Consider the following 137,689-nt stretch of genomic DNA (forward strand, 5'->3'; position numbering starts at 1 on the left):
CGTCTATACAGTGGGATTAATGGCACCTAGGCTGGATAAGGTGAGGCACACCTGCAATCCCACTGTTTTGAAAGGCTGAGGTGGAAGGATCACTTGAGGTCAGGAGTTTGAGGCTGCGGTGAGCTATGATCGTGCCACTGCACTCGAAAAAGAAAAAGAAAAGAAGGTTGGGGCCGGGCACGGTAGCTCACACCTGTAATCCCAGCACTTTGGGAGGCCGAGGTGGGTGGATCACGAGATCAGGAGTTCGAGACCAGCCTAGCTAAAATGGTGAAACCCCGTCTCTACTAAAAATACAAAAATTACCTAGGCGTGGTGGTGTGTGCCTGTAATCCCAGCTACTCAGCAGGCTGAGGCAGTAGAATCGCTTGAACCCAGGAGGCAGAGGTTGCGGTGAGCTAAGATCGCGCCACTGCACTCCAGCCTGGACGACAGAGTGAGACCCGGTCTCAAAAAAAAAAAAAAATGCTTAGCGCAGTGCCTAGAAGATAATCAGTGTGCAATAAATGCTTGCTATTTTAATTATCATTATTCTCGGGGCAGGAATCTTGCCTGCCATATTGTATCCTCAATGCCTGGCACTCAGTCTGAGCTCAGTAAATGTCTAGTTGAATACATGAGGCTCTGCTAAGATCAGTGTTGCTTGCTCAGCTTCCACCTGCTCTGCAATGCAGGAACTGAGAGGCGAATTGTAGCCTCACAGGGGACCACAGAAACACTGTGATTGTCCCAGATGGAGCCAGGGAAGGAGGTCTCCCTGGCCTTGATCTTACAGGTGCTGGAAGAAAGAAGCCTATGAGAGAAGGAGGAAGGGCATGGTGGCTCACGCCTGTAATCCCAGCACTTTGGGAGGCCGACGAGGTTGGGTGGGTCACCTGAGGTCAGGAGTTGGAGACCAGCCTGGCCAACATGGTGAAACCCCGTCTCTACTAAAAATACAAAAATTAGCCGGGTGTGGTGGCGGGCACCTGTAGTCCCAGCTGCTGGGGAGGCTGAGGCTGGAGAATGGCATGAACCCGGAAGGCGGAGCTTGCAGTGAGCCCAGATCGCGCCACTGCACTCCAGCCTGGGCGACAGAGCGAGACTCCATCTCAAAAAACAAAACAAAACAAAAAAAAGGGCCAGGCGCGGTAGTTCACGCCTGTAATCCCAGCACTTTGGGAGGCCGAGGCGGGTGGATCACCAGGTCAGGAGTTCAAGACCAGCTTGGCCAACATGGTGAAACTCCGTCTTTACTAAAAATACAAAAATTAGCTGGGCGTGGAGGCATGCACCTGTAATTCAAGATACTCGGGAGGCTGAGGCGGAAGAATCTCTTGAACCCAGGAGGCAGAGGTTGCAGTGAGCCGAGATCACGCCATTGTACTCCAGCCTGCTGGAACCCCTCTAGCATGGATCTGCAGGGCTCTAGACGTGGCTCCATCTAGACGTAGAGGTGTGCTTTTTGTTACAGGAACAGCAGATTTGTATGCCTGCTGCCCTGTCACAGCCCTATTACACTGGACAGCAGGGATGCAGTAGAGAGAGTTTCATGATCACAGGGCACTGTGCAAGGGGATAGGAGGAGACCTGCGAATGCATCTCCCCAGGGAATTCTGGGATGGGGCTTTTAAGGGGATTATGGAGGGTGAGAGGCTAGAAAATTGGGGTCATTGGTCAGAGCAAGGGAAATGAAATCATCATGATGTGAAAAAGACATTTTTGGGGAGTTAGCTCCTGGTGGGGTCCTTCAGGCTGGCGGAGTCAGTCGCTTCACCGGCACGCAGGACCTGAAGGAATTTCTCAAAAGTAACATTTAATGTTTCATAACGTTCAAGTTGCTATCTCTAGTGCAGTTAAGGGGAACTATGATCTTGTAACCAGGTCTACGTGATTCTAGAACAGCAGGCACCAGACAACTAAGAGGAAGCAGATCAGGGGGCAGCTGACCTCATGATCAGCGCTGGGTGTGCTGCAAGCCTGGCTTGTTTCCATTTCTCCTCTCTGTTCTCTGATTAATTGCATGAGGTTTACAGGGATGGTTTCATTTTCCCATCCTCAAGCCTCCAGGTGCATGTAAAATCTGCCACGAGGAAGTTTATTTTCTTCCTGCTTAGAGTTACACCTTCGTGACGTTGCTAGGCACACCTATGACAACCCAGCGCCATCAGCTTGGAGTAAACGCAGAGGGCTGGGAGCTCCCAGGAGGGCACCTAACCTCTCTGGAGATAGGGAGATGAAGGCACACTTCCTGGAGGAGGTGAAGCTTGTTTTCTAATTCTTTTATTTTTAATTAATTAATTAATTTAATTTTAATTTTCTTTTCTTTTTTCTTTTTTTCTCTTTTTTTTGAGACAGAGTCTTGCTCTGTCACCCAGGCTGGAGTGCAGTGGCACGATCTCGGCTCACTGCAACCTCCGTGTCCCGGGTTCAAGCGATTCTCCTGTCTCAGTCTCCTGAGTAGCTGGAATCACAGGCATGCACCACTACACCCAGCTAATTTTTGTATTTTTAGTAGAGACAGGGTTTCATCATGTTGGCCAGACTGATTTCAAACTCCTGACCTCAAGTCATCCACCCGCCTCGGCTTCCAAAGTGCTAGGATTACAGGCATGAGCCATCGCACCCGGCCTATTTATTTATTTTTGAGACAGGTTCTCACTCTGTCGTCCAGGCTGAATACAGTGGAGCAACCTTGCTCACTGTAGCCTCGACCTCTAGGGCTCAGGGGATCCTCCCACCTCAGCCTCCCAAGTAGTTGGGACTTTAGGCACGCACCATCATGCCCAGCTAATTTTATTTTTTGTAGAGATGAGGTCTCCCTATGTTGCCGAGACTGGTCTTGAACTCCTTGGCTAAAGTGGTCCTCTTACCTCGGCCTCCCAAATAGCTGGAATTACAGGCGTGAGTCACCACGCCAGGCCTGGAGGCAAAGTTTGAACAAGAATGGCTGTTTGTGGGCCAGATGCAAAGGCTGACACCTGTAATCCCAGCACTTTGGGAGGCCGAGGCAGGAGGACTGCTTGAGCCCAGGAACTCAAGACCAGCCTGGGCAACATAGCGAGATCTCATCTTTACAAAAAAAATCCAAAAGTTAGCCAGGCGTGGTGGTGCATGCCTGTAGCTCCAAGTACTCAGGAGGCTGAGGCAGGTGGATGACTTGAGCCCAGGAGGTTGAGGCTACAGTGAGCCATGATCGCACCACTGCACTCCAGCCTAGGCAACACAGCAAGACTTCCTCTCTGTTGGATAGCCTGAGGGATGTACGAAGTCACTAGCTCAAAGGAACAGAAGCTTCCCAGGCTGAAGGCAGAATACGTAATTAAGGTGGATTGGACATCGCTGTGTTCCAAGAGGACACAAGAAATCTAAATGAGGTTAAACAAAATATATCCATATGATCTCACAACCCCATCCCAGATAAAAATGTCAAATCTGGCAGCTGCATTTGCAAGTTTTCTTGGCTGTGTGATATCATCGTTTTAAATATCAGTGGATGCTGTCTTTTTTTTTTTTTCTTTGAGATGGAGTTTTGCTCTTGTTGCCCAGGCTGGAGTGCAGTGGCGCAATCTCGGCTAGCTGCAACCTCCGCTTCCCGGGTTCAAGCGATTCTCCTGCCTCAGTCTCCCTAGTAGCTGGGATTACAGGCAGATGCCATGATGCCCAGCTAATTTTTGTATTTTTAGTAGAGACGGGGTTTCACCATGTTGGTCAGGCTGGTTTCGAACTCCTAACCTCAGGTGATCCGCCTGCCTCAGCCTTCCAAAGTGTTGGGATTACAGGCATGAGCCACTGCGCCCAGCCAGATGCTGTCTTTAATGGGTGGTTTGGCAACATTGATAAGATTTTGAAATGCTTATATCCCCCTGATATTGCAGTCCCACTTTCAGGAGTCTCTCCTACAGAAATCTTCCCAGAGGTGAGTAAAGAGGCAGGTACAAGGAAGTTCATTTGTTTGTAGTAGTGAAAAACAGGAAACCCAGCCTGGGCAACATAGCGAGACCCCATATCTTAAAAAAAAAAAAAAAAAAAGACTGGCATGGTGGTGTGTACTTGTAGTCCCAGCTACTCAGGAGGATGAGGCAGGAGGATGGCTTGAGCCATGATGGTGCCTCTGCACTCCAGCCTGGGCGACAGAGCAACACCCTGTCTCTAAAAAAAGCAAAAACCAAAAATCGGAAACAACCTAAATGTCCATCAGTAGGTGACTGATCAGTTTCCTTCTGTGAAACACTGTAGCCATTCAATACTCTTTAGAGAGAGAATGTATCTCTATCTCTGATGAGAAAGATGTCCATAATACATTCCTAATGAAAAACACAGGTTGCAGAACATCATGTACACTACAAATTATATTTTTGCATTAAATGTATAGATAACTATGAGTAATACACAGTTTTCACCATAATAGAGGTGTGACATTTTCTCCTGACAACTAAAATAGACAGCCACATAAAACACAGTAGTAGAAAAACCTAGAATAAGGCTGGACGCGGTGGCTTATGCCTGTAATGCCAGCACTTTGGGAGGCCAAGGCATGTGGATCACCTGAGGTCAGGGGTTTGAGATCAGCTTGACCAACATGGTGAAACCCCGTCTCTACTAAAAATACAAAATTAGCCGGGCTTGGTGGCACATGGCTGTAATCCCAGCTACTTGGGAGGCTGAGGCAGGAAAATTGCTTGAGCCCAGGAGGTGGAGGTTGCAGTGAGCTGAAATTGCGCCATTGCACTCCAGCCTGGGCAACAAGAGCGAAACTCTGTGTCACACACACACACACACAAAAAAAAAAAAAAAAAAAAAAAAAAAAGGAAGGAAAGAAAGAAAGAAGAAAAGAAAGAAGCAAAAAATCTAAAATAATAAATTTTATTACTGATGTCTTCTGGGAGATCAGCAAACCCGACCCCATTTAACAGAAGAGGAAAGTAAAGACCAGAGAGGCATGCATTCTCCAGTCTGCAAATGTTTAGGGTACTAACCATGTGCCAGGCACTTGCTTGGTGCTGGGACTATAAAAGTAAACATGGGGCCGGGCGTGGTGGCTCATGCCTGTAATCCCAGCACTTTGAGAGGCCGAGGCGGGTGGATCACCTGAAGTCAGGAGTTCGAGACCAGTCTGGCCAACATGGTGAAACCCAGTCTCTACTAAAAATACAAAAAATTAGCCAGCGTGGTAGTGGGCACCTGTAGTCCCAGTTACTCTGGAGGCTGAGGCAGAAGAATCGCTTGAACCCGGGAGGCGGAGGTTGCGGTGAGCCGAGATGGCGCCATCACACTCCAGCCTGGGCAACAAAAGCAAAACTCCATTTCCAAAAAAAAAAAGTAAACTTGGGCCAGGCGCAGTGGCTCTTGCCTGTGATCCCAGCAAGATAAGTATGTGATCACATACATTGGCAAGTATGGGATGATTCAGTACATATATCAATACTCTTGCATAGAAAAAAAGGAAATGGCTGGACCTGGTGCTGTAATCCCAGCACTTTGGGAGGCCAAGGCAGGCGGATGGCTTGACCCCAGGAGTTTGAGACCAGCCTGAGCAACATGGCGAAATTCCCATCTCTACAGAAAATACAAAAGTTAGCCAGGTGTGGTGGCTCGTGCCTGTGGTCCCAGCTACTCAGGTGGCTGACGCCAGAGGATCACCTGAGCCTGGGGAGGTCATGGCTGCAGTGAGCGGTGATTGCGCCCCTGCACTCCAGCCTGAGCAACAGAGTGAGACCCTGGCTCAAAACAAATTTTTTTTACAAAAACAAAGAAAGAAAGAAAGAAAGAAAAACGGAATATACATGGCTTGTGCTTACCAGGTGTAGACATAAAGATTTTTCCAAACCCTCTTGCTTAAAATGTATCTTTAAAGAAACGATTACTTTATAGTATAGATTTTCCTTCAAGTTAAAATTTTTATAGCAATTGGGTCATGCCATAAAGCTCTTAAATATCTGGAAATAATTTTAAGGGAGCATTTTGGGACAGGGCAGTGGGAGCAGTCCCCTACCCTGATCCAGGCTGTCTATAAAGAACTTAATAATTAAACTGATCCAAATCATTCTGCCTTTTATTATCACTATCAATTCTCAACAATGTCAGTAATAAAATATGCCTCCCTGCCACTGCGAACTGCTCCTAGGGAGTCCTCCTTACCTCTTAGCACTGTTAAAAAAAAACGAGGCCAGGCGTGGTGGCTCACGCTGTAATCCCAGCAATTTGGGAGGCTGAGGAGGGCACATTGGTTGAGCCCAGGAGTTTGAGACCAGCCTGGGCCACATGGCGAGACCTCGTCTATACAAAAAAATACAAAAATTAAGACCGGGAGCGGTGGCTCATGCCTGTAATCCCCACACTTTGGGAGGCTTAGGCAGGCAGATCACTTGAGGTCAGGAGTTCCAGACCAGCCTGGGCAACATGGTGAAACCCCTGTCTCTACTAAAAATACAAAAACTAGCCCAGCATGGTGGCACCTGTAATCCCAGCTACTCAAGAGGCTGAGGAAGGAGAATCACTTGAACCCCAGGAGGTGGAGGTTGCAGTGAGCCGAGATCGTGCCATTGCACTGCAGCCTGGGCGACAGAGCAAGGAGCTGTCTGAAAAAAAAAAAAAGAAGAAAAAAAAAACCCACCACACACAAAAAGCAAAAATTAGCTGTGTGTGGTGGTGTGTACCCATAGTCCCAGTTACTTGGGAGGCTGAGGAGGGAGGATCGCTTGAGCCGGGGAGGCAGAGGTTGCAGCGAGCCAAGATTGTGCTACTGCACTCCAGCCTGGGTGACAAAGCAAGACCCTGTCAAAACAAAACAAAACAAAACAAAAAAACCACACAAAAACCCCTGAGGTATCCATATTAGCCATTGATTCAGCCCATTCAATTTCTTTTATAGACAGTTTGATTAGTCAAGATCATACTTACAAAAAAACCCATAAAAATGTCTACCGTCCTAAACTTATCATATTTAAGCTCCAGTGAAAATTCTCAAATATCAAATCTGTTTCCAGCTGGGGTCACTGATATCTGATGTCCAATGCCGTCACTTCTGGGTTTTCACGTTCACCAGGGCTGGTCCTGGTCGTCTCCTCCACTGGGCTGTCTGGCCCATGCCCCACGGGGTCAACATGGAGGGGTCTTTAACACCCAGGTGTATGTCAAAAAAACAAGGGAGGGCAACATCGTGCTGTAATTTTTGGTTGGGATAACAATTCAGGTTTCATCTGCTCTGGCTGACTTTCTGCCTGAGCGCCCCTGCATGGAGGCACGCTCATCCAGCCGCCTGGTGGGTACCGGACTTCAAAGGTGGAGTTCTGCTGAAGGTCAAGAGGATCCCAGGGCTCAGTCAGGGGGACCTTGGAGCTCAGCTTGGCGGTTTGTCCAGCCTGCAGCATCAGTCCATCCTCTTAGGGAAGATGTATTCAAACAGTCTCTTGCAGGTCAAGTGCGTCTTCCTGGTGTCCTGATGGGTGGGGTGGTGGGTGGAGACCTGGGACGGCTTTGCTGCGGAGTGTAACGGGTGTAGACGGAGTGCCCTGAAAACAATGCGTTGTCCCACCCCACCCACCCCTGGGCCACAGACACCGTCCCCTACCCTCCCACCTCGGGCCAAGGGGCCGTGCCCCCCTACCCCATGCCCCAACCCATGTAGAATGAAGCGAGCCCAGACATCATTGTCGCCCTCCGCAACGGTGCATCTGTGCTCCCATTTTTGCAAGAAAAATTATTTTCTTTTTCTTTTTCTTTTTTTTTTGAGACGGAGTCTCACTCTGTCCCCCAGGCTGGAGTGCAGCGGCATGATCTTGGCTCACCGCCTCCACCTCCTGGGTTCAAGCGATTCTCCTGCCTCAGCCTCCCAAGTACTGAGCAGCTGAGATTACAGGTGCGGGCCACCACGCCTGGCTATTTTTTTTTGTATTTTTAGTAGAGACGAGTTTCACTATGTTGGCCAGGCTGGTCTCAAACTCCCGACCTCAGGTGATCCCCCCACCTCGGCCTCCCAAAGTGCTGGGATTACAGGCGTGAGCCACCGCACCTGGCCAGAAAAATTATTTTCATTATTGAAAATAAAAGTAGGGGGGGCAATGAGATGTAAACCAAACTCTCCAAAGTGGTTATATCCTAGACTGGGGTTCTGGATAATTTTTACTTTCTCCTTTATGGACTCCAGATCTCTGTAGTGTTGGACTTTTGCACAATGTATATCAGAAAAAAAGGCAACATTTAAGAGTTAATGTATTTCATCTTTTTCCTTTTGGATTGCAGGCACACTATGCCACCTTCTGGTCATGATATGGCTACGTGTGCCTGCAGCGGGGACAAAAACCATTAAATTGTGAATAGTTACAATTTCCTCTTTGCCATGGGAGGTCAGATCCTGAGAGAGCTGTGTGTGTGCGCGCGTGTGTGTGTGTGTTCTGAGAAATGGTCTCACTCTGTTGTCCAGGTTGGAGCGCAGTGCAGCGGCGTATTCACAGCTCACTGCAGCCTCAACCTCCTGGGCTCAAGTGATCCTCATGCCCCACCTCCCTGTCCCCCACCATACCCGGCTGATTTTTTTTTTCTTTGAGACAGAGTCTTGCTCTGTCACCCAGGCTGGAGTGCAGTGGCACAATCTCAGCTCACTGCAACCTCTGCCTCTCGGGTTCAAGCGATGCTCCTGCCTCAGCCTCCCTAGTAGCTGGGACTACTCGGCTAATTTTTTTTATTTTTATTTTTTATGAGGCTGGAGTGCAGTGGCACCATCTCAGCTCACTGCAACCTCCGCCTCTTGGATTCAAGCGATTCTCCTGCCTCAGCCTCACCAAGTAGCTGGGATTACAGGCATGCGCCACCACGCCCAGCTAATTTTTGTATTTTTAGTAGAGACAGGGTTTCACCATGTTGGCCAGGCTGATCTCAAACTCCTGACCTCAGGGGATCCACCCGCCTTGGCCTCCCGAAGTGTTGGGATTACAGGTGTGAGCCACTCCGCCTGGCCTGATTTTTACTTTTTTTTGAGACAGAGTCTCACTCTGTCACCCAGGCTGGAGTGCAGTGGCACGATCTCGGCTCACTGCAAGCTCCACCTCCCGGGTTCATGCCATTCTCCTGTCTCAGCCTCCCGAGTAGCTGGGACTACAGGCACCTGCCACCACGCCTAGCTAATTTTTTGTATTTTTAGTAGAGACGGGGTTTCACCGTGTTAGCCAGGATGGTCTCGATCTCCTGACCTCGTGATCCGCCCGCCTTGGCCTCCCAAAGTGCTGGGATTACAGGTGTGAGCCACCCCGCCTGGACTGATTTTTAAATTTTTTTTTTTTTTTTTGAGACAGAGTCTCGCTCTGTCACCCAGGCTGGAGTGCAGTGGCACGATCTCGGCTCACTGCAAGCTCCACCTCCTGGGTTCATGCCATTCTCCTGTCTCAGCCTCCCAAGTAGCTGGGACTACAGGCGCCCGCCACCACGCCTGGCTAACTTTTTGTATTTTTAGTACAGACAGGGTTTCACCGTGTTAGCCAGGATGGTCTTGATCTCCTGACCTTGTGATCCACCCACCTCGGCCTCCCAAAGTGCTGGGATTACAGGTGTGAGCCACCGCGCCCGGCTAATTTTTAAATTTTTTGTAGAGATGAGATCTCACTCTGTTACCCAGGCTGGTCTTGAATTCCTGGGCTCAAGCGGTCCTCCTGCCTCAATTTCAGTAGTAGCTGGGACTACAGGTGCATGCCACCACGCCTGGCTAATTAAAAAGATTTTTTTTGTAGAGACAGGATCTTGCTATGTTTTCCAGGCTAGAGTGCAGTGGCACAATCATAGCTCACTGTTGCCTTGAACTCTTGGCCTCAAGTGATCCTCTAGCCTCAGCCTCCCAAAGCAGTGGGATTGTAGGCATGTGCCACTCTGGCCCGAATAGATGAGGGGAGATCATTTAAGATGGCATTGCTCAGTCTCACTAGTGGGCATACATCTCAGAGAAATCTTCATATAGACCGCAGGGGAATAAGCATGAGGTTGTTCACTGTGGCATTGTTTGTGGTAGCCAGTAGTAGTTGGAGGCAACTTACAGGTCCATCATAACTGAAATGTTGCTGCCCACTTCGAAATATTGCATGGTTGCTGTAAGTCATAGGTAAAGTGTGCCCACAATGACAGGTGTTGAAAGCAGAGGGCTGAGGCCTGGCGCGCTGGCTCACGCCTGTAATCCCAGGAAATTTGGGAGGCTGAGGTTAGTGGATCACCTGAGGTCAGGAGTTTGAGACCAGCCTGGCCAACATGGTGAAACCCCATCTCTACTAAAAATATAAAAAATTAGCTGGGCGTCGTGGCGCGCGTCTGCACTCCAGCCTGAGTGACAGAGTGAGACTCTGTCTCAAAAAAATTTTTAAAATAACAAATAAATAGAGAGGCCGTGCAGAGCCCAATGACGAAGTGTGTCATTAAGTAGAAATAAGTAACTCAACCTTAGCACCAGCGATTAAAAAACAGAGAACCTTTGCAGTTGTTTAGGGAAGATGTCCCTACTTTGGCCTAGGGTGGATGTGGTGGAGGTGAAAAGTAGGTGGATTGTGTTATATGAATGAATATGTGTAAAGGATTTTGAACAGTGCCCGGTGCATAGCAAGTGCCTAACAAATGTGTTTTTATATTGCAGACACGTGGTGGATTGAATGAGGGAGGGGAGGGAAAGGGTGATGTCAGGGATAACCCCCAGGTGCTGGCTCAGGACATTGTACTAAGTAGGAGGTGGGACATGAAAACTGAGTATAGATGATTCTTTTGAGAAATGTGGATGTGGAGAAGACAGAGCAATTCCTTACATGTGGACAACACTCTAAAACACTTTTTAAAAAGTTAATAAATACATGTTTATTGTAGAAAAATCAGAAATTAACGATAAAATTTTAAAACAGGGCAGAGACCAAAATAATTTAAAAAACAACTGTAAGCTCTACATCTCTCCTGATCAGTGACTAGGGTTGATTTTTTAAATTTATTTTATTTATTTATTTTTTGAGACAGAGTCTTGCTCTGTTGCCCAGACTGGAGTGCAGTGGCGCAATCTTGGCTCACTGCAACCTCCGCCTCCTGGGTTCAAGTGGTTCTTTCCTGCTTCAGCCTCCAGAGTAGCTGGGACTACAGGTGCGTGCCACCATGCCCAGCTAATTTTTGTATTTTTAGTAGAGACATGGTTTCATCATATTGGCTAGGCTGGTCTCAAACTCCTGACCTCGTGATCTGCCCACCTCGGCCTCCCAAAGTGCTGGGATTACAGGCGTGAGTCACCACGCCTGGCCTAGCTAGGGCTGATATTTAACAATCAGGAAAAAGAGCCCCTGAGACCTTTACAAATGCAAAATTTGCAAAATCCCTCAAAGCATAACCTTCATAAAAGGCAGTAAGTAGAACTGCAGCTGGGTGGATGGGCATGTCATTCACTGACCTGACGCCCACAGAAAGAACTGCAAGTGTGATGGAAGAAAATGATGCATTAATTTTGGGGTTAACATAGTTTCAGTGCTAACGCCTGAGATTCTCTAATAAACAGAAAAATACTGACGGGGCTGAGGTTGGTGGCTCATGCCTGTAATCCCAGCACTTTGGGAGGCTGAGGCAGGAGGATCGCTTGAGCCCAGGAACTCAAGACCAGCCTATGCAACATAGCAAGACCCCCATCTCTACCAAAAAAAATTTAAAAATCAGCAGAATGTGCTGGTGTGTGCTTGTAGTCCTAGCTACTCAGGAGCCCTGATGGCACCACTGCACTCCAACCTGGACAACAGAGCGAGACCCTGTCTCAAAGAGAAAAAAAAAGAAACATGTGATGGCCAGGCACTGTGCTAGGTACTAGGAATACACAGGTGAACACAAGATGATCCCAATCTCATAGGACTTGCAAGTTTATCAAATAATCAACAAATAATTACAGACATTTGTAGGTTATGTAAGAAACTTTAAGATACCAGGATGGCTTTCGATAAAATACCATTGAGGCTACATGTCCATTGCACGTCCATATCCTTAGTACTTTCCTGAGAAGATTCCCTAGAAGTGCGATTTCTGGGTCTAAAGATCTGCTTGTTTTTTGTTTGTTTGTTTTTTTGAGATGGAGTTTCCCTCTTGTCACCCAGGCTGGAGTGCAATGGTACAATCTCCAGTCACTACAACCTCCGCCTCCTGAATTCAAGCGATTCTCCAGCCTCAGCCTCCCCAGTACCTGGGATTACAGGCACCCGCCACCACGCCCGGCTGATTTTTGTATTTTTTAGTAGAGACGGGGTTTCACCATGTTGGCCGGGTTGGTTTCAAACTCCTGAACTCAGGTGATCCGCCCGCCTTAGCGTCCCAGTGTTGGGATTACAGGCGTGAGCCACCGCGCCCGGCCTGTTTTTAATTAATTTTTTAACAACAGACTTTTATTTTTTAGGGCATTTTTAGGTTCACAACAAAATTGAGCAGAAAGTACAGTTTTCATATTACCCCTGCGCCCACCCACCTCCAGCAAGCAGCAATCTGTTCGCTTTCAAGTTTTATTTATTTATTTATTTATTGCATTTTGTTTTAAATAGAGTCTGGGGAAATGGGAGAAAACGCTGAAAACGCACAAGCACTTTGGTTGGTTAAATTAGGGTTCCGCCAAGAGCCGGAGCGGTGTGCCAAGTGAAAACTACATTTCCCACGGGGCAGCGGGTCACGTCACAGAGGAACGACTACGCATGCGTGCAAGGTCCTCCGCGCGCGACTACGCTCATAAAAGGAAAAAAAAGCGTGTGCGGTTCTCGACGTGCCGCCAATCTTCGAACGCAGGTCTGTGATCATCCGCAGACTCCGAAAAAGGGTTCGAGGAACGCGCCTGCTCCCCTCGTCGCAGTTTCCAGCCCGACGAGCTTGTTTTGTCCCGGACTCGGTAGGTGGCGACGGGCCGTGGCCTGAGACCTCCGGCGAAACGCGGGAGCGAAGGGCTGAGTCCTCCCTCCGCGCCGCGGCTCCCGACCTCCCTGAGGCGGCGCTCTAGGGGCGGTGCGCACGCGCTCTGGGCGGGAGGGGGGCGGGGCTCGTGGGGGTGGGGGCGGGAGAGGAGGGCGGGGCCGGGGCTCGGGGAGGGCGGGCCCTGCGCCCGGCCGCTCGAGGTCTGCGCTTGCGTGCTTCCATCCCCGGCGAGGGTGGGAAACAGCGACACGCTGGGCTCGGCACGGACGCAGCTTCCAGGTGGGGTACTCGGACCCGGGTCACGAAGATGCGGACAGAGGATGGGCCCCGAACTCCAGCACTTATTTTATGATTTGCACAAAAATTTTGTATATATATATAGTTCTTAACAAGATACACTAACAGCTCGTCGTTTGCCCAGGAGGCTCAACCTCCCGCCTCGGCCTCCCAAAGTGTGGGGAGTATAGGCGTGAGCCCCCGCGCCCGGCCAAAAAATGCCCGTCTTAAGAACAACAAAACAGCCTCCTTCACCCTCGCTATCCTCCAGTTACCTCCTCCTCGGCTCCGGTTTGCAGCCAAAGGCCTTAGTCTACCCTCACTAATGCCTTTTCTCCTCCAAGTCTTGAACCCTTGAGCCTCTAGTCAGGCTTTGGTCTCCACCACTCCACTAAAAAGGCTTCTTGTCAAAGCCACCAGTGATCTCTAGGTGGCCAAATGCATTGTTAAGTTAGGTCTCAGTCCTGTTCAGCATTTGATGCTGTGGATCACTGCCCCTCCTTGAAACACTGTTTTCATTTGGCTTGCTGAACGTTCTCTTCCTTTGCCTCTGCTCTCTCTGGCTTCTCCTCTGCTGATTCTAACCTAGGCATCATCTCACATTTTTGTTTTTATTAGAGACACGTTCTCTGTTGCTCAGACTGGAGAACAGTGGTGTTATTACAGCTCACTGCAGCCTCAAACTCTTGGGCTTAAGCAGTCCTCCTAACCAAAGCCTCCCCAAATGCTGGAATTACAGGCATGAGCCACCGCAATCCCAGTTTCACATTTTAAATGTAAATACTGGCCAGGCGCGGTGGCTCATGCGTGTAATCCTAGCACTTTGGGAGGCCGAGGTGGGCAGACTGCCTGAGCTCAGGGGTTTGAGACCAGCCCGAGCAACGTGGTGAAATCCAGTCTCTTCTAAAAAAAAAAAAAAAAATTAAAAAATTAGCCGGGCGTGGTGGTGCACGCCTGTAATCCCAGCTACTTGGGAGGCTGAGGCACAATAATCACTTAAACCCAGGAGGTGGATGCTGCAGTGAGCCAAGATCGTGCCACTGCACTCTAGCCTGGGTGACAGAGCAAGACCCTGTCTCAAAAAAGAGTTCTAGAGGTGGAAGAAAATCCACATATAAGTGGACCTGCACAATTAAAACCTGCATTGTTTGAGGGTCAACTGTATAGCTATTTTAAAAGAGATTTATTGTGATGGATTGGGTGACACTATTATAGAGGCTGAGAAGTCCCGAGATTTGCCATCTGCAAGCTGGAAGCCCAGGAAAGCAAACCCTCAGGAAACTCACAGACACACTCTAAAGTGTTTCACCAGCTATCTGGGAATCCCCTAGCCCAATCAGTTTGACACATAAAGTTAACCATCACATTTCCCTAGCTTTGTTTTTCAGTTGCCTCAATCATCATTTTACTGGTGATACTTTGAGTGTTGTCATAATAGCCTAATGGTGGGTTGGCAGCTTCCACTTTTGTGATCTCTTTTACTATTGAATATGCTGAAGTCGTGACACAACTTGGAATTCAGAGGAAGAGCATAGGTTTTAGAACTTGCAGCCTTGCAGCCCCAGCTCAACTACCTATTTTTCCTGAGTTACCTAGCATAACCTATCTGAATTTCAGTTTCTTCACTATACTTACTATTCTGTTATCTATTTTATAGGATTGCTGTAAGGTTTAAATGAGAAACACTGGCATAAGTTGCAATACAGAGGCATGAAGGAAAAAAATTGTCTTCTTAATGTCTCTTTAACCAATTGATGAATATAGATTCTATTTATTTATTTATTTATTTTTGAGATGGAGTCTCGCTCTGTCACCCAGGCCGGAGTATAGTGGTGCAATGTCAACTCACTGCAACCTCTGCCTCCCGGGTTCAAGTGATTCTCCTGCCTCAGCCTCCTGAGTAGCTGGGATTACAAGCATGCACCACCATGCCTGGCTAATTTTTTGTTTGTTTGTTTGTTTGTTTTGAGACGGAGTTTCACTCTTTGTTGCCCAGGCTGGATTGCAATGGCGCAATCATGGCTCACTGCAACCTCCGCCTTCCGGTTTCAAGCGATTCTCCTGCCTCAGCCTTCCAAGTAGCTGTGATTACAGGCATGTGCCACCACACCCGATTAATTTTGTATTTTTAGTAGAGACAGGGTTTCACCATGTTGGCCAGGCTGGTCTTGAACTCCTGATCTTAGTTGATCTGCCGGCCTTGGCCTCCCAAAGTGCTGGGATTACAGGTGTGAGCCATTGCGCCCAACCTACTTATGTTTTTTTTAGAAACAAGGTCTTACTCTGTCACCCAGGCTGGAGCCTAGTGGTGCCATTATAGCTCATTATTCCCAAATTCCTGGGCTCAAGTGATCCTCCTGCCATAGCCTCCTGAGTAGCTAGGACTACACATGTGCACCACCCTGCCCAGCTAATTATTTTATTTTGTTTTTGTAGAGACAGGGCCTCCGTGTGTTGCCCAGGATGGTCCTGAACTCCTGACTTCAAGTGATCCTCCCATTTCGGCCTCCCAAAATGCTGGGATTACGGTCATGAGCCACTGCACCCAGTTTGCAGATTCTCATTGCTAGTGACTGGGTTGAGAGTGTGGGATGTGAGTGTGGGGTATTAGGTTCCTCTTTCCCTTTGACCCAGAACAAAGCTCTTACTGTTTTAAGCCCTGTGGGATTAATCTTAGAGTGGCTTAAGTGTAGGATATTTGGATTTGTTTATTTGAGGCCTTTTATGCTATTATAGTAAAAGGGCCAGCAATTTTAGGCTGGGTATTAGTGGTTAACATATGCTTCTACCCTGCAGCCTTTGTCCCTCAGAATTGGCTATCTCTTCAGACCGTGCTTAATGAAAGTTCTTATTAGTCAAGCTACTCAGTTGCAGATAACAAAAAGCTACTCTGACTAGCCTAAGCTGAAAGGGGTGTTTGTTGACTCTGTGATATTGTAAAATATATATCTGGTTTGTATCCCAGTTTGGAGCTTCCTGGAGGGTGGCGTGCCCAGGGTGGGTATGGAAGCTCTTCGCTCCTTCCCACATGCTTTGCCCTGTGCACCTCTTCCTTCATCTGTATCCATTGTGACATCCTTTATAATAAGCCAGTAAACCTAAGTGTTTCCCTGAGTGCTGAGAGCTGCTCCTGCAAATTAATGGAACCCAAGGAGGGAGTCATGGAAACCCTGATTTATAGTCAGTTGGTCAGAAGCACAAATAAAGCAACTGGGGGCTTGTGACTGGCATTGAGAATTGGGGGGACATGCTCGTGGGACTGAGCCCTCAACCTGTGGGGTTTGACACTCTGTCTGGGTGGATAGTGTTGGAAATAAACTGAATTAGAGGACATCCAGCGTGTATCCACTGCAGACTCAATGGATTGATTGGTGTTGGGGAGAAATCTCCACACATTTGGCCACGGAAATCTTATGTGTTGATTATCCTATATTGTGACAGCAGAGGAGAAAGTTTTGTTTTTTCCTCACAGACTGTAGCTGAAGAGTCCTGGAGTAAATCAGTTTCAGATGGGACTCTATCCAGAAGCCTAAATTATGTCACCAGTATTTTCTGTTTTTCTTTCTCTGTTTTTTTTTTTTTTTTTTTTTTTTTTCAGAGACGGGGTCTTGCTGTGTTTCCCAGGCTGGTCTTGAACTCCAGGCCTCAAGAGATCCTCCTGCCTCAGCCTCCTGAAAGCTGGGACTACAGGAGTCCACCACCACACCTGGGTACTTTTTTTTTTTTTTGAAACGGAGTCTCGCTGTGTCGCCAGGCTGGAGTGCAGTGGTGCAGTCTCGACTCACTGCGACCTCCACCTCCCGGGTTCAAGTGATTCTCCTGCCTCAGCCTCCCAAGTAGCTGGGACTACAGGCATGCACCACCATGCCCAGCTAATTTTTTTTTTTTTTTGTATTTTTAGTAGAGATGGGGTTTCACCATGTTGGCCAGGCTGGTCTTGACCTCTTGACCTCATGATCCACCCGCCTTGGCCTTCCAAAGTGCTGGGATTACAGGTGTGAGCCACCACGCCTGGCTGCACACCTGGGTACTTTTTATTTTTGGTAGAGATAGAGCCTCGCTATGTTGACAAGTCTGGTCTCAAACTCCTGGGCTCAAGCAATCCTCTGTACTTGGCCTCCCAAGGTGTTGGGATTACAGGCATGAGCCACTGCGACCCGCCTGTTTATTGGTTTTGTTAAATGCCTTGTCATGAGGCATTAAAAAGCCCATGATGGAAAGAAGATAGCCCCAGAGAAGGGATTCCAAATTCTTCACAAATTCTTCAACAGATGAGTGGATTAAAAACGACATCTATCCATAGAATGGAATGTTATTTAACCATAAAAAGGAATGAAGTTACTGATACATGCTGTGACATTGATGACCTTTGGAAACATGCTAAGTGAAAGAAGCAAGTCACATAAGGTCACAGTACAATTCTATTTATATGAAATGTCTAGAATAGGCAAATCTACAAATATGAATTAGAATAATGGCTGCCAGTGACTGAGAGGAGAAGGGGGTGGGGAATGACTGCTAATGAGTATAAGGTTTTAAGGAGAGTTGGTGAAAATGTTCTAAAATTAGATAGTGGTGATATTTGCACAACCTTGTGACTAACATAACACTGAATTGCACACTTTAAAAAAGTGAATTGGGGTGGGTGCGGTGGCTCACATTTTTAATCCCAGCACATTTTGGGAGGCTGAAGCAGGAAGATTGCTTGAGCCCAGTAGTTTGAGACCAGCCTGAGCAATATGATGAGACCTCATCTCAACAGAAAATTATAAAATTAGCTGGGCGTGGTGGTGCACACCTGTAGTCCCAGCCACTTGGGAGGCTGGGGCAGGAGGATTGACTGAGCCAAAGAAGTCAAGGCTGCAGTGAGCTGTAATTACACCACTTCACTCCAGCCTGGGCAATGAGAGTGAGACCCTGTCTCAAATAAGTAGATAGAGAGATAGAGAATTGTATGGCATGCGAATTATCTTCATTAAGCTGTTTTTGTTGTTGTTGTTGTTTTGAGACGGAATCTCACTCTGTCACCCAGACTGGAGTGCAGTGGTGCGATTTTGGCTCACTTTAACCTCCGCCTCCCGGATTCAAGCGATTCTTGTGCCTCAGCTTCTCAAGTAGCTGGGATTACAGGTGTGTGCCACCACACCCAGCTAATCTTTGTACTTTTTTAGTAGAGACAGTGTTGGCCAGGCTGGTCTCGAATTCCTGGCCTCAAGTGATCTGCCCACCTTGGCCTCCAAAAGTGCTGGGATTACAGGTGTGAGCCACCGCACCCGGCCCATTAAGCTGTTATTTTAAAAAGTCTGCCTAAACCTCTGAACTAGACAAACATGGGGCATATTCCAAGCAACTTAGCCAAGTTTAAAAGATCAGTACAGATTTCAGCTGATGCTTGCCTCAGGGAAGCTAGATTTGGAGTTTGAGTTCAGCTGTGATTAACTGCATGTTAACAGAAACAAAACACCAAACTCTCAAGAACATAACAGAATCCAGAGTCTACAACACATCATCTACAATGTCCAGGATATAATCCAAAATTCTTAGACACAAGAAATGGCCTGGGCATGGTGTCTTATGCCTGTAAACCCAGCACAGCACTTTGGGAGGCTGAGGCAGGCAGATCACTTGAGGACAGGAGTTTGAGACCAGCCTGGCCAACATAGCAGAACCCCTTCTCTACTAAAAGTACAAAAAAATTAGCTAGGCGTGGTGGTACACAGGAGGCTCAGGAGGCTAAGGCACAAGAATTGTTTGAACCCAGGAAGTGGAGGTTGAGCTGAGATCGTGCCACCACTCCAGCCTGGGCAACAGAGCAAGACTCTGACTCAAAAAAAAAAACCACGAAAATTTTAAAATATATTTTTACAAAACAGGAAAATATGATCTGTGTTCACAAAAAAAGGCAATGAATGGGCCCGGCACAGTGGCTCACGCCTGTAATCCCAGCACTTTGGGAGGCTGAGGTGGGTGGATCACGAGGTCAGGAGTTCGAGACCAGCCTGACCAACATGGTGAAACCCCATCTCTACTAAAAATACTAAAATTAGCTGGACGTGGTGGCGCACACCTGTAATCCCAGCTACTCAGGAAGCTGAGGCAGGAGAATTGCTTCAACCTGGGAGGAAGAGGTTGCAGTGAGCCGAGGTTACACCATTGCACTCCAGCCTGGGCAACAGAGCGAGACTCTGTCTCAAGAAAAAAAAAAAAAAGAACGAAAATTTTAAAATATATTTTTACAAAACAGGAAAATATGATCTGTGTTTACAAAAAAAGGCAATGAACGGGCCCGGCGCAGTGGCTCACGCCGGTAATCCCAGCACTTTGGGAGGCCAAGGCAGGCGGATCACGAGGTCAGCAGATCGAGACCATCCTGGCTAACATGGTGAAACCCCGTCTCTGCTAAAAATACAAAAAATTAGCTGGGCGTGGTGGCGGGTGCCTGTAGTCCCAGCTACTTGGGAGGCTGAGGCAGGAGAATGGCGTGAACCTGGGAGGCGGAGCTTGCAGTGAGCTGAGATCGCACCACTGCACTCCAGCCTGGGTGACAGAGCAAGACTCTGTCTCAAAAAAAAAAAAAAAAGGCAATCAACGAAGATCAACCCCAAGAGGACCCAGATGTTGGTATCAACTGACAAGAATTCTAAAAGAGAATCAAAATAATTAGTTAAAATAAATTTTTTTAAAAATTTAAAGCAGTTATTAAAACTTCGTCAGGCCAGGTGTGGTGGCTCACACCTATAATCCCAACAATTTGGGAGGCTGAGTCGGGAGGATCGCCTGAGCCCAGGAGTTAAAGACCAGCCTGGGCAACATAGTGAGACCCCATCTCTACAAAAAGTTTAAAAATTAGCTGGACAGGCACAGTGGCTCACGCCTGTAATCCCAGTACTTTTTGGGAGGCTGAGGCAGGCAGATCACCTGAGGTCAAGAGTTGGAGACCAGCCTGGCCAACATGGTTAAACCCTGTCTCTACTAAAAATACAAAAATTAGCTGGGTGCGGTAGCTGGCACCTGCAATCCCAGCTACCTGGGAGGCTGATGCAGGAGAATTGCTTGAAACTTGGAGGTGGAGATTGCAGTGAGCCAAGATCGCACCACTGCACTCCAGCCTGGGCAACAGAGCAAGACTCCGTCTCTAAAAACAAAAAACAAAAAAACACAAAAGGTGCAGGGGAAAGAAAGAAAGAAAAGATGTGGCCTTCTAAGTCAGTGGGAACACGAGCATGCTAGGAGTCAAAAAGTTTAGGGTACTGGGCGTTACCTCAGCATTCCTAAGAATGCTTGAAACCTTGCTGGAATTGCTGAGCCTCTCAGGGTTTGGGACAGTTTTGTTTACATGATAGAATTGTGATAAGATTAGCTGGCACCCTCGGACTCTGATAAAACCAGCCACTTGGCCTGGAAGTGCAGTGTCCCCTCATCTGGCCTTCCAATTCATTATGGTTCCAACCCCAGGGCCTCATTCCCACTTGCTTTGCACCAGCAGGCTTGGCATTTGTTCTCAGAAGGTCACAGAAACCTTTGCTTCTACTTAGAACATGTTTCCTGGGGAAGTTTAGACTTATGACTGACCAGATCCAGAGATAGCAGCACTTTGATGTAAAATCATAGGAAGAGCTTGTTCTCTCAGACAAGCCACTACCCAGTAGGCAAAGCTCAAACGAGAGCCCTTAAATGGTGTGGTCTTTGGCCAGGCCATCATCGTGGGGTTATTCCTAGGTTTGGCAAGCGTCAGCATTTCTTTTGCTTGTGCGATTGGCTCTTTTGCTCAGTGTAACAGCAGACCCCTGGCCTCCAGATGAGAAGGGCCACTAGCGTTCACTAAGTGCATGCTCTGGGCCGGCCACTGCCTAGGACCTTTCTTAGATAGTTGATCATCAAGTAGGTGCTCTTGTTTTAATTTTATTGAGACCCAGAAAGGTTAAATAATTCATCCAGGGTGAGTGTGAGGCTTTATGAGAACTTTACAGTTGTTCTCTCCCTTCCCCCTCCTTGGACTATTCCTGGAACATGAAGGTCCAGTTCCTTTCCCTGATGGCTGTATGGCAGGTGGCGTACTTCATTTCTTTGTGGGAAATTATACTTGTATTGATGCTGGGCATGCTGCTCGCCTCTTCAGTGTTTTCCCAAGTAAGGTCTGACAAATGGGGATCCAAGCCCTCCTGTATTTCAGGCTTTATTTTGGGTACCAAGATGCAAAGACAATCCATTAAGACAGTTCTTGGCCGCTCATGGTGACTCATGCCTGTCATCCCAGCACTTTAAGGAGGCTGAGGCGGGAGGATTGCCTGCGCCCAGGAGTTTGAGATCATCCTGGGCAACAAGGCAAGACCTCATCTCTACAAAAATATTTAAAAATTAGCTGGGTGTGATGGTACATGCCTATAGTCTCAGCTACTTGGGAGGCTGAGGTGGGAGGATCACTTGAGCCTGGGAGGTGCAGGCTACAGGGAGCCGAGATTGGGCCACTGCACTCCAGCTTGGGTGACAGAGTGAGACCCTGTCTCAAAAAAAAAAAAAAAAAAAAAAAAGACTTAGTTCTTCTACTTTTAAGGGGCTTGAAGTCTGAGTAGAAGACTCTTCCACACATAGAAAGCAGTCTTAAAAGGGTGTGTGTGCTCTGATTGTGGTTATATAACATTTACAGAAGGTGGATACAGAATGAAAATCACTTGAGGTTGTTGGGATTTGCTTTAAAACATCCTTTAATGTTGCATTTTTCTTTCACCTTAATTAGGGGAAAAAGGGAGATAATTGGAAACAGGGGTGACCAGAGTGCTCTGGGGAGGCAGAGGTTCTGTAATAACTGTTGGTAGCCAAGGAGGCCACAAAGAAGAGAGGATGTTTGCGTGGTAAGAGTGTGTTGCCATTCGCCAGATACGTGCCAGAGGCAAGGGACATCAAGGCAGTGGGCACAGTTAGATGGTCCACTTTGAAAGTTCGTGGCTGATGGGATCCAGGGATAGCAAGAGCTTATTGTGAAATTACAAAATGAGGTGGTTCTGCCAGGCTAGGCACTACCCAGTAGGCACAGTGATCTTCCAGACCACGTGGTCAGCTCTCTCCCTGAAAGTTTCAACCTCTGTGTGTTGTGTGTCTATCTGTGTGTCTTTGTCAGCAAAAGCTTTTATGAGATACACACCATTTTTTCTTGTTATATGTACATGGGATATCTTTAAAGGAATACCCAAGAAACAACTAGTTGCCTGTAGCGATAGGAGATTTCGTTGTATTTCAAAAATAATCTGAATTTTTTTACTACGTGCATATATTGTTTACTCAGTTTTGTGTGTGTGTGTGTTTTTCTAGAGAAACAGACTTTTTTTTTTTTTTTTTTTTTTTGAGACAGAGTCTTGCTCTGTCACCCAGGCTGGAGTGCAGTGGCGTAATCTCGGCTCACTGCAACCTCCACCTCCTGGGTTCAAGCGATTCTCCTGCCTCAGCCTCCTGAGTAGCTGGGACTGCAGGTGTTCCTGAGTAGCTGGGACTACAGGCGCACACCACCACACCTGGCTAATTTTTGTATTTTTAGTAGAGACAGGGTTTTGCCATGTTGGCCAGGCTGGTCTTGAACTCCTGACCTCAGGTGATCTGCCCGCCTCGGCCTCCCAAAGTGCTGGGATTAGAGGCTTAAGCCACTGTGCCTGGCCAAGAGAAACAGACTTTATGAACAACCACATGAGACAGTGAGACAGGTGATGAGGACCTAAACTAAAACAATGACAAGTGTGGTGGGAGAGAGGGGGCTGCATTCCCAGCTTGGGAAGCCAGCTGTGCAGCAATGCTGTTAACCAGCATCTAGAAGGCAGAGCAGTGCGGGACTGGAAGTGTGAGCATCTGCGGGTGCATCTCAGTGGGATTATTCAGGGGGCAGTTGGAAGTCTGAATTGGGAGCCTTGAGAGGTCAGGGTTGGTGACACTGATTTGGAAGTTTAGCCTGAAGCTGATGAGAATGCTTAGGGAGTGCTTAGAGAATGAGAAGAGGATCCCGGAGCGATCTTCCACCGGGTTAGAGAAGGAGGCGGCAACAAACCAGAATGGTGGTTAGAGACACTGGGGAGCGTGGAGGCCTGGTGTGTTAGCGTTCTCCAGAGGGACAGAACTCTGTGTGTGTATATATATATGTGTGTGTATATATATATGTATATATATACGTATATATATATATACGTATATATATACACGTATATATATACACACATATATGTGTATATATATACATATATGCATATATATACGTATATATGTGTATATATACGTATATATATGCATATATATGTATATATATGTGTATATATATGTATATATATACATATATATGTATATATATACATATATATGTATATATGTATATATATGTATATATGTATATATATGTATATATATATATACACACACACACACACACACAAACACACACACACACATATATATGAGTTTATTAGGGAGAATTGCCTCACGATTACAAGGTGAAATCCCATGATAGGCCATCAGCAAGCTGAGGAAAGAGAGAAGCTGGTAGCATAATTCAGTCCAAGTCTGCCAGCCTTAAAACCAGGGAAGCCAGCAGTGCAGCTGTCAGTCTGAGGCCTAAGGCCTGAGAGCCCCTGAGAGGTGTAAGTCTCAGAGTCTAAAGGCCAAAGAACCTGGAGTCTGATGTCCAAGGGCAAGGGGAGAGGAGGCCAAGTGTCCGGCGTGACACAGAACAGAGCCAGCACGCGGACTCAGCAAGCTGCTGGTCCCCCTTCTTCCGCCTGCTTTGTGCCAGCCATGCTGGCAGCCAACTGGACGGTGCCCACCCATATGGAGGATGGGTCTTCCTCTCCTAGTCCACTGACAAATGTCAGCCTCTTCTGGCAACACCCTCACAGACACACCCAGGAACAGCGCTTCACCAGCCGTCTAGGCATCCCTCAATCCAGACCAGTTGTTACCTAGGATTAACCATCACACCTGGAAATCTAGAGAGTGGAGCTTTGAGGTGCAGTATGTAAGCAGGTGTGCAGTGCAGCAGAAAGGTCCAGGAGCTGCCAGGAGCTCCCTGGGAGCTGAGGGTGGGCTGAGGCGTGAATGGGAGAAGTGACGATGGTAGGTATGGTAGTTTTTTGTTTTTTATTTTGAGACGGAGTCTCGCTCTGTCACCCAGGCTGGAGTGCAATGGCGCGATTTTGGCTCACTGTAACCTCCTCCTCCTGGGTTCATGCAGTTCTCCTGCCTCAGCCTCTAGAGTAGCTGGGACTACAGGCACCCGCCACCACACCTGGCTAATTTTTGTATTTTTAGTAGAGATGGGGTTTCACTATGTTGGTCTCAAACTCCTGACCTCGTGATCCACCCGCCTCGGCCTCCCAAAGTGCTGGGATTACAGACGTGAGCCACCACGCCCAGCCAGGTATGGTAGTTTTATGGTGAAGGAAAGGATAGTGATTCAGTCAGCATTTATTGAGAACCCAGTGTGCCAGGCTCTCTGCTAGGTATGGAGAGTAAAGTGATCCCTATCCTCAAAGACTGGACAAACTAGGGGAGGAGACAAATATATACAAAGAAGATTTGAATGTGATTTGGTAGGTACAGTGCTAGAAAGAGGGTCTTGGGGGCCGGGCACGGTGGCTCACGCCTGTAATCCCAGCACTTTGGGAGGCTGAGGTGGGCAGATCACGAGGTTAGGAGATCGAGACCATCCTGGCTAACACGGTGAAACCCCGTCTCTACTAAAAATACAAAAAAATTAGCCAGGCGTGGTGGCGGGCGCCTGTAGTCCCAGCTACTCAGGAGGCTGAGGTGGGAGAATGGCATGAACCCGGGAGGCAGAGCTTGCAGTGAGCCAAGATCGCGCCACTGCACTCCAGCCTGGGCAACAGATCAAGACTCTGTCTCAAAAAAAAAAAGAAAAAGAAAAAGAAAGAGGGTCTTAGGGGAACAGAAAGGCAACTTAACCCTGCCTAGGAGACTGGGAGTTTCAGTTTGTGATCAGTGGAGGAGGTGACTTGGTGCTAAGCTAGATCTTAAAGATTAAGTAATTAACTGAGAGGATTAGGAGTGATCTGGATGTCCCAGATAGAGGGAACAGTGTGAACATAGGGCAGGCATGGAGATAAGAAATTATGTGGGGCTGGGCGTGGCGGCTCACATCTGTAATCCCAACACTTTTCAGAGCCAAGGTGGGCAAATCACTTTGGGCTCAGGAGTTCAAGACCAGCCTGGGCAACATGGTGAAACCTCATCTCTACAAAAATTACCTGGGCGTGGTGGTACACACCTGTAGTCCCAGCTACTCAGGAGGCTGAGCCTGGAGAGAGAATTGCTTGAGCCTGGGAAGCAGAGGTTGCAGTGAGCCAAGATTGCACCACTGCATACTAGCCTGGGCAACAGAGTGAGACCCCATCTCAGCCTCCCAAGTAGCTGGGATTACAGGCGTGCACCACCACACCCAGATACTTTTTTTGTATTTTTAGTAGAGACCAGGTTTCACCATGTTGGCCAGGCTGGTCTCAAACTCCTGACCTCAGGTGATCTATCTGCCTTGGCCTCCCAAACTGCTGCAATTACAGGGGTGAGCCACCGTACCCCACCAGTTAATTGGCTTTTAAAGTACATTCAATTATAAAATCATTACCATAATCCAATTTTAGAATATTTTCTGGACACACTGATTTTCTTTTCATTTTCTTGACTTTTAAAAATATTATTTTTTTAAGGCTTTAACTTCAGTATGATTTTTTAAATATTATTTTTATTATGGAAAATTTCTAGCCATAGAGAAGTAGAAGTGTGTAAGAAATATCCATGTTGAGCATAGTAATTTGGGGTCTTTTCTGGATAGAGATGTTCAACCAGTGAGTGAGTATCTTAGTTCATTTGGGTTGCTGTAACAAAATACCTTAGGCTGGATATTTGTAAACAACAGAAACATATTGCTCATAGTTTTGAAGGTGCCATCTTTGAAGCACAGAGCAAGCCCTCACCAGATGCCGAATCTGCTGGCACCATGATCATGGACTTCCTAGCCTCTAGAGCAATGCATTTCTGTTGTTTATACATTCCCTAGTCTAAAATATTTTGTTAAAGCAGCCAAATGGATTAAGACAAATTGGTACCAGAAGTGGGGTGCTGCTATAACAAATACCTGAAGATATGGAAGCAGCTTTGGAACTGGGTAGTGGGTAGAGACTGAGTTTTGACGTTCATACTAGAAAAGGTTTACATTGTCATGAACAAATCATTAAGCACAGGTGTGGTAAGGGCACAGGAGGAGAGCTGTAGAGAAAGCCTCAGTCTTCTTAGAGATGCCCTAAGAGGGCATGAACAGAATGTTGGTGGAAATATGGATGGTAAAGGCCATTCTGATGAGATCTCAGATGGAAATGAGGAACATGTTAGTGGAAACTGGGGGAAAGGTGATCTTTGTTATAAAGTGGCAAAGAACTTGGCTGATTTGGGTTTGTGCCTGTTGACCTAAAGGAACAAGCCTAGGCAAAATTAATGTAGAGTTTATTTGGGCCAAGGTTGAGGACTGCAGCCTGGGACACACTTGTAAGTTGCCTTGGGGAGTGCTCTGTTTGGCCTTTGTTACAAGCAGATTTTTAAAGGCAAAAGGGAATGAGGAGTGGGCTCACACAAAGTTTTTTGACAGGGGCCAGGTGTGTTGACTCACGCCTGTAACCCCAGCACTTTGGGAGGCTGAGGTGGGTGGATCACCTGAGATCAGGAGTTTGAGACCAGGCTGACCAACATGGTGAAACCCCATCTCTACTAAAAATACAAAAATTAGCCAGGCATGGTGGTCGGCGCCTATAATCCCAGCTGCTCAGGAGGCTGACGTAGGAGAATTGCTTGAATCCGGGAGGTGGAGGTTGCAGTGAGCCAAGATCATGCCATTGCACTCTAGCCTGGGCAGCAAGAGCAAAACTCCATCTCAAAAAAAAAAAAAAAAAAAAAAAAGTTGTTTGACAGGAATTCTCGTTGATTTACAGAGATAACATGAATTAGTGACTGGCTATACATTGTTGAACTATAGGATATGAGAAATTACAGAAAATGCCAGTGTATGACATTGTATAGCTACTTTGCATGAGTTAGTTTAGAGCTCACATAGCAAGTGGCTTCATGAGGTGATTGATTATTTAGCTTAAGTGTGGAGTGAGACATGACTGCTGTTGCATCTCATTGCTTCTCTGGGCTTGATAATTAAGGGGTGGTTGGGGGGGGCTCACATTCTTCAGATTAAAGGTTTCTTGGCCAGGAGCAGTGGCTCACGCCTGTAATGCCAGCACTTTGGGAGGCCGAGGGGGATGGATCACGAGGTCAAGAGATCGAGACCATCCTGGCCAACATGGTGAAACCCTGTCTGTACTAAAAATACAAAAATTAGCGGGGCATGGTGGTTTGTGCCTGCAATCTCAGCTACTTGGGAGGCTGAGGCAGGAGAATCGCTTGAACCCGGGAGGCAGAGGTTGTGGTGAGCTGAGATTGTGCCACTGCACTCCAGCCTGATGACAGAGTAAGACTCCATCTCAAAAAAAGAAAAAAAAAAAATACAAAATTAGACGGGCGTGGTGGCGTGTGCCTGTAATCCCAGCTACTTGGGAGGCTGAGGCAGGAGAATCGCTTGAACCTGGGAGGCGAAGTTTGCAGTGAGCCGAGATCACACCATTACACTCCAGCCTGGGCAACAAGAGCGAAACTCTGTCTCAAAATAAATAAATAAAGTAAAAGAAAGAAAGAAATAAAAATAAAAGCTTCTTTTCTTTCTTATGTCCTAGTGTTTTGTGGGAGAACTTAAGAGTGATGAAATAGAATATTTGGTGGATGAAGTCACTGAACAAAGTGGTGAGGGGGTGGCATGGCTTCTCTTGACGGCTTATAGTAAAATGTGAGAAGAGAGAAACAAACTAAATACAGAATTTAAAGCCAAAAGGAAAGCAGAACTTAAGCATTTGGAAGATTCTCAGCATGGCCACGTTGTAAAGAATGAAAAAGTAGGCTGGGCACAATGGCTTACGCCTGTAATCCTAGCACTTTAGGAGGTTGAGGCAGGTGGATCACTTGAGCTCAGGAGTTCAAGACCAGCCTGGGCAACATGGTGCAACCCTGTCTCTACAAAAAATTAGCCGGGCATGGTGGCATGTGCCTGTGGTCCCAGCTTCTCAAGAGGCTGAGGTGGGAGGATCACTTGAACCTGGGAGATTGAGGCTGCAGTGAGCTGAAATTGCACCAGTGCACTCCAGCCTGGGTGACAGAGCGAGAGCCTGTCTCAAAAAGAAAAAAAAAGAATAAATGTATTTGGAGAGAATATGAAAGGTGTGGCCAAGCCATCCTTTGATAAGGAGACTAGTATGGATGTGGAAGCCAGGTACTAATCAAGACAATGGAAGGATGACCCCGAAGGCATGTGGGGGCTGTCACCCCCATCACAGGCCCAGAAGGCCCAGGGTGTTGGGGGCAGAACCATTTCAAGGCTCTGTTCCTAGCATTCTGGGGCAGTGCTCCTTGGCAGCCCGAGGTAGTTTGGCAGCATCCACATGGCGCTGTCTTTGCTGGTGCACAGAATACACAAGCTGTAGGGGCATGGCTACCCCCACCTAGATTGTAAAGGATGCCCTGAAGAGCCTTGGGCCCAGGCAGAGAACTGACACAGGGTAAGGCCCCTGCAGAAAGTCCCCATTAGGGCATTGCCTAGCAGAGCTATGGGGGTAGGGTTGCCTCTGAGACCCCAGACTGGTAGAGCCACCAGTGTGCAACTCCAGCCTGGGAGAGCCACAGGCATGCAACTCCAACAAGTGAGGGCTGTTGCATGGGCTGTGCCCAGCAAACCTGTACAGGCAGGGCTGCCCAGAGCCCAGCAACATGTCCCTGCCAGTGTGTCCAGAAGGTAGGAGGACATAGAGTTGAAGAAGGTTGTTCAGAAACCTTGAGATTGAATGGGGTTTGCTCTGTTGGGTTTTGGACTTACCTGGGACCTATTACCCCTTTCTTCTTTGTTGTTTCTCTCTTTTAGAATGTCTGTCCTATGCCTGTCCCACCGTTGTATTTTACAAGCACATAACACGTTTGATTTCACAGGCTCACAGATGGTGGGGAATTTGCCCCAGGATGAATTGTACTTTGAGTCTCACCCATACCTGATTGATTGATTGATTTTTTTAAATTTTATTTATTTATTTATTTATTTATTTATTTATTTATTTATTTATTTAGCGAGAGAGTGAGCCTCACTCTGTCACCCAGGCTGGAGTGCACTGGTGGGATCTCGGCTCACTGCAACCTCTGCCTCCCAGGTTTAAGTGATTCTCCTGCCTCAGCTTCCTGAGTAGCTGAATTACAGGTGCCTGCCATCATGCCCAGCTAATTTTTGTATTTTTAGTAGAGACAGGGTTTCACCATGTTGGCCAGGCTGGTCTTGAACTCCTGACCTCAAGTGATTCGCCCACCTTGGTTTCCCAGAGTGTGGGATTACAGGCATGATACACCACACCCAGCCACCCATATCTGATTTAGATGATAGATGAGACTCTGGACTTTAGACTTTTGAGTTGATGCTAGAATGAGTTTCTATTTGGGGCCATTGGGGTGGACTGAATGTATTTTGCAAGTAAAAAGGACATGACTTTTGGGGGTTCAGGAGCCAAATGCTGTGGTCTGAGTGTTTGTGTTCCCCTAAAATTCATATGTTGAAACTTGATCCCCAACATGGTGGGGCCTTTGGGAAGTGATTAGGCTGTGAGGATTCCACTCTCAAGAATGGGGTTAGCGCCCTTATGAAAGAGGCCTGAGGGACTTGTGTTGCCCCTTCTGCCATGTTGAGAATGCAGTGAGAAGGCACCATCTTTGAAGCGGAGAGCGATGCCGAATCTACTGGGGCCTGGATCTTGTACTTTCCGGCCTTCAGAACTGTGAGCAATAAATTTCTGTTGTTGGCCAGGCATGGTGGCTCACGCCTGTAATCTCAGCACATTGGGAAGCCGAGGCAGGTGGATCACCTGAGGTCAGGAGTTCGAGACCAGCCTGGCCAACAAAGCAAAACCCCGTCTCTACTAAAAATACAAAATTAGCTGGGCGTGGTGGCAGACACCTGTAATCCCAGCTACTTGGGAGGTTGAGGCAGGAGAATCGCTTGAACCAGGGAGGTGGAAGTTTCAGTGAGCCAAGATCACGCCACTGCACTCCAGCCTGGCGACAGAACTAGACTCCGCCTTAAAAAAAAAAAAAAAAAAGATTCTGAATCTTTGGGAAGCCCTCTGGGCTGGGGATCGATTTGGGAGTCAGTACCATGTGGTTCATAGTTGACGCGGTAGCTTGCAGAAGCCAAGGAAAGCCTACGCTTTCAAAAAAAGTTTGGAAGAGTCAATGTAAGGAAATCCAAAGTGGACCTAACTGTGGAGATGGGGGTCAGGGAAGGAGAGAGCTGGGGTGTGAAGTAGTGAAAATTAGAAAAGTGCCTGCTAAGTCCCTGACGCTACTAATGAGTGGTGATTGATTGATGAAAGCAGAGATTTCCGTTCTTGCCTGAGAGCTTCTAGTCTGTTGGGGAAGAAAAGATACACCAATAGCAGCTGGCTAGAAGGCCAGTTTCTTCTTTTTTTATTTTTATTTTTATTTTTTGAGACGGAGTCTCGCACTGTTGCCCGGACTGGAGTGCAGTGGCACAATCTCGGCTCACTGCAAGCTCTGCCTCCCGGGTTCACGCCATTCTGCCTCAGCCTCCCGAGTAGCTGGGACCACAGGCACCCACCACCACGCCCGGCTAATTTTTAGTATTTTTAGTGGAGATGGGGTTTCACTGTGTTAGCCAGGATTGTCTCAATCTCCTGACCTTGTGATCCACCTGCCTCAGCCTCCCTAAGTGCTGGGATTACAGGCGTGAGCCACTGCGCCCGGCCCTTTTGTATTTTTCTTGAGACGGAGCTCTTGTTGCCCAGGCTGGAGTGCAGTGGCACGATCTCGGCTCACTGCAACATCCGCCTGCTGGGTTCAAGCAGCTCTCCTGCCTCAGCCTCCGAGTAGCTGGGATTACAGGCACCGGCCACCACGCCTGGCTAACTTTTGTATTTTCAGTAGATACAGGGTTTCACCATGTTGGCCAGGCTGGTCTCAAACTCCTGACCTCAGGTAATCCGCCTGCCTCGGCTTCCCAAAGTGCTGGTATTACAGGCGTGAGCCACTGCGCCCGGTAGAAGGCCAGTTTCTAAAGGCGTGTTGCAGAGTCCATGTCAGTTCTAGGAAGAATCAAGCAAGAGAAAAGTGTGCTTCTTTAGGACTGGTCAGGCAAGCGCAGCCTTGAGCCAGAAGGGAAAGGGCTTTGCAGGTAGGAGTGGGCAGGCAGCAAGATCGTGTGTCTGAGACAGTGTAGAGGGAACAGGCCAGAAGGAATGTCAGCTGAGCCGGGGAGGTGTCGCTGGGTATGATCCAGTGCTAGAGCCTGTCTCTCGCTGCGCCTGCCTCCTCTCACACAGCCCCCTCTTCTGTCCCTGGCTTCTCAGCATGAAACTCCCCCCAGCCACGTGTTCACATTCCTCCGTGTCACTTTCCTCCATTCAGCACCCCCCATACCCCTTCTTGCTCGCTGGCCTCCCAGCTGTACTCCCAGACAGAGTAACCTACATTTGCTTCCTGCATTTGCCTCCCCCTCCTGTGTGTTGGCTTCTGTCTCTTCCACGGAAAATGTTTTCCCCAAGGTCCTCAGTGACTTCCTCAGCTTTGGGAGACCCCTCTGAGTCCTCTTCTGTGGCATTTGGTGCTGTTTATCATCCCTTCTGTGACTTTCTTTTGACGGATGTACAGATTGGGAGATGGCACTACACAGCTGGGAAGTGGGGGTGAGGACCTGGGGGGGTGTAAGAGATAGCCAGGCTCCAGCCCAGAGGAGGAGCTGGAGGTGGGTGGCCGGCGAACTGCCAGGAGGGAGGCCCTGAAGCCAGAGGAGAAGGGAGTAGCATCATGTCAAGATCAGTAGGCCACATCGGAAGCAGCAGAGAGGGCCCTCACGCTTCCCCTGCAGGGGCTGTTGACTCTCTTGATGAGAGACTGATGAGGACAGAGCTAGAGAAGTGGGTTGGAAAGTGAAGTGGGGACAAGGAAGCAGCACCGGATCCCTGCACAATTTAGGGAAGAAGTTTTGCCGTGAAGAGGAACAGAGGTGGGGGCCTCTAAAGGGGTTTGGAAGCTCTTTTGTGTTTTTTCAGGATGAACTCTCCTCAATCATGCTTGTTCACTGGTAGAGGAGAAAGGATTCGCTGACAGTCGGAGGGGAGATGGAGTTCAGAACACAAATGAAGACTGTTTTTCCCTCTTTAGGGTGAAGGCAGAGGTGACAGGCATTGCTATACAGAGCTTGTAGTTTTGATGGTGGGCATAAAGTCTCTGGCTTCCCTTCCGAGTGAAGTAGGAACCTCAGATATCAGCTAATAGGACCCAGGCCTGGGTCTGAGGGCAGTATCAAGGATATTGAGGAGAGAGGAGGTTTGAAGTGTGCTAAGGGAAGGCTAACCAGATGACTTGGCCACGTGGTTGCAGCACCTCTCGCTGTTTGTGACAGTGCTGTGTAAAGTAAAACCCCCTGTCCAGTGGTGGGGCTGTTAATAGGGCTCAGGTGCGGGCATGTGCAAGGCGGGCCATTGGTTTTGTTACGGGTGGAAGGTATCTGAGTTACCAGCAGCAAATCTGTACGGGTTTGCAGCAATCTCACTTCTTGCCTGTTAAGAATTCGACTTGGGCACAAGGCAGGAAAAGACCGAGGCAAGTTTCAGAGCAGGAGTGGAAGTTCATTAAGAAGCTTTGGAACAGGAAAGAAAGGAGAAGTACACTTGAAGGAGACCCACGTGGGTGCTGAGGTCCAGTGCGGTGTTTAACCTTGATCCTAGGACATTCTAGGACCAAGGCTGGCCCTTTTCCCATGATTCTTCCCTCACGGCGAGCTGCCCGCATGCACAGTGTGCTCCTTACCCTTGGGAGGTGGGCACATACACAGTGTGTAGGAAGTTGTACGGATGCCCATCTGAGGCTTTCTTCACTGTTCTGGTGATGTGCCCTGGGAGGCCATGCTCTGCCATTTGGTCTCTTAATGTGCATGCTCAGGAAGGTGCGTCTCCTTGGTGTCTGCATTCAATTAACACTTCAGTGCATCAAGTGTGGACCGTCAGGAAATGGCCTCTCCCTGGCACCTAGTGGGTGGGGGAGAGCCCTCTCCTGCCCTGCTCCTGCCTGTCCAACTCCCTATAACAGTTTCAGCCAGGATTCCTGCTTTAGCAGGAGAGAATAACCCTTTCTATGCCAAGCCACACCTTCCCTGATCTGGCCACTGAGCTTGCATCTTCTGTCCACACCTTCACTTTCTTTGTTATGGCTCACTGGGGTTCTTTCCTTTTTCCTCACTTAGCAGATAGTCTCTAGCCTCATCAGTTCCCAAGACTTTAGCAACAGCCTGCATGCTGATCATGCTCAGATTTATCCACTTCCAATCTGTGATCTAAACTCCACTTTTATTCTTTTGTGTGGTTTTAACTAATGCAACTAGGGAGACTAAAGCAACTTCATCCTGTATTCTAATTCACCGTGTTCACTTCTGATTAATTCCAGTTCTGGAAAGGACTCCAAGATTTCCAGTTTGTCTATTGTTCCTTGTGTAAGAGTACATACTTACCATAAATCCTGCCATGGGGTCACACCATCTTGATGTTATCATACTTCAGTTGTCCAGTGCATCCCTTCTGAACCACCCTTTCCCTATGGTATACAAGCCCTGGGGGTACTGGCACCAGGATCCACCATCTGGCTTCACCACCACCTGAGACACAGATGTAGCTTCTGTTCCTAGGTCTCTAAATGTTTCTAAGGGGATATGTTCTTCTCTATATGACAATGCATTGTGTAAAGCTGTGGTGGTAAAAACAGTGTCGTACATGTGGGACAACACAGATCAATATCACAAGCAGCTAAAAGAAAAAGAAATTGGTCTTCATAAAAATTAAAAACATGTGCTTCCAAGGACACAACTCAAGACAACTGGCTGGACACGGTGGCTCACACCTATAAGCCCAGCACTTTGGGAGGCCAAGGCGGGTGGATCACTTGAGGTTGAGAGTTTGAGACCAGCCTGGTCAACATGGTGAAACCCTGTCTCTACTAAAAGAAATACAAAAATTAGCTGGGCTTTGTGGTGCGTGCCTTGTAATCCCAGCTACTCAGGAGGCTGAGGCAGGAAAATTGCTTGAAGCCGGGAGGCAGAGGTTGCAGTGAGCTGAGATTGAGTCACTGCACTCCAGCTTGGGTGGCAGAGTGAGACTCCGTCTCAAAACAAACAAGCAAACAAAAAAGACAAATAACCAAACTTTAAAATGGTAATATATACAGATGGCCAACAGCATATGAAAAGATACTCAATGCCATTAACCGTTAGGGACACACAAATCAAAACCACAATGAGACTCTACTTCAGACTCACTAGGATGGCTGTAATCAAAAAGAGAGAGGCCAGGCATGGTGGCTCACACGTGTAATCCCAGCATTTTGGGAGGCCAAGGCAGGAGGATTGGTTGAGCTCAGGAATTCGACACCAGCCTGGGCAACATAGTGTGACCCTGCCTCTGCCAAAAATAAAAATGACAGAGAGAGACAATAGCATGTGTTGGCGCAAATGCAGAGTGGGAATGCACATTGCAGGTGGGAATGTAAAATGGTCACCCAGTTGGAAACAGCATGCAGCTCCTCAGAAGGTTAAACAGAGTTTATGTTTAATACACTTATTAAGATAAACATAGTGTAAATACGTTAAAAAAAACACATTATTAATTCTCATAGATATGTACCCAGAAATGAAAACATGTCATGAATACAAAGAAGGAAACAACAGACACTGGGCGGGGAGGGTAGGAGGAGGGAGAAGCGGGAAAGATAACCATCGGGTACTGGGCATAATACCTGGGTGATGAAATTATCTGTACAACAGACCCCCATGACACATATTTACCTATGCAACAAACCTTCACATGTATCCCCAAAACCTAAAATTAAAATTAAAAAAGAAGGGCCGGGCGCAGTGGCTCACACCTGTAATCCCAGCACTTTGGGAGGTCAAGGCAGGTGGATCACCTAAGGTCAGGAGTTTGAGACCAGCCTGGCCAACGTGGTGAAACCCCATCTCTACTAAAAATACAAAAAGTAGCCAGCGTGGTGATGGGTGCCTGTAATCCCAGCTACTTGGGAGGCTGAGGCAGGAGAATTGCTTGAACGAGAGAGGCAGAGATTGCAGTGAGCCGAGATCACACCACTGCACTCCAAGTTGGGCAACAAGGCTAGAATCTGTCCCAAAAAAGAAAAACAAAGAAAACGTGCCCACACAAAAACCTGTACACAACGCTCATAGCAGCATTATTCATAATAGCCAAAAAAATAGACGTAACCCAATGTCCATCAGTTCATGAACTGACATGTAAAATATGATATAGCAAAACAATGGAGTTATTCAGCAATAAAAGCACAGGCCTGGCATGGTGGCTCACGCCTGTAATCCCAGCACTTTGGGAGGCTGAGGCAGGTGGATCACCCGAGGTCAGGCGTATCACCCAAGGTCAGACATTCGAGACCGGCCTGGCTAACATGTCGAAACCCCGTCTCTACTAAGAATACAGAAATTAGCCGGGCGTGGTGGTGGGCGCCTATAGTCCCAGCTACTTGGGAGGCAGGAGAAACACTTGAACCCGGGAGGCGGAGGTTGCAGTGAGCCAACATCGTGCCATTGCACTCCAGCCTCGGTGACACAGCGAGACTCTGTCTCATTAAAAAAGAAAAAAAAAAGTGCAGACTACATAAATCTAAAGAGACAGAAAGTAAATTAATATTTGCCTGGGGGTGGGGTGGCCATGTACCATGTATTTAAAGTGTGCAATTCATTGGTTTTTAGTATATTCAGAGTTGTGCAACCATCAGCACAATTTTAGAACATTTTCAACACCTGGCCAAAAAAAAAAAACAAAAAAACCCATACTCATTAATAGTCGCTGTCCTTTCTCTCCCAACCCTTCCCCACCCAGCTTTCTATGGATTCGGCTATTCTGGATATTTCACGTAAATGGAAACACAATTATGTGGTCTTCTGTGATTGCAGCTTCTTTCACTTAGCATAATGTTTTCAAGGTTCATCCATGTCATAGCGTGTCTCAGTACTTCATTTCTTTTTACTGTCAAGTAATATTCCACTGTATGGATAATATCACACTTTATGCATTCGTGTAGTTTCTCTACCTCCTTCCCAACTCTTGTCTCTTTTTTATTGTAGGTGTGAAGTGGTGTCTTCAGTAGTTTTGACTTGCATTTCCCAATGGCTAATGATACGGAGCATCTTGTCATGTGCTTGGTGATCATTTATATGTCTTCTTTGGAGAACTGTCTATTCAGATCATTTTTGTATATGGGCTGAGATAGGGAACCAGATTCATTCTTTTACATGTGGATATTCAGTTGTCCCAGTACCATTTGTTGAAAAGATTATTCTTTCCCCACTAATTTGTCTTGACACCCTTGTTGAAAATTAGTCGACCATTTCTGGTTTCTCAGTTCTATTCCATTGAACTAGATGTCTTTGCTTACAACATCTTGATTACTGTAGCTTTCTTTTTTTAAAGTTAAAAAATTTATAAAGTAGAAGTGGGGCTCAGGCTCGTCTGGTGGCCTAGGCTCGTCTGGACCCCTGGCTGCAAGTGATCCTCCCGCCTCAGCCTCCCAAAGTGCTGGGATTACAGGCGTGAGCCTCTGGGGCCTGGCCACAATTGAGTTTTGTTTATTGATCTCGTATCCTGCAACTTTGCTATGAGTTCTAACCTTGTCTTAGTCCTAATAGTTGTTTAATGGATTCCTTAGGGTTTTCTATATACAAGGTCATGTCATCTGCAAATAGAAATAGTTGTACTTCTTCCTTTCCAATGTGGATGCCTTTTATTTCATCTTATTGCCTCATTGCCCTGGCGAGAGCCTCCAGAACAATGTTGACTAGAAATGACAAGGGCCCATGCTCATCTTGTTCCTGACTTAGGGGAAAGCTTTTAATCTTTCGCCTTTAAGTCTGATGTTCGTTGTGGGTTTTTCATAGATGCCCTTCATCAGGTTGAGGAGGTTACCCTCTATTCCTAGTTTGTATGTTATTATACTTTTAAATAGCAGCAGCAGAGCATGTAAGAAGATATGAATAAATACATGGCGAGAGGTTCGCAGTTGATTAAGTGGGGGGAAGAGTTTACTCCATTCATCGTGAATCTGATCTCTGTGAGTAGGAGGATGTGTTAGTTGAACAACTTTAAAAAAAAAAAAAAAAAAGAGGGCGAGGTGGGTGGATCACGAGGTCAGGAGTTTGAGACCAGCCTGGCCAAGATGGTGAAACCCCGTCTCTACTAAAAATACAAAAAATTAGCCAGGCAAGGTGGCGGGTGCCTGTAATCCCAGCTACTCTGGAGGCTGAGGCAGGTGAATCGCTTGAACCCAGGATGCCGAGGTTGCAGTGAGCAGAGATCGCACCGCTGCACTCTAGCCTGGGCGACAGAGCAAGACTCTATCTCAAAAAATAAATAAATAAAAAATAAAAATAGAGACAGGGTCTTGCTGTATTGTCCAGGCTGATCTCGAGCTCCTGGACTCAAACCATCCTCCTACCTTCGCCTCCCAAAGTGCTGGGATTACAGGTGTTAGTCACTGCCCCCAGCTTGAACAAACTTTGTAAGATGCAGGCTATTGTGCAAAATTTTAGCACTGTAAAAAATATCCCCTTATTTTATCAAATATACCTTTATCTTGAGGCATATGTCTATTTTCACCTACTTGTAACTTACACTCTTGATTACTTTTGGTTGTCTTTTTACTCTTGTTCTAATTATCTTTTTTTTTTTTTTTTTTTGAGACGGAGTCTCACTCTGTCGCCAGGCTGGAGTGCAGTGGCGTGATCTCGGCGCACTGCAACCTCCATCTCCCGGGTTCAAGCAATTCTCCTGCCTCAGCTTCCTGAGTAGCTGGGACTACAGGTGCCCACCACCATGCCCAGCTAATTTTTGTATTTTTAGTAGAGACAAGGTTTCACCATGTTGGCCAGGATGGTCTTGATCTCTTGACCTCATGATCTGCCCTCCTCGGCCTCCCAAAGTGCTGGGATTACAGGCATGAGCCACCACGCCCGGCCCTAATTATCTTTTATTGTACAGAAGCATTTTATTTTCATCAGAGTACATTCATCTTGATTGAGATATTTTACAGTAGTTTCTCTCCCCATGCTGGCTGGGCGTGGTGGCTCACGCCTGTAATCCCAGCACTGTGGGAGACTGAAGCAAGCAGATCACCTGAGGTCAGGAGTTTGAGACCAGCCTGGCCAACATGGTGAAACCCCATCTCTACTAAAAATACAAAAATTAGCTGGACATGGTGGCACACACCTGTAATCTCAGCTACTCAGGAGGCTGAGGCAGGAGAATTGCTTGAACCTGGGAGGCAGAGATTGCAGTGAGCCAAGATCACACCACTGCACTCCAGCCTAGGTGACAGGGCAAGACTCCCGTCTCAAAAAAAAAAAAATTATCTTCCCACTATAGTAAGAAAGTAACAGCGTTTTATGACTTGGAAAGTGTCTTCATATAAAATCTTATTTGAATCTCCCAAAATATAGCAGAGATGATCCCCATTTTACAGATTAAAATATGGATACCAGAAATGTTTGAATCATTTGTCAGGATATTGGCAGCAGAGCAGGGGCTAAGGGCATGCTATCTTTTTAAGGCACTTCATATTAATTTTTGTATTTATATACAAAAATTATACACTCCTTGACTCCTTGACTTCGTCGAACATATGACATTCAAACATATCAATAGGGTGGAGGAGAATCCAAGGATAGCTTGCCACTGTATTCATTTCTTATGGCTGCCATAACAAGTTACTGCAAGCTGGGTGGCTTAAGACAAGAGAAATTTATTCCATCACAGTTCTAGGGGCCATAATTCCAAAATCAAGATGTCAGCTTGGTTCCAAAGACAAGGGATTGTTGCTTCTTGGAGGCTTAGACGGGGCCGTTACTCCGCGCATCTCTCCCGGCTGGATGGGTGGCTGCCGGCAGTCCTTGGCATCCCCTGGCTTGCAGCTGTCCAAGTCCAGTCGCTGCTTCTGTCTGCACCTGGCTGTGTGTCTGGATTAAGGGCACACCCTATTCCACTATGACTTCATCTTAGTGACATCTTAAATACTTCTCCAAAGACCCTAATTCCAAACAAGGTGACATTACAGGTACCATGGTTAGGACTACAATGTATCTTTTTATTATTACTATCTTTTAAAGGGATAGGGTGTCACACTGTCATGTAGGCTGGAGTGCAATGGCACGATCGTAGCTCATGCAGCCTCAACCCCCTAGGGCCTAGCGATCCACTCACCTTAGCTTCTCGAATAGCTGGGACTACAGATGTGTGCCACTATGCCGGGCTAAGTTTTTAATTTTTTTGTAAAGACGGGGTCTCCGTGTTGCCCAGGCTGGTCTTGAACTCCTGGCCTCAAGCAATCCTCCCGCCTTGGCCTCCCAAAGTGCTGGGATTACAGCATGAGCCTCCAGGCCTAATGTATCTTTTGAGGGGGCACAGTTCAGCCCACAGCAGCCACTAACAGAGTTCTCTTCTGTCCTCGCTCCCCCACCAGGTGCCCCTGTAGACAATGGCCCTCGTGTCTGCCGATTCCCGCATTGCAGAACTTCTCACAGAGCTCCATCAGCTGATCAAACAAACCCAGGTAAAAAGTCACCACCCTCCATTCCCAGATGGGAACATGGGCTTTGATGCTGAGCCGTGAAGTGGGGGTGGCATTTGTGTTCAGAGAGATTGGACTCGCAGGAACCAAAATGACGTAATAAAAGTGAAAGGAGGGGAATTTGGTGTATGGCTACCATTCCTGTTGGATTTTCTACCATGTACAGGATTTCATGATTCATTTTGTTTGACAGCTATCCTGAGATAGAATTCACATGCCATACAACGCACCCATTTAAAGTGTATAATCCAGTGGTTTTTCGCAGCTCACAAAATTGTGCAACCATTAGCACGATCAATTTCAGAACATTTTTAACACCCAACAAAAATGCCCCATATCTTTTCCTTCCACCCTATTAATCCAGGCAAACAAAAACACTCTTTTTTTTTTGGAGACGGAGTCTCACTGTGTCACCTAGGCTGGAGTGCGGTGGCGCGATCTCAGCTCACTGCAACCTCTGCCTCCTGGGTTCAAGCGATTCTTCTGCCTCAGTCTCCCTAGTAGCTGGGATTACAGGCACACACCACCATGTCCGGCTAATTGTTTTTGTATTTTTAGTAGAGACGGGGTTTTGCCATGTTGGCTGTCTCTACTAAAAATACAAAAATTAGCTAGGCTTGGTGGCGGATGCCTATAATCCCAGCTACTGGGGAGGCTGAGGCAGGAGAATCACTTGAACTCGGGAGGCAGAGGTTGCAGTGAGCCGAGATGGCGCCACTGCACTCCAGCCTGGGTGACAAAGCAAGACTCCATCTCAAAAAAAAAAAAAGCCATTTTTCCCCTATTTGATATCTTTTCTTTCACAGATACAAGGGAGATGCGTATTGGTGCCTGTAGCTCACTGCAGGCTATCGGGCATGCTCTGCCACATTTTGCCCACGATACTCAGGGTTTATAGCTACACAAGGATCAGTTTGCTGGCAGTTGTGCACCGCACAGCCAGGAAGGAGTAGATCCCAGAAATTCCTTCCCAAATGGTATTCCTTTTAGACGTAACCTGGAGAGTAAGAGTCAGAAGATGCCGGCACTCATTGCTAAGTGAAAGATGCCAGTCTGAAAGGTTACGTGCTGTGTATTCCAACTGTAAACGAAAAGCAAAACTAGAGAGTGAAAGGATGAGCGGTAGCCAGGGCCTTGGGAGAGATAGGATGAAAGGGATGGATAGGTGGAGCACAGAGGATTTTAGGGGGTGGAACTCTTCTGCAGGGTACCATGATGGGGGGCACGCAACATGATGCGTTGTCCAAACCCATAGAACGGCAGAACACACAGAGTAAACCATCATGGGGATGGATGTAGTTAATTATCTAACAGTATTGGCTCATCAGTTGTTACAAACGCACCACTCTAATGCAAGATGTTAACAATAGGGGAGACTGCGCAGGGCAGAGCAGGTATACATACAGGAACTCTGTGCCATCAGCTCAGCTTTTCTGTAAACCAAAACTGCTCTAAGAAGAGTTTATCAATAAAATACATTGTAAAATAAAGGAAAAAAGGGCTGGGCGTGGTAACTCATGCCTGTAATCCCAGCATGTTGGGAGGCTGAGGCGGGTGGATCACCTGAGGTCAGGAGTTTGAGACCAGTCTGGCCAAATGGCGAAACTCCATCTCTACTAAAAATTAGCCGGGCGTGGTGGTACATGCTTGTAATCCCAGCTACTAGGGAGGCTGAGGCAGGAGAATCGCTTGAACCTGGGAAGTGGAGGTTGCAGTGAGCCAAGATCGCACCACTGCACTCCAGCCTGGGCGACAAGAGCGAAACTCCGTCTCAAAAAAATAAATAAAGGAAAAAAAAGATACAGGCAGATTACGCATTCCATTCAGTCATCCACAGTTAGAACAGTTTATCATCATCCCATACAACCAGGGTGTCCCTCAGACAGCTGCTGCCGAGTTCCCAGACTCCCATCTCACCCGTCAGCTTCCAAAAGCAGGCGTGGTCCTGACAGACACAGGGCTTCGCCCTTTCAGGCACCCAGTGTAACTGACCTAAGAGATGGCATTCTCTCTCTCTCAGCCTCTCTTGAGGTATGAGTACAATATTGGATTTCCCTCATTGCATAACCCATTTAATTTGTTCTGTTAACTCGGCTACTGTTTCTCCTCTCCATTTGTGATTGGTTTTCACCCAAACTTTTCCACCTTTGTAAGGGATGTTAGCTTTGGCCACTGTACCTGGTCCAGATTGCAGCGGCAGCAGTACTAGTCTAGCAAGTATCCCCCCCCAACCCCAATCCATTCCCATTTATATAGGGTGGGGTTACACAGGTATGGACTATTGGCTGTCTTGAGCACTAGGCAGCTAGCTAGCTGTGTTCACTGTTAACCTCATTTTGCAGGTTGAGGTAAAGGCGCAACCCACCCATCAGGCACTTAAAAATTCTCACATAAAGGCTAAAAAGCATAGTCATAATTTCTTTCTTAGGATCTGTCTCAGTTTCCAGCATCTGCAGTTGCAGCTCTGCTCCCAGGATGACTGATATGGGAGGAATTGCACCAGCATTCTTCCCCACCCCTTCTTCTCCACATCAATTGATCATACCTGTATGTGTCTATTTCTGGACTCTGAATTCTGTTCTGTTGATCTATATGCCAGTACCACACCATCGTGATTACCGTAGCTTCGTAATAAATTTTGAAATTGGGAAGTATGAGTTCTCCAACTTTTTTTTTCTTTTTCCAAGATTGGGGATAATCTGGGTCCCGTGAATTTCCATATGAATTTTAGGATGAACTTGTCAATTTCTGCAAAGAAGTCAATTAGAATTTTGATGGGGATTGCGTTGACTGTATAGATTGATTTGTCTCTTTGATAAAGGACTATCATTAAAGATATCACTTATGATTTAACTTTAATGCCTTCTTTTTTTTTTTTTTTTAACAGTCTCACTCTGTCACCCAGGCTGGAGTGCAGTGACATGATCTCAGCTCACTGCAACCTCAGCCTCCCGAGTAGCTAGGACTATACGCACATGCTACAATGCCCGGCTAATTTTTGTATTTTTAGTAGAGGTGGGGTTTCATCATGTTGGCCAGGCTGGTCTTGAACTCCTGATCTCAAGTGATCTGCCCACTTTGGCCTTCCAAAGTGCTGGGATTACAGGCTTAAGCCACTGCACCAGGCCCTTTAAGGCCTTTTATAATGCTTTTGCATTAGTCAAAGGAGAAAATCATCTTGAACTCCTGAATTTGGATTTAGAAAATGAGGGCCATAGCCGGGCGCCCTTGCCTGTAATTCCAGCACTTTGGGAAACCGAGGCAGGTGGATCACGAGGTCAGGAGTTCAAGACCAGCCTGGCCAAGATGGCGAAACCCTGTCTCTACTAAAAATACAAAAAATTAGGCCGGGCGCATTGGCTTACGCCTGTAATCCCAGCACTTTGGGAGGCCGAGGCAGGCGGATCACGAGGTCAGGAGATCGAGACCATCCTGGCTAAGACGGTGAAACTCCGTCTCTTCTAAAACTACAAAAAATTAACCAGGCGTGGTGGCGGGCGCCTGTAGTCCCAGCTACTCGGGAGGCTGAGGCAGGAGAAAGGCGTGAACCCGGGAGGCGGAGCTTGCAGTGAGCCGAGATCGTGCCACTACACTCCAGCCTGGGCGACAGAGTGAGACTCCATCTCAAAAAAAAAAAAAAAAAAAGAAAATGAGGGCCGTATTTTGGGGATGGGGACTCTGGCCTGGCTGGCAGGGTACCACAGCAGCACAAAGGGCCACCGTCATGTCCTGCTGCTCTTTTCCTTACAGGAAGAGCGTTCGCGGAGCGAACACAACTTAGTGAACATCCAGAAGACCCATGAGCGGATGCAGACAGAGAACAAGAGTGAGTAGCTGGGCTCAGGAGAGAAAGGGGATGAGATGGGGCTAGGGTGAGTATGGCCAAGACTGTGACCGAGGTGGTCATTGTATTCAAAATAGATTTGCATGTATCTGCATATTCCAAAATGCAGCAGGAGGGACAGCTTTCCGTTAATCTGGGTGACCTGAAGAACTAAAATCCCTCTACTCTGAGGATTCGAAAGGCAGTGAAATGAGGCTGTATCTAGGGAAGCTTGCCCTTAGAGCACACAAGCGCCCCAGTTAGCTGGTGTTTTCTAGAAAGGAGCTTCCTTCCCAGGCGGCCCCTGCATCTGCCCTGAGGCCCTCAGGTGGTGAGATCCTGGGGCTGGGGCTTTCTTACTCTGGGTAACTCTGAGAATTGTGTTTTCCTGGGTCCTGACAAATATTTTCTGTGAGTGTCATGATGGAGAAAAGGTAAGACAGTACTCTCGCAGATGTAGGGATGGCATTTGTACCATATGGAAATGCGGACTCATGGAGCCTGGGGGCATCCGCCTCAGGAGCACTCCTGAGCCAGCAGAGCTCTGACTGCAGCTACGGCCTCTCTGTGCCTCCACGAGTGTGATTCCGGTGCATGGAAGCAGTGCCATGCTACTGTGCCTGCCCTGGCCCTGCCTCCTTATCCCTGTGTTTCCTCTGCAGTTTCTCCCTATTACCGGACAAAGCTGCGTGGCCTCTACACAACCGCCAAGGCCGATGCAGAGGCTGAGTGCAAGTGAGTACCGTGCACCCACTTCATCGCCGCTCCCTCCTTTCCTGGGGGCTGGGCTGCAGGTCCATTTGGACCAAGTCCCCAGCCTGCCTTCCTCCCATGGATAAGCTGATTGCTACTCCCAGCCTCTCGCTTGGGTCCCGCATTCCCTGGCCCACTGCCAGGCCCACTCTTCCAGTTACCTCTGCTGCTAATGCCTTTACAGAAGGTGGCAAGGCGTGAGTCAACACTGCCGTTTACTGGCTCTATGACCTTGGCAGAGTCATTAAAATAGGGATATCAGGGGCTGGGTAGCTCAGATCTGTAATCACAACATTACAGAGGTGATTGGGAGGCCGAGGTTAGAGGATCACTTGAACGCAGGTGTTTGAGACCAGCCTGGGCAACAAAGTGAGACTTTGTCTCTACAAAAAGTTTTTAATTAGCTGAGCGTGGTGGCATGTGTCTGTAAGCTTGGCTGGGAAGTCATACTCAGATGACCTGAAGGTTTTATGGTTCTGAGATGGAGAAGTTTCACTTCCAGAAAACTCCTGCTTTTAAAATAATCTTAAGGCCGGGCAGGCACAGTGGCTCATGCCTGCAATCGCAAGGTGGGTGGATCACCTGAGGTTGGGGGTTTGAGACCAGCCTGGCTAGCATAGCGAAACCCTATATCTACTAAAAATACAAAAATTAGCCAGGTGTGGTGGCGCACGCTACTTGGGAGGCTGAGGCAGGAGGCGGAGGTTGCAGTGAGCTAAGATCGTGCCACTGCACTCCAGCCTGGGCAACAGAGCAAGGCTCTGCCTCAAAAAAAAAAAAAAAACTAAAATAAAAAAATGATCTGGAAACACTGTTTCCTTGAATCTCTGCAGGAGATTCAGGAACTTGAACATTACATTCCTCTACTTTGAGAACACACTGGTTCTGAAGTCTGACTGTGCCCAGAGGCTCTGTTTATTTGGGGTGGAGCTCCAACATTGGTATTAACTATCTGACATTTCCTCACTAGTAGGATTCATGCTTTACACTTTTGGCACAGAAGAGGTGTCTCTGGTGGGTCATATTAGACGGCACAGGATGCTGTCTGTGCCATTGGTTAAAGTGGTATTTTCCACGTTTCTCTTGTATCAGATTACTGCTATTTTCCATTGTGTGATTGATCGATTAAGACAGGGTCTCAGTCTGTCATCCAGGCTGGAGTGGAGTGGCGTAATCATGGCTCACTTCAGCCTCAAACTCCTGGCCTCAAGTGATCCTCCTGCCTCAGCCTCCTGAGTAGCTGGGACAATAGGCACCTGCCACCACTCCACCTAATTTTTGTATTTTTTGTAGAGAGGGGTTTTGCCATGTTGCCCAGGCTGGTCTTGAACTCCTCAGCTCAAGCGATCCACCCACCTTGGCCTCCCAAAGTGCTGGGATTACAGGTGTGAGCCTCTGCACCTGGCCTCCATTGCATAATTAATAAGTGTCTTGGGAGATACTTTTGAGACTGTAACTATCCTGTTCATATCAAACACACTAGTTTTAGCATCCATTTATGATTTGTGCGTGAAACAATTGAGATTTTTTAAACTTCCCCCAGGAGATTCTGATGCCCACCAAGGTTTGAAAGCCACTTCAGTAACATGTCACAGAAGACAGTTTAGGACAGGCTGTATAAAACTGTATCCTCCACACAGGCCTGGCAACAGTGATGAGACTCTCAGAGTTCCCTTTGGCCCCGTGGCTCTTTCTCCTTCTCTGCTTTCTGGGGTCCCGGTGCTCACAGCCTGAGGTGGCACTGGCTGGGCCATCCCTGCATTGTACGCAGCAGGCAAGCTGTTCCTTGTCCCTGCGTTGGTTTGGCTGCCCTTGGCCTACCTCCATCTTCTGGCCCTGGCCTGGTGAGGTCCATGAGTCACATGCCCTGGGGCACCCCCGGACACCTCCCGAGATGCTGCATCACACCCAGTTCCTGTGCATCTCCTTCCTGCCGCACAAAGGTCTTTAGAACTCCGGGTCATTTCAGAAAGGCTTGCCAGAGGAATGGACTGGGGTTTGCCATGGTATCAGAGGAAAATAAAATGACCCAAAGTGGAGTTTGTGCTGCTGACTACTGTGGAAATACGTATTTTTTTTGAAATGGAGTTTCGCTCTGTCACCCAGGCTGGAGTGCAGTGACACAATCTCGGCTCACTGCAAGCTCTGCCCCCAAGGTTCAAGCGATTCTCTTGCCTCAGCCTCCCAAGTAGCTGGGATTATAGACGCCCGCCACCACGCCGGGCTAATTTTTGTATTTTTAGTAGAGAAGGAGTTTCTCTATGTTGGCCAGGCTGGTGTCGATCTCCTGACCTCAAGTGATCCTCCTGCCTCAGCCTCCTAAAGTGCTGAGATTACAGGCGTGAGCCACCACACCCATCCCTGCTGTGGAAATACTCTTTGGGAAGATTCCCTGAGCTTTAGGATGAAGGAGCCTCACTCCAGCCAAGTTCTGTGTTTGCTTCTGCTGGGTTCTTTGGGTTCCTGCCACCCTGGAATCCCCATAAACTAACTTCACAGAGGCTTCCTGGGGCTTCAAGGCCATGCAGGGGTCTGTCTTTGGGTTCAGCCTTTCAGAAAGGATGAGGTCCTTCCACCCAGTTCTGCTCTGGGCCAGCACCTCTCCCCAGAGTCTCCCCTCCTTTTGTGTGACCCTCGGGCAGACCTGAGGCCCCCTCTCCTCATTTCAGGAGGTTCCTGCAGCCTTTCTGCAGGGTTTGCCGAAGGCAGTTTGCCTGTGTCCTTTCCTCTCTGGGATCCTGTGTTCTCTTAGTTTTTGGCATGCTGCTTTCTACCACCTTGTTTTTTATGTTCTTAAGACTAAAAGACACATACTGAAGATTTCCAGTTTTCTTTTTTTTTTTGAAATGGAGTTTCGTTCTTTTTGCCCAGGTTGGAGTGCAATGACGCGATCTCGGTTCACTGCAACCTCTGCCTCCCAGGTTCAAGCGATTCTCTTGCCTCAGCCTCCCAAGTAGGTGGGATTACAGTTAAAGACGCTCGCCACCACACCTGGCTAAGTTTTGTATTTTTAATACAGACGGGGTTTCACCATATTGGTCAGGCTGGTCTTGAACTCCTGACCTCAGGTGATCCACACTCCTCGGCCTCCCAAAGTGCTGGGATTACAGGCGTGAACCACCACACCCGGGCAGATTTCTAGTTTCACCATGAGGTTGGTCTGAATAACCCAGCCCACCTTGACCAGAACAGGAACCTGCACACACCTGTCATTCCACCTGCGCAGGAGGCTACTGTGAGAACCTCTGGAGTCCGGGACCAGCCTGGGCAATGTAGCTTGACCCAAAACAGAAAAAATGGAAGAGAAGTCTATGCTATGTACGTTAACCAAACCCTCTTTCTCCCTTCTCCCCGCCCTCAGCATCCTTCGGAAAGCTCTGGACAAGATCGCGGAAATCAAGTCTCTGTTGGAAGAGAGGCGGATTGGTGAGTGGGAGAGAACATGCTGGGAGGTCCTTTGCTAGGACAAGAGGAGAGGCCCTGCGGGCAGCAGTCACCCTCCTGTGGGGGCCTGTGGCCACCACCTGCTGGCATCCTCCCATGGAGGCTCTGGCAGACTGGCTCTACCACTGAGAAGGGACAGGAGGTCATTCCCAGTGCCCAGAGGCAGGGGTTTCCCAGTTCTCCCTCAGCAGCCAGAGATCATCCCGCCCTGGCCCCTCATCTCCTGCCCCTTCTGGGGCCTGGGCCAGTCGCCCCCTCCTCTGCCATGGCCCATGCCCATCTGTTGCCCTGGCTGGTTTCTGCAGAGCCACACGCTGTGTGTCGTAAAGCCAGCCTTCCAGACCCCCTCAGCCTGCATTAGGCTCTCCTACCTGTCTGCCCTCCCAACAATCCCATGGTGGGCAGAATCTTGGCATGTCAGTGTCCCCACACAGCCATGCTGGTTCTGTGTGAAGTCAAGTGGGGTGTCCAGCTGTGCCTGAGGAGGTTGAAGGTGCACATTTAATTTTTTTTTTGGTTTTTTTAACTTTCTGTTGAATTACAATGTATATTAATAGAAGAAAAGTACACATAAGTGCAGAGTTCAATGAAATAGTCACTAACTGAACACACTTCTGTAACCAGCATTCAGATCAGCAAACACAGCCTGAACAGCACCTTGGAACCCGCTTTCTTTCTTCTGGTTCCTCCCCCTGGATCCCCGCTGTGCTGCCATCTCACCCAACTGTAGTTAAACCCAGCAGCCCCTATAGGTGCTGACACATGGCCGATGGGGTCACAGTCCTGCTGGGCCCTCGGGCTCACTCGGGAACTGGGGGCTCCCAGGTGCTCCTTCAACAGCTCAGTGCAGCATGCTCGGGGGTCAAGGCCGGCACCTATCCCTGGGGCCTCAGGCCTCCCTTCCTTCCCACAGCGGCCAAGATTGCCGGTCTCTACAATGACTCGGAGCCACCCCGGAAGACCATGCGCAGAGGGGTGCTGATGACCCTGCTGCAGCAGTCGGCCATGACCCTGCCCCTGTGGATCGGGAAGCCTGGTGACAAGTGAGGGCAGCAGCTGCGAGGGAGGGGCTGGTGCCCAGGGGCTGGGACTGACCCTTTGTTCCACTCACAGGCCCCCACCCCTCTGTGGGGCCATCCCTGCCTCAGGAGACTACGTGGCCAGACCTGGAGACAAGGTGGCTGCCCGGGTGAAGGCCGTGGATGGGGACGAGCAGTGGATCCTGGCCGAGGTGGTCAGTTACAGCCATGCCACCAACAAGTGAGTGACACCAACCCTGGGGCTGCTCTCTGGTCACCGAACTTGCCTGGGCTACGGGAGAAAAGCTCTGCAGAGGGTGCTCCCCAGAGGCTGGTTGTGCAGGGAGCACCAGGTCCTCCCCCATCCTCACTCCCCAACAGGTACTGCGCCCCTGGCTGCATCCAGCCTTTTCCTCCTTTTGTCTGCAGGTATGAGGTAGATGACATCGATGAAGAAGGCAAAGAGTGAGTGTCCAGGCCAGGGCAGGGCATGGAGCCTGGGGGCAGCCTAACAGCTGAGAAGGAGCATCCCCACCCGGCCACAGGTTGATATAAGCCCCTCTTCCCCCAGGAGACACACCCTGAGCCGGCGCCGTGTCATCCCGCTGCCCCAGTGGAAGGCCAACCCGGAGACGGACCCTGAGGCCTTGTTCCAGAAGGAGCAGCTCGTGCTGGCCCTGTATCCCCAGACTACCTGCTTCTACCGCGCCCTGATCCATGCGCCCCCACAGCGGGTAAAGCAGCCTCCAGGGGAGAGGCCATGGGTGATGTCAGGAACAGGCTGATCAGACAGACGAGGGGTCCTCTCCCCACTCCTTCCCTTTGTCCTCATCTCACAGGCTCCAAGCTGACAGGACCCACCAGCTGCCCTCCCTCTTCCACTCCAGCCCCAAAGGCCACCATCCCTTTGCCAGCCCTGGCAGCCTTGGCAAGCCCCGAGTCAGTGGCTTCCAGCCCCAGGAGAACCAGCTCCGAGATGGGAAGCTCCTGCCCTGAGCCCTGGGCTCCTACCGCCTTGTGCTCTTGGTGACATGGGACACAAGCCACCTGAGGCCAGGATCCCTGCCTGCCACCCTCTGGGTTGCCCTCAGTCCTCTCAACAAAGAGTCCTTGAAAGGCAGCAGACCCTCCAGCTATGACCCCACTAGGAAGGGAGTCAGCACCCCTACTCCTCCCTGCCTATTCCCTGCCTTGGGTCTCCAGCCACTGAGAAAAGAGCTCTGTAGCAGCAGGGACTGGGCCAAGACTTCTTGACCCCAGAGTGAAGGATGTTAGGAGTGGCTGAGAGTCCACGGCCCAGAGCCTCCTGTGGTCTAGGCTGGGGGAAGGGGGTGCCTGTCCTGGCCTGGGGGTCTCTGAGCAGCCCCTCCTGTCTGCCTGCCCCACAGCCCCAGGATGACTACTCGGTCCTGTTTGAAGACACCTCCTATGCAGATGGCTATTCCCCTCCCCTCAATGTGGCTCAGAGATACGTGGTGGCTTGTAAGGAACCCAAGAAAAAGTGATGCCGCCTGGCAGACTCGCCATCCCCCAACGACACAGGGCAGGACAGCAGAGGACGTGCTGGGATTAAACACATTCCCCCTCTACTCGTCTCCTGGGTTTTACTTCTCCAGACCCTCTCCCCTCTCCAAACAGGGCAAGTTGAGGAGCTGGAGCGGGGAGGTGGCCGTATTTGGCCCCAGTGGGCGATCACTCTTTCAGCTCAGGGTTTCTCTTGGCTTGGAATAGAGACTCTGCATTGAACACAAATCATACTTTATTCTGGAGCCTCTTGGTCAGGCTTGATTCGCACACTCCCTCTGCAGTGACTCCAGGAACCCCTCTCACAGCTCAGAGCGGAAGCTGAGGCTGCAGCCTGCCATCTTCTTCGCATAGTCCGCATCGAAGCGCTCATTCTGCGCCACGGTGAAGGTGGTCTTCCAGTCCCCAGCCATGCCTGGGGGAGGAAGGCAGGGAGCAAAGCTGGAGTCTCATCCCAGGGGAGGCCCCGAGTGCCTATGGGGAGGCTCCAGCTGCTGCTCCCACCTGCTCCAAACCCCCGTGCTGGCCGGCACCTACCTTTCCTCATGAAGGGGGAGATGCTGTGGTCCATGAACTCCCGGCGGACGGTGGTGTAGTTGGTCATAGGGTTCTTCTTCATCTCCTTGAACGACGTGTGCTCAACCATGAGGTCCACAGTCTCCTCTGGCAGGGAGCGCCCCACAAACTCCAGGATCTTTTGAATCTCCCTTTTGGGGTTCTGAGCAGCAGAGGGCTCCTCAGTGGAGGCTTGGATTGCTGATTCAGGAAAATAAAAGGGGTCCACTTCTCTAACCTCAGAGGGGAACTGGCCACTTCCACTTCAAAACCCATAGAGCCAGCTCCTCGACCCCTGGGACCCCAGTCCCTGGGGCAAAATGAATTGCTGTCTGCCCTGTGATCCCATCATGAGCTGGGCTTGGCTCCTATGGGTAAGGACTGGGATGGTCTTCTTCCGTGCCTGTGGCCCTGGGTGGCATAACCATTGGCAGGGAGAAGCAATTGGAATAGATAGCTGATCTGTGGCAAGGGGCCGTGGTTCAGGCGTGTAATTCCCAAGACTTTGGGAGGCTGAGGCAGGCGGATCACCTGAGCTCAGGAGATGGAGACCAACCTGGCCAACATGGCACAACACAAAAATTAGCCAGGCATGGTAGTGTGCATCTGTAATCTCAGCTACTCAGGAGGCTGAGGCAGGAGAATCACTTGAACCTGGGAGGGGGGGTTACACTGAGCTGAGATCACACCACTGCATGCCATCCTGGACAACAGAGCAAGACTTTGTCTCAAAAAAAAAAGTAGCTGATCCATGGCCACCCGTGCAGCTGACTCAGGCACAGGAGATGAGAGCTGTGCCCAGCCTGCTGCCACATGGGGCTGCAGTGGGGCCTGGGCCAGGGAGTCAAGATGGGGAATCCGGGCCTGCTGGAGGGGCCGCCCAGGGAGGGTGGCTGGGTGGCCTTGGCAGGTCCCTGTGAAGTGCCTGCCCCCAGGTGTCACGTGGAGGGAAGCATCAAAGGCGGTCTCACCTCCTTCATGTCTTCATAGAAGAGGTAGAGAACAGGGTGGGTGCGGCTCAGCTCCCACCACTCTTGCACGTGCTGGTACCAGGACCCATAGGACACTGGAGAAGCGGGCAGGGAGTGCCGACACAGGGTTGCTGTGCGTTGTAGCCACCACCCCTTAGCTCCACACCTTCCTTCCTCCCATCAAGCCCACCTTCTCCAGCCATGAACTTCTCCAGGAAGCTTTCCCAGGTCCCAGGGTGAGGGTACACTTTGGCCATGTGGTAGAAGTGGTAGTAGGAAACCGCCACATCCTTTGCGTTGCGGGCAACATAGACCACCTGCAGGGGCAGAAGACTCAACCCCAGCACCATCACCACACAGCCTGCCCCAGGCCAGCTCATCTCTTGGTTTGGCAAAGGAGGAAGCTGAGGCTTAGAGGCTGACTTGTTTGAGATCTCACGGCACAGGTAGGGCCAAGTCAGGATCTGAACCCTGCTCAAAAGCCAAAGTCCTGCCTGGTCCCTGAGACCATCATATTCTATAGTAATATAATCTGCATCAATGCGTCACACCCCGATCTGGAGCAAGGCATGCTCCACCAGGCATGTTCCCACCACCACCAAATTTTGTGGGCCTGTGAGGACCCACCCTCTACCTTTCTTAGGTCTACCCGGAAGAGTCTCATGTTTTTGGTCATCAGAGCAAAAGGCAGACAGTCCCCCCCGTGGAAGATGAGACAAGTCTGGAGGAAGTGAGGCGACTCTCCCAGAAGAACAGGACCAAAGCTGGGCTGAGCCGGGGCCTCCTTCCCTGGATTCACATGCCCCACACCTGGACCTTTGCTTTTTTCTTTTTGTTGTGGTTTTTTTTTTTTTTTGGGGGGGGGGACTCTAGGTCTCAAAAAAAAGAGAAAAGAGAAAAAAGACCTTGGGCTTTCTTTTTTCCTGTTGCCCAGGTTGGAGTGCACTGGAGTGAGAATAGCTCACTGCAACGTTGACCTCCCAGGCTCAAGCAATCCTCCAACCTTAGACTTTTGAGTAGCTGGGACTATAGCGCTATGCCACCATGCCCTGCTGATTATTTGCATCTTTTATAGAGATGGAGTCTCCCCATGTTTCCTGGGCTGGTCTGGAACTCCTGAGCTCAAGCGGTCCACCCATCTTGGCCTCCCAAAATGCTGGCATTACAGCGGTGAGCCACCCAGGTGGCAAACCTTTTAAAATATTTATTTGTTTTGTTTGAAACAATGTCTCGTTGTGTCTCCCAGGCTGGAGTGCAGTGGCACAATCTCGGCTCACTGCAACCACCGCCTCCCAGGTGCAAGCTATTCTCCTGCCTCAGCCTCCCGAGTAGCTGGGATTACTGGCGCCTGCCCCAACGCCTGGCTAATTTTTGTATTTTTAGTAGAGACGGGGTTTCTCCATGTTGGCCAGGCTGATCTCAAACTCCTAACCTTGGGTGATCTGCCCACCTCGACCTCCGAAAGTGCTGGTATTACAGGCGTGAGCCACAACAGGCCCAGCCCCCTGCCACCTGCCGCTTTTTTTTTTTTTTTTTTTTTTTTTTTGAGACAGAGTTTTGCTCTTGTTTCCCAGGCTGCAGTGCAATGGTGAGGTCTCGGCTGACTACAACCTCTGCCTCCCAGCTTCAAGCAATTCTCCTGCTTCAGCCTCCCAAGTAGCTGGGATTACAGATGCCTGCCACCATGCCCGGCTAATTTTTTTGTATTTTTAGTAGAGATGGGGTTTTGCCATGTTGGCCAGGCTGATCTCAAACTCCTAGTCTCAGGTGATCCACCTGCCTCAGCCTCTTCAAGTGCTGGAATTACAGGTGTGAGCCACCGCACTGGTGGGACACTCTTTCTATTCATCGTTTTTTGAGACAGTGTTTCTCTGTCACCCAGCCTGGAGTGCACTGGTGTGATCATAGCTCACTGTAGCCTTAAACTCCTAGGCTCAGATGATCCTCCCACCTCAGCCTCCTGAGTAGCTGGTATTACAGGCACACACCACTATGCACAGCTAAGTTTTTTTTTTGGAAGAGACTTATCTGGAACTTCTGGCTTCAAGGGATCTTCCCACCTCAGCCTCCCAAAGTACTGAGATTGCGGGTGTGAACCACTGTGCCCAGTCTCACCTTGACCTTCTGATCCAACAGAGTCTGGGGGAGCAGAGCCAGGGGCAGGTGTGTCTTCAGGAGTCGTGGGGCTGGTGTGTTTTTCAGAGTCTCCATCCCTGAGCAGTGGGTCAGGGAAGGTCTGGTGAGCTGAAGCCCCAGCCCTGTCTTCCTCCACTCCCCTTGCACCCAGGACACACACACCTGAGGGAATCCCTGGGACTTTGAACTCAAGGAAGGGCACCCGCATGAAGATGGGAGCTCGGTGACACTTTTCCAGGTCACCGCCCTGGTAGATCATGTCCAGAATCTGGCTCACCCAGGTGGTGCCTGGAGAGGGAGGGAGATGGGAGGTGAGCAGGCTGAGGTGAGCATGACCTCGCTGGCCAAGGTGGGGACTGCCACCTGGGAGAGGGTGGGTGGCCCTCCTCACCTACCGGACTTGGGGTAGGTGCTGATGAGCAGGTCATCAGGCCGGGCCTGGAAGCTCTGCAGGGGCCCCAGTGCCTCTGCAAAGTACTTGATGAGCGGGACCCCCTTCACGTACTCCAGTGGCGGGCGAGAGATGTCCTGGATCAGCTCCATGTTCCTGCGTCAGGGGCCAGAGCCAGGCCCGTTCCCTTACCACCATCACAACAGCAAGAAAGTGGAATTCTTGCTTTCAGGGAAGTCACTGAGGCCTAGGGAGGCTGAGTGACTTGCCCGCACTCACAAGGCCAGTCAGTGGCGGGGCTGGGGCTGAAAACCAGGTCGGGCTCTAATGTGGTGGTTCCCCAGCCTGGCCTCACCTTTCATTCACCTGCGGAGCTGTTCAAAATCCCAGGGCCTGGGCCATGGTGCAGACCAGTGAAAGCACCCTCGTGGCGCGGGGCCCAGATGTCAGGGTGTGTGAAGGTCTCCAGGAGAGTCCAGCTGCACTGAGGAACCTCTAGGACCTTCCTGTGCTGTCTTCCTGCCAGCCAGCGCCCTTTGTCTCACCATTTCCTGCTGGGACCCCCAGCCTCCACCCAGTAGGCTCCTCTCCCCGATGTTCCCCTCCTTGAGCCCCTCGGCCCCTCACATGTGGCAACTCCTAGGCTGGCCAGGCCTGTGATCCACTTGCCCGGCCACAGTCCATCTGGGCTCCAGGACAAACAGCCCATTGAGCAACTGAGCTGGTATTGGGGGCCAGAGCCTGATGTGGGAATGAGCAAAACTGTGATGACTCAGCAAAAGGAGGATCCTGGGCAGGGTGGCTCCCACCTGTAATCCCAGACCCTAGGGAGGCTGAGGCCAGAATTTGGAGACCAATCTGGGCAGCATTGGAAGACCCCATCTCTAAAAATCTTTTAAAAATATTTTTTAAAACTATCCAGGCAGGATGGTGAGGGTCTGTAGTCCTAGCTACTGAGGCAGGAGAATCACTTGAGCCCAGGAATTCAAGGCTGCAGTGGCCAGGATCCCACAGCACTCCAGCCTCGGTGACAGCAAGACCTGGCCTCCCCGGAAAAAAAAAAAAGGAAGGGAGGGGGATTCAGGCCGGCCGGGGTTGTCTGAAATGGGATATCCATGGGGAGAGGGCAGGGATAGCAGAGGCCTCGGCTTCTGGAATGTTGGAGCCACAAGCTGAGCAGGGTGAGGGCGTCCTGGGCCATTCCGGTGTGTCACTCACCTGAGCTCTTGGGAACCTGGCCTTGTGCCCTCCTCGCCCGCAGTGGCTGAGTGTGGGTGTTGTGTGGGGAATGCAGGGGTGTTGTCTGTGCTGAGGGTTTCTTAGGTCAGTGTGGGAGGGATCTGGAGCCGGGGCTGGACTTAGATTTGCTTCCGGAAGGAAGGGGTAGGGTTGGGGGTGGGGGAGCTTCTCTATTACCCTCCTTAGTTTGCCAGCTGGAGACAAGCTTAAAGTGATCTCCAAAGCCACGACTGGGTTTGGTGTGTAGAAAACAGAAGAATGAAAGGGGAAAGGGCCCAATGGTGGGTTTGTTTTTGTGGGTTTTTTTTTTTGAGCTGTCACTGGGCTCCTGACCTGCCCCTGAACTCCAAAAGACAAGCTTTCTCTAATTGACCCAGGCAAGAGAGGGGAGGGATTGGAGGAGAAAGATGGGATAGGCAGGCCCTGGAAAGGTCACCTACCTGCTGGCTCCAGGCCAGTCTTGAAGGTGCCAGGGGTCCTGGCCCAGTGCAACCCACAGGCCTCCAGCAGCCCATGCACTCCAGGCTCTGACCACAAGGCCAGTCTGGAGTGATGCGTGTGGGCAGAGTGAAGGGGCAGGGGTGGAGCAGAGCATGGATCCATAGAACAAGAAAGAACAAGGACACTGCAGTCCCATTGCCCTGGGAGCCAGCCCCAGCTTCATGGCTCCCTGGGGACCTCACAGAACATCGATAGAAGATCCTAGAAGAACCACAGCCCCTGGCAGGTACTTTTCTTTCCATGGGTTTGAAGGAGGCTCCACAGACAGAGGCCAGAGGAGGTTGAGGCTTGGAAGCCACAGGGCCCCGTGGAAGGAGTGCATCCCCCCACCCTCCTCGTTCTTTGTCCTCACTATTTAAAGTCCAGGGTCAAGCTGGGCACGAGACAGGTAAACAACCATCTGAGTAAAGGTGAGTCTCCCAAGCCTTCCCAGGGTTGCGTGAGCTCAGAGGCAAGCGGGGAAAACTGAGGCATGGGATTTCCAGGCAGAGGAGAGGCTGCTCCCCTGCTAGGGCCACAGGCCCCTCCTCCCTCCTCTGTGCCCCTGAGGAATCCCCATGACTGGCAGGTCCTCCGGCTACTAGCTCCACCCCTGCCCTCAGCAACCTTCAGGAGGCCCTCTTGACTGAGACTTTGTATTGCACTCTAGTGAAAACCAGCCGGACCAGCAGGGGGTGGCACAGAAAAGAGGCGAGAATGTGAGATTAATAGAGTGCTAGCAAGACAACAGAAAATCCCAGGCAGCAGTTTCACATGACCAGAAGAAGGAAACTTGAAATAGCTGCATGTGCCAAGGGCCAATAAGTCCCTGAAAAATAGGATGAGGACCAAGCTGGCTGCGACCAACCAGAAGCAACATGGCGCTGTATTTGATGTAGGTTTCACCTAGGATCTCACTGTACAATCAGTAACATATGAAACCGTACACCCACCAGTGCCAAGACGGCTCCAGGAACACCTGTATTTGGGTGTAAATTGTGGCACCACGGTCTTGAGAAATCTTTACCTTTTCCTGGAATCTTCATGAATATACCCCTCTTTAGTTGAAGAAGCCCATAAAGGTCAGCCCCACACCTTGTAGGGCATGAGACACTCTCTTGAGGACCCCCACGTTCCTCTTCTTCAGTGAGTCCCTTTACTCTGCAGGAAATCTGCCTACGTTCATGACTTTTGCACTTGTCCTTAAATTGTTTCTGGCTAAGGTGCCAAGAGCCTGGAGAAGGCCTGGCACGGTGGCTCACTCCTGTAATCCCAGCACTTTGGGAGGCCGAGGCAGGCAGACCACCTGAAGTCGGGAGTTTGAGACCAGCCTGACCAACATGGAGAAACCTTGTCTCTACTAAAAATAGAAAATTAGTCAAGCCTGGTGGCACACGCCTGTAATCCCAGCTACTTGGGAGGCTGAGGCAGGAGAATCGCTTGAACCCGGGAGGCGGAGGTTGCGGTGAGCCAAGATCACGCCATTGCACTCCAGCCTGGGCAACAAGAGTGAAACTCGGTCTCAAAAAAACAAAACAAAACAAAAAAAAGCGTGGAAACGGGCTGAGGTCGATGTCCCACCGGTCTTTGATGACCTCCCCTAGGCCACCAGTATCTGGAGGGGATTAGGGACACTGAGCTCCAGCAGGGCTATCCAGTGTGCCTGCAGAAACAAGGTTGGTCACAGGCAGCCCAGGACAGGGAGTGGGGTAGGGAGGCTGGGGCCAAAGCCCACTCACGTCTTCTAATTCCGAGTCTTCCACTATTTCCCCCGTGCTCATCCATCACAGCCAGATCAGGTCACCCAAAGCAGTGACGCCTCACAGCTACCAAGGCATGGGGCCAGAGAGAGAGACAGAGTCAGGCATCACAAGCCCCCTCCAGGCTCAGCCCTGAATACCAAGATCAGGACACGGCTGCCCCGGCCTGGATTGCACAACTGGGCACCCTCTTCCCAAAGCTGGACCAGGCTGGGGCCGGGGGACTGCACTCAGCTAGGGCATTGGCCCTCTAGGGGCAGAAGCTGCCCTGGTTCTTCCGGAAGGAACTCCTCTCACAGGCAGATCACGTGGGCTCTTAGCCAACAGCCAGGGTTGGGGCAACACAAGGGCCCCGCTTCATCCTGTCCCAGGCAGCAGGCAGGTAAGAGACAAGGAGGGAGAGGCAGCTGGCAGCAACCCCTCTATGCAGCAGGCACTGTTCCGGGCATTACACAGCTCCATCCCGTGAGGCAGAGGTGACTGTTATTTGCATCTTACAGATGAGGAAATGGAGGTGGGGGTTTAAAATCCTTGCCCCTGGGACTAAGCTGGTGCAGGTCCTGGGAGCATCAGCAGTGATTGATTGAGTCACAGCCTCACCACTGCAGCCAGACCTGAACTTCCTCACAGCTCAGCAACACCCAGCAGGTCACTGAATGTCCCCAGGGCAAGTCCTCTACTCACTCACTATTAGCGGGTGCTCAGTAGAAGGCACCCGTTTTCCATTATTTTATTAACTATTTCTTGGCTATCGTCTCTGTGCAGGACTTTGTTCTACAGCAGTGACAAGAGCTGCCCTCGGGCAATGTAGTGCAAAGGTTGGGGTGGGAGAGACTAACGAGAGTCATAAAGCACCTAGCCGGTGAGATAGTAAGTATTCAGGTAAAGAAGCAGACGGGGAAGTACACAAGAGGTGCAATTTTATTTTATATTTTTAGAGACAGTTTCTTGCTCTTTTGCCCAGGCTATAGTGCAGTGGAGCGATCAGAGCTCACTGCAGCCTCCAACTCCTGGGACCAAGCGATCCTCCCACCTCAGCCTCCCCCCGTAGCTGGGACTACAGGCATATGCCACCATGCCCGGCTTCTCAGAGCTGCAATTTTAAATCGGGAGATAGAGAAGACCTCCCTGTGGAGGTGGCAGGTTATCAAGATAGGTGTAGAGAAGAACCTTCCAGTCAAAGGGAAAAGGCAGGTCCTGCTGTGCTCAGGAATGGCCAGAAATACTATCATCCCCATCTTAGAGACGGGGACAGGGCCGCAAAAGTGTCAGGGCGTTTCCTGGCTCCTCAACAAACAGCTGGATCCGAAGTGGTCTGGGGGATGAGCCGCCCTGCCTGGGGCGGACCTCCCCTGGAGCTCAAGGGCTCGCAGGGCGCACAGGCCTCTTGGGCCCCGGGTCCGGCTCAGGCTCGGGCTTGGTGCCAGCAAAGGGACCTGCGCGGTGCCCTGGGGCCGGGGAGGCCCGAAGGCCATCGCCCGTGCGGCGCGGCGCATAGAGGTCCCGGCGGAGGTCGGGGTGCAGCGGGAGTAGGAGGCGCGCCTATGGAGGGGGTTCCAGGCCCACTCCAACAGCGGCAGGATACGGAGGAGTTAGGGCGGCTCCAGGCAGGGGGGCGGACCCCAAGCCCTTGCCCGCCTGCCGCCGCCTGGTCTCCTTCCTTACCCGAAGGGTTGCCACGGCGGGCGGGAAGCCGTGCACGACGAGCACTTTCTCCCTGGGGAGGAGAACGGGGGTGTCCCTGTGAGCCCTGCCGCGCCCAACCGCGGGTCCCCTCCAATTCCACCCGAGAGCGGGGTCCTCACTGCCGGCTTCAGCCTAGCCCCAGGCCCTGCCCCTAAATGAAGTCACGCCCCCTGAACCTGCCCACCTCAGGCCGCGCCTCCAGCCCAGGTACCCACCTGTCCCCCCTCCTCTCCCTCCTGCGCTCCATCCGACCCCAGCATGCCCACCAAGACCCCTACGCTGGCCCGCATCCTGGATCATCACCTCCGCCCCAGCCAGCTCCTCCCCGGAGTTCCACCGCCAAGATTCCCAGGGCACTGTCTCCCCGTCATGCTCCTCCTCTGTGACAGTCCCGTCCCCACCCTGGACTCCCCACCCATGTCACAGGCATGCCCCTCCCTCTCATCAGGCTTGTGCCCAGCGGGGTCCGCCTCCTCCAGGAAGCCTTCCTCCTGGCACAGAGACCCTTCCGGTCTCACCAGGAGTGCAATGGCCCGATTTGGCTCACTGCAACCTCTGCCGCTGCCCCCTGCCCCATCTTTCAAGCAATTCTCCCGCCTCAGCCTTTCGAGTAGCTGTAATTACAGGCACGTGCCACCATGCCCGACTAATTTTTGTATTTCTATTACAGACGGGGTTTCACCATGTTGGTCAGGCTGGTCTCGAACTCCTGACCTCAAGTGATCCAACCGCTTTGGCCTCCCAATGTGTTGGGTTTACAGGCTTGAGCCACCGCGCCAGGCCTGGGCCCTGCCTTTTGTGTGGTCCCCATTGTGCTGCTGGACCTGACAAGCAGGGCTGACAGTGAACCCCATATAAACGTGGCCCTGATGACGGGGGTTCAGGCCTTAGAGCAGGTAGATGCTGAAGAAGCGCCCCGGCCTAGCCGCGACTCCCGTGGAACTCTTTGAATTTTAGGAAATTCTCCTTAAACACACTTCTGGTTCAGCACCGACATCAAGAAGAGAGCCTCTCCAGCACCTGCAAACTCACTTTGTCCCTCCCTGGTTCTTCCCGCTGGGCGCCCACTATGCTGCGGTCTCGCCCATCTGTAGCTGAGCCCAGCAGCCCCTGTAGGACACCTGGCCGAACGGGTCACAGTCCTGCTGGGCTCACTCGGGAGATGGAGGCTCCCAGGGGCTCCTCCAACAGCCCCAGGGCTGCTCTCTGGTCACTGCACCTGCCTGGGCTGCCACTCTGCTTCTCATCTGCACAGCAGGAGAAAAACTCCACAGAGCGTGCTGTGGGCGGGGCCGGCTGTGCAGGGAGCACCGGGTCCTCGCCCTGCCCCTGTCCTCCACACTCCCCTACAGGGACTGTGCCCCTGGCTGCATCCTGCATTTTCCTCCTTTTGTCCACAGGTATGAGGTAGATGACATTGATGAAGAAGGCAAAGCGTGAGTGTCCAGGCCAGGGCAGGGCATGGAGCCTGGGGGCAGCCTACCAGCTGGGAAGGAGCATCCCCACCCGGCCACAGGTTGACACAAGCCCCTCTACCACCAGGAGACACACCGTGAGCTTGCGCCGGATCATCCCGCTGACCCGGTGGAAGGCCAACCCCGAGACAGACCCCGAGGCCTTGTTAGTCAAGGAGAAAACCATGTTCTCAGGATGCTGTGACCTTGGTGACAGCACGGCCAACACAGGAAGCCTCGGCATTCACCTGGTCACTGAGCTCATTCAAGCAAAGCGATCTCCAGTAGGGACTTTCCCTTTTGAGAACATGTGCAAAGGGTCAGCAAACTGACACTTTGCTCATTTTAATAGTAAAAACCATACCCCTGGGTGGAGATTTAAGATGCTAATGAGACATGAGTCCTAGGAGCAAGCATGTATAGCAAATGCGCATGTGCACCCAGAGGACCACCCAGAACATGCTTACTAGTGATGCCTCTTCCCACCCATTATGAAGAGTTGTGTGAGACTCCCATAAAGGGAGTTTTTCCTGCAGTAATCAACACCGTCCCAACCTGACAAGCAGTCCCTTCTGAACTCGCTCAAGGTGTATTGTCTATTCTGCAATTAACTTTCAATATACTGTTTTCTTTTGCAATAAGTTATTCTATGCTCCACTTCTTTTGCTGTGTGTCTCTTGTTTAAATCATTTTATTTATTATTATTATTATTATTATTATTATTATTATTATTATTATTATTATCTTAGATGGAGTCTCACTCTGTGGCCCAGGCTGGAGTGCAGTGGCACAATCTCGACTCACTGCAACCTCTGAGTCTTGGGTTCAAGCGATTCTCCTGCCTCAGCCTTCTGTGTAGCTGGGATGATAGGGCTCACCACCACGCCTGGCTAATTTTATATTTTTAGTAGAGACAGGGTTTCGTCATGTTGGCCAGGCTGGTCTTGAACTCTTGACATCAGGTAATCCACCCCTCTCAGCTTCCCAAAGTGCTGGGATTACAGGTGTGAGCCACTGCGCACCGCCTACTTAATTTATTTTAACCCAAGAGGACGAGAACCCAGGTATCACAGAGTGTCCCCAGACAGATTGACACAACCTGCCAGGAGACACACCATGAGCTGGCAGTCATGGCATCAGTGGAAGGCCAACCCCCAGATGGACCCCAAGGCCTTGTTCCAGAAGGAGCAGCTCATGTTGGCCCTGTAACCCCAGACCACCTGCTTCTACCGTGCCCTGATCCATGCGCCCCTACAGCGGGTAAAGCAGCCTCCAGGGGAGAGGTCATTGGTGACACCAGGAACAGGCTGATCAGAGAAGCTAGGGGTCCTCTTCCTGCTCTGTCCCCCTTGTCCTCATCTCCCGAGCTAATGGGACCTGCCAGCAGCCCTCCCTCTTCCACTCCAGCCCCAAAGGCTACCGTCCCCTTGCCAGCCCTGGCAGCCTTGGCAAGCCCCAAGTCAGCGGCTTCCCTTCTGCAGCCCCAGGAGAACCAGCTCTGAGACAGGAAGCTCCTGCCCTGAACCCACGGCTCCTGCCCCCTCATGCTCCTGGTGACATGGGACACAAGCCACCTGAGGCCAGGATCCCTGCCTGCCACCATCTGGGCTGCCCTCGGTCCTCTGAACACAGAGTCCCTGAAAGGCAGCAGACCCTCTAGCTATGGCCCCACTGGGGAAGGAGTCAGCACCTCTTCCTCTCTCCACCTTTTTCACTGCTCTGGGCCTCCAGCCACTGAGAAAAGAGCTCCATAGCAGCAGGGACTGGGCCAAGACTTCTTGACCCCAGAGTGAACAATGGCAGGAGTGGCTGAAAGTCCACGGCCCAGAGCCTCCTGTGGTCTAGGCTGGGGGAAGGGGGTGCCTGTCATGGCCTGGGGATCTCTGAGCAGCCCCTCCTGTCTGCCTGCCCCACAGCCCCAGGATGACTACTTGGTCCTGTTTGAAGACACTCCTATGCTTGAGTGTCTTCAAGCATTCCCCTCCCCTCGGCGTGGCCCAGAGGTAGGTGGTGGCTTGTAAGGAGCCCAAGAAAAAGTGACGCTGCCTGGCGGACTCGCCATCCACCAACGACACAGGGCAGGACAGCAAAGGATGTGCTGGGATTAAACACATTCCCCCTCCACTCGTCTCCTGGGTTTTACTTCTCCAGACCCTCTCCCCTCTCCAAACAGGTCAAGTTGAGGAGCTGGAGCGGAGAGGTGGCCGTATTTGGCCCCAGTGGGCGATCACTCTTTCAGCTCAGGGTTTCTCTTGGCTTGGAATAGAGACTCTGCATTGAACACAAATCATAGTTGTGTTGTTGTTGTTGTTGTTGTTGTTGTTTTAAGACTGAGTCTTGCTCTGTCGCCCAGACTGGAGTGCAGTGGTGTGATCCCGGTTCAATGAAACCTCCACCTCATGGATTCAATCGATTCTCCCACCTCAGCCTCTGGAGTAGCTGGGATTACAGGCGCCCATCATCATGCCCAGCTAATTTTTGTATTTTTAGTAGAGATGGGGTTTTGCCATGCTGGCCAGGCTGGTCTTGAACTCCTGACCTCAAGTGATCTGCCAGGCTGAAGTGCTGAGATTACAGGCATAAGCCACCGAGCCCAGGTCAAATAATAACTTAATTTAATTTAATTATTTATTTATTTTCAAGACAGAGTTTTGCTCTTATGCCCAGGCTGGAGTGAAGTGGCATGATCTTGGCTCACTGCAACATCCGTCCCTGGGTTCGAGCGATTCTCCTGCCTCAGCCTCCAGAGTAGCTGAGGTTACAGGTGTCTGCCACCATGCCCGGCTAATTTTTGTATCTTTTTTTTTTTTTAGTAGAGACGGGGTTTCACCATGTTGGCCAGACTGGTCCTGAATCATAATTTATGTTAAGTAAATTGTATTTTATTTATTTCTCAAGCAAGATTTGCTCTGTCCCTCAGGCTTGAGTGGATTAGCCCAGTCAGCCCACTGCAGCCATAACCTCCCTGGCTCAGGCGATCCTCCTGCCTTCACTTGTCAAGTAGCTGGGACTACAGGTGCCCACCATCACGTACAGATAATTTTCTCAAATTTTTGTAGGGATGATGTCTTGTAATGTTGAACAGGCTGGTCCCAAACTCCTGTCCTCCAGTGATCCTCTAGCCTCAACTTCTCAAATTGCTGGGATTACAGGCATGAGCCACTCTGCCTGGCCCACAATCATATTTTATTCTCTTTTTAAAAATTGGTTTTATTTTATTTTATTTTTTTAACAGAATCTCACTATGTTGCCCAGGTTGGTCTCGAACTCCTGGGCTCAAATGATCCTCCCACCTCAGCCTCCAAATTGCTGGGATTACAGACATGACCTACCGTCCCGGGCCCTCAATTCATATTTTATTCTTGAGCCGCTTGGTCAGGTTTGATTCGCACACTCCCTCTGCAGTGACTCCAGGAGCCCCTCTCACAGCTCAGAGCGGAAGCTGAGGCTGCAGCCTGCCATCTTCTCCGCATAGTCCGCATCGAAGCGCTCATTCTGCGCCACGGTGAAGGTGGTCTTCCAGTCCCCAGCCATGCCTGGGGGAGGAAGGCAGGGAGCAAAGCTGGAGTCTCATCCCAGGGGAGGCCCCAAGTGCCTATGGGGAGGCTGCAGCTGCTGCTCCCACCCGCCCCAAACCCCCGTGCTGGCCAGCACCCACCTTTCCTCATGAAGGGGGAGATGCTGTGGTCCATGAACTCCTGGGGGACGGTGGTGTAGTTGGTCATAGGGTTCTTCTTCATCTCCTTGAACGACGTGTGCTGAACCACGAAGTCCACGGTCTCCTCTGGCAGGGAGCGCCCCACAAACTCCAGGATCTTTTGAATCTCCCTTTTCGGGTTCTGAGCAGCAGAGGGCCCCTCAGTGGAGGCTCGGATTACTGATTCAGGAAAAGTAAAAGGGGTCCCCTTCTCTAACCTCAGAGGCGATCTGGCCACTTCTCCTAGAAACCCTGCAGAGCCAACTCCTCAACCCCCAGGGCCCCAGTCCCGGGGGTAAAAAGAATTGCTGTCTGCCCTGTGATCCCATCATGAGCTGGGCTTGGCTCCTATGGGTGAGGACCGTGATGGTCTTCTTCTGTGACTGTGGCCCTGGGTAGCACACCCTTTGGCAGGGAGTAGCAATAGGACTAAGTTTCTGATCCGTGGCCCCCCATGCAGCTGACTCAGGTGCGAGAGATGAGAGCTGTGTGGGGCCCGCTGCCAGGTGGGGCCTTAGTGGGGAGGCCTGGGCCAAGAAGGCAGGATGGGGAATCTGGTCCTGCTGTGGGGGCTGCCCAGGGAGGGGGCTGGGTGGCCTTGGCGGGTCCCTGTGAGGTGCCTGCCCCCAGGAGTCACATGGAGGGAAGCATCGCACGTGGTCTCACCTCCTTCATGTCTTCATAGAAGAGGTAGAGAACAGGGTGGGTGCGGCTCAGCTCCCACCACTCCTGCACGTGCTGGTACCAGGATCCGTAGGACACTGGAGAAGCAGGCAAGGGGTGCCAACACAGGGTTGCTGTGCGTTGTAGCCACCACCCCTTAGCTCCACACTTTCCTTCCTCCCATCAAACCCACCTTCTCCGACCATGAACTTCTCCAGGAAGCTGTCCCAGGTCCCAGGCTCAGGGTGCACCTTGGCCATGTGGTAGAAGTGGTAGTAGGAAACTGCCACATCCTTTGCGTTGCGGGCAACATAGACCACCTGCAGGGGCAGAAGACTCAACCCCAGCACCATCACCACACAGCCTGTCCCAGGCCAGCTCATCTCTTGGATTGGCAAAGGAGGAACCTGAGGCTTAGAGGCTGACTTGTTTGAGATCTCACGGCACCGGTAGGGCCAAGTCAGGAGCTGAACCCTGCTCAGAAGCCAAAGTCCTGCCTGGTCCCTGAGACCATCATATTCTATAGTAATATAATCTGCATCAATGCGTCACACCCCAATCTGGAGCAAGGCATGCTCCACCAGCCGTGATCCCACCGCCACCAAATTTTGTGGGCCTGTGAGGACCCACCCTCTAGCTTTCTTAGGTCTACACTGAAGAGTCTTACGTTCTTGGTCATCAGAGCAAGAGGCAGACAGTCCCCGCCGCAGAAGATGAGACAAGGCTGGAGGAAGTGAGGCGACTTTCCCAGAAGAACAGGACCAAAGCTGGGCTGAGCCAGGGCCTCCTTCCCTGGATTCACATGCCCCACACCTGGACCTTTGCTTTTTCTTTTTATTGTGGGATTTATTTTATTTTATTTTATTTTATTTATTTATTTTTGAGACAGAGAGTCTCAAAAAAAAAAAAAAAAAAAAAAGGACCGTGGTCTTTCTTTTTTTCTGTCGCCCAAGTTGGAGTGCACTGGAGTGATAATAACTCACTGCAACCTTGACCTTCCAGGCTCAAGCAATCCTCCAACCTCAGACTTTCCAGTAGCTGGAACTACAGCGCTATGCCACCATGCCCTGCTGATATTTTGCATTTTTATAGAGATGGAGACTCCCCATGTTTCCCGGGCTGGTCTGTAACTCCTGAGCTCAAGTGATCCACCCAATTTGGCCTCCCAAAGTGCTGGCATTACAGCAGTGAGCCACCACAGGTGCCACAGTTTTATTTTTATTTATATATTTATTTATTTATTTATTTTTGTGAGTTTTGCTCTTGTTGCTCAGGCTGGAATGCAATGGTGGGATCTCTGGCTCACCACAACCTCCTTCTCCCGGGTTCAAGTGATTCTCCTGTCTCAGGCTTCGGAGTAGCTGGGATTACAGGCACCCGCCACCACACCCGGCTAATTTTGTATTTTTAGTAGAGACAAGGTTCTTCTATGTTGCTCAGGGTGCTCTCAAACTCCCAACCTCAGGTGATCTGCCTGCCTCAGCCTCCCAAAGTGCTGGGATTATGGATGTGAAACACTGTGCCCTGCCTCACCTTGACCTTCTGATCCAACAGAGTCTGGGGGAGCAGAGCCAGGGGCAGGTGTGTCTTCAGGAGTCGTGGGGCCGGTGTGTCTTTCAGAGTCTCCATCCCTGAGCAGTGGGTCAGGGAAGGTCTGGTGAGCTGAAGCCCCAGCCCTGTCTTCCTCCACTCCCCTTGCACCCAGGACACACTCACACACCTGAGGGAATCCCTGGGGCTTTGAACTCAAGGAAGGGCACCCGCATGAAGATGGGAGCTCGGTGACACTTCTCCAGGTCACCACCCTGGTAGATCATGTCCAGAATCTGGCTTACCCAGGTAGTGCCTGGAGAGGGAGGGAGATGGGAGGTGAGCAGGCTGAGGGCACGACCTCGCTGGCCAAGGTGGGGACTGCCACCTGGGAGAGGGTGGGTGGCCCTCCTCACTTACCGGACTTGGGGTAGGTGCTGATGAGCAGGTCATCAGGCCGGGCCTGGAAGCTCTGCAGGGGCCCCAGTGCCTCTGCAAAGTACTTGATGAGCGGGACCCCCTTCACGTACTCCAGTGGCGGGCGGGAGGTGTCCTGGATCAGCTCCATGTTCCTGCGTCAGGGGCCAGAGCCAGGCCCGTTCCCTTACCACCATCACAACAGCAAGAAAGTGGAATTCTTGCTTTCAGGGAAGTCACTGAGGCCTAGGGAGGCTGAGTGACTTGCCCGCACTCACAAAGCCACTCAGTGGCGGGGCTGGGGCTGAAAACCAGGTCGGGCTCTAATGCGGTGGTTCCCCAGCCTGGCCTCACCTTTCATTCACCTGCGGAGCTGTTCAAAATCCCAGGGCCTGGGCCATGGTGCAGACCAGTGAAAGCACCCTCGTCGGGCAAGGCCCAGATGTCAGGGTGTGTGAAGGTCTCCAGGAGAGTCCAGCTGCACTGAGGAAGCTCTAGGACCTTCCTGTGCTGTCTCCCTGCCAGCCAGCGCCCTTTGTCTCACCACTTCCTGCTGGGACCCCCAGCCTCCACCCAGTGGAGATGCTCCCCTCCTTGAGCCCCTCAGCCCCTCACATGTGGAAACCGCCCAGGCCAGCCAGGCCTGTGATCCACTTGCCTGGCCACAGTCCATCTGGGCTCCAGGACAAACACGGCCCATTGAGGAACTGAGCTGCTACTAGGGGCCAGAGCTGCTGTGGGAATGAACAAAACTCTGATGACTCAGCAAAAGCACAGGCCTAGGCAGGGTGGCTCCCACCTATAATCCCAGACCCTAGGGAGGCTGAGGCCAGGAGTTGGAGACCAACCTGGTGCAGCATTGCAAGACCCCATCTCTAAAAATCTTTAAAAAAATTCTTAAACATTAACCAGGCAGGATGATGAGGGCCTGTAGTCCTAGCTACTCCAGAGGCTGAGGCAAGAGAATCACTTGAGCCCAGGAATTCAAGGCTGCAGTGGCCAGGATCCCACAGCACTCCAGCCTGGGTGACAGCAAGACCTGGCCTCCCCGGGGAAAAAAACAAACAAACAAGGGAAGGGAGGGGGATTCACGCAGGCCAGGGTTGTCTGAAATGGGATATCCATGGGGAAAGGGCAGGGATGCCAGAGGCCTCAGCTTCTGGAATGTTAGAGCCACAAGCTGAGCAGGGTGAGGGCGCCCTGGGCCGTTCCACTGTGTCACTCACCTGAGCTCTTGGGAACCTGGCCTCGTGCCCTCCTCGCCCGCAGTGGCTGATTGTGGGTGTTGTGTGGGGAATGCAGGGTTGTTCTCTGAGCTGAGGGTTTCCTAGGTCCACTGTGGGAGGGATCTGGAGCCGGGGCTGGACTTAGATTTGCTTCCGGAAGGAAGGGGTGGGGTTGGGGGTGGGGGAGCTTCTCCATTACCCTCCTTAGTGTGCCAGCTGGAGACAAGCTTAAAGTGATCTCCAAAGCCACGACTGAGTTTGCTGTGTAGAAAACAGAAGAATGAAAGGGGAAAGGCCCAATGGTGGGTTTGTTTTTGTAGGTTTTTTTTTTCTGTTTTTTTTTTTTTTTTTTTTTTTTTTCCGAGCTGTCACTGGGCTCCTGACCTGCCCCTGAACTCCACCCTGCCAGGCAGCCAACAGACAAGCTCTCTCTAATTGACCCAGGCAAGAGAGGGGAGGGATTGGAGGAGAAAGCTGGGATAGGCAGGCCCTGGAAAGGTCACCTACCTGCTGGCTCCAGGCCAGTCTTGAAGGTGCCAGGGGTTCTGGCCCAGTGCAGCCCACAGGCCCCCAGCAGCCCATGCACTCCAGGCTCTGACCACAAGGCCAGTCTAGAGGGATGTGTGTGGGCAGAGTGAAGGGGCAGGGGTGGAGCAGAGCATGGATGCATAGAACAAGAAAGAACAAGGACACTGCAGTCCCATTGCCCTGGGAGTCAGCCCCAGCTTCATGGCTCCTGGGGACCTCAGAGAACATTGATAGAAGATCCTAGAAGAACCACAACCCGTGGCAGGTGGTTTTATTTCCCTGGGTTTGAAGGAGGCTCCACAGACAAGAGACCAGAGGAGGCCGAGGTTTGGAAGCCACAGGGCCCCGTGGAAGGGGGGCATCCCCCCATCCTCCTCGTTCTTTATCCTCACTTTAAAGTCCAAGGTCAAGCTGTGCACGAGACAGGTAAACAACCATCTGAGTAAAGGTGAATCTCCCAAGACTTCCAAGAAATGCGTGAGTTCAGAGGCAAGCGGACAGGTGGGAGTGTGGGGGAAGCTGAGGCATGGGAATTCCAGGCAGAGGAGAGGCTTCTCATATGCTAGGGCCATGGACCCCTCCTCCCTCCTCTGTGCCCATGAGGAATCCCCGTGACTGGCAGGTCCTCAGGCTACTAGCTCCACCCCTGCCCTCAGCAACCCTCAGGAGGTTCCCTTGACTAAGACTTTGTATTGCACTCTAGTAACAACCTGTCGGACCCACACGGGGTGACACAGAAAAGAGGCGAGAATGTGAGATTAATAGAGTGGTAGCAAGTGAATACAAAATCCCAGGCAGCAGTTTCACATGAGGAGAAGAAGGAAACTTGAAATAGCTGCATGCGCTAAGGGCCAATAAGTCCCTGAAAAATAGGATGAGGACCAAGCTGGCTACGACCAACCAGACACAACATGGCGCTGTATTTGATGTAGGTTTCACCTAGGATCTCATTGTATGATCAGTAACATATGAAACCGTACACCCACCAGTGCCAAGACGGCTCCAGGAACACCTGTATTTGGGTGTAAATTGTGGCACCACGGTCTTGAGAAATCTTTACCTTTTCCTGGACTCTTCATGAATATACCCCTCTTTAGTTGAAGAAGCCCATAAAGGTCAGCCCCACACCTTGTAGGGCATGAGACACTCTCTTGAGGACCCCCACGTTCCTCTTCTTCAGTGAGTCCCTTTACTCTGCAGGAAATCTGCCTACATTCATGACTTTTGCACTTGTCCTTAAATTGTTTCTGGCTAAGGTGCCAAGAGCCTGGAGAAGGCCTGGCACGGTGGCTCACTCCTGTAATCCCAGCACTTTGGGAGGCCGAGGCAGGCAGACCACCTGAAGTCGGGAGTTTGAGACCAGCCTGACCAACATGGAGAAACCTTGTCTCTACTAAAAATAGAAAATTAGTCAAGCCTGGTGGCACACGCCTGTAATCCCAGCTACTTGGGAGGCTGAGGCAGGAGAATCGCTTGAACCCGGGAGGCGGAGGTTGCGGTGAGCCAAGATCACGCCATTGCACTCCAGCCTGGGCAACAAGAGTGAAACTCGGTCTCAAAAAAACAAAACAAAACAAAAAAAAGCGTGGAAACGGGCTGAGGTCGATGTCCCACCGGTCTTTGATGACCTCCCCTAGGCCACCAGTATCTGGAGGGGATTAGGGACACTGAGCTCCAGCAGGGCTATCCAGTGTGCCTGCAGAAACAAGGTTGGTCACAGGCAGCCCAGGACAGGGAGTGGGGTAGGGAGGCTGGGGCCAAAGCCCACTCACGTCTTCTAATTCCGAGTCTTCCACTATTTCCCCCGTGCTCATCCATCACAGCCAGATCAGGTCACCCAAAGCAGTGACGCCTCACAGCTACCAAGGCATGGGGCCAGAGAGAGAGACAGAGTCAGGCATCACAAGCCCCCTCCAGGCTCAGCCCTGAATACCAAGATCAGGACACGGCTGCCCCGGCCTGGATTGCACAACTGGGCACCCTCTTCCCAAAGCTGGACCAGGCTGGGGCCGGGGGACTGCACTCAGCTAGGGCATTGGCCCTCTAGGGGCAGAAGCTGCCCTGGTTCTTCCGGAAGGAACTCCTCTCACAGGCAGATCACGTGGGCTCTTAGCCAACAGCCAGGGTTGGGGCAACACAAGGGCCCCGCTTCATCCTGTCCCAGGCAGCAGGCAGGTAAGAGACAAGGAGGGAGAGGCAGCTGGCAGCAACCCCTCTATGCAGCAGGCACTGTTCCGGGCATTACACAGCTCCATCCCGTGAGGCAGAGGTGACTGTTATTTGCATCTTACAGATGAGGAAATGGAGGTGGGGGTTTAAAATCCTTGCCCCTGGGACTAAGCTGGTGCAGGTCCTGGGAGCATCAGCAGTGATTGATTGAGTCACAGCCTCACCACTGCAGCCAGACCTGAACTTCCTCACAGCTCAGCAACACCCAGCAGGTCACTGAATGTCCCCAGGGCAAGTCCTCTACTCACTCACTATTAGCGGGTGCTCAGTAGAAGGCACCCGTTTTCCATTATTTTATTAACTATTTCTTGGCTATCGTCTCTGTGCAGGACTTTGTTCTACAGCAGTGACAAGAGCTGCCCTCGGGCAATGTAGTGCAAAGGTTGGGGTGGGAGAGACTAACGAGAGTCATAAAGCACCTAGCCGGTGAGATAGTAAGTATTCAGGTAAAGAAGCAGACGGGGAAGTACACAAGAGGTGCAATTTTATTTTATATTTTTAGAGACAGTTTCTTGCTCTTTTGCCCAGGCTATAGTGCAGTGGAGCGATCAGAGCTCACTGCAGCCTCCAACTCCTGGGACCAAGCGATCCTCCCACCTCAGCCTCCCCCCGTAGCTGGGACTACAGGCATATGCCACCATGCCCGGCTTCTCAGAGCTGCAATTTTAAATCGGGAGATAGAGAAGACCTCCCTGTGGAGGTGGCAGGTTATCAAGATAGGTGTAGAGAAGAACCTTCCAGTCAAAGGGAAAAGGCAGGTCCTGCTGTGCTCAGGAATGGCCAGAAATACTATCATCCCCATCTTAGAGACGGGGACAGGGCCGCAAAAGTGTCAGGGCGTTTCCTGGCTCCTCAACAAACAGCTGGATCCGAAGTGGTCTGGGGGATGAGCCGCCCTGCCTGGGGCGGACCTCCCCTGGAGCTCAAGGGCTCGCAGGGCGCACAGGCCTCTTGGGCCCCGGGTCCGGCTCAGGCTCGGGCTTGGTGCCAGCAAAGGGACCTGCGCGGTGCCCTGGGGCCGGGGAGGCCCGAAGGCCATCGCCCGTGCGGCGCGGCGCATAGAGGTCCCGGCGGAGGTCGGGGTGCAGCGGGAGTAGGAGGCGCGCCTATGGAGGGGGTTCCAGGCCCACTCCAACAGCGGCAGGATACGGAGGAGTTAGGGCGGCTCCAGGCAGGGGGGCGGACCCCAAGCCCTTGCCCGCCTGCCGCCGCCTGGTCTCCTTCCTTACCCGAAGGGTTGCCACGGCGGGCGGGAAGCCGTGCACGACGAGCACTTTCTCCCTGGGGAGGAGAACGGGGGTGTCCCTGTGAGCCCTGCCGCGCCCAACCGCGGGTCCCCTCCAATTCCACCCGAGAGCGGGGTCCTCACTGCCGGCTTCAGCCTAGCCCCAGGCCCTGCCCCTAAATGAAGTCACGCCCCCTGCACCTGCCCACCTCAGGCCGCGCCTCCAGCCCAGGTACCCACCTGTCCCCCCTCTTCTCTCTCCTGCGCTCCATCCGACCCCAGCATGCCCACCAAGACCCCTACGCTGGCCCGCATCCTGGATCATCACCTCCGCCCCAGCCAGCTCCTCCCCGGAGTTCCACCGCCAAGATTCCCAGGGCACTGTCTCCCCGTCATGCTCCTCCTCTGTGACAGTCCCGTCCCCACCCTGGACTCCCCACCCATGTCACAGGCATGCCCTTCCCTCTCATCAGGCTTGTGCCCAGCGGGGTCCGCCTCCTCCAGGAAGCCTTCCTCCTGGCACAGAGACCCTTCCGGTCTCACCAGGAGTGCAATGGCCCGATTTGGCTCACTGCAACCTCTGCCGCTGCCCCCTGCCCCATCTTTCAAGCAATTCTCCCGCCTCAGCCTTTTGAGTAGCTGTAATTACAGGCACGTGCCACCATGCCCGACTAATTTTTGTATTTCTATTACAGACGGGGTTTCACCATGTTGGTCAGGCTGGTCTCGAACTCCTGACCTCAAGTGATCCAACCGCTTTGGCCTCCCAATGTGTTGGGTTTACAGGCTTGAGCCACCGCGCCAGGCCTGGGCCCTGCCTTTTGTGTGGCCCCCATTGTGCTGCTGGACCTGACAAGCAGGGCTGACAGTGAACCCCATATAAACGTGGCCCTGATGACGGGGGTTCAGGCCGTAGAGCAGGTAGATGCTGAAGAAGCGCCCCGGCCTAGCCGCGACTCCCGTGGAACTCTTTGAATTTTAGGAAATTCTCCTTAAACACACTTCTGGTTCAGCACCGACATCAAGAAGAGAGCCTCTCCACCACCTGCAAACTCACTTTGTCCCTCCCTGGTTCTTCCCGCTGGGCGCCCACTATGCTGCGGTCTCGCCCATCTGTAGCTGAGCCCAGCAGCCCCTGTAGGACACCTGGCCGAACGGGTCACAGTCCTGCTGGGCTCACTCGGGAGATGGAGGCTCCCAGGGGCTCCTCCAACAGCCCCAGGGCTGCTCTCTGGTCACTGCACCTGCCTGGGCTGCCACTCTGCTTCTCATCTGCACAGCAGGAGAAAAACTCCACAGAGCGTGCTGTGGGCGGGGCCGGCTGTGCAGGGAGCACCGGGTCCTTGCCCTGCCCCTGTCCTCCACACTCCCCTACAGGGACTGTGCCCCTGGCTGCATCCTGCATTTTCCTCCTTTTGTCCACAGGTATGAGGTAGATGACATTGATGAAGAAGGCAAAGCGTGAGTGTCCAGGCCAGGGCAGGGCATGGAGCCTGGGGGCAGCCTACCAGCTGGGAAGGAGCATCCCCACCCGGCCACAGGTTGACACAAGCCCCTCTACCACCAGGAGACACACCGTGAGCTTGCGCCGGATCATCCCGCTGACCCGGTGGAAGGCCAACCCCGAGACAGACCCCGAGGCCTTGTTAGTCAAGGAGAAAACCATGTTCTCAGGATGCTGTGACCTTGGTGACAGCACGGCCAACACAGGAAGCCTGGGCAACACAGGCAGTTGGGCCCGGGTGACCACTACCACCAATATGCAGAGACTGGTAGTGGCCCCGAACGTCGGGCTGCGCTGTTATTTATTGGATACAAGGCTGAAGGGTCAGGGTAAAGAATGTGAGTCACCTCCAATGATAGGTAAGGTCACGTGGGTCACGTGTCCACTGGACAGGGGGCCCTTCCCTGCCTGGCAGCCGAGGCAGAGAGGGAGAGGAGACAAAGAGAAAGACAGCTTATGCCATTATTTCTGCATATCAGGGACTATTAGTATTTTCACTAATTTACCACTGCTATCTAGAAGGCAGAGTCAGGTGTACAGGATGAAACATGAAGGTGGACTAGGAGTGTGACCACTGAAGCACAGCATCACAGGGAGACGCTGGACCACGATCCGCCTGGTAACGGGCATCTTCCCAGATGCTGGTGTCACCGCTAGACCAAGGAGCCCTCTGGTGGCCCTGTCCAGGCATAACAGAAGGCTCGCACTCCTGTCTTCCGGTCACACCTCACTATGTCCCTTCAGCTCCTATCTGTGTATGGCCTGGTTTTTCCTAGGCTATGATTATTGAGCGAGGGTTATTATAATATTGGAAGAAAAAGTAATTGCTACAAACTAATGATTAATGATATTCATATATAATCATATCTAAGATCTATATCTGGTATAACTATTCTTGTTTTATATTTTATTATACTGGAACAGATCGTGTCCTCTGTCTCTTGCCTCGGTGCCTGGGTGGCTTGCCGCCCACAATTCTCCTGACTCAGCCTCTTGAGTAGCTGGGATTACAGGCGTGCGCCACCATGCCTGGCTAATTTTTTGTATTTTTAGTAGAGACTGGGTTTCACCATTTTGGTCTGGCTGGTCTCGAACTCCTGACCTCAAGTGATCTGCTCACCTCGGCCTCTCAAAGTGGTGAGATTACAGGTGTGAGCCACCATGCCAGGCCAGTTTTATTTTTTTAAATACAGACAGGGTCTTGCTATGTTGCCCAAGCTGGTCTCGAACTCCTAACCTCAAGGGATCCTCTCGCCTCACCCTCCCAAAGTGTTAGGATTACAGGCATGAGCCACCACACCCGACGTACTTCATTATTTCTTATGTGAACTTGGCTACAATAACCCCCCACTCTGGTTTCCTCTGCTGCAATTACCTAACCGTGAAGTGCAAGATCCTCAGCTCCGGGTGTTCAACAGTCTCCAGGATCCAAACTCATTCCAAGTTGCTCAACAAATACTCTGTGAACACCAAACTGCCTGTGGTTTCTCCCCTCTGGGCATACCGTGGTGCTTTACACATTGTCAACTCTACTCAGCTCTTCTGCCCCTGGAATGACCTGTCCCCCAGTATGTGCCTAACTCCAGATCTTTTTTTTTATTTTTTATTTTTTATTTTGAGACAGGGTCTCGCTGTGTTACCCAGGCTGGAGTGCAGTGGTACAATCATAGCTTACTGCAGTCTTGACCTCCTGGGCTCAGGAGATCCTCCCACCTCAGCCTCCTGAGTAGCTGGGACTACAGGTGTGAGCCACCATGACCAGCTCATTTTTGTATTTGTGGAGATGAGGTTTCATCGTCATATTGCCCAGGCTGGTCTCAAATTCCTGAGCTCAAGCAATCTACCCACCTTGGCCTCCCAAAGTGCTAGCATTACAGGCATGAGCCACTGGTGCCTGGCCCCAGCAAGACTTCCTTGATCCCCACTCCCACACCTCCTCGCTGTGCTGAGTACCCATGGGCTCTGAGAGCATTTCTCATCGAACTCTAGTTAATGACTTGTCTATTTATCTATCTATCCCACTAGACTCTAAGTCCCTTTAGGACAGAATCTCTGTTTTATATGGTTTTTTGGGTATCTTCCACTAACACCTAGGACAGCACCTGGAAGACAGTTTCTTTTCTTTTCTTTTTTTTTTTCTTTTTGTGACGGAGTCTCCCTCTGTTGCCAGGCTGGAGTGCAGTGGCACGATCTCAGCTCACTGCAACCTCCGCCTCCCGGGTTCCAGCAATTGTCCTGCCTCAGTCTCCTGAGTAGCTGGGATTACAGGCACCCGCCACCATGCCTGGCTAATTTTTGTATTTTTAGTAGTGACGGGGTTTCACCAAGTTGGCCAGGATGGTCTCAATCTCTTGACCTAGTGATCCGCCTGCCAAAGTGCTGGGATTACAGGTGTGAGTTGTCGTGCCCGGCCGACAATTTCTTATCACAAGAAATCTTCCCAAAAAATCTCCAAATGGGCTGGGCTTTAGACTGCTGGTATACCCTCTTTCTTTTCCTGAGGGTAGATGAGACTCACTCATTGTAACCACTGTTTTTTAAAACAGTATGCAAATATTCCTGCGGTTTTGTTCATTTACAAATCCCTGCCTGAAGCTTCTTTCTTTCCCAATTCTACTTCCTGCTCTTTTTTTTTTTTTTTGAACCAGGGCCTCACTCTGTCACTCAGGCTGGTGTGCAGCGGTGCAATCACAGCTTATTGCAGCCTTGACCTCCCAGGCTTGCAATCCTCCCATCTCAGCTTCCTGAGCAGCTGGGACAACAGACGCTTGCCACTATGCCCAGCTAATTTATTTTATTTTTGTAGAGATGGGGTCTCACTGTGTTGCGCAGGCTGGTCTGAAACTGCTGAGCTCTACCGATCCTCTTGCCTCAGCCTCCCAAAATGCTGGGATTACAAGTGTGAGCCGGCTACTTCCCGCTCTTTTTTTTTTTTTTTTTTTTTTTTGAGACAGAGTCTCGCTCTGTCGCCCAGGCTGGAGTGCAGTGGCGTGATATCGGCTTAGTGCAACCTCCGCCTTCCGGGTTCAAGTGATTCTCCTGCCTCAGCCTCCCAAGTAGCTGGAACTACAGGCTCGTACCACCATGCCCTGCTAATTTTTTTATTTTTAGTGGAGACAGGGTTTCACCATGTTAGCCAGGATGGTCTCGATCTCCCGACCTTGTGATCCACCCGCCTCCACCTCCCAAAGTGTTGGGATTACAGGCGTGAGCCACCGTGCCCGGCCTAAATTTTGCACTGGACTGGACTATATATATTTGTGCCGAGCAAACAGTAAAACCGCTGATTTGTTTTGAACCTTGGAGTAACCCTTGGAAACCTTCTCCTTCACTATCAATACCTTTGTGATGTTAAAGTTCTTTTCACCAGGACTCCGCAGAATGCTCACCTGAAAACATTGGCTCTGAATGTGGGAATGATTCCATTAAGCCACTCACAGTCTACCATCCTTATTTTGCAAATAGAATCCCAAATTTACAAAATAAATTGTCCCTTTGGCTGCAAAATTTACAAAATAAATTCTGATCATTAATAAGAGTTAATATAATAAAGTCAGAAATCATTGAGAACATGGACTAAAATTCAGAGATATTATTTCATTTCTTTTTTTCTTTTTGAGATGGAGTCTTGCTCTGTTGCCCAGGCTGGAGTGCAGTGGTGAGATCTTGGCTCACTGCAACCTGTCTTCAGATTCAAGTGATTCTCCTGCCTCAGCCTACTGAGTAGCTGGGATTACAGACATACACCACCGTGCCCAGCTAATTTTTGTATTTTTAGTAGAGACAGGGTTTCACCATATTGGCCAGGCTGGTTTCAAACTCCTGACATCAAGTGATCTGCCTGCCTCAGCCTCCCAGGTGTTGGGATTAGAGGCGTGAGCCACCGTGCCCGGCCCAGAGAAAGTATTTCTTTCCAATTCATGAGAAGTATAGACACTCTTAAAGCCTCTCCTCATACATCTATCAAAATAACTTTAAGATTTCTCTGTCAAAATATTGGACCCTTCTGCCAACCAAACTGGAGCTCTAATTTAGGAATAGTTTAATAAAAATGTACTTAATGTTGAGGTGGGAGAATAACTGGAGCACAGGAGTTTGAGGCCAGCCTGTGCTACATAGTGAGACTCTGTCTCTATCAAAAAATTTAAAAATAATTAGCTGGGTGTGGTGGCACATGCCTGTAGTCTCAGCTACTCAGAAGGATGAGGTGGGAGGATCGCTTGAGCTCAGGAGGTCCAGGCTGCAGTGAGCCATGACCATGCCACTGCATTCCAGCCTGGGTGACAGAATGAGACCCTGTCTCAAAAAAAATTTTATTAAAAAATATATATATACATATATATATATAGACACACACACACACACAAAGAATCCTGATATGATTATACAAATGTATCAAATCATCACATGTATTCTGAAAATACATACATATATGTGTCAATTAAAACATTTTAAATCTTTATAAATATGTACACAGAAAGTATATATTTTTGTGGATCTATGTACATATATATACATATACACATATATACACAAAAAGTTACTGATTGTATATGTATATATATTGTATTGTATATTGTGTGTGTGTGTGTGTGTATATACACACACAAAAAGATACTGATAACATTTTCAAACGCCTGTCTTACCATATAGGTGTTCCAGAATTTCTGTTTCAGGTCCAAAAATATGTCATCCTTTCCCTGGAGAATGCTCATACCTATTTGCAAAAACACCAAAAGAATTTTAAAAGATTCAGTAGAGTACTGTATAACAGTTCATGTTTAAGTTTACCATTCCAAAATGCAAAGTAACCATCACTATCATCCATCAATATGACCCTCTGATCCTACAGTGAAAAGAGAACATAGACAGGTGCCGTGGCTCAAGCCTGTAATCCCAGCACTTTGGGAGGCCGAGGCAGGCAGATTGCTTGAGTCCAGGAGTTAAGAGACCAGCCTGGGCAACAGGGCAAAACCTCATCTCTATAAAAAATACAAAAATTAGCCAGGTGTGGTGGTGTGTCTGTAGTCATAGTTACTCAGGAGGCTGAGGTGGGAGGATTGCTTGAGCCTGGGAGGTGGAGGCTACAGTGAGCTGTGATCATGCCACTGCACTCCAGTCTGGACAACATAGCAAGACCCTGTCTCAAAAAAAAAAAAAAAAAAAAGAACATAGTCTCCACTCTAAAACTAGAAAATTTTAAAGGAATGATAAATATGATGTGAGAATAGCAGAATATAAAAGTTATAGCAGAACAATTATTTTTTCAAAAACTATAACAATTCACAAAAACAATCCAGTTACAATAGTGGGTCTATTGGTTACTTTTCTCTACCTTCCAAACATTTTGTGAAAAGTTGAACATTTGGACATTTTGAAATTTTAATTTCTATCTTTTAAAAAAAGCTAGTGGGCTGGGCACGGTGGCTCATGCCTGTAATCCCAGCACTTTGGGAAGTTGAGGCGAGCGGATCACCTGAGGTCAGGAGTTCGAGACCAGCCTGACCAACACGGAGAAACCCCGTCTCTACTAAAAATACAAAATTAGCTGGGTGTGGTGGCGCATGCCTGTAATCCCAGCTTCTCGAGAAGCTGAGGCAGAAGGATCACTTGAACCCAGAAAGTGGAGGTTGCAGTGAGCTGAGATCGGGCCAATGCACATTCCAGCCAGGATGATAAAGCGAGACTCTGTCTCCCAAAAAAAAAAAGAAAAGAAAAAGAGAACAATTTCACTAATTTCACTAGTTGTTTCCTCATTTGTAACATGAGAGTAATAAGAACAATCTCAGGTGCGAGGGCTCACGTCTGTGATCCCAGCACTTTGGGAGGCCATGATGGGCAGATTACTTGAGTTCAGGAGTTCGAGACGACCCTGGCAAACATGGTGAAACTTTGTCTCCATTAAAAATGCAAAAATTAGCCGGGCATGGTGGTGTGCATCTGTAATGCCAGCTACTTGGTAGGCTGAGGCAGGAGGATCGCTTGAACCTGAAGATGGAGGTTTCAATGAGCTGAGATCAGGCCACTGCACACTCCAGGCTGGGCAATAAAACAAGACTCTGTCTCAAAAAAAAAAAAAAAAAAAAAAAAAAGAAGAAGAAGAAGAAGAAGAAAAGAAAAAGAGAACAATCTCACTAGTTTTTTGAGGATTAAATAGCATTCTGGTCCCCTACCCCTTCACCGCTGTACAAGACTTCTTTAACAGTTGCTAGGAAGCTGTTTGCAAATCTAGTCTGCAAATCACACGCCGGGACCAGGCACAGACCTTCTGATAAAACAGGAGGCCCTAGCTCCCCGGCTGTCTGTTCTCCTGACCCACTGACCCCGTCAGGCTTAAGACCCATAGAGATTTTCTCCCCAGTTACCCACCCCATCCCCTTCAAGGCTATAGAAATTGCAATGATGATAGAGGCCACAGGGACCCTCCTGTGAGCAGATGGAGGATCTCCAAAGATTACAAGAATTTAACCAACTTGAGTGATCAGCCTGTTTTACAGCCTCCTGACCTCAACCTGTTCTTCCCCAGCCCTGGGTGGAATGAGGTCACCCTGTTTGTTTAAATCAGCTCCTAAATGACCCCAGGTTACTTACAGATGAACCCAAGTTAACTCTCCTCATTACCATGCTAAAGTCTTCACCCCGGGAGAAGCTATAGCTTCATGACTATAACCTATGCAACCTATGCGCTAGCATCATGACTCACTGGGACCCCTACTCTACATGCAATCATGCACCCTCTCCTTTCTCCATCACCCCATAAAACCCTCCTGTCTCTTTCTCTGGGGGACACACTACTTGGGAGAATATGCCCAGTGTCTTCCTTTCTTGTGCCAAGTAAAACTCCCATTGATCAAAACCCGCCTCTTGGTGGAGTCATTTGTGACTCGTTAAGGGAATGAACCCCGGTATTTTTCAGGTAACATTTCCATTGTTCTTATTGTACGCAGTAGAGAAGGTTTCCACAGTCAAGCCCCTGTCCCCCACACCCCAGGCCCGGGTCGGATTTTCTAAGGAGAGGGTTCCCTGAACCCTCACAGGTATATAGTCCTCTATGGCAAGGATCCAAGGTCCCTTGATGTTTTCCGTGAGACCCCAGGGGAAAATCTTGTTACCAAAGCAGGACTAGGCCCCTGGGCATGAATTTGCTGAAGATCCAGGCCCAACCTCAGATTCCACCTGCTCTGCCCCCCAGGGTCACGGGTCCCCTTGCATTTTGTTCCTGTGTTGGCCCCGGGGCCCCAGGCGTGGATTTTCTGAACAGCAGGTCGGTTCCTTCCCTGTCCCACGATTGGTTCACGGTCATTGCAGCTGCTATGGCCTTGAACTGGGATCTCCTTTATTTTCCCGTGGGCCTTTTTCAGGGGGCAAAGACCTCCGCAGCCCTGCCTACCTCCAGCCTTGGCCTACACCCAACCCCAGAGTCTGAGCCCCGACCCTAGTCCTCTAAATTCCTGACCTGCTGTACCTCTGGCTCCCCAATTTCTCGGCTCCCCAGCCAGTGCCTCCTGCAACTTCTCGCAATCAAACACCCCAGCCTCCAGCCTTTGCCCTGGCCCTTCAGGCCTCTGAAGCAGCTCCGGTCTCAGAGCCCCGGCTCCTGCCCGGGTCCCCAGGCTCCTGCAGCGCCCTCCCTCCAGCCGCTTGATCCCCAAGTCCCTGCCTCCAGTCCCCCAATACTGGTCCCACCCCCCAGGTTCCCCCCCCGGCCCCTCACCGGCGTAGAAGGCCGAGACCGCGATGGGCGCACCGACCACCTGGTCGCACAGCAACTTGGCCAGCATGGCGCGCGGCGCTCGGCCCGGGAGCGCGCGCTCCAGCAGGCCCAGCCACACGTAGTTGAAGTTGGCGTGGAAGGTCACCACCAACGTGGCCACGCGCCGCGTCTGGCGCCAGTCGGCCTAGCGGCCCTGCAGCCGTTGCTGCAGCACGTCCCCGGCGGAGACGAGCGAGCTACGGCACGCTCGTAGAGCGTAGAGCTACGTTGCTCGAGCAACGTAGAGCAGCACGTTGGTGGGCCACGGGTGGCGCCGGGCCGTGCGCGACAACGCCGGCCACCAGCCCGCCATGTCCGCGCTGTGGGCGCCCGCGATCAGGAGCCCGCGTGGTCGGAGGCTTCCTGCACCGCCTCCGGGCCTCGCCAGCCTCCAGCAGCTACTGCGCTGCAGCAGCCGGCACCTGCACCTGCCTCCTCCAGGAGCTCCTGAGCGGTTGGGCGCCCCGCGCACACCCAGCTCGTGCCGTCCAATCCGGAGGCCACGGGCCGTCGTGGGGGCTGAACGTTTGAAAGGTGCCCGGCCCACCCCCATGCATGGGTCCGTTGACACAAAATACCCAGAATAGGCAAAGCCACAGAGGCAGAAGGCATGGGGTTATTTATTTATTTATTTATTTTATTTTTATTAATTAATTAGATATTTTTGAGACGGAGTCTCGCTCTGTCGCCCAGGCTGGAGTGCAGTGGGGCGATCTGGGCTCACTGCAACCTCCGCCTCCCGGGTTCAAGCGATTCTCCTGCCTCAGCCTCCCGAGCAGCTGGGACTACACGCGTGCGCCATCACGCCCGACTAATTTTTGTATTTTTAGTGGAGACGGGGTTTCAATATGTTGGCCAGGCTGGTCTCGAGTGATCTGCCCGCCGCGGCCTCCCATATGGGGTTATTTTTTGGAGTGATGAAAACATTTTGAAATTAGATAGGTGTGATGGTTCCATGACTTTGTGAATATATTAAAAACCATTGAATTGTACACTTGAAAAAAGGAGGTGCATTTGGCCGGGTGCGGTGGCACATGCCTGTAATCCCAGCACTTTGAGAGAATTAGACAGGAGGATCCTTTGAGGGCAGGAGTTCCAGATTAGCCTGGACAAAATAGGAAGACCCCATCTCTACGAAAAAAAAAAGAAAAAGAAAAAGAAAAAAGTATTGTAATTACTCAGACTTGGTGGTGCGCACTGATAGTCTCAGCTACTGCTACTTGGGAGTCTGAGGTGGGAGGATCTCTTGAGCCCAGGAATTCAAGGTTGCAGTGAGCCACGATAGGGCCACTGCACTCCAGCCTGCAAAAAAAAAAAAAAAAAAAAAAAAAAAAAGAAAGAAAGAAAGAAAAAGAGAGAGAAAATAAAATGGTAAGTTTTATGGTATGTGAATTTATCTTAAAAAATGAAGGGACGGCCGGGCACGGTGGCTCACTCCTGTAATACCAGCACTTTGGGAGGCCAAGGCGGGCGGATCACGAGGTCAGGAGATCCAGACCATCCTGGCTAACACGGTGAAATCCCGTCTCTACTAAAAATACAAAAAATTAGCTGGGCGTGGTGGTGGGCACCTGTAGTCCCAGCTACTCGGGAGGCTGAGGCAGGAGAATGGCCTGAACCCAGGAGGTGGAGCTTGAAGTGAGCCAAGATCGCCCCACTGCACTCCACCCTGGCTGACAGAGGAAGACTCTTTCTCAAAAAAAGAAAAGAAAAGAAAAGAAATGCTAAGCAAAGTGTTCTGGTGTGTTTTGCCTGTTTTGGTAGTGGAAGGGAAGAAAATCTGTCTTTTTCTTTCTTCTCCCCCTTTAAACTATTTAAGAAGGGAACTGGGCACGGTGGCTCATGCCTGTAATCCCAACACTTTGGGAGGTCAAGGTGGGAGGATCACTTAGGTCCAGGAATTCAAGACCAGCCTGGGCCACATAGTAAGACCTCATCTCTACAAAAAAATAAAACATTAGGGCTGGGTGCCGTGGCTTACACCTGTAATCCCAGCACTGTGGCAGGCTGAGGGAGCTGGATCACCTTAGGTCAGGAGTTTAAGACGAGTCTGGCCAGCATGGCAAAACCCTGTCTCTACTAAATATACAAAAATTAGCTGGGCATGGTGGTGCGCACCTGTAATCCCAGCTACTCAGGAGGCTGAGGCAGGAGAATTGCTTGAACCGGGTAGGTAGAGGTTGCAGTGAGCCAAAATGGTGCCACTGCACTCCAGCTTGGGGGACAGAGCGAGACTCTGTCTCAAAATAAATAAATAAACATTATTTAAAAAAAAAAGATCCCCTGGGCATACAATAAGTAATACCATACTACTTAGGCAAATAAAGCCCAATTCTATCATTTGGGAATCTTAAGATCAGTTCTACCACTTTGTGGATCTTCAGACTCAATCTCTATTTTAGAGATATTAACATTGATTGATCCTACTATGTGCCAGGCACTGTCTTTCACAACTTCACATATATGATCTCATTTAATCCTCATTTAATTTTGGCAGAGAAAAGTTGAGCTCCTTACCCAGGATCGTATAACTAGGAAATAAAGACCAAAGCACATGCCTCACTCTTCTTGTTATTAGAAAAGATTTCCTTCTGTAAACCTCAGGACTTTACAAGCGAAATATTGGATTACTGTAATATGGTTCATCAGCCCAATTTATTTATTTTTATTATACTTTAAGTTCTAGGGTACATGTGCACAATGTGCAGGTTTGTTACATATGTATACATGTGCCACGTTGGTGTGCTGCACCCATGAACTCGTCATTTACATTAGGTATATCTCCTAATGCTATCTCTCCCGGCTTCCCCCACCCCATGACAAGCCCCAGGGTGTGATGTTCCCCACCCTGTGTCCAAGTGTTCTCATTGTTCAATTCCCACCTATGAGTGAGAACATGCGGTGTTTGATTTTCTGTCCTGGCGATAGTTTGCTCAGAATGATGGTTTCCAGCTTCATCCATGTTCCTACAAAGGACATGAACTCATCCATTTTTATGGCTGCATAGTATTCCATGGTGTATAATTGCCACGTTTTCTTAATCCAGTCTATCATTGATGGACATTTGGGTTGGTTCCAAGTCTTTGCTATTGTGAATAGTGCCGCAATAAACATATGTGTACATGTGTCTTTATAGCGGCATGATTTATAATCCTTTGGGTATATACCCAGCAATAGGATGGCTGGGTCAAATGGTATTTCTAGTTCTAGATCCTTGAGGAGTCGCCACACTGTCTTCCACAATGGTTGAACTAGTTTACAGTCCCACCAACAGTGTAAAAGTGTTCCTATTTCTCCACATCCTCTCCAGCACCTGTTGTTTCCTGACTTTTTAATGATCGCCATTCTAACTGGCATGAAATGATATCTCATTGTGGTTTTGATTTGCATTTCTCTGATGGCCAGTGATGATGAGCATTTTTTCATGTGTCTGTTGGCTGCATAAATGTCTTCTTTTGAGAAGTGTCTGTTCATATCCTTCGCCCACTTTTTGATGGGGTTGTTTGATTTTTTTCTTGTAAATTTGTTTAAGTTCTTTGTAGATTCTGGATATTAGCCCTTTGTCAGATGGGTAGATTATAAAAGTTTTCTCCCATTCTGTACGTTGCCTGTTCACTCTGATGGTAGTTTCTTTTGCTATGCAGCTCTTTAGTTTAATTAGATCCCATTTGTCAGTTTTGGCTTCTGTTGCCATTGCTTTTGGTGTTTTAGACATGAAGTCCTTGCCCATGCCTATGTCCTGAATGGTATTGCCTAGGTTTTCTTCTAGGGTTTTTATGGTTTTAGGTCTAACATTTAAGTCTTTAATCCATCTTGAATTAATTTTTGTATAAGATGTAAGGAAGGGATCCAGTTTCAGCTTTCTACATATGGCTAGCCAGTTTTCCCAGCACCATTTATTAAATAGGGAATCCTTTCCCCATTTCTTGTTTTTGTCAGGTTTGTCAAAGATCAGATAGTTGTAGATGTGTGGTATTATTTCTGAGGGCTCTGTTCTGTTCCATTGGTCTATATGTCTGTTTTGGTACCAGTACCATGCTGTTTTGGTTACTGTAGCCTTGTAGTATAGTTTGAAGTCAGGTAGCATGATGCCTCCAGCTTTGTTCTTTGGGCTTAGGATTGTCTTGGCAATGTGGGCTCTTTTTTGGTTCCATATGAACATTAAAGTAGTCTTTTGCAACTCTCATCAGCCCAGTTTAATATTACCTATTTATTATAATGTAATGCTGCTCGCACAACTGAGAAAACACTGTTGCTTTACCCCCTCTGGCTCTGTAGCAGCCACGCACAAATCATAGAACTATAAACATATGCTAATTACACAACCTATGTAGGCAATCAATATTAAGAAAAATTTTTACTGCCCAATATTTCTGTGGTTGAAAATGTACAGTCTAATTTTGATCCGCAGTAACATCTAGGTTAATGTTGATTCAGAAGGAAAACATTTGTTGTTGCCATGAGAAGAGGCATTGAAACGCTGAATCACCACCACAAATGTTACCACTATTAATATAAGGAGATACATAGGAAGATCGAATTAGACCATCTCGGACAACCAGGTTTACAATTCCACCTGCAGATACATGCAAGAAGTATTGTCACAATACTTATGTCACATTATTCCATTGAGGTCATCACCAACTAAGCTTATCATTAATGTGTGGTCAATTTGGTCAATGTCACCAGCGTAGCATACTAACAAAAACAAGGGTTGCAAACTCAAATGCCTATAAGGCAGAACGTAAGACGGTAGGAAGCAAAGTCTATAGGGAGCTATATAATAGAGGCTGCAGATTCATGGCAGATTCTAAAGCACAGCAGTCCCCAACATTTTTGGCGCCAGGGACCGGCTTTGTGGAAGACAATTTTTCCACAGGCGGCAAGGGATGGGGCGCAGGATGGTAATGGTCTTGGGATGAAACTGTTCCACCACAAATCATCAGGAATTAGATTCTCATAAGGAATATGCAACCTGGATCCCTCGTGTGTGCAACTCACAACAGGGTTCATGCTCCTGTAAGAATCTAATGATGCTGCTGATCTGACAGGAGGCAGAGCTCAGGCAGCAATGCAAGCAATGGGGAGCGGCCAGAAATACAGACGAAGCTTCAATTGTTACCCACCATTCACCTCCTGTTCTGTGGCCCAGTTCCTAACAGGCCACAGACCAGTACATGTCCATGGCCCAGGGGTCAGGGACCCCTGCTGTGGCACATTGCTTAATAGAGGACTGTAGCAGCCATGTGCCCTGACTTTTCCTTTTTTTTTTTTTTTTTTGAGATGCCAGAAACCTAGAATTTTTTTTTTTTTTTTTTTTTTTAAGACAAGGTCTGGCTCTGTTGCCCAGGTTGGAGTGTAGAAGGGCGATCTCAGCTCACTGTGACCTCAACCTCCCAGGCTCAAGCAATCCTCTCACTTCAGCCTCCCACGTTGCTGGGATTACAGGCACACTCCACTACACCCAGCTAATTTTTTTGTATTATTTGTAGACATGGGGTTTCGCCACATTGCCCAGGCTAGTCTGGAATTCCTGAGCTCAAGCTGTCTGCCCATCTCAGCCTCCCAAAGTGCTGGGATTGCAGGAGTGCACCACCACACCTGGCCTGAAACCCAGATTTTATTTATTTATTTATTCATTTTTTGAGATGGAGTCTTGCTCTATTGCCTAAGCTTGAGTGCAGTGGCGTGATCTTGGCTCACTGCAACCTCCACCTCCCTGGTTCAAGTGATTCTCCTGCCTCAGCTTCCTGAGTAGCTGGGATTACAGGCACATGCCACCATGCCTGGCTGATTTTTGTATTTTTAGTAGAGACAGAGTTTCATCATGTTGGCCAGGCTGGTCTCGAACTCCTGACCTCAGGTGATCCACCCACCTTAACCTCCCAAAGTGCTGGGATTACAGGCATGCAACACCACACCCAGCCTGAAACCCAGATTTTTAATATGAAATCGAAGTCTTCAAACCTTGTAGGTGTCATAAAAAGCACGCTGAGGACCACTAGTTTGCAACTGCCAATCTAAAGTATCATAGACATTATATCACTTTAACCATGAAAAAAAAAGTATGTGAGGCAGAAAATGGAAGCAACCATGCCCAATTTATTGTTGAATACTTTTTACGTATACTAAGAGCTTCCTTTGCACTAGCATCTGAAACTATATTCAGAATGACATTGGTTTTCATAAAAGTATTGATCCTCACAACTCTTTATAGTCTTGCACCTAGCACAGCGGAGTGAAACACTTTAAATGGCACTTGTTCCTTGAGTATATATGGAAAAAAGTGAAGTATTGATAAGTGTTCAGCTAATATGAGCAGCATCTCAGGAGTCTCCAATTCTTGAATTACCAGGGAGTATTTTTACCATTTTCCCCCAGTGAAAGGCCTATTTTGAGAGACTTACCCTCCAAAATGAATGCATTAAGTCATATTACTTTTTTTTTTTTCTTTTTGAGACAGGGCCTTGCTCTGTTGCCCAGGCTGGAGTGCAGTGGCATGATAGTTACAGGAAAGGGGTCCCAATCCAGACCCCAAGAGAGGGTTCTTGGATCTTGCACAAGAAAGAATTCAGGGTGATCCCGCAATGTGAATTGAAAGCAAGTTTATTAAGAAAGTAAAGGAGGAGGGGCACGGTGGCTCACGCCTGTAATCCCAGCACTTTGGGAGGCCGAGACAGGTGGATCATGAGGTCAGGAGATCAAGACCATCCTGGTTAACACGGTGAAACCCTGTCTCTACTAAAAATACAAAAAAATTAGCCAAGTGTGGTGGTGGGCGCCTGTAGTCCCAGCTACTCTGGAGGCTGAGGCAGGAGAATGGCGTGAACCCGGGAGGCGAAGCTTGCAGTAAGCCGAGATCATGCCAGTGCACTCCAGCCTGGGTGACAGCGGGAGACTCCATCTCAAAAAAAAAAAAAAAAAAAAAGAAAAAGAAAGTAAAGGAATAAAAGAATGGCTACTCCATAGACAGAGCAGCCATGAGGGCTGCTGGTTGCCCATTTTTATGGTTATTTCTTGATGATATGCTAAACAAGGGGTGGATTTTTCATGCCTCCTCTTTTTAGACCATATAGGATAACTTCTTGATGTTGCCATGGCATTTGTAAACTGTCATGGTGCTGGTAGGAGTGTAGCAGGGAGGATGATGGGAGGTCACTCTTGTCACTATTTTGGTTTTGGTGGGTTTTGGCCAGCTCCTTCACTGCAACCTGTTTTATCAGCAAGGTCTTTATGACTGGTATTTTGTGCTGACCTTCTATGTCATCCTGTGACTTAGAATGCCTTAACCATTAGGGAATGCAGCCCAGTAGTTTCAGCCTCATTTTTCCCAGCTCCTATTTAAGATGGAGTTGCTCTGGTTCACATGCCTCTGACATGATCACTGCTCACTGCAGCCTCCACCTCCTGGGTTCAAGAGATACTCCTGCCTCACCCTCCCAAGGTGCTGGGACTACAGGTGTGTGCCACCACGCTCAGCTAATTTTTGTATTTTTTGTAGAGACGGGGTTTTTCCATGTTGCCCAGGCTGGTCTCAAACTCCTGGGCTCAAGCAATCCTTCTGTCTCAGCCTCCCCAAGTACTGGGATTACAGGCATGTCCCACCATGCCCAGACTAATATTTACTTTTAATCAGACTAAGATAGGGTTACTACTTGAGTTGCTATGGCTCCAGCTGAAAGCCTGTGCAGTCATATCATGGGTAAACATTTGCTTTATGCTAAAAATATGGTGGACCTGGCATTACAGCTATTACAAATCTCCTAAGGTGTCTCAGGTAGTGTATTAGTTACTTTTCATACTGCTATGAAGAAATACTCGAGACTGGGTAATTTATAAAGGAAAAGAGGTTTAATGTACTCACAGTTCCACAAGGCTGGGGAGGCCTCAGAATCATGGTGGAAGGCAAAGAAGGAGCAAAGGTACGTCTTACATGGCTGCAGGAAAGAGAGCACGTGCAGGGAAACTGCCCTTTATAAAACCATCAGATTTAGTGAGATGTATTCACTATCACAAGAACAGTATGGGAAAAACCTGCCCCCATGATTTGATTACCTCCTACCAGGTCCCTCCCACGACACATGGGGATTATGGGAACTACAATTCAAGATGAAATTTGGGTGGGGACGCAGCCAAACCATATCGGGTAGCAACAACCTAGGGTCAGTTTTGCAGGTGGTAAAGCCATTTACCAAGATAGTTGTAGGTAAAGAAGGGCAGATTTATTAGAGAAATTATGAAAATATGTTGCAGTGGGCAGCTCAGCAGAGAAGGGGCTACCTGCAAAGAGGCAGGGGCTGGAGGAAAGTTTTATAGGGTCCTGCTGAAGGGTGCTACGTGTGGAATGAGGTCATTGTGCCCGCAGGTTGTTTGTGATTAGCTGTCTCTAACAATTGTTCATACAGTAATTGTTCATTATTGTTCTCAACTTGGGGCTCTCCCCAACCTGGGGACCCTTCCTTATTGTTGCTTACTTATCAGGACTCCACATAAGGGTGTGGAAACTTCATTCATTCATATCTTCAACACAAATTGTAGGTAGCCTGTTTTTTAAAAAATTTATTCAACAAATATTTAGTCCAAGCCACTGTTACTTATTACCCTCTCTACTTCTGTATGGACTTTTAACTATCTCTGACACTATTCACTATTCTTCCACATTCTCTATTATTTATACCTATGGTAAAATTTGCCAGTTTGACCATGCAACTAATACTCACAGGGAATATATAGAGTCTAGAAGAAAATATACAGGTCCTTAGAGGCTGCTCTGCCAACAAAACCATAATGCAGGAACAAACATCACAACTATGCCAAATAATCAATCCTACAATGTCCAAAATTTTACTTTAAAACTGGAATTTCCAGACTTCCTTTCTGCATTAACCAGTTTAACTAGATAGTAATGAAATATCCCTCTACTTTATGCTGTGATAGTTTATTTATTTATTTGAGACAGAGTTTCGCTCTTGTTGCCCAGGCTGGAGTGCAATGGCGCGATCTCAGCTCACCACAACCTCCGCCTCCCAGGTTCAAGTGATTCTCCTGCCTCAGCCTCCTGAGTAGCTGGGATTACAGGCATGTACCACCACGCCCAGCTAAGTTTGTATTTTTAGTAGAGACGGGAGTTTCTCCATGTTGGTCAGGCTGGTCTAGAACCCCTGAACACAGGTGATACCCCTGCCTCAGCCTCCAAATGTGCTGGGATTACAGGCATGAGCCACCGTGCCTGGCCAGAAAATTTTAAACACACAAACTCTCAGGTGGCCTAATTCCCTCTCACCAAACCAGTCAAAATACAGACAAAAGAGAATAACTATATTAGTTATTGTACAAACAAAAAAGACTGATAAATTGTGAATGATGCATGATTTTTAATTACAAGTAAACTGGGCAAATGCTTCTGCATTGTTTAAAGCTAAAAGGTGATCAGTGGAAACTTTCCTCTGTTAGTACTCTAATACTTTTTATATTTATCGGCTCACTACAACCTGTGCCTACCAGGTTCAAGCGATTCTCCTGTCTCAGCCACCTGAGTAGCCGAGACCACAGGCATGCACTACCATGCCCGGCTAATTTTGTATTTTTAATAGAGACAGGGTTTCACCGTGTTGGCCATGCTGGTCTTGAACTCCTGACCTCAACCGATCCACCTGCCTTGGCCTCCCAAAGTTTTGGGATTACAAGCGTGAGCTACCGCGCCCAGCCTTATTATAATTATTATTTAAATATCTTTTGCTCTCTCCTTCAAGAGAGACCTCATCTCATTCAGTGGCATCCATTTATTTATTCATCTTCTGCCTCCTGGGCTCGAGAGATCCTCCTGCATGAGTCTCCCAAGTAGCTGGGACTACAGGCTCACACCACCATGCTTGGCTAATTTTTGTAGGTTTTGGAGAGACAGGCTCTTGCCATGTTGCCTAGGCTGGTCTCAAACTCCTGGGCTCAGATGATCCACCTGCCTTCGCCTCTCAAAGCACTGGGATTATAGACATGAGCCACCACGCCCAGCCCCAAGTACTTTTACACAAAATGCAAACACTATTCTTCTATCATAAAAGTGATACCACAGCTTCTGTGAAGTTTTGCCAGGTAGTACTCATAATTACCTTGGGTAAACTTTTTGATGTTAAACTGTATCTTCTTATTATGAGTTTTTCCATTGTATTAACAACTTTTACAACAACGCAAATAACAAGTTATTTAACAAACCATTTAGAAATTTCTGTACTATGGTCCTGATAATGTAAAATATATTAATGCCTATTACATTCAGATAAATTATACACTTGGAAACTACATACTTATGACTTACAGAAACTTACATAAACAAATTATACAAATTATATGCTCAATTTTTAGGTATATAGTCTTAAATTAAGCTTAAATATACATTCTCAAGATAAATTAACAGTTCAGGGCTTCATAACTTGAAATCTGTGGAAGATGACATTGGAGACAACAGAACTCTGGTGGAATTCTTAGGTGGGATTTGCTGAAACTTTTTTTTTTTTTTTGAGACGGAGTCTCGCTCTGTTGCCCAGGCTGGAGTGCAGTGGCGCAATCTCAGCTCACTGCAAGCTCCGCCTCCCGGGTTCACGCCATTCTTCTGCCTCAGCCTCCTGAGTAGCTGGGACTACAGGTGCCCACCACCACGCCTGGCTAATTTTTTGTATTTTTAGTAGAGATGGGGTTTTACCATGTTAGCCAGGATGGTCTCGATCTCCTGACCTTGTGATCCGCCCACCTTAGCCTCCCAAAGTGAAACTTTTCTTTAAAATAGAGATGGGATCTTGCTGTATTGCCCAGGCTCATCTCAAACTCCTTGCCTTAAGTGGTCCTCCCACCTCAGCCTCCCAAAGTGCTGGGATTACAAGCGTGAACCATTACATCCAAGTGAAACTTCTTGAGATAGTTACATAATTTTTAAATCTGCTGGTGTAGAATTTAATAAAGTGTAGAACTGAATAAATATTAAATATTAGATCAAATTTCTCATGTTTACCTTAAAGTATAAAGATTTATCTTAAAGCACTGATTTTCACAAAATAACATCAGTGTGAAATTGGAAAAGAAGCCAAATATTTTATTTCATGTATCTGGGAAATGAGGGGCTTTAGTCAACTGAATCTGCCCAAAACTAAAAAGCATTCATTAAAAAGTACTTAACTCAGAAATTATAAAAATAGAAGACATCAATAAAATACATTCTACACAGAATACGCCAATCATAGACTACTCTTTTTTGATAATAAAAAACGTACTTACTGAGCCAGTTGTGGTGGCTCATGCCTATAATCCCAGCACCTTGGAAGGCCAATGAGAGTGGATCAGTTGAGGCCAGGAGTTTGAGACCAGCCTGGCCAACATGGCGAAACGCCGTCTCTACTAAGAATACAAAAATGAGCCGGGCATGGTGGCAATCACCTGTAATCCCAGGTACTTTGAAGGATGAGGCAGGATAATTGTTTGAACTCAGGAGGTGGAGATTGCAGTGAGTCGAAATCATGCCACTGCACTCCATCCTGGGTGACAGAGTGAGTCTCTGTCTCAAAAAAAAAAAAAAAAGAAAAAAAAAGAAAAAAAGTCAGTTGCAGTGGCTCACGCCTGTAATCCCAGCACTTTGGGAGGCCGAGGCAGGCAGATTACAAGGTCAGGAGATCAAGGCCATCCTGGCCAACATGGTGAAACCTCTCTACTAAAAATGCAAAAATTAGGCTGGGCGCGGTGGCTCACATCTGTAATCCCAGCACTTTGGGAGGCGGAGGTGGTCAGGAGATTGAGACCATCCTGGCTAACACAGTGAAACCCCGTCTCTACTAAAAATACAAAAAATTAGCTGGGCGTGGTGGCAGGCGCCTGTAGTCCCAGCTACTTGGGAGGCTGAGGCAGGAGAATGGCATGAACCCGGGAGGCAGAGCTTGCAGTGAGCCGAGATCCCACCACTGCACTCCAGCTTAGGCGACAGAGCCAGACTGTGTCTCAAAAACAGGAAAGAAAACAAAAGAAAATTTGGACTATTGCCAATTACAAATATTTTTAGAGAAGATTCGAAACAATAACTGTGGATGATGGAAACAATAGTTATGATAAAAGTCTGATGAAACTTCCCAGTTCACAAGGAAATTTAATTACTTATGTGCGGCATTTTAAGACAGTAATCAGAATCATGACTGACAGCATCATATCAGGACCACCAGACTTTTATAAATTTCATGTAATCTTCAGAAATAATTAATAACTTTTTTTTTTAGATAGATTTTACCTCTGTCACCCAGGCGGGAGTGCAGTGGCATGATCTCGACTCACTGCAACCTCCGCCTCCTGGGTTCAAGCAATTCTCCTGTCTCAGCCTCCCAAGTAGCTGAGACTACAGACATGTGCCACTAGGCATGGCTAATTTTTGTATTTTTAGTGGAGACAGGGTTTCACCCTATTAGTCAGGCTGGTCTCGAACTCCTGACCTCAGGTGATCCACCTGCCTTTGTCTCCCAAAGTGCTGGGATTACAGGCATGAGTGATGGTGCCCAGCCATTCATGACATGTTTATACAAATATAACTTTAGCAAATATTTAGCATAACTATCAAAATTACAAATAATAACATCTTAAATTTGTATAAATGTGTGTAATTTTTGGAACACGTATATCAACAACATACCCATAAATATAACTGAGATGAGATCTAATGTCACCTCACTTGACAGTGCCCTCCCATGCAGTATCACCACATTTGACAATGCCTGCCCATTTAATCTACCAAATAAATCGAATCACTTAATACCTCTACAAGATGAGAGATACATTCTTTAGACTCCCCAAGGGACACAGCTGAAAAATCCCAAAGTTAATTTTAGGCCAAAAAGACTTGATTTAGGATTTTGACACTGGAAAAACCCATCAAAGACGTCAAGTTTGAAAACACTTGATCAAAACAGAATCACAGGTCACTATTAAAAGAGTATTCATTTAACCAGAGACTTCCAAAGCAATACAGAAACTTACATGGATATAAAAACCTTAACCCTTTTAAAGCTCAGTTTTGCTAAGTGATCAAAAGGGGTACTTGAATTGAATTGACACAGGAAGAGTGTGTACAGGGTTATGAGTGTAGGCAGATGGTTACTTTGGTCATATCTCCATTTGCCACCTGATTACACATGAGAATGGCATCTTTACTCACCAGAAAGCCTGTATTATAGGAGGTGTAGGAGGCATTCTTGGACTTGAGACAAGAACATTGTTGTGTAGAAATTTCATTGACTGTGTTAAAATTATTCTCCATGGGCTGGAGAACACATAACATGGCCTTTAGAATGAGATGGGCATTGATTGGATGCAAGGTGTCCACACTTACTAGCCGTGTGACATTGGACAAAGTGCTTCATCATTCTGAGACTCAGTTTTTAAAGGAAAAACAACTAACTACCTTGCAAGCTTGCTAGCAGGTTTAAGTGTAATAATGTGTGGGAATGACTGCACCATGACTAACACGTAGTGACGGCTTAATTAATGTTAACCCTTATCATTATCATGTAAGAATGTGAGTTGCATAAGAGAGGAATCCTGTCAGTTCGTTCTCTGCTGTGTCCCCAAGACCATGAATCATGGCTGGCACGTAGTAGGCTTTTAATAATATTTGTTCAACAAGTATTTGGCAGTCTTGGAGGGCAGAAAAGGAGGTGGGGAAGATTTTTAAATAACATTTTTTAAAAAGTCACATTGTCCTACAATATCGATTTTTCTTGCATATTTAGGAAATTGAGGGTTTTTTCCTAAAACATGCGGACATATGGGAAATATGATCCAACATTTGCACTAATGTTTCAGACACAGTTAGAGGTTTCCAAGAGATTTTGTGCTGGGGAGGCTGCTTGCTACAAGCTCCCAAAGCTCTGGGAGGACATAGTATTCATTCCTCCCTCAGCAGAAGCGGTGAGGCAAGAAGCTCTGGGGAGCACCCAGCCTTGGACTTTTAGCATAGTGTGTCAGGTCTTCATAGTTTGGGCCCAGGGCACAGAGAAGTCACAGCTCTCTGGCATCCTGTGACCTTTACCCTCTTTGCCAAGGGAAAATGTGGCCCACCAAAGCAAGAAACTTGAGGGCATGGGTCACCCCAGCCCTGGCATCTGCCCAGAGCCCGAGAAGGAAGGAACAATGATCCTCCAGCTACCTCACAGGGCTGGCACAGGTGACCACTGCCCTGGCATCACCCAGCTGTGTCCGGCAGCCTGAACCCCATCTGTGGGGATGCGAGGAGGAAAATACAAAAGTCCTTAGGTGAGCACTGAGAAGGCAGATGCAGCAGAAACCACCAGGCCGGAACTACCCAGTCTTGGACCTATGGTGGAGACAGAGCATAGCTGGCGATCATGTGTACTTACACTCTAAGGTCACCTGGTTGCACTATGGCCTCATCTGTGGCTCTGAAAATGAAGATTTGGAAGGAGATCATCACAGCTAATGTTTAAGAAGCCCCTCCTGTGTGCCAAATCATTCACCCGTCACCACAACCGAATGAGCTAAGGATTCTCATTATATATAGTTTATGGAGAGGGAAGTGCAGACATAAAGAGGTGAATTATCTTACCCAGATCACACAGCTGATAAGTGGTGGAGGCAGAATAGAATCTAAACAGTGTAGAATCTAAACAGAATAGAATCTAAACATGCATTGATTTGACAAGTGTTTATTGAGCACCTGCCATGAACAAGGCCTTGTGTGATTAAATAGGGTTATAATTAGTAATATAAAAATGAGAAATCACTAATGCTTTTTAGACTTAACATTTTCTTTTTTGTAGGTTTCAGGCACAGAACTGTATATCCAATAATAGTGAAATGGATCCCACTAATTATGACAGAAATGATGATACATTTAAATGACTTGGATGTTTTATAGGTATGATCTCATGAAACCTTGAGAGAAACTGAATGACGAATGAAACTATTGTTCCTGTTTCACACAGAAGAAAACTGAGGTTAAAAGGGGTAAAGTAATTTTGCATGGCATGAAGTAGAAATTCAAAGTACAGGAATTTGAACTTGGTTCTGTCCTTTTCTGAAGCCCCTATGCTCTTGACCACTATAGACTCAAACATCACCTTGTTTTTCCACTCATTCAACAAACTTTTTTTCTTAATTGTCTAATAGGTTGGCACTCATCATGAGCCCCTGTTCTCATTCTGCAAATGGTGAAGCTCTCTATTGTCCTGACCCCACAGTTCCTGTCCCATGACCAGGGCCAGCTCACCAAGGAGCTGCAGCAGCATGTAAAGTCAGTGACATGCCCATGCGAGTACCTGAGGAAGGTGAGTGAGTGCAGACAAGATGGGGCCTGGTGCCCTTGAGCAGTTCCCGGGTCTCAGCTGCCACACATCTCATAGCGGGTGATGCTGGGGGAAGCTTACGCAGTCACAGTACTGGCTTCTTCCTCTTTTTCTTTCCATACAAGTGGCTTAGGGATGGGGTAAAGTAGTTGACTTATTTGGATGAAAACCACTATCTTCTGTCAGAAACTCAAAAGGAATCATTGCTGGCATGGTAACCTAAAGAAAAACAACCAGACAAGTGCCCAACGACACTTAAAAAGTTTATTTATTATCTTGCCAAGTTTAGGCTGGGCATGGTGACTCATGCCTGTAATCCCAGCATTTTGGGAGGCTGAGGCTGGTGGATCACCTGAGGCCAGGACTTCAAGACCAGCCTGACCAATATGGCAAAACCTCGTCCCTACTAAAAATACAAAAATTAGCCGGGCATGGTGGTGTGAGCCTGTAGTCCCAGCTACTCAGGAGGCTGAGACAGGAGAATTGCTTAGATTCAGGAGGTGGAGGTTTTAGTGGGCCAAGATCACGCCATTGCACTCCAGACTGTGCGACAGAGCGAGACTCTGTCAAAAAAAAAAAAAAAAATTATCCTGCAAAATTTGAAAAGGAAATTCAAATCAACAGCTTCTAAACTACTTTTTAACATGACTCATAATAAGAAATACATTCTATAGTACATATATATGTTCTATAATTTTGAATAAAAGAATTAACCACATCACATTTATTTTACAACATGTAATACATATTTTTTATTCTCCTTCATTTGTTTTGAATGCTCTGTGCAGTCTACAAAAAGTCCAATAGTAATAATTAAATTAGTCATTAAGTTGAACATTATCTTGTCTTTTAAAATAATAATCTCAAAAATGATCTTTTATTTTTGAGATTTATATAGATACACACACACACACACAGACACACACACAGACACACACACACACACATATATATATATTTTTTTTTTTTTTTTTTTGAGACAGAGTTTCACTCTGTCCCCCAGGCTGGAGTGCAATGGCACAATCTTGGCTCACTGCAACCTCCGTCTCCCGGGTTCAAGCAATTCCTCTGCCTCAGCCTCTGAGTAGCTGGGACTACAGGTGTGCACCATCATGCCCAGCTAATTTTTGTATTCTTAGTAGAGATGGGGTTTCACCATATTGGCCAGGCTCGTGTCAACTCCTGACCTCGTGATCTGCCCACCGTGGCCTCCCAAAGTGCTGGGACTATAGGTGTGAGCCGCTACACCCCGTCCAAGATAAAATTATTTTAACAATATACTATGAAGAGAAAAACACTGGCTATGAAAGAATATGCATAGTTTTACCCTGTTTAAAAATAAAGATTGAAAGAATACATATGCAAATAAGTTTACTTTTATTTTTGGTAACACTTTACTGCATTGTCTGAATATTGACAATCAGTATGCATCATGAAGCTACATGGCTAACATTGTGTACTCACTGTGTGTGCCAGGCCCTGGGTTCAATGCTCTACATGCACTTATATTTCATTTAATTCTCTCTGCAACCTGAGATGGTATAGCCACCTCATTTTACAGAGTTGAAACTGAGGCTCAGAGACTGAAAGTTAAGCCTGAGGTTACAGTCAATAAGAGGCAGAGCTGGAACTGAAACCTATGTGTGTCTGACCACCAGTTCATGTTCTGACGGCAGGCTAGTCTGCATCACAGAGTGTGGGGTAGATGGTGCATGCCTGCTAGGATGGGCTAGGTATCACTGTAGGTAAGAAACAGCCCCAAACGATGGAAATGTACAAAATGTACACCACTGAAGGCTCTTTTCCTGCCCATGCTGCACATCCTCCATGGCTCTCCTGTGCCCTGTGCCCCACATGCCCTCATCCTGCCACGAGAATAAAGGAGCAGCCTCCATATAGGAGCTGTCAGTTGCTCCAAGAGATGAAGGAGAGAGTGGCCAGTCTCAATGGCTCCCAACTCTTTTGCCTCGAGGTGACACGCTTCACTTCCACTCACATCTCCTGGGTCAAAGCAAATCCCATGGGTACATCCACTTTCAAGTGGCCCAGGAGAGAACCTGAAATACTTGGTGGACTCCATTAAGACCGTCATATGGTGTCAGCCTGCATGGGAGACTGTGGAGGGGCAGAGGAAGAGAGTGGGGAACTGATGGGAAATGACAGGAGGACTAAGTCACCGCAGATTTGCTTTATCTTCAGCCAGGTGGAGTTTGTCCCAGAGCTGCACAAAATCATCACCAGCATGATTAAACGGAGTAGACTTCAGAAAAAGCAGTTTGGTCGAATGTAATCAGCAGTGAACTCAGAATCAATTGAGTGACATTGAGTCAGTAAATCTCTGACTGCCTCAGTTACCCCATATGATAGTTTTGAGGATGGGAACATTGAGAGAGTTGATTTGGAAGGATATCAAGAGTAAAAATTCCAACATTTTAGTTCCTTTAAGTTAAATCCAGGCACTGTCTTTCCTGCAAGTCTCCTGTTCCTTTCAGATTGCACAGGTGAGAGTGCTCAGATTAGGGCTGGAGGTTGTAAACTATTGCTCCCACACTGACAGTGCCCCTGTGTCGTGCATGTATTCTGTGCATTTTCCTGTGCTAAACACTCTCCCAAAACATCATGGGGCCTGATTCTTCCTCTTTGTTCCAATGGCCCTGGGTGACTCAAGTGCCCATTCAATGACCAGGACACAGAGGTCTTAGAGAGATGCTCCATGAGGCCCCAGGTGTGAGCCTGTACCCTGCCGGAGCATGAGGCAAGGGACAGGGCATCATCTGTGGGGATAGTGGGGGTAGTGGGGGTAGTGGTCAGCCAGACTTGGTGACTCTACTTGCTCACCAGATGATCCTACACCTGCCACCTCCGATGGATCCACTGCCTCTGTGCCTGACTGTACTGCTGATGCTCCAGTGGATAACTCAGCATCCCAGCCTAGGCCCAATGCCACTGAAGATGGACCTGCACCCTGGGGACCCAGGAGTCCTACCACTCAGCTATCCCCAGGAGTGCCCAGACCCTCATTCTTATCCAGGACCTAGGAGCCCTACCTTCTGGCCTTCCCTCATCAGCCGTAAATGATGATTTACTGCTGTTACCATCATCACTGCCTTCAGTGACCAAGGGCCTTCCAAGGTGCCAGCTCTGGAACGAAAGATGCCCTTGGGAGGTGATGACACTCAGGTACACGGGTGCTCAACAGATTGCTTCCTCCTATCCTCAGACGGTCTTTGCATGCATGCAGCCATTGGCACTCCCATTGTATGGAAGGAAACCAGCCCAGGGTCACACAGCTGGTCAGCAGCAACATAGCTGGTCTCAAATCTAAGGTGCCTGGCCATGCCTCCATGAGGGACCGCCTGCAAGGGAGGTTGATCCTGGCTTTGGGGAGCCTTTCCTGGGCTGCACGAATAACCTCCATTGTTCGAGACCCCAAACTCTGCTCACATCTTCCTTTCCCTGTCTCTGCTTGGGCTATGATCACGGTGACTCTAGCAACCCTTCATGGACATTATAGTACTCTCTGCCATTCACTTTTGCTCTAATCTGACTTCAACCCCCACTTACTTGGTCTCTCCTTTTATAACCAACACAACCGAAATCTAGGGCTTCTTTTTTTTTTTGAGACAGAGTCTCATTCCATTCTGTCACCCAGGCTGGAGTGCAATGGCACGATCTCGGCTCACTGCAACCTCCGCCTCCCGGGCCCAAGGGATTGTCCTGCCTCAGCCTCCTGAGTAGCTGGGATTACAGGTGTGTGCCACCATGCCTGGCTAATTTTTGTATTTTTAGTAGAGACAGGGTTTCACCATGTTGGTCAGGCTGGTCTCGAACTCCTAACCTTGTGATCCACCTACCTCAGCCTCCCAGAGTGCTGGGATTACAGGTGTGAGCCACCATGCCCAGCCAAATCTAGGGCCGGAACATGGCTGCAGCATATAAAAAGAATTGAATTCCATAGTTTTGTAAACCCTGTTTTTTGTTTGTTTGTAGTTGTTGCTGTTTTTGAGACAGAGTCTCGCTCTGTCGCCTAGGCTGGAGTGCAGTGGTGCAATCTCGGCTCACTGCAGACTCTGCCTCCCGGGTTCAAACTATTCTCCTGCCTCAGCCTCCCAAGTAGGTGGGACTACAGGTGCCCACCACCACACCCGGCTAATTTTTATATTTTATTAGAGACAGGGTTTCACCATATTGGCCAGGCTGGTCTGGAACTCCTGACCTTGTGATCCGCCCACCTCGGCCTCCCAAAGTGCTGGGATTACAGGCGTGAGCCACCACACCCAGCCCCTGTTTTGTTTTTGTTTTGCTTGTTTCTTAGGGTTGTTTTTCTATTTATGGTAAAGGCATTGGCTTTCCATTTGTAGCATCAATAGAATATTTCCTGTTCACAATAACCTTATGTCATAGTAAATGGTAAAGGGATTTAAAGCAGTGGTTTTCAGCTGCCAGAGGCCTGAGAGAGTTTGGGCATACTCTGTGTGATCGGGCGGAAGGCCTGTGGGAAGTTTAGCTGAGGACAGGGCCAGGAAAGGTGATAGACAGTGGGGGTCTGTCCTGGTCACCAGACCCCTGGGTCCTGCCCACCTGCTTGGAGCTCCCCACCCATCACACATGATGCTGCCAAGCCCTCTGGGTATTGTGGGCAAATACCTTAGGAGAGAAGCTGATGAACTTTGTTTCTTGAAATGCACAGATTCCTTGGACATCCCTGAGAGGTCAATCATGAAGGTCAACTTGGTTTTCTCCCCCTCATTTGGGTTCAGAATTTAAAGTCCACACACACAGGCAGTAAGATGATTATAGATAAGGACATCATCACTCGGTTTCGGATGTTAAATTGTCTAGGTGGGTTAGGGGTGATTTGAGATCACACAACCTTGTGCCACAAAGAGGAATTCCCAGGCCAGAGGGAGACATTTTATTGCCATGTTATGATCTTATCATTGAGTTGAAAGGCAATCTTGTTTCATTTTGGATTCTTTCTTATGTTTATGTCTTATAAGGGCACTTTGAATTTCCAAGCAAATAATAATTTTGAATTAGCTTTTAATCATTGACTTCTAGCACAGTTATATGATCAGAAACGTGCTGTGTGATTTGATTGCTCTCAAATATATTGAGATTTGCTGGAACAAAATAAGTCAGGTTAATTTTTGTAAATGTACCATGCTTGCTTAAAATGAATGTATCTACATTTGTTCCTGAGATACAGGTTGATGGACGGATGGCTACATGGATGTGATGGAGATGGTTTACTATCGGGACCTTCCGCATCCTGCTGATGTTTTGTTGCTTAGGATATGAATGGCTGAGCGGAGGCTGTAAAACCTGGCACTCTGCTTGGGTATGAGGTTCTTCCTGCCATCCTGCCATCATTTGTTTTTTATGTTTTGTCGCCAAAAGTGACCTTGAGGAACCCTGGGAGCTCAGGAAGGAAGGAGCGCCCAGAAGCAGGGACAGGGAGCTGGTTGGGGAGGACCAGAAATCAGGTTTGTGAAGGTTCCAGAGAGGACCTGTCCTTGCGAGGAGTGTGGGAGACTGAGATGGGGGAGGGGTCATTGGAATGATGCGGGCGCTACTTGGCATTGTCCATTGTGAGGCACCACCGGGGTCATCAGGGATTGGTGGAGAGGGAGTATAAAGCCCCAGGTTTGCTAAGGGAGGGCCCAGACCGAAGAAGGTTTGGCAGATAGCAGAACCTTTTTGTCTCCCTCTCATTGCTCCTAAGCCTCACGCTCCCTTGTCCCGCGTGTCCTGTTGCTTCCCTGATCTTCTCCGTGACCTGTAGCTAAACCTTCCACCAGCGCTTGAGAACTTAATTTGAACCGGATCCTTTCCCAGACCCCTTTCTTCTTCTCCTCCTCCTCCTCCACCTCCTCCAGGTGCCCAACAGCCCCCTTCTCTTCCTTTCCCTTCCCTTACTTCCCCCCTTCCCCTCCCCCTCCCCTCCCCCTCCCCCTCCCCTCCCCCTCCCCCTCCCCTCCCCCTCCCCAACTCAGATCCGGCCCATTCCCCGTCCCCTTCCCTCCCCCCTGCCCTAAGCCACCTCCACCTCTGTCCTGGACACCTCAGGGCGCCCTGAAAGGACCAGGACATGCGGCTGCGCTTTTGGCTCCTCATTTGGCTCCTGCTGGGATTTATCAGCCATCAGCCCACCCCTGTGAGTAGACGCTGGACCCGCGGGGTTTCTTCCTTTTTACTGGGCTGTGTCACGCGGCATGAAATTACACAGCTCAGGCCTGTAATCCCAGCACTTTAGGGGGCCGAGGTGGGCAGATCACTTGAGTCCAGGAGTTGAAGACTAGCCAGGGCATCATGGCGAAACCCCATCTCTACAAAAAATTCCAAAAAAGATTAGTCGGGCCTGGTGGTGCGTACCTGTTATCCCAGTTACTGGAGAGGCTGAGGTGGGAGGATCGCTTGGGCCGAGGAGCTGGACGTTGCAGTGAGCTGAGATGGCCCCGCTGCACTCTTGTCTCTAACAAACAAAATGGACCAAAACAAAGTGAAATGTCATTTGATTTGTGTCATCTGGTTTGATGACTTTTTTTTTTTTTTTTTTTTTTTAGACAGAGTCTCATTCTGTCGCCCAGGCTGGAGTGCAGTGGCAAGATCTCGGCTCACTGCAACCTCCGCTTCCGGGGTTCAAGCAATTGTCCTGCCCCAGCCTCCTGAGTGGCTCAGATTACAACGCCTGGCTAATTTTTGTATTTTTAGTAGAGACGGGGTTTCACCATGTTCGCCAGGATAGTCTCCATCTCTTGACCTCGTGATCCGCCTGCCTCGGCCTCCCAGTGCTGGGATTACAGGCGTGAGCCACCGCGCCTGGCCAAAATATATAACCTTAAGTGTAAGTTTACTAACTTTGGAAAGTACTTACACCAGCATAAACCGACCCCCTTTCAAGATCTACATTATTTTATTTATTTATTTATTTATTTGAGACAGTTTCTCCCTTGTTGCCCAGGCTGGAGTGCAATGGGGCAATATCAGCTCACCGCAACCTCTGCTTCCCAGGTTCGAGCGATTCTCCTGCCTCAGCCTCCCGGGTGGCTGGGATTACAGACATGTGCCACCACTCCCAGCTAATTTTGTATTTTTAGTAGAGATAGGGTTTCTCCATGTTGGTCAGGCTGGTTTTGAACTCCCGACCTCAGGTGATCCGCCCGCCTCGGCCTCCCAAAGTGTTGGGATTACAGGCGTGAACCACCGTGCCCAGCCAAGATCTACACTATTATGTCACCCCAGAAAGTGAACTCTCACTCTTCCCAGCCAGTCTCTTTCTTATCATAGGTTAGCTTGCTTATTCTGGAATTTCGCGTATACAGATGCGTGCCATGCCATAGGTACTCTTTTGTGTCTGCTTTATTCTGCTCAACACCATGTTTCTGAAATCATTACCATTGTTGTATGGTTCTCTAACTCCATCATTTCCATTTCAGACTCAGCATATGCTGAGTTCAACCTGTTGAAGGGCTATCTCTGTTTAATTCACCATCTTGAAAGAAACATTTAAAATTGAGATGTTTTCAAGAATATACAGTTAAATCCTGAGGAATCGATGTAGAAATGTTATCACAAGCTGTCTGAACTTACTCAGGGGAAGTCTTCGTCTTCACTCACATAAGAGTCTACTGGAATTAATATCAACAATCTTAGAGAAATCCCACACTATTCATGCCATTTTCATGATCTCCACCTTGGTAATTTTTTTTTTTTTTTTTTTTTTTTTTGAGACAGAGTCTCGCTCTGTCACCCAGGCTGAAGTGCAGTGGTGCGATCTCGGCTCACTGCAACCTCTGCCTCCCGGGTTCAAGTGATTCTTCTGCCTCAGCCTCCCAAGTAGCTGGAACTGTAGGCACGTGCCACCATGCCCTGCTAATTTTTTGTAATTTTAGTAGAGATGGGTTTCACCGTGTTAGCTAGGATGGTCTCAATCTCCTGATCTCGTGGTCCACCCACCTCGGCTTCCCAAAGTGCTGAGATTGCAGGCGTGAGCCACCACACCCGGCCCACCTTGTTAATTTTTAAGCACTAAAATTTGATACTTATTTGTGAATGAAGTAATCTCTTCATTGTATTTTTTTTTTTTTACTTATGCTGAGCTTCAAATGACAAAGATTCATATAATCCAAGAGAGAAGTATTATTTAGAGGGATTCTTTTACCATGTGATATATAATAAATGCATCCAATGTTATACATCAATTTAAAAAACAAGTAAATAACTTTAAAGAAAAGATAACTACTGGCCAGGTGCAGTGGCTCACACCTGTATTCCCAGCACTTTGGGAGGCCGAGGCAGGTGGATCAAGAGGTCACGAGTTGGAGACCAGCCTGGCCAAGATGGTGAAACCCTGTTTCTACTCAAAATACAAAAATTAGCCGAGTGCGGTGGCAGGCGCCTGTAATCCCAGTTACTCAGTAGCTGAGGCAGGAGAATCGCTTGAACCCGGGAGGCGGAGGTTGCAGTGAGCTGAGATCATGCCACTGCAATCTAGCCTGGGTGACAGAGCAAGACTTTGTCTCCAAACAAAAAGAAAAGATAATTACTTTATACTTAGCTTGTCTTAGCCATGAGTGACGGGCTGCATGTGGCCCAGGACAGTTTTGAATGCAGTTCAACACAAATTTGTAAACTTTCTTAAAACATTAGGAGATTTTGGCCAGGTACAGTGGCTCATGCCTGTAATCCCAGCACTTTGGGAGGCTGAGGCGGGCAGATTACCTGAGGTCAGGAGTTCGAGACCACCCTGGCCAACATGGCAAAACCCCATCTCCACAAAAAATACAAAAATTTGCTGAGTGCATTGTCAGGCACCTGTACTCCCAGCTACTCAGGAGGCTGAGGCAGGAGAATCACTTGAACCTGAGAGGCCGAGGTTGCAGTGAGCCGAGAGCACGCCACTGCACTCCAGCCTGGGTGACAGAGTGAGACCCCATCTCAAAAACAAAACACCAAACAAAAACAAAAACAAAAAAAAATGGCTGGGCACGGTGGCTCACACCTGTAATCCCAGCACTTTGGGAGGCCGAGGCAGGTAGATCGCCTGCCAGGAGTTCAAGGCCAGACTGGCCAACATGGTGAAACCTCATCTCTATTAAAAATACAAAAATGAGTCAGGCATGGTGGCAGAGACCTGTAATCTCAGCTACTCGGGAGGCTGAGGGAGGAGAATGGCTTGAGCCCAGGAGCTGGAGGTTGCAGTGAGCCGAGATTGCACCACTGCACTCCAGCCTGGGCGACTGAGTGGAGCGGAACTCTGTCTCCAAAAAAAAAAAAAAAAAGAGTTTTTTTTTAGATCATCAGCTATTGTTAGTGTTAGTGTATGTTATGTGTGGCTCAAGACAACTTTGTTTCTTTTAATATAGGCAGGGAAGTGAAAAGATTGGATATCCCTGCTTTATACCAAGAAAGACAACACCCCACATTTGCAATGCCTAAAAACACTACCAGCCATCTGAAAAACATGAGACTTCTAACTTCTGTTCTTTTTTGTAGCAGTGGAATCCCATGGTGATATCTGAGGGATGTGGTTACCTTTTGGAGGAGGTTGACGGTTTCTAAGGATGATTCTTTCTGAGTGAAATATTGTCGGTGTCATTGACCTTTTCATTATTTCAACTATTATTATTCCAGGTTATCAATAGTCTGGCTGTCTATCGTCATCGTGAGACTGACTTTGGTGTAGGAGTTCGAGACCACCCTGGCCAACATGGCAAAACCCCATCTCCACAAAAATTGGATAATTTGATAATTATCATTATTGGGTTTCTGAGATGTTACACATTTAACATTCTCTTCTGCACAAGTTGCCTTTGTGTGAGTATACTAACTTTCTGTAGAGGTATACTTGTAATCACAAATAAGAATAAATTATATAAAACAATTCACGTTTCTGGACTTCATTATGAATATGTGGTTTTACCCAAAAAATCAGGGAAATGATTTATTAGCATAAGAATTATGAAAATGTCTGCCATTTACATTATGAAAATTAAATAGGTCGGTGTTTGTTTAATAGAATGTCAACAGAGCTTTTGGTCAAAAATAAGTTTTTTTAGCCTTTGTGCTATTTATCACAAATGGAGTATGAGGTTTCGTCACTTAAATAGGAAATTCTTTCTAAACTCTTCTGCTTTATAGTTCTATCGTATGGGTGGAAGGAAAGCTTCCAATCTCCTCTCTGAAGATTCACTGCAGAAATGAGCTGACAACAGACAGCTTAACAGGAAAAGAAAAACATAGAACAGGCATAAACATGGGAACCAGCTGAAAAATGAGACTGCTAGAAGGGCCGGATGGTTGATGCTTAAAGAGCACCCTCTTCTGAGGGGAGAGGGAGATAGATGGAGATGTAGGCCATTTAGAGGGGCAGCAAATGATTTTTAGGGGAAATGAAAGAGGCCAAGGAACAAACAATTGGCCTGAGACAAAGTTCCTCTGAGGTCATAGGGACGAGGTGACAAACTGCCGGAAGGTGAAGGGCAGAACTGCACTGCGTCTCATGATGCAGAGAAAGCCCCAGAGAATCTCTTAGAACTGCCCTCCAAGAGAATCAATGAAAAGTGTGTCTGGGCAGGGTAATTTTGAATGACATCATTCAAAGTGCATGTTCCCACTTGCAACTGGAGAGAGATCAGTATGTCAAAAGTCTGTACTTGGTAAGAATTTGGCTGCTAAGTTGTGCCATAATTTGTCTTTTGAGCCTTTTTTCCTTTGGGTAAGTTGAGCTCTACATTTTGTCTTGCCATTCATGACAGTAAAAATGTGGTTGTCTGGGGGCTGAACCTCCTTCTGAACAATGATCCAAGATAAAAGTACTAATACCACAATGCTTTTTTATATTCAAGGGAAGAGGAAGTATGTTTCAGTTTTACCACCTAGATAATTACACGTCATTTGGCACTGCCTTTCAAGATATGTAGAAAACAGAAAATATATGAGTTATGAAGATATCTAGGCACACTTAACATTCTCTATGCCACTTAGTCCTGAACAGAGAATTTTTGGTATAAATTGGAGGAAGCTTTTTTTTTTTTTTTTCCTTTTCTCACCCCCGAGACGAGTCTCCCTCTGTTGCCCAGGCTGGAGTATAATGGTGTGATCTCGGCTCACTGCAACCTCCACCTCCTGGCTTCAAGCGATTCCCCTGCCTCAGCCTCTCAAGTAGCTGGGATTACAGGTGCCCACCACCATGCCCAGCAAATTTTTGTATTTTTAGTAGAGTCGGGGTTTTACCATGTTGGCCAGGCTAGTCTCAAAACCCGACCTCAAATGATCCACCCGCCTCAGCCTCCCAAAGTGCTGGGATTACAAGCGTGAGCCACCACGTGAGCCAGGGGAAGTTTTTAAACTTACCACTTTTTAACAGTTCCATTTAGGAAAGTTCAGTTGAGCTGCTGGACTTGGACAACTTCGCACCTCTCATCTTTGTCCTTGTCATCTAGTCATCTATACCATTACCTCCTAAGCAGGGACATCATGGGTGCCATGAAGCATTCATGCGTGATGGCATTTCTTTGCTTGTCATTTCTTCATGTGTTTGACATTTCTCCTAGCTCCAAACTGGGCCAGCTACCTTTCCTGTGAAATCTAGTAGTAGCTGTGGGATTGACGTGGTTGCTCTTTTCATCTTTTTAGATTACCCATTGCTTCTCTCGAAATCCTAGTACATGATTTTTTTTTTTATCCTATGTGCAGAAATCAGGAAAAAACAAATTCTACAAAGAATTTGAAAGATATTATTTCAGGCCAGGTGTGGTGGCTCATGCCTGTAATCCCAGCACTTTGGGAGGCTGAGGCAGGTGGATGACTTGAGGTCAGGAGTTCAAGACCAGATGGGCCAACATGGTGAAACCCCATCTCTACTAAAAAGACAAAAATTAGCCAGGCATGGTAGCAGGCACCTGTAATCCCAGCTACTTGGGAGGCCGAGGCACAAGAATCGCTTGAATCTGGGAGGTGGAGGTTGCCGTGAGCCAAGGTAGTGCCACTGCACTTCAGCATGGTTGAGAGTGACACTCCATCTCAAGAAAAAAGTCATTTCAATGACTACCTCAGGAGATTCATAGGTATCTGACCCACATCTGAGATGGGATTTGCATTGCATTTTCGCTATGATGAGAACAAATATTTAATATCTTAGAAGATTAAAAGCATACTGTGATAATATGGAAATCTTGGTGGGAATTCAGTCATTAGTGAGAATGTTTTGCGTTAAGTTCAAACCAGCCTCAATGAAGCTGATGTGAGGGAAGGGAAAGTGAACTCTGAGTAGAGCAGGGACAGAAGGAAGATGCTCCAGTGCAGATCAGGAAGGAGCAGGGGGTGAAATGTTACAAATTCTAGAACTCAGAGAGCTGAAGGTAATTACTTCCTTTTCAAGTTGTGAAACATGTTAACCTGTGGTAAAATACTTATAAGATGATAATTACCATCTAACCGTGTTGAAGTGTACAGTTCAGTTGTGTGAAGTATATTCATGTCATTTTTTTTTTTTTTTTTTGAGACGGAGTCTCACTCTGTCACCAGGCTGGAGTGCAGTGGTGGGATCTTGGCTCACTGCAACCTCTGCCTCCTGGGTTCAAGCAGTTCTCCTGCCTCAGCCTCCCGAGTAGCTGGGACTACAGGCGTGCATCACCATGCTCAGCTAATTTTTGTATTTTTAGTAGAGACGGGGTTTCACCATGTTGCCCAGGATGGTCTCCATCTCTTGACCTTGTGATTCACCCGCCTCAGCCTCCCAAAGTGCTGGGATTATAGGCGTGAGCTACCGCACCTGGGCTATTTTTTTTTTTTTTTTTTTTTTTTTTGAGACAGAGTTTCAATTTTGTTGCCCAGGTTTGGAGTGCAATGGCACAATCTCAGCTCACCACAACCTTTTCCTGCTGGGTTCAAGTGATTCTCCTGCCTCAGCCTCCTGACTAGCTGGGACTACAGGCATGCACCACCATGCCTGGCTAATTTTGTATTTTTAGCAGAGACAGCGTTTCTCCATGTTGGTGAGGCTGGTCTCAAACTCCCGACCTCAGGTGATCCGCCTGCCTCGGCCTCCCAAAGTGCTGGGATTACAGGAGTGAGCCACCGTGCCAGCCTCATGTCATTCTTGTGTGTGTGTGTGTGTGTGTGTGTGTGTGTGTGTGTGTGTGAGAGACAGAGTCTCATTCTGTCGCTCAGGCTGGAGTACAGTGGTGTGATCTCGGCTCACTGCAACCTCCGCCTCCCAGCTTCAAATGGTTCTCTGCCTCAGCCTCCCGAGTAGCTTGGATTACAGGCGCCCGCTGCCATGCCTGGCTAATTTTTGTATTTTTAGTAGAGACAGGGTTTCACCATCTTGGCCAGGCTGGTCTTGAACTCCTGACCCCGTGATCCACCTGCCTCGGCCTCCCAAAGTACTGGGATTATTTATACGCATGAGCCACCGTGCCCAGCCGTCATTCTTATATTATTATTTCCTAGGTGTCTTTCCTGAAGACTATCTTCTGGTCTCGAAATGGACATGATGGATCCATGGATGTACAGCAGAGAGCCTGGAGGTCCAACCGCAGTAGACAGAAAGGTATGGCTCTGTTGGAGTCCCCATAGTGTGGAAATGAGTTTGCCCTGGAAAGGGAAAGAACAGCTTCTTGACCTCAGGTTTCTCACCTTCTCCTCTCCTCACTCTCACCAAGGGCTGAGGTCCATTTGTATGCACACAAAGAAAAGAGTTTCTTCCTTTCGAGGAAATAAAATTGGCCTGAAAGACGTCATTACTCTACGGAGGCATGTGGAAACAAAAGTTAGAGCTAAAATCCGTAAGAGGAAGGTGACAACGAAAATCAACCGTCATGACAAAATCAATGGAAAGAGGAAGACCGCCAGAAAACAGTAAGATGTGCCTTGACACAAATACTGTTGTATGAACCATGTGCCAATCAAAGTAGACAACTGTAAAGTCCTTGAGAATATTTTCTACAATATTTGTGGCAAATTCAGTGGGCTCAAAATTGAGTTTGTCCTTTCTGCTTCATTAGTTTAAGCTGTATAATTCCTTTCCCTTCCTACATTCTTGTTTGTAATTTTTTCGGGGGAAGAGGAGTTGCTAGTACTGGCATTGGTTTTCCTTTCTCTCTTTTTTTTTTTTTTTTCCTGAGATGGAGCTTTGCTGTTGTTGCCCAGGCTGTAGTGCAATGGCACAATCTCAGCTCACTGCCTTTTGGCTTCAAGCAATTCTCCTGTCTCAGCCTCCCAAGTAGCTGGGATTACAGGTGCCCACCACCATGCCCAGCTAATTTTTGTATTTTTACTAGAGATGGGGTTTCACCATGTTGTCCAGGCTGGTCTCGAACTTCTGACCTCAGGTAATCCACCTGCCTCAGCCTCCCAAAGTGCTGGGATTAGAGGTGTGAGCCACCACACCCAGGCTTTTTTTTTTTTTTTTTTTAATTTTGAGATAGAATCTCGCTCTGTCGCCCAGGCTGGAGTGCTATGGTGCAATCTTGGCTCACTGCAACCTCTGCCTCCCAGTTTGAAGCAATTCTGCCTCAGCTTCCTGAGTAGCTTGGATTACAGGTGTGTGCCACCACATTCGGCCAATTTTTTTTTTTTTTTTTTGAGACAGAGTCTCACTCTGTCACCCAGGCTAGAGTGCAGTGGCATGATCTTGGCTCACTGCAACCTCCGCCTCCCAGGTTCAAGTGATTCTTATCCCTCAGCCTCTTGAGTAGCTGGGACTACAGGCATATGCCACCATGCCCGGATAATTTTTGTATTCTTAGTAGAGGCATAGACTTAGTAGAGTAGTTCTAGACCATATTGGCCAAGCTGGTCTAGAACTCTGGACATCATGATCCACACACCTCGGCCTCCCAATGTGCTGGGATTACAGGCGTGAGCCACCGTGCCCGGCCCAATTTTTGTATTTTTAGTAGAGACAGGGGTTCACCATGTTGGCCAGGCTAGTCTTGAACTCCTGACCTCAGGTGATCTGCCTACCTCAGCCTCCCAGTGTGAGCCACCGCACCCAGCCTGGATTGTTGAATTCAATGCTTGGGTCACCTCCAGATTCATTTTCACAGTCTTTCATGTTTTGGTCATATTACATTGTATTTTGCTGCCATATGACTGATCTCTTTTTGTTAAATGTGAGATACTCGTTAAAAAATATTTAGCAATGAATTGAGGCCTAGTGGCATGTTATCTTGCTGCAGAAGAGATGGGAGTCTACTTCTGGGGGATGGTCACGGGTCCTCCATACAGGCTGCAATTGAGGTCATCGGTGCAGGCTCAGTCCCTACAAAGGCCAGGGTATTTCCTGTCCACCTCTATTCTGATGCATGACTCTTCTGGGTCTCAACCAGAGCCAGTGGACTTCAGTACGGGTCGCTTTCATTGGCAGACCCTCAATCCACTTGTTTTCCATCTAATCCCACGCATGTGTGCAAAAGCTGCTGTGCTTCTTTGCATCTCAGTAGTTCCTTCTGGAATTCAGCAATGAAACTCAGGGAAATGGGTTCCAAATGCGAGGCTGACTTTCGTCCTGGGTTTCCTTCTTCTCCATCTTCACCTCATGTCTGTTTACTGCCATGTTAGCAATTTGATGTATTCAATCATGGGTTTTATATTCTGTTTGGTGTCCCCCATTGTTCTCATCGGAGATCAGAAGCTTCAGATGCACTTATGTCAACTCAAGAGTAGAATGCTTCCTTAGCTTCCCTCCAGAGTCAGGTTTTGTGTTTCTAGTTCCCAAGTGGACAGCAGGAGTAGTGATGTCCTCACTGGCTTCTCATTTGCATTAAGCTGTGAGCTTCTTTACCGTGGGGACAGGACCCTGCTCCCATTGCATTCTCAGCACCACACCACACACTCCTTGTTGGAGGCCACTCCAGACAGCATGTGCTGAAGGATGCCCTGTGGTCAGAAACAAGTTCATTAACTTTCTCTTTGAAGTGTTTTCGCCCCTGTTTCCTAGCGTTCTGGGAATTTTACACATCCTTCCTATAAAACCAAGTATCAGGTGAGATCCTTAGGATCAGGACCATGAATCAAGTGGTGTGAGGGCAACACAGCAAACTTACCCTTTTTAGGCCATTTCCTTTTTCTGCCCTCAATGTCTGTGAAGTGAACCTTGTTAAAGTCAGTCAACACCAGGGTGGATGGTTTGCCGTTGTCACCTATTTTCAGGACATAACACCCTGACTTAGGAGCCATTCCGATCATTTCTAATTCAATAGATGCGCCCAGCATTCAGATTGCCTTTTCTCTCAACCAGGATCTTTAAAGTCGATGACAAGAGTTCCAGTCCTGAATCATGGCAAAGTGCAGTAGTGAACTGCGGGGTTAATGACACCATATTCTGGAAGGATCTCTCTATGGCTGATGGTCTCAGTTCTGGCATCAGCCTCTGACTGAGAAGCAGGTCTCACACAGGAAGAGTCAGATGAGGAGCAATCCTCTGCTTCCGATGGAGTTAGTTGTGATGAGTTGGTGAGGTCTGGTTTTTCACACTGAACTAAAATGATCTTTCGCTGTGTCAAGCACAAGACTGACCCCAGAGACACACATAGTGCACCTCATAGAAGCTTTTAATAGTCTTTATATTTACTAAAGAATAGGACTAACTATGGAACTATGAAGATGAGCTGGAAATGACAGGTGACTTGCCAGCAGGCCAGAGTGTGATTTTTTTTGGTCCCTCAATGGGAGGTGTCCATTCTCCCTTCGGTTGTGAGAATCAGTTGGTTCATTTGTGGGAAGGTTGCAGGGGGGATCTTTGAATCACAGCCTTCAGATGCCAGAAGGGCAGAGGGAATCCCACATGGACTGGTGGATCATGTGTGTGCATTTCTCTCCCTTCTAACCTGAGGAAACTAAGCATGAAAGAATGTGAGCACGCAGAAAAGGAGAGGCAGGTATCAGAGGCAGAGGAAAATGGGAAATTGGATATGAAAGAAATACACACCTACAAGTGAGTTCAGAAACTGAACCCCACCCTCCTGGGAAACGCCCATTGGAGTGCTGTTTTTAACCTCTGTACAATGTTTAGACCCAGTAAATGCAGAAATAGAAACAAACGGTCAGAAGACATATCGTGAGAGAGAGAGAGAGAGTTCACAAAACAGAAAACAAAGTACCTTAATATTTACCAGTGACCAAAAGATGTGAAGTAGCAAAACGGCTCCTGACCCCATTACCAGCTAGACTGTGTGGAAACTCGGTTCATACCAGCCATTCTAGGGGTGGGGTGAGTTGTTGTCATCCTTAGGAAAGTGTGTTGTTGTAGGATCAACCACATCCTTCAAAAGGACTATGCCTGTTTATAAGCCCAGCTGTTTCTGCCCTGTGAAACACGGTGAGGATATTAATACAAAGAGAATACAGCTTTATGATAAAAGATGCTCAATGAAGGATGAATTAGGGATATACTGAGAATGGGGAAGGAAACTATCATCTCAGAAGTCAACAGGCAGTAAGCAAGAGGAGGAATCAATACAGCAACAGTTTGGATCAGACCGTACAGTTTTTTTGTTTTTGTTTTTGTTTTTGTTTTTCTGAGATGGAGTCTCGCTGTGTCACCCAGGCTGGAGTGCAATGACGTGATCTTGGCTCACTGCAACCTCCGCCTCCCAGGTTCAAGTGATTCCCCTGCCTCAGCCTCCCGAGTAGCTGGGATTACAGGTGCCTGCCACCACGCCCGGCTAATCTTTTGTATTTTTAGTAGAGACGGGGTTTCACCGTATTAGCCAGGATGGTCTCAATCTCCTGACCTCGTGATCCATCCGCCTCGCCCTCCCAGAGTGCTGGGACTACAGGCATCAGCCACCGTGACCGGCTCAGACTGTACTCTTATAGCCATCTGAAATACGTTTTCTAGGTAGAGATAGATTGTGTAAGGGTACAGTTGTGAGGATAACAGAAACATGGCAGATTATTTAAAATCATCCTGAACGTGGTGCTTTATCTGATGAAAGTGATTGTAATCCATAGGAAAATGTTTCAACGTGCGCAAGAGTTGCGGCGGCGGGCAGAGGACTACCACAAATGCAAAGTAAGGAGCTTCCTCCCCGCAGTTGCAGGATAGTTCAGTGCTGATGCAGATGATGCCACGGCTCTTAGACTCTCTCAACATTCAATTTCTCATGTGTTGGCTTTTTCAGATCCCCCCTTCTGCAAGAAAGCCTCTTTGCAACTGGGTAAGTTTGTTTGTTTTCCTTGCTTTTGAACATAGTCTGCCAGGTCAGGACATGGATACATTTTTCTCCCTACAGCTCTGTGCTCAAGCCCTGCAGAGGGAGATGGCAGAGAGGAAGGCTGCCTACAGGCATCACAGTCCCATCCCTGTTGGTAACCGTGTTGTGCAAAAACACCTTCATCCCCACCCAGTGGGGCCCCTGATCTAAATTCAAAGTGTCAGAGGTTCCATATTTGTAATAGCAAATGGGCCCTGACTGTAAATTAGTGAAGAGTGAATGTAACTTATTACCCACAGGGACAATTCCAAATGAAGGCCTTAAATGATGCTCAGCTAAGCTGGTTCTTGTGTGGCCTCTGTACCTTCAAAAGCTGCCAAGTCCTATGATTACACGTGATGGGACTTGTACACTTGAAGTGAAACACAGTTTTAAAACTTGCTTTGTTTAGAATTCCCACCTCATTTTTCCATGGACAAAAGTATTCTTTATGTCCTAGTGCACTTACAATTTGGTATTACCTGGGAGTGAAAAGAAATATTACAGCCATGCCTAAGTGACTTCTTGAGGTGAGATTGTTCTGTCAGAAAACCCTCTCCCAGTTCCCCTGCAGCTCTTCAGGAATCCACATCTCTCCAGAGCTCTTTGTTCTCATGGGTGGCACCTCCAGAGTGAAGAAGTTCCTTTGTCAAGAAGGGAAACAGAGGGGAAATGAGAGGGTCCTGCAGGCAGAGCTGGAATCAACTTCCACTCTGCCTCTTGCAAGCTGTGTGACCCTGGGCACAATTTCTCCTTCCTCTGGAAACCTCTGTTTTCTTAGATTTGGAGCAGGGTGGTCACACTGACCTTGCAGAGTTCTGAGAGTCAGAGACAGAACATGAAAGGCCTGGAAAACATTCTCCAAAAAGAAGCTGCAACATGTGTGGACAATGGGCTTTTCATGCCTCTCTTACTGTCTCTTACTGTCTGTTGACCTGGTGCAAGAAACATGCTCTGGTGATGGCTGTGAGGGAGGAATGAGGATAGACATAGACACTCCTGTGTCTCAAACATGCTTCTTTATTACTCTGTTATGACTCTGTCTTCCCTGGGGCAGGACCCCAGCCTGCCTACATTTGCAGACAGACACAGTGGCATGTGGAGACAACAGTGTGTCCCAATGACTTTCCTTTACCCTCCAGCTGTCGGCAGTACTCAGTGGAAGGGTGATATTATGACACTGATACTGCTATTTTGAAACCTGGAGGATGGAAAGGTGCAAAAATCTATCACCAGCAACAGAAGGTGCAGACTGTGTTGGTGGTGGTAATTTTGTCCATCAAATGAATATGTGTGAAAACATTCCCTCCTTTGGCCCTACAGGTCAGAATGGCGGCAGCGGAGCATCGTCATTCTTCAGGATTGCCCTACTGGCTCTACCTCACAGCTGAAACTTTAAAAAACAGGATGGGCCGCCAGCCACCTCCTCCAACTCAACAACATTCTATAACTGATAACTCCCTGAGCCTCAAGACACCTCCTGAGTGTCTGCTCACTCCCCTTCCACCCTCAGTGGATGATAATATCAAGGAGTGTCCTCTTGCTCCTCTTCCACCCTCTCCTCTTCCACCCTCAGTGGATGATAATCTGAAGGAATGTCTCTTTGTCCCGCTTCCACCCTCTCCTCTTCCACCCTCAGTGGATGATAATCTGAAGGAATGTCTCTTTGTCCCGCTTCCACCCTCTCCTCTTCCACCCTCAGTGGATGATAATCTCAAGACTCCTCCCTTAGCTACTCAGGAGGCCGAGGTGGAAAAACCACCCAAACCCAAGAGGTGGAGGGTGGATGAGGTGGAACAATCGCCCAAGCCCAAGAGGCAGAGGGAGGCCGAGGCACAACAATTACCCAAACCCAAGAGGCGGAGGTTGAGTAAGCTGAGAACACGCCATTGCACTCAAGCCTGGGCAATAAGAATAAATCCGTAGGTCGAAAAAAAGAAAAAAATCAAAAAACAAAACAAAACCCACGCTCCAAAAACAAACTAACGAAGAATAAATAAATAATATAAAAATAAAATAAATACTGCAGTCCTTATGTTATTGCTTTGTTTCAATATCTGGTATGATTGCCTGAGGGACCTGAGGTTTTTAATTAATTGTAGGGTTTTTTTTTTAATCTTTAGAAGTGGTTGGTTATGTAAAATATTATTATTATTATTATTATTTTTTGAGACTGGGTTTTGCTCTGTCACCCAGGCTGGAGTGCAGTGGCTCGATCACAGCTCACTGCAGCCTCAACCTCCTGGGCTTCAAGCAATCCTCCTGCCTCAGCCTCCCAAGTAGCTGGGATCACAGATGTATGTGTGCCACCACGCCTGGCCAATGTTAAAAAATCCTTTAACTTTTTTGTAGAGATGCACTCCTGGACTCAAGCGATCCTCCTACTGGTCCCGACCACCAGCCTCTTTCTGATAAACATTTACACTGTTTATTATCTGATGCCATTTCTATCTTCTTCCTTGTCGTCCAGACATCAAAGAATTAGGTTTCTTCAGGGTTTTCTTTTTCAAGTCCTCATTGTTAAAGATCACTCACATTAGGGCCAGACACCACGACTCATGCCTGTAATCCCAGCACTTTGGGAGGCCGAGGCGGGCAGAGCACTTGAGGTGGGGAGTTTGAGACCAGCCCGGCCAACTTGGTGAAACCCCACCTCTACTGAAAAACATACAAAAATTAGCTGGGCGTGATGGTGCATGCCTGTAGTCCCAGCCACTTGGGAGGCTGAGGCATGAGAATCGCTTGAACCCAGGAGGCAGAGGTTGTAGTGAGCCAAGATCACATCAGCACACTCTAGCCTGGGTGACAGAGCGAGACTCTGACTCAAAAAATAAATAAAATAAATATCACTTACATTAGATATACCCAAGGGGTGTTCTATAGAGAGTTGGAAGCAGTGGTTATTGCAACAGGGGCACGGAAGTCATCTGGCTATGCCAGGGTGCCCAGGGGATACTCGGGGTGGGTGGCATGGTGCTGCTGGGGACTCATCGCACAGGACGCTCTGATTGACGCACTGCCAGGAGTAGCGCTCTGTCTTGGGGCTGCAGCCGGCCTCCTCAGCTCGAGTGTAACAACAGTCGTGGCCATGGCAGCACCTGCGGATGTCACATGGGCAGGACAGCAGGTGGGTGAAGCTCTCTCCTGGCCCTCCTCTCTTGCCAGGACCATGGGTGACTGAAGACCCCCAGGGAGGCACAGCATCCTCTTATCTAAGATTTTTTTTTTTTTTTTTTTTTTTTTTTTTTTTTTAAGAGACAGGGTCTTTCTCTGTCGCCCAGGCTGGACTGCAGAGGCACAATCATAGCTCACGGCAGCCTTGAACTCCTGGGCTCAAGCGATCCTCCTACTTCAGTGTCCCAAGTAGCTGAGACTACAGGCACACGCCAGCATGCCCGGCTGGTTTTTTAATTTGTATTTCCTTTGAGACAGCGTATCTCTCTGTTGCTCAGGCTGGGGTGCAATGGCTCCATCAGCTCACTTTAGCCTTGAACTCCCGGGCTCAAGTGATACTGCCACCTCAACTTCCCAAGTATGCTACTACAGGAACACAAACTCCTTTTTTAAATTTTTTGTGGATATGGGGTCTATGTTGCCTAGGCTGGTCTTGAACTCCCAGGCTCAAGCAGTCCTCCTACCTCAGCCTCTCCAAATGCTGGGATTACAGGTGGGAGCTACTGTATGCCTGGCCTTATCTAAGCTGTTTCCCTGAAAATCCCCGACTTCGATAATGATTCCATTGGCCCCACCATGCCCTGTCCTGCCTTCCTGGCTGTGCCCAAGCTTGGTCCCTGCCTGCCTGCCTCACTCTCTGGGTCTCGAGCTCCTGTGACACATGACTCCTCTCTCTTCCTGGAGTGATCCAAGCCCTGCCACTTCCTGACTTTGCCCACACTGTACCCTCTGCCTGGGGCAACTTCATGTCTGCCCATTGTCCCTTAGGCCTCAGCCCAGGCACAAGCCCCTGCCTCCGGAGGTCATCCAGGCCTCACCAGGCTACACCCTCTCGTAAAATTGGATTCCCTCCCTTCAGGGCAGGTTTATAATGAAATCCTCCTCAGAGGCCAGGTGCGGTGACACGCATCTGTAATCCCAGCACTTTGGGAGGCTGAGGTGGGAGGATCACTTGAGGCCAGGGGGTCGAGACCAGCCTGGGCAACATAAGAGAGACTCTTGTCTCTATAACAAATTTAAAAATTAGCTCACCAGGCCAGGCTCAGTGGCTCATGCCTGTAATCCCAACACTTTGAGAGGCCGAGGCAGGTGGATCACGAGGTCAGGAGTTCGAGAGCAGCCTGACCAACACGGCGAAACCCTGTCTCTACTAAAAATACAAAATTAGCCAGGCATGGTGGCACGCACCTGTAATCCCAGTTACTCGGGAGGCTGAGGTAGGAGAATTGCTTGAACCCAGGAGGTGGAGGTTGCGGTGAGCCAAGATCATGCCACTGCAGTCCAGCCTGAGCAACAGAGCAAGACTCTGTCTCAAGACAATAAAAACACACAAAAAATTAACTCGCCATGATGGCACATGCCTATAGTCCTAGCTACTTGGGAGGCTGACGTGGGAGGATTCCCTTCAGCCCAGGAGTTTGAGGCTGCAGTGAGCCACTATGATTGTGCCACTGCACTCTAACCTGGGCAAAAGCGAGACCCCAGGCTAGAGTGCATGATTTGGGGTCACTGCAACCTCCACCTCCCAGGTTCAAGTGGTTCTCCTGCCTCAGCCTCTTGAGTAGCTGGGACTACAGGCATGTGCCACCACGCCTGGGTAATTTTTGTATTTTTAGTAGAGACAGGGTTTAGTAGAGACCATGGTGAAACCCCGTCTCTATAAAACAAATCTCTATTAACCCCATCTCTACAAAAAACAGCTGGGCGTGGTAGTGCACACCTGTAATTCCAGCTACTTGGGAGGCTGAGGCACGAGAATCATTTGCATCTTGGAGGCAGAGTTTGCAGTGAGCTGAGATCGCACCACTGCACTCCAGCCGGGATGACAGAGCAAGACCCTGTCTCAAAAAAAAGAAAAAGGAACAAACAACAGCAACAACAAAAAAACCTCTGTGTCAATCACAGCCTTCAAGCTAGGGGAGAGGCGGCCGAATTCTGCCCTCTGCTAACTAACTATAGCTTTGTGGAAATGGGCGAGTGGCATGCCCCTGTGAGCCTCAGGGCCCCATCTGTAAAATGGGCATAACTGTCATGCCCGTCTTTAAGAACAGCCTTGGGGGTAAATGAGTGGAACTCATGGAAAGATCTCAGCCCACAACCTTCCACAGAACAGGCGCTTCTCACACAGTAAGTAGCAGGAGTGCAGAGGCTGCAGGCATGAATCCAGCCAGACTGCCTGGGTTCAAGTCCCAGCTCCCACGTCTTGGTAACTAAGTGGCCTCAGACAAGTTACTTAATATTTCTTTTTTTTTTTTTTTTTCAGAAGGAGTTTTGCTCTGTCACCCAGGTTGGAGTGCAGTGGTGTGATCTCGGTTCATTGCAACCTCTGCCTCCCGGGTTCAAGCAATTCTCCTGCCTCAGCTTCCTGAGTAGCTGGAATTACAGGCACCTGCCACCACACACAGCTAATTTTTGTATTTTTAGTAGAGACGGGGTTTCACCATGTTGGCCAGGATGGTCTCGAACTCCTGACCTCATGATCTGCCTGCCTCAGCCTCCCAAAGTACTGGGATTACAGGCGTGAGCCACCGCACCTGGACACGTTACTGAATATTTCTGTGCCTAGGTTTCTTCATCTGTGAAATGGGATTGTTGTGAGAACACAAAGGGATTCCCAGGGCAGTTCCTAGTGCATAGTCTGGCTGCCTTTGTGTGTGTGTGTGTGTGTGTGTGTGTGTGTGTGTGTGTTTGTGTTTAATATAGAGACAGGGTCTCACTCTGTTGCCTAGGCTCGTTTCAAACTCCTGGGCTCCAGTGATCCTCCTGCCTCGACCCAAAGTGGTGGGATTACAGGCATGAGTCAACACACCTGGCCACTTTATATTATTATTATTTTTTTCTTTTGAGACAGGGTTTGGCACTGTTGTCCAGGTTGGAATACAGCGGTGCAATCTCAACTCACTGCAAACTCCACCTCCCGGGTTCAAGCAATTCTCCTGCCTCAGTCTCCCGAGTAGCTGAGATTACAGACGCCTGCCACCACACACAGCTAATTTTTGCATTTTTAGTAGAGATGGGGTTTCACCATATTGGCCAGGCTGGTCTTGAACTCCTGACCTCAAGTGATCTGCCCGCCTCGGCCTCCCAAAGTGCTGGGATTACAGGAGTTAGCCACCGCTCCTGGCCAATTTTTTAAGGCAACGTTTTCAGCCCATGGCCAGGGTAAGGGGCAGCTGGTACCAAGATCTGGCTTCACTGGCCATGTTATCCAAGAGGCCTCTGCCTGCCTGCAAAGTAGTACTGCACACTGGGATCTCCCTGGACCAAATCCCAGCTTCAGTTTTGGGTACTTCCTCATAAGCCTTGACTACCCCAGAGTGTGAGGGATTTTGTAGCCTGGTCCCAGGCATGCACTCACCAGTCAATGGCATCGCAGGGCTGGCCATGGCCTCCCAAGCCACAAAAGGAACCATATTTCGTATAGGCGATGGGAGTCTAGGGACCAACACAACCCACAATTCCTGCCAGTTCCAGGATCCCACGCCGGTGCACACATAATATCCTGGAGGCTGGGGGGTAAACGAAGGTGACAGGCTGCAGGTCAGGGCTTCCCAGACCCCTGGGAAGGGCATGAGCCTGAGAAGAGCCTAGGTGTTACAGCCTGGCTGTCTGGGTTTGAATCCTACTTCCTAGCTGTGTGACCTTGGATGAATTCCTAACCTCTCTGGGCCTTGGTTTCCTCATCTGTGAAATGGGGGATAAGCTGATTTCAACTCATATGAATGAAATGAGATAATGAGTATAAAGCCCCTGGTGCATGAAAAGGCTATTATAATCCGGCTGGGCTCAGTGGCTCACACCTGTAATCCCAAGACTTTGGGAGGCCCAGGTGGGCAGATCACCTGAGGTCAGCAGTTCAAGATCAGCCTGGCCAACATGGTGAAACCCCATCTGTAGTAAAAATACAAAAATTAGCTGAGCCTAGTGGTGCACACCGGTAATCCCAGCTACTAGGGAGGCTGAGGAAGGAGAGTCACTTGAACCTGAGAGGTGAAGATTGCAGTGAGCCAAGATTTTGCCACTGCATTCCAACCTGGACGACAGAGCAAGAGTCTCAAAAAAAGAAAAAGAAAAAAAGGATAACTATTATAATCAAGGTCCTCAAGGTAGCCAAGAAGGGAAAAAAGAGTCGTGCATGAAACGTTTGTCCAGTTCCCTGTGTTGGGCACTGGGCATCACGGATGTGCCTACAGGTGTCTGTCACCAAGATGGGCTCCTCTGTGGCAGCTCCCGGGCCCTGGCACTGCCCTGTGCTCATGACTTCCCCTCCAGACTCAGGGCCCTTGGTATCTCCTCTTATTTTCACTGCCAGACAGGAAGGCCCCTTGGCCTGAGTCCAGCCATTTTTCTAGATCCTGGCACAGCTTGGACATGTAATGGTGCCCAACGCATGTGACTGGAACCCCTGCATTGGACATGAAGGAAACGAGGCCAGCTGGGAAAGGTAACCCCACATTCCCACAGCCAGCAGGAACCCAAGCAGAGGCTTCAACCCAGGCTTCTGACTTGCAAAGCAGTGCTCCTTCCTCCTTACACAGTAACAACAGGGGAAGGTGGCCTTCCGGGTTGCCAGAGCCGAGTGGTACCAGCAATAGAGTGGAAACTCACACACAGGCTTGCCTGCTTCCTGGGTTAGGGTTAGGGTTTATATGGCTCCGGGAGGTTGATGCATTGTGTTTGATCTTCCCCCTTTTTTTTTTTTTTGAGACAGAGTCTCATTCCTGTTGCCCAGGCTGGAGCACAGTGGTGTAATCTTGCTCACAGCAACTTCTGCCTCCCAGGTTCAAGCAATTGTCCCGCCTCAGCCTCCCGAGTAGCTGGGATCACAGGTGTGCGCCACCACACCCAGCTGATTTTTGTATTTTTAGTAGAAACGGGGTTTCACCATCTAGGCCAGGCTGGTCTTGAACTCCTGACCTCATATGATCCACCTGGTTTGGCCTCCCAAAGTGCTGGGATTATAGGCGTGAGCCACTGCGCTCATCCTGATCATCTCGTCTCTCTTTTTTTTTTTAGAGACAGGGTCTCACTCTGTCACCCACACTGGAGTGCAGTGGCACAATCATAGCTCACTGCAGCCTCCAAATCCTGGGCTCAAGCGATCCTCCTGCCTCAGCCTCCAGACATATGGGCATGCACCACCATGCCCAGCTAATTTTTAAATTTTTAGTAGATCTGGGGTCTCACTATGTTGCCCAGGCTGTTCACAAACTCCTGGCCTCAAGTGATTCTCCTGCCTTGGCCTCCGAAGGCGCTGGGATTTCAGGCATGAGCCACCATGCCCAGTCTCATTTCTGTTTTATCTAGAACATGTTTTCATCACACTGACTTTTTTGAGAAGTCCAGGCCAGATTTAAATTCCATTTTGTCTTTTTATCGGTGGAAAAGTAGCATATTTATGTTGCAGGACAAAGATGAATCAAATAGGAAGAAAATGTAAAACACATTTGGGGCCAGGCACAGTGGCTCATGCCTGTAATCCCAGCACTTTGGGAGGCCAAGGTGGGCAGATCACCTGAAGTCAGGAGTTCCAGACCAGCCTGACCAACATGGAGAAACCATGTTTTTTTTTTTTTTTTTTTTTTTTTTTTTTTTTTTTTTATTGACCATTCTTGGGTGTTTCTCGCAGAGGTGGATTTGGCAGGGTCATAGGACAATAGCGGAGGGAAGGTCAGCAGATAAACAAGTGAACAAAGGTCTCTGGTTTTCCTAGGCAGAGGACCCTGCGGCCTTCTGCAGTGTTTGTGTCCCTGGGTACTTGAGATTAGGGAGTGGTGATGACTCTTAACGAGCATGCTGCCTTCAAGCATCTGTTTAACAAAGCACATCTTGCACCACCCTTAATCCGTTTAACCCTGAGTGGACACAGCACATGTTTCAGAGAGCACAGGGTTGGGGTAAGGTCACAGATCAACAGGATCCCAAGGCAGAAGAATTTTTCTTACTACAGAACAAAATGAAAAGTCTCCCATGTCTACTTCCTTCTACACAGACACGGCAACCATCCGATTTCTCAATCTTTTCCCCACCTTTCCCCCCTTTCTATTCCACAAAACCGCCATTGTCATCCTGGCCCGTTCTCAATGAGCTGTTGGGCACACCTCCCAGCCGGGGTGGTGGCCGGGCAGAGGGGCTCCTCACTTCCCAGTAGGGGTGGCCGGGCAGAGTAGCCCCTCACCTCCCGGACAGGGCGGCTGGCCGGGTTGGGGGCTGACCCCCCCACCTCCCTCCCGGGTGGGGCGGCTGGTTGGGCGGGGGACTGATCCCCCCACCTCCCTCCCGGGTGGGGCGGCTGGCCGGGCGGGGGGGCTGACTCCCCCACCTCCCTCCCGGACGGGGCGGCTGGCCGGGCGGGGGGGCTGACCCCCACCTCCCTCCCGGACGGGGTGGCTGCCGGGCGGAGACGCTCTTCACTTCCCAGACGGGGTGGCTGCCGGGCGGAGGGGCTCCTCACTTCTCAGACGGGGCGGTCGCCAGGCAGAGGGTCTCCTCACTTCTCAGACGCTCCTCACCTCCCAGACGGGGTCGCGGCCGGGCAGAGGCACTCCCCACATCTCAGACGATGGGCAGCCTGGCAGAGACACTCCTCACCTCCCAGATGGGATGGCGGCCGGGAAGAGGCGCTCCTCACTTCCTAGATGGGATGGCGGCCGGGCAGAGAGGCTCCTCACTTTCCAGACTGGGCAGCCAGGCAGAGGGGCTCCTCACATCCCAGATGATGGGCGGCCAGGCAGAGACGCTCCTCACTTCCCAGACGGGGTGGCGGCCGGGCAGAGGCTGCAATCTCGGCACTTTGGGAGGCCAAGGCAGGCGGTTGAGAGGTGGAGGTTGTAGCGAGCCGAGATCATGCCACTGCACTCCAGCCTGGGCACCATTGAGCACTGAGTGAACGAGACTCCGTCTGCAATCCCAGCACCTCGGGAGGCCGAGGCTGGCGGATCACTAGCGGTCAGGAGCTGGAGACCAGCCCGGCCAACACGGCGAAACCCCGTCTCCACCAAAAAACACAGACGGCGCGTGCCTGCAATCCCAGGCACTTGGCAGGCTGAGGCAGGAGAATGAGGCAGGGAGGTTGCAGTGAGCCGAGATGGTGGCAGTACAGTCCAGCCTCGGCTCGGCATCAGAGGGAGACTGTGGAAAGTGGGAGAGGAAGGGGGAGGGGGAGGGAGAGGACAAAAAATTAAAATTTAGCCGGACATGGTTGTGTGTGCCAGTAGTCCAAGCTGCTGGGGAGACTGAGGCAGGAGGATCACTTGAGCCCAGGAACTTAAGGTCTATTTAAGTAAAGGGTACAGTGAGCTGTGATTATACCACTGCACTCCAGCCTGGGGAATAGAGCAAGACCCTGTCTCTAAAAAAAGGTAACAAAATAACATGAATGGATTCCATTTTAAGAGAATGAAGCATCATTGTGTAAGACTATGAAATTGGAAGCAAAGAGCATGAAGCCCAAAAAAAAAAAAAAAAACCATCTGAAGTCAGGGTGCCTGGGGTCAGAGGTAGGGGGAGGATTGAAGAGGTGCAGATGTAAAAAACTGAAGCTACTGTGACCAGTGGATTCGGGAGTTGAAGGAGTCAAGAATGACACATTCTCCTGACTGGAGGATAAACAAATATGACTGTTTTCAAGAAATAGCTGGAATATTCTTTGTGTTCAGAAGTACAAGAACAGCACATATGGAGGGCGGACTGATACTGAAGTTGAAGAGAAGCCTTCTGACGTGCACTAACTAGATTCTAGACTCAGCTTCTGTCACAAGGAGCCCCAAACAGTGACTCAGCAAAATAGCTTATTTCTCATGTGACAGTTCAGAGGTGATTGGTCCAGGGTTAGGGTTAGACAACAACCGTTATGCAAAATCATCTAGGGACCCAGGGCTGCGCTGTCATGTTGCTCTTGCATCCCCAAGGTTGTCATCTGTGTGGTTAAAGCGGCTCACCAGCCCCAAGTCCTCGTTCAAGCCCATGTAAAAGGAAGCGGAAATACAGGGCCTGGAAATTACACTGATCCCATTGGCCAGAACTTAGTCTCACCTTCTTACCACCCTATATGCGAGACTAAAATGCCTCTAGCTGGATAGTTACATGTTCATTTAAACTTGGGTCATTTTGTTTCTAAATGAAGGGAAGGGGCACAAGTATTAGTCTGTCACAGAAGAGAAAGAACAGAGAGAAAGGTTTTGAAGGGAATGACTTATAAATAGTTACCCGAAGTCTGGTCGTGGCTGACATCAGAGCCAGCATGTTGACCACTTCCATACTGCGTGCTTTAGCTGCCTTATCTCACTTAATCTCAGAATAACCCTATTGTCATTCCCAACTTGTAGATGGGAAAACAGACCCAAAGAGAAGTGATTTACCTTCCACACAATGGGGAAGTAAGGGGGCTAGGTGCACGTCAAGGCAGCCTGTGCCTGGCTCTTATACCTGGTGCTGCTTACATTTCCAGAGGGGGCAGCCTAGAGGAGAGGCCTAGGGACTGGACTCAACGTGCGAGTGCTTGGTGGAAGGGAAGCCAGAGGATCGAGTGGCCAGAGGTTAAGAACCAGGGAGGAGCAGTGATGAAAAGGCTGGAGAGCTTATGCATTTCAGGGCTGGGCTGCCAAGTACCTCACTTGGCCAGTTCAGCATTCTTAGGCAGGAGGCACAGCCATTGTGTTGTCCAATGCCAGGGTATATACCTTTTTCAGTTTCCAATCTACCAATGGTGACCTTTGAACAGCATTGTCAAACCCTTTTCTGCCCAGGGCTAGATAGTATATATTTTAAGCTTTGTGGGCCACACGTGGATTGTCACTCCTTTTCTTAACTTTTTTTTTTTTTTTTTGAGACAGGGTCTCCGCTCTGTCGCCCAGGCTGTTAACTACCGTTAACATTTTAATGCCTCTCTTTCTGGTGTGTGTATATTTATTACTAGACTGGAATCATCCTATATCTATGTCATCTGTTGCTGTTTCCTGTCCCTTTACATAAAGTGAGCTGCTTTCTGAAATTTTATTTATTTTATAATTTATTTATTTTATAGACAGAGTCTTGCCCTGTCACCCAGGTTGGAGTTCAGTGGTGCAATCTCAGCTCACTGCAATCTCAGCCTCCCGAGTAGCTGGGACTACAGACACTCGCCACCACACCCGGCTAATTTTCATATTTTTAGTACAGATGGGTTTTCACCATGTTGGCCAGACTGGTCTTGAACTCCTGGCCTCAAGTGATCTGCCCGCCTCAGCGTCCCAAAGTGCTGGGATTACAGGCATGAGCCACCATGCCCGGCCTCCCCTCCCTTTAAATAACATGAACTGCTTTCCTAAATTTTAGCTAATCCCCTGGGTTGGAAGGTGGGAGGGCATAGGGGCCAAAAGGACAAGGCTCAAGTCAAGATGCCTGGGTTCACATTCCAGCCCTTCCCTTAGAAGCTGCCACCCTTGGGACAATCTCGCTTCTCTAAGCCTCAGCGGCTTCATCTGTGAAAGATCATCTCTCTTTGTTGGAGTTGCTGTGCATTCCGTGAAAGGGCCGTATATGCCAAGTGACCCTCATGCCAAAGGAGCCAAAAAAAAAAAGGAAGCAGACAAATCCAGTTTGTCAGTTTTGGGTGATTTATTAAGGAACTTACACACAAAAGCATGGTCTTGGGCTGCGCCATGACAGATCTCCACACCACAGCCCCAAGACCTACCGCTTATGTCTTGGAGCAAAAGCATAGTGCTCTGGAAGGAATGTATAGGTGGCTACAGTGCTCACAGCCTGTCATTTCTGCAACAACAGGGTGGTTTTGGAGGAAATTTACAATTAACAGACGTTCCTACATAAACAGTCATACATCCACCAGGCATGGTGGCACACAACTATAGTCCCAGCAACTCAGAAGACTGAGGTGGGAGGATCACCTGAGCCTGGAAGGTCGAGGCTTCAGTGAGCTGTCATCACACCACTGCATTCCAACCTGGGTGACAGACAGACTGTCTCAAGACACAAAAGCACGAGAAGAGAAGCAGTTTGAATAAAGTACTGTCTCTAATGAAAAGTACTTTAGGCTGGGCATGGTGGCTCATGCCTGTAATCCCAGCACTTTGGGAGGCTGAGGCAGGTGGATCACAAAATCAGGAGTTCGAGACCAGCCTGACCAACATGGTGGAACCCCATCTCTACTAAAAATACAAGAATTAGCCAGGCATAGTGGTGCATGACTGTAGTCCAAGCTACTTGGGAGGCTAAGACAGGAGAATTGCTTGAACCCAAGAGGTGGAGGTTGCAGTGAGCCACGATTGTGCCATTGCACTCCAGCCTGGGTGACAGAGTGAGACTCCATCTCAAAAGAAAAAAAGTACTTAAAAAAATTTTTTTTTAATTAAAAAAGCCAGACGTAGGCAGGTGGATCATGAGGTCAGGAGATCAAGACCATCCTGGCCAACATGGTGAAACCCCATCTCTACTAAAAATACAAAAATAAGCCAGGTGTGGTGGCACACACCTGTAATCCCAGCTACTCGGGAGGCTGAGACGGGAGAATCCTTTGAACTCAGGAGGCGGAGGTTGTAGTGAGCCGAGATTGCGCCACTGCACTCCAGCCTGAGCAACAGTGAGACTCCATCTCAAAAACAAAAACAAAAAAAGCAAGCCAGGCACGGCTCACACCAGTAATCCCAGCACTTTGGGAGGCCAAGTCGGGAGGATTGCCTGAGCCCAGGAGTTTGAGACCAGCATGGACAACATGGTGACACCCGTCTTTATAAAAATTTTTTAAAAAATAAAAGGTAATACATCAAGACTGTGTACAGTGGCTCATGCCTGTAATCTCAGCACTTTGGGAGGCCAAGGCGAGAATTGCTTGAGATCAGGAATTTGAGACCACCCTGGGCAACATAACAAGACCCCAACTCTACAAAAAAAAAATTTTAATGAGCAGGGGGCATTTGTTGAGCTGGCCTATTGTCCCAGCTACTTGGAGGCTGACAGTTCAAGTGCCAGGGTCCGAGCCAAAAGATGTGGGGTGTAACCTATGGTGAACGGGTTGTGGTCTGTATCACACCAGAGTTCATAGCCTAAGTAAAGGGGAGAGGAGGCAGCGACTGTGCTGCCGGGGTGGGAACCAAACTTCCCTTTCAGTCTCTTCCACTGACCTGACACTTCCCTTGTAGGGCCTCAGGATCCTCATCTTTCTAATGAAGAGGATCGTTTCCAAAGGATGGCAAACTTCAGTACCTTCTAATCAGTTATCTAAATTTTTTTTTTTGAGACGGAGTCTTGCTCTGTCACCCAGGCTGGAGTGCAGTGGCGTGATCTTGGCTCACTGCAGCCTCTGCCTCGGATTCAAGCGATTCTCCTGCCTCAGCCTCCTGAGTAGCTGGGATTACAGGCATCCACCACCATGCCTGGCTATCAGTTATCTAATTTTATTTTACTTAAAATTATTGAGGTGAAATAACATAAAGTAACCATTTTATTTATTTATTTCTATTTATTTATTTATTTGAGATGGGGTTTTGCTCTTGTTGCCCAGGCTGGAGTGCAGTGGCACAATCTCGGCTTACTGCAACCTCTGCCTCCTGGGATCAAGTGATTCTCCTGCCTCAGCCTCCTGGGTAGCTGGGATTATAGGCACACACCACCATGCCTGGCTAATTTTTGTATTTTATTAGTAGAGATGGGTTTCGCCATGTTGACCTGGCTGGTCTCGAACTCCTGACCTCAGGTGATCTGCCCACTTTGGCCTCCCAAAGTATTTATTTTATTTTGAGACAGGGTCTTGCTCTGTCATCCTGGCTGGAGTGCAATGATAGCTCACTGCAGCCTTGAACGAACTCGTGGGTTCTCAGCCTCCATCTCAGCCTCCAGATAACTGGGGCTATGGCTAATGTTTTTGTTTGTTTGTTTGTTTGTTTTGAGACAGAGTCTCACTCTGTTACCCAGGCTCAAATGCAATGGCGAGATCTTGGCTCACTGCAACCTCCACTTCCCAGGTTCCAGTGATTCCCCTGCCTCAGCCTCTCGAGTAGCTGGGATTACAGGCGCTCATTACCACAACTGGCTAATTTTTTTTTTTTTTTAATACAGAGATGAGGTTTCACCATATTGGCCAAGCTGGTCTCAAACTTCTGATCTCGGGTGATCCACCTGCCTCAGTCTCCCAAAGTGCCATGCCCAGCTAATTTTTAAATTGAGACCAGGTCTCCCTGTGTTAACCATGCTGATCTTGAACTTCCAGGATCAAGTGATCCTTCTGCCTGGGCCTCCCAAAGTGCTGGAATTCCAGGCATAAGCCATCATGGCTGGCCTGATTTTTTAAAAGAAACAGAAATTGGGATTTTATTGTGAAATCTCCTGATCTTAGTATATTGGATTTCATTATTTTTACATCAGGCAGATAATGTGTCAATGTCAAAACAAGGTTTGAGGGAGGTGCAACTCACGCATGAGCATGAAAACACAGTCATCACGTTTATGAACTACAAAAAGATGTGGCTTTAATTATTTGAAAGACATCTTGGCCAGGCCAGGTGGCTCACTCCTGTAATCCCAGCACTTTGGGAGGCCGAGGCAGGTGGATCACCTGAGGTCAGGAGATCGAGACCATACTGGTCAACATGGTGAAACCCTGTCTCTACGGGCCGGGTGCGGTGGCTCAAGCCTGTAATCCCAGCACTTTGGGAGGCCGAGGTGGGTGGATCACAAGGTCAGGAGATCGAGACCATCCTGGCTAACATGGTGAAACCCCATCTCTACTAAAAATACAAAAAATTAGCCAGGTGTGGTGGCGGGCACCTGTAGTCCCAGCTACTCAGGAGGCTGAGGCAGGAGAATGGCATGAACCTGGGAGGTGGAGGTTGCAGTGAGCCGAGATCATGCCACTGAGCTCCAGCCTGGGTGAAAGAGCGAGACTCCGTCTCCAAAAAAAAAAAAAAGAAAGAAAGAAAGAAAAAGAAACCCTGTCTCTACTAAAAATACAAAAATTACCTGGGCATGGTGGTGGGAGCCTGTGGTCCCAGTTACTCAGGAGGCTGAGGCAGAAGAATCGCTTGAACCCAGGAGGTGGAGATTGCAGTGAGCCGAGATCACGCCACTGCACTCCAGCCTGGTGACAGAGTGAGACTCTGGCTCAAAAAAAAAAAAACATTTTACTGGTCAATACTATATAAGACAAGCAGGCCGGGCGCGGTGGCTCAAGCCTGTAATCCCAGCACTTTGGGAGGCCGAGGTGGGCGGATCACAAGGTCAGGAGATCGAGACCATCCTGGCTAACATGGTGAAACCCCATCTCTACTAAAAATACAAAAAAAAATTAGCCGGGCATGGTGGCGGGCACCTGTAGTCCCAGCTACTTGGGAGGCTGAGGCAGGAGAATGGCGTGAACCCAGGAGGCGGAGCTTGCAGTGAGCCGAGATCACGCCACTGCACTCCAGCCTGGGCGACAGAGCAAGACTCCATCTCAAATAATAATAATAATAATAATAAGACAACAAAACATTTGCTGGCCAGGTGATGAAAGGTGAATTCTGCTTTCATCACAGTTACTGTCAAGCATTCAACCACAATTTATTGAGACTTCCATGCAGAACTTTGTGGAAAGCAAAGCACTGGGGAGAGATTCCATGAACATCATTCATTTAAACACCCATTTGTTATTTTATTTTATTTATTTATTTTATTTTATTTTTTTGAGACGGAGTCTTGCTCTTGTCACCCAGGCTGGAGTGTAGTGGCGTGATCTCAGCTCACTGCAACCTCCGTCTCCTGGGTTCAAGTGATTCTGCCGCCTCCTCCTCCTGAGTAGCTGGGATTACAGGCGCCCACCCCAACACCTGGCTAATTTTGGTACTTTTAGTAGAGATGGGATTTCGCCATGCTGGCCAGGCTGGTCTTGAACTCCTGACCTCAGCTGATCCGCCCGCCTTGGCCTCCCAAAGTGCTGGGATTACAGGCGTGAGCCACCACGCCTGGCTATCTTATTATTTTTTTAATTGAGACAAAGTCTCACTTTGTCACCCAAGCTGGAGTGCAGTGGCACAATCTTGGCTCACTGCAACCTCTGCCTCCTGGGTTCAAGCAATTCTTCTGCCTCAGCCTCCCAAGTAGCTGGATTACAGGCATGCACCACCACGCCTGGCTAATTTTTGTATTTTTAGTAGAGATGAGGGTTCACCATGTTGGCCAGGCTGGTCTCGAACTTCTGACCTCAAGTGATTTTTCTGCCTCAGCCTCTGAAAGTACTGGGATTATAGGCATGAGCCACTGCACCTGGCCTATGTTTATTTATTTTTGAGACAGAGTATTGCTCTGTTGCCCACGCTGGAGTGCAGTGGCGTGATCTTGGCTCACTGCAACCTCCGTCTCCTGGGTTCAAGCAATTCTCCTGCCTCAGCCTCCTGAGTAGCTGGGATTACAGGCACCCGCCACCATGCCCAGCTAATTTTTGTATTTTTAGTAGAGACAGAGTTTCACTATGTTGGCCAGGCTGGTCTTGAACTCCTGACTTCAGGTGATCTGCCCACCTTGGCCTCCCAGAGTGCTGGGATTACAGGCATGAGCCACCACGCCCAGCCCCCATTAATTTTTTAGACTTTTATTATATTTTTTGAGACAGGGTCTCACTGTGTCTCCCAGGCTGGTGTGCAGTGGTACAAGCACAGCTCACTGAAGCCTCCCAGCTCAAGCAATCCTCTCACCTCAGCCTCCCGGGTAGCTGGAACGTGCCACCACACCTGGCTAATTTTTCTATTTTTTGGTAGAGATCGGGGTCTTGCTTTGTTGCCCAGGCTGGTCTTGAATTCCTGGGCTCAAGTGATCCTCCCACATTGGTCTCCCAAAGTGCTAGGATTACAGATATGAGGCACCATGCCCAGACTTAAACACCCATTTATTGTGCACTTTCTCTGCACCAGGCCCTGATCTGAGCCCCATGCACAGATGTGAACAAGACCTTACTCTCCAGGGACCAGGGGAAAGAAGTGCTACTTCTGTGCTCTGGAGAACCGAGTTCTCCAATCAGAAAAGATGAGAATGGAGGCCAGGTGCAGTGGTGACTAACGCCTGTACTCACACTTTGGGAGGCCGAGGCAGGAGGATCACCTGAGGTTAGGAGTTCGAGAGCAGTCTGGCCAACATGGTGAAAACCTATCTCTACTAAAAATACAAAAATTAGCCAGGTGTGGTGCCGTGTGCCTGTAATCCCAGCTACTTGGGAGGCTGAGGCAGAAGAATTGCTTGAACCTGGGAGGTAGAGGTTGCAGTGAGCTGAGATTCCCGCCACTGCACTCCAGCCTGGGGGACAGAGAGAGACTGTCTCAAAAAAAAAAAAAAAGTTTTTTAAATTTAAAAAGGCAGCCGGGCGCAGTGGCTCACGCCTGTAATCCCAGCACTTTGGGAGGCCGAGGCGGGCAGATCATGAGGTCAGGAGATCGAGAACCTCCTGGCTAACACAGTGAAACCCCATCTCTACTAAAAACACAAAAAATTAGCTGGGCGCAGTGGCGGGCGCCTGTAGTCCCAGCTACTCAGGAGGCTGAGGCAGGAGAATGGCGCGAACCCGGGAGGCAGAGCTTGTAGTGAGCTGAGACTGCGCCACTGCACTCCAGCCTGGGTGACAGAGCGAGACTCCGTCTCAGAAAAAAAAAAAAAAAAAAAAAAAAGCCAGTCACAGTGGCTCACGCCTGTAATCCCAGCACTTTGGAAGGCCAAGGTGGGTGGATCACAAGGTCAGTAGTTCAAGAGCAGCCTGGCCAAGATGGTGAAATCCTGTCTCTACCAAAAATACAAAAATTAGCTGGGCGCAGTGGCAGGTGCCTGTAATCCCAGCTACTTGGGAGGCTGAGGCAGGAGAATCATTTGAACCCAGGAGGTGGAGGTTGCAATGAGCTGAGATCGTGCCACTGCACTCCAGCCTGGGTGACAAGAGTGAGATGCTGTCAAAAAAAAAAAAAACGGAATTGCTAGGACAGTCAAAAACAAATGGAATTGCTAGGACAGTCTAGACAGTTTTCACAAAGCAAGACTTTGGTCCCCTCTTCAGGACTCAGCATGGCCTCAGATCCAGCCACCAGGCCCTGAATACCTTCAAGTTTGAGTGTAGAAGGGCATATTTCGCCTTCTTTTTGTGCTCCCCCTGACACCCTGACGTTCTTGACTCATCTGTCTTCATCTTCCGAGCCAACTTTGCTTACCCACAAAGGGAGGGCACTATTCCCTCACAAAACACAGCCCAAGGCTCACTCTTTCCTCTTTTCCTATAGAAGAGCCAAAGGGCATGACAGTTGCCTCTGCTCCTTTAACCTACCCACTCTTTCCTCACAGCCCTCCTCAGCCTTCACAGTCCATAATGCAGTCTTGAATTCTGGGCTTCATATTCTCGACACACTCTGCAAACAGAATCCCCTAGGAAGCTATATTTATTTCCTTTTTTTTTTTTTTTTTTTTTTTTGAGACGGAGTCTCACTCTGTCACCCAGCCTGGAGTGCAATGGCATGATCTCGGCTCACTGCAACCTCTGCCTCCCGGGTTCAAACGATTCTCCTGCTTTGGCCTCCCGAGTAGCTGGGACTACAGGTGCCCACCACCACACCTGGCTAATTTTTGTATTTTTGGTAGAGACAGGGTTTCACTATGTTGGCCAGGCTGGTCTCAAACTCCTGACCTCATGATCCTCACACCTCAGCCTCTCAAAGTGCTGGGATTACAGGCATGCGCCACCATGCCTGGCCTATTTACTTATTTTTATTTTTATTTTGAGACAGGTTCTCACTTTGTTGCCCAGGCTGCAGTGCAGTGGCATAAACATGGGTTATAGCAGCCTTGACCTCCTAGGCTCAAGCAAGCCCCCTGCCTCAGTCCCCCAAGCAGCTGGAACTACAGATATGTGCCACCATGTCCGGCTAATTTTTTTTTTTTTTTGAGGTGGAGTCTCGCTCTGTTGCACAGGCTGTAGTACAGTGGTGTGATCTTGGCTCACTGCAACTTCTGCCTCCCAGAGGCAGAGGATTACTCACACCTGTAATCCCAGTTTAGGGAGGCTGAAGTGGGCAGACAGCTTGAGGCCAGGAGTTTGACACCATCCTGGCCAACATGGTGAAAGCCTGTCTCTGCTAAATAAAAAAATTAGCCAGGCATGGTGGCACATGCCTGTGGTCCCAGCTACTCAGGAGGCTGAGGCACAAGAATCGCTCGAACCCAGGAGGCGTAGTTTTCAGTGAGCTGAGATCTCACCATTGCACTCCAGCCTGGGCGACAAGAGACTTCGTCTCAAAAAAAAAAAAAAAAAAAAAAAAAAGATAATAAAGATGAGCAGAAATAAATGCAGCAGAGAATAAAAAATAGAGGAAGTAAGTAAAACCAAAATAATTTGGTTCTTTGAAAAATCCATAAAATTGATGAACCTTTAGATGGACTGACCAAGAAAAAAGCAGAGGAGACTCAAACTGCAAAACAGGAGCAAAAGAGGAGACATCACTACCAACATTAGATAAGTAAAAGAATTATCAGGGAATACTATGAACAGTTGTATGCCAACAAATTAGATGAAAGGAACAAATTCCTAGGGGAATTTAAACACCAAACTTAAGAAGAAATATAAAATCTAGGCCAGGCATGGTGGCTCACGTCTGTAATCCCAGCACTTTGAGGGGCTGAGTCAAGTAGATCATCTGAGATCAGGAGTTTGAGACCAGCCTGACCAACATGGTGAAACCTCATGTCTACTAAAGATACAAAAAATTAGCCAGGCAAGTGGCGCACGCCTGTAATCCCAGCTGAGGCAGGAGAATCACTTAAACCGGGGAGGTGGAGGTTGCAGTAAGCTGAGATTGTGCCATTGCACTCTAGCCTGGGTGACAGGGCGAGACTCTGTCTCAAAAATAAATAAATAAATAAATACAAAAATTAGCCGGGTATGATGGCATGTGCCTATAATGCCAGCTACTCTGGAGGCTGAGGCAGGAGAGTCACTTGAACCCAGGAGGCTGAGGCTGCAGTGAGCTGAGATGGCGCCATTGCACTCCAGCCTGGGCAACAAGAGGGAAATTCCAACTCAAAAAGAAAAAGAAAAAAAGAAATATAAAACCTAAATTGATCTATTGTAAAGACTTTTTTTTTTTTTTTTTTTGAGATGGAGTCTTGCTGTGTCACCCAGGCTGGAGTGCAGTGGCGCAATCTCAGCTCATGGCAACCTCCCCCTCCCGGGTTCAAGCGATTCTCATGCCTCAGTCTCCCAAGTAGCTGGGATTACAGCTGCATGCCACCAGGCTCAGCTCATTTTTTTGTATTTTAGTAGAGATGGGGTTTCACCATGTTGGCCAGGCTGGTCTTGAACTCCTGACCTCAGGTGATCTGCCTGCCTTGGCCTCCCAATGTGCTGGGATTACAGGTGTGAACCACCACACCCGGACTATTCTTTTGTGTATGGATATCCAGTTGTCCCACTGCTATTATCGAAAAGGTTGTTCTTTCCCCCATTAAGTGGTCTTGGAACCCTTGTCAAAAATTAATCTTCCATGTAGAAGGTTTATTTCTGGGCTCTCTAATCTATTCCACTTGTGTCCGGAATTGGTGGGTTCTTGGTCTCACTGACTTCAAGAATGAAGCCGCGTACCCTCGCGGTGAGTGTTACAGCTCTTAAGGTGGCGCGTCTGGAATTTGTTCCTTCTGACGTTCGGATGTGTTTGGAGTTTCTTCTTTCTGGTGGGTTCGTGGTCTCCCTGGTTCAGGAGTGAAGCTGCAGACCTTCGCGGTGAGTGTTACAGCTCTTAAGGTGGCGCGTCTGGAGTTGTTCATTCCTCCCGGTGGGCTCATGGTCTCGCTGGCTTCAGAAGTGAAGTTGCATACCTTCGCGGTGTTACAGCTCATAAAAGCAGCGTGGAGCCAAAGAGTGAGCAGTAGCAACATTTATCGCAAAGAGCGAAAGAACAAAGCTTCCACAGCGTGTAACAAGACCCGAGCCAGTTGCCACTGTGGGCGCGGGCAGCCTGCTTTTATTCTCTTATCTGGCCCCACCCACATCCTGCTGATTGGTAGGGCTGAGTGGTCTGTTTTGACAGGGTGCTGATTGGTGCGTTTACAATCCCTGAGCTAGACACAAA

General features: G+C 48.8%; 4 protein-coding genes, 2 long non-coding RNA genes and 1 other non-coding gene across 59 annotated transcripts, besides 14 other annotated features; 3 read left to right on the forward strand and 4 right to left on the reverse strand.

Annotated features, from left to right (window-relative positions):
• Positions 12,636-12,955: an enhancer, noted in NCBI's record as "active region_10642". NCBI's record gives its function as "activates an Ori minimal core promoter by ATAC-STARR-seq in GM12878 lymphoblastoid cells {active_cell/tissue: GM12878}" and the evidence as "EXISTENCE:reporter gene assay evidence [ECO:0000049][PMID:35858748]".
• On the forward strand, positions 12,667-50,537 carry SGF29 (SAGA complex associated factor 29). 3 transcript variants are annotated; one of them, XM_017022894.2, is made up of 10 exons: positions 12,667-12,844; positions 39,802-39,891; positions 43,660-43,735; positions 44,395-44,467; positions 47,847-47,911; positions 48,843-48,972; positions 49,043-49,189; positions 49,378-49,413; positions 49,520-49,682; positions 49,788-50,537. In XM_017022894.2, exons 2-10 carry the CDS (start codon positions 39,817-39,819, stop codon positions 49,797-49,799), a joined length of 777 nt encoding a protein of 258 aa, XP_016878383.1. In that variant the 5' UTR covers positions 12,667-12,844; positions 39,802-39,816; the 3' UTR covers positions 49,800-50,537. The 3 variants fall into 3 exon arrangements, 2 of the variants coding, with proteins under 2 accessions (XP_016878383.1, NP_612423.1); NM_138414.3 differs by having other exon boundaries at positions 50,337-50,537; XR_001751821.2 differs by lacking the exons at positions 49,520-49,682; positions 49,788-50,537 and having other exon boundaries at positions 48,843-48,965; positions 49,378-49,418.
• Positions 12,976-13,095: a silencer, noted in NCBI's record as "silent region_7310". NCBI's record gives its function as "represses an Ori minimal core promoter by ATAC-STARR-seq in GM12878 lymphoblastoid cells {active_cell/tissue: GM12878}" and the evidence as "EXISTENCE:reporter gene assay evidence [ECO:0000049][PMID:35858748]".
• On the reverse strand, positions 50,690-55,797 carry SULT1A2 (sulfotransferase family 1A member 2). 11 transcript variants are annotated; one of them, NM_001400264.1, is made up of 9 exons: positions 55,744-55,797; positions 54,881-55,040; positions 54,530-54,681; positions 54,297-54,422; positions 54,114-54,211; positions 52,189-52,315; positions 51,999-52,093; positions 51,010-51,190; positions 50,690-50,887 (listed from the first exon to the last, which is right to left on the reverse strand). In NM_001400264.1, exons 3-9 carry the CDS (start codon positions 54,675-54,677, stop codon positions 50,775-50,777), a joined length of 888 nt encoding a protein of 295 aa, NP_001387193.1. In that variant the 5' UTR covers positions 54,678-54,681; positions 54,881-55,040; positions 55,744-55,797; the 3' UTR covers positions 50,690-50,774. The 11 variants fall into 11 exon arrangements, 10 of the variants coding, with proteins under 10 accessions (NP_001387193.1, NP_001387188.1, NP_001387187.1 ...); NM_001400259.1 differs by having other exon boundaries at positions 54,530-54,712; NM_001400258.1 differs by having other exon boundaries at positions 54,881-55,044.
• Positions 55,735-56,029: an enhancer, noted in NCBI's record as "tiled region #4245; HepG2 Activating non-DNase unmatched - State 1:Tss, and K562 Activating DNase matched - State 5:Enh". NCBI's record gives its function as "activates a minimal TATA promoter and a strong SV40 promoter by Sharpr-MPRA in HepG2 and K562 cells {active_cell/tissue: HepG2 | K562}" and the evidence as "EXISTENCE:reporter gene assay evidence [ECO:0000049][PMID:27701403]".
• Positions 57,663-58,197: an enhancer, noted in NCBI's record as "H3K4me1 hESC enhancer chr16:28610237-28610771 (GRCh37/hg19 assembly coordinates)". NCBI's record gives its function as "activates a minimal SCP1, AML or CMV promoter by ChIP-STARR-seq in primed H9 embryonic stem cells {active_cell/tissue: H9 hESC(primed)}" and the evidence as "EXISTENCE:reporter gene assay evidence [ECO:0000049][PMID:30033119]".
• Positions 58,198-58,731: an enhancer, noted in NCBI's record as "H3K4me1 hESC enhancer chr16:28610772-28611305 (GRCh37/hg19 assembly coordinates)". NCBI's record gives its function as "activates a minimal SCP1, AML or CMV promoter by ChIP-STARR-seq in naive and primed H9 embryonic stem cells {active_cell/tissue: H9 hESC(naive and primed)}" and the evidence as "EXISTENCE:reporter gene assay evidence [ECO:0000049][PMID:30033119]".
• Positions 59,565-60,079: an enhancer, noted in NCBI's record as "H3K27ac-H3K4me1 hESC enhancer chr16:28612139-28612653 (GRCh37/hg19 assembly coordinates)". NCBI's record gives its function as "activates a minimal SCP1, AML or CMV promoter by ChIP-STARR-seq in naive H9 embryonic stem cells {active_cell/tissue: H9 hESC(naive)}" and the evidence as "EXISTENCE:reporter gene assay evidence [ECO:0000049][PMID:30033119]".
• Positions 64,005-82,122, reverse strand: SULT1A1 (sulfotransferase family 1A member 1). 21 transcript variants are annotated; one of them, NM_001394423.1, is made up of 12 exons: positions 81,878-82,122; positions 78,810-78,880; positions 68,678-68,938; positions 68,361-68,490; positions 68,110-68,182; positions 67,455-67,606; positions 67,225-67,350; positions 67,038-67,135; positions 65,698-65,824; positions 65,508-65,602; positions 64,803-64,983; positions 64,005-64,680 (listed from the first exon to the last, which is right to left on the reverse strand). In NM_001394423.1, the coding sequence occupies exons 6-12, from the start codon at positions 67,600-67,602 to the stop codon at positions 64,568-64,570; spliced, it is 888 nt and encodes a 295-aa protein (NP_001381352.1). In that variant the 5' UTR covers positions 67,603-67,606; positions 68,110-68,182; positions 68,361-68,490; positions 68,678-68,938; positions 78,810-78,880; positions 81,878-82,122; the 3' UTR covers positions 64,005-64,567. The 21 variants fall into 21 exon arrangements, with proteins under 21 accessions (NP_001381352.1, NP_001381350.1, NP_001381354.1 ...); NM_001394421.1 differs by lacking the exon at positions 68,361-68,490; NM_001394425.1 differs by lacking the exons at positions 68,110-68,182; positions 68,361-68,490.
• LOC107984835 (uncharacterized) lies at positions 68,933-77,733 on the forward strand. Of its 3 annotated transcripts, none has more exons than XR_007065035.1 (2): positions 68,933-71,474; positions 74,085-77,733. It is a non-coding gene; the product is annotated as an uncharacterized LOC107984835 (long non-coding RNA). The 3 variants fall into 3 exon arrangements; XR_007065036.1 differs by having other exon boundaries at positions 68,933-71,380; XR_007065034.1 differs by lacking the exon at positions 68,933-71,474 and adding an exon at positions 72,706-72,891.
• On the reverse strand, positions 69,447-73,278 carry LOC124903674 (uncharacterized). The gene is made up of 2 exons (XR_007065047.1): positions 72,951-73,278; positions 69,447-72,715 (listed from the first exon to the last, which is right to left on the reverse strand). It is a non-coding gene; the product is annotated as an uncharacterized LOC124903674 (long non-coding RNA).
• Positions 71,176-71,676: an enhancer, noted in NCBI's record as "H3K4me1 hESC enhancer chr16:28623750-28624250 (GRCh37/hg19 assembly coordinates)". NCBI's record gives its function as "activates a minimal SCP1, AML or CMV promoter by ChIP-STARR-seq in naive H9 embryonic stem cells {active_cell/tissue: H9 hESC(naive)}" and the evidence as "EXISTENCE:reporter gene assay evidence [ECO:0000049][PMID:30033119]".
• Positions 71,924-72,474: an enhancer, noted in NCBI's record as "H3K27ac-H3K4me1 hESC enhancer chr16:28624498-28625048 (GRCh37/hg19 assembly coordinates)". NCBI's record gives its function as "activates a minimal SCP1, AML or CMV promoter by ChIP-STARR-seq in naive H9 embryonic stem cells {active_cell/tissue: H9 hESC(naive)}" and the evidence as "EXISTENCE:reporter gene assay evidence [ECO:0000049][PMID:30033119]".
• Positions 72,475-73,024: an enhancer, noted in NCBI's record as "H3K27ac-H3K4me1 hESC enhancer chr16:28625049-28625598 (GRCh37/hg19 assembly coordinates)". NCBI's record gives its function as "activates a minimal SCP1, AML or CMV promoter by ChIP-STARR-seq in naive H9 embryonic stem cells {active_cell/tissue: H9 hESC(naive)}" and the evidence as "EXISTENCE:reporter gene assay evidence [ECO:0000049][PMID:30033119]".
• Positions 74,013-74,587: an enhancer, noted in NCBI's record as "H3K4me1 hESC enhancer chr16:28626587-28627161 (GRCh37/hg19 assembly coordinates)". NCBI's record gives its function as "activates a minimal SCP1, AML or CMV promoter by ChIP-STARR-seq in primed H9 embryonic stem cells {active_cell/tissue: H9 hESC(primed)}" and the evidence as "EXISTENCE:reporter gene assay evidence [ECO:0000049][PMID:30033119]".
• Positions 81,930-82,059: an enhancer, noted in NCBI's record as "active region_10643". NCBI's record gives its function as "activates an Ori minimal core promoter by ATAC-STARR-seq in GM12878 lymphoblastoid cells {active_cell/tissue: GM12878}" and the evidence as "EXISTENCE:reporter gene assay evidence [ECO:0000049][PMID:35858748]".
• Positions 82,150-82,199: a silencer, noted in NCBI's record as "silent region_7311". NCBI's record gives its function as "represses an Ori minimal core promoter by ATAC-STARR-seq in GM12878 lymphoblastoid cells {active_cell/tissue: GM12878}" and the evidence as "EXISTENCE:reporter gene assay evidence [ECO:0000049][PMID:35858748]".
• Positions 82,250-82,419: a silencer, noted in NCBI's record as "silent region_7312". NCBI's record gives its function as "represses an Ori minimal core promoter by ATAC-STARR-seq in GM12878 lymphoblastoid cells {active_cell/tissue: GM12878}" and the evidence as "EXISTENCE:reporter gene assay evidence [ECO:0000049][PMID:35858748]".
• NPIPB8 (nuclear pore complex interacting protein family member B8) lies at positions 96,638-117,491 on the forward strand. 19 transcript variants are annotated; one of them, XM_047434563.1, is made up of 10 exons: positions 97,143-97,227; positions 100,087-100,425; positions 102,455-103,124; positions 103,315-103,402; positions 106,882-107,064; positions 110,704-110,803; positions 110,916-111,111; positions 115,210-115,270; positions 115,380-115,562; positions 116,775-117,491. In XM_047434563.1, exons 4-10 carry the CDS (start codon positions 103,337-103,339, stop codon positions 117,375-117,377), a joined length of 1,392 nt encoding a protein of 463 aa, XP_047290519.1. In that variant the 5' UTR covers positions 97,143-97,227; positions 100,087-100,425; positions 102,455-103,124; positions 103,315-103,336; the 3' UTR covers positions 117,378-117,491. The 19 variants fall into 19 exon arrangements, with proteins under 19 accessions (XP_047290521.1, XP_047290515.1, NP_001372851.1 ...); XM_047434568.1 differs by having other exon boundaries at positions 115,380-115,415; XM_047434564.1 differs by having other exon boundaries at positions 102,455-102,731.
• Positions 125,080-125,993: an enhancer, noted in NCBI's record as "H3K27ac-H3K4me1 hESC enhancer chr16:28677654-28678567 (GRCh37/hg19 assembly coordinates)". NCBI's record gives its function as "activates a minimal SCP1, AML or CMV promoter by ChIP-STARR-seq in primed H9 embryonic stem cells {active_cell/tissue: H9 hESC(primed)}" and the evidence as "EXISTENCE:reporter gene assay evidence [ECO:0000049][PMID:30033119]".
• LOC124903791 (small nucleolar RNA U13) lies at positions 130,980-131,083 on the reverse strand. Its single transcript, XR_007065236.1, has one exon. It is a non-coding gene; the product is annotated as a small nucleolar RNA U13 (small nucleolar RNA).

Source organism: Homo sapiens, chromosome 16 (genome assembly GCF_000001405.40).
Source record: "Homo sapiens chromosome 16, GRCh38.p14 Primary Assembly".
Classification (NCBI taxonomy): domain Eukaryota; kingdom Metazoa; phylum Chordata; class Mammalia; order Primates; family Hominidae; genus Homo; species Homo sapiens.

Coding starts and splice junctions, on each gene's coding strand:
- SGF29 (NM_138414.3), top strand. CDS start 39,817: ATGGCCCTCGTGTCTGCCGATTCCCGCATTGCAGAACTTCTCACAGAG. Junction 48,973..49,042: donor ATCGGGAAGCCTGGTGACAA/GTGAGGGCAGCA, acceptor TTCCACTCACAG/GCCCCCACCCCTCTGTGGGG. Junction 49,683..50,336: donor TCCATGCGCCCCCACAGCGG/GTAAAGCAGCCT, acceptor CCTGCCCCACAG/CCCCAGGATGACTACTCGGT.
- SULT1A2 (NM_001054.4), bottom strand. CDS start 54,677: ATGGAGCTGATCCAGGACATCTCTCGCCCGCCACTGGAGTACGTGAAG. Junction 51,191..51,998: donor TCTATGAAGACATGAAGGAG/GTGAGACCGCCT, acceptor TCTGCTGCTCAG/AACCCCAAAAGGGAGATTCA. Junction 50,888..51,009: donor CTCCCCCTTCATGAGGAAAG/GTAGGTGCCGGC, acceptor TTCCTCCCCCAG/GCATGGCTGGGGACTGGAAG.
- SULT1A1 (XM_047434547.1), bottom strand. CDS start 67,602: ATGGAGCTGATCCAGGACACCTCCCGCCCGCCACTGGAGTACGTGAAG. Junction 67,351..67,454: donor CAGCACCTACCCCAAGTCCG/GTAAGTGAGGAG, acceptor CTCCCTCTCCAG/GCACTACCTGGGTAAGCCAG. Junction 65,002..65,507: donor TCTATGAAGACATGAAGGAG/GTGAGACCACGT, acceptor GCCTCCACTGAG/GGGCCCTCTGCTGCTCAGAA.
- NPIPB8 (XM_047434559.1), top strand. CDS start 97,108: ATGGTGAAGCTCTCTATTGTCCTGACCCCACAGTTCCTGTCCCATGAC. Junction 110,804..110,915: donor CAACCGCAGTAGACAGAAAG/GTATGGCTCTGT, acceptor ACTCTCACCAAG/GGCTGAGGTCCATTTGTATG. Junction 115,563..116,774: donor GGCATCACAGTCCCATCCCT/GTTGGTAACCGT, acceptor TTGGCCCTACAG/GTCAGAATGGCGGCAGCGGA.